The sequence below is a fragment of the Pollicipes pollicipes genome, unplaced genomic scaffold (genome assembly GCF_011947565.3).
Source record: "Pollicipes pollicipes isolate AB1234 unplaced genomic scaffold, Ppol_2.1 Scaffold_7261;HRSCAF=8764_pilon_pilon_pilon, whole genome shotgun sequence".
Classification (NCBI taxonomy): domain Eukaryota; kingdom Metazoa; phylum Arthropoda; class Thecostraca; order Pollicipedomorpha; family Pollicipedidae; genus Pollicipes; species Pollicipes pollicipes.
Genome location: NW_023597054.1, coordinates 60,553,839 through 60,656,338, shown reverse-complemented (window position 1 = coordinate 60,656,338; position 102,500 = coordinate 60,553,839). Strand labels below are relative to the sequence as shown.

Sequence of the window (102,500 nt, the reverse complement as noted above, 5' to 3'; positions counted from 1 at the left end):
CAACCGTGACCTAGACTTATACTTAAGCACCTCGTTTGGCAATGTGTATGTGAATGTGAATCATAGTAACTTCACGTATTCGATAAAAACCGATAAGTCCAAGCGAACTGAACCACGTTCCTTACGCGGTCGGCATCCCAGCCTCACCTCCTACCTTCCCAGCTCCCCGTCTCGGATGGTACGCGGTCCTCAGTCAACCTCGGTGTCGGCTACCAATGCCCATACACGTCACTTCGCTTCCCGGCCGCGGCCACTGAGGTCGCACCGCGAGAACACACTGCCGGCGACCAGATCAACATTTATTTCCATACGGACGACCGCGGCGACATCCGCGCATCGCTGGGCAGCAGCACCAGCGGCGCAGGTTACGCATTAAAACGGACACCGGCGATGGTGATGACAGCAGCACGACGCCGGGATCACCAGAGACGGCGGCACCAACGCACACCGGGCACCACCACAGGCGAGACGACACGCAGCAATGGCCCGCATCCTTCCGGGTCACGATGTACAGCGCCCCGCACCGTTTCGGTCACGGCAGCGAAGTCACGCCGGCAAACGCCGCCGTGACGATGGCGGCTCGCGGCGCACCGCCTCCCAGTGGTGCCGCGCCGGCACAGCGCCGGGCGCCGCCGCCCCTGGCGTCGTCAGTGGTGTAAAAGCTCGGCACTACCACCAGTGGTGGCGGCAAGCGGGGCACATAGCGTCCCTGTTGACAGCGCTGGACCGGCCAGCGCCAGCGGTGACGTCACTGGCGCTCCGCCGGCCCCGCCACGGCCACACACTACGCCCAGCCTACCGCTCTCATAGACTCGGGGAGGCGCCGCCGCCTCCGAAAGACCTCGATCACGCTACACGAATAGACGATTCTCCACTGTAGTGCCGCACGCGCGAATGTTGCATACCTGACGACCGTTTGGCGATACAAAACTCAGCCGCGCTCGTTCGGCCCGCTGGCCCGAACCGGGCGTCGTCGCCACCCACCTGAGACACACCTGCCAGTCGCATACGCATCACTTATTGCAGCTTCAGCCGCTGCGGTCGGGGTCAGGTCCACCCGCCGCACGTCTTCCTCCGCCTGGGGACACCACGGCGGGCCGGGCGGCCGGAGCCGCGGGAGTCGCCGCCCCGTCGGCCGGCTGCCGGTGCGCGGACGGACGGCCGACGCTGTCTGGCCGCTGACGGATTGTGCTGCAGGCGGCGCGCGGGTCGCTGAGCGTCGTCACCCGGCTCGGCCGCGCCGCGACAACGACGCCCGTCGGGACTCATTCGCGTCGGCGAGCGCGCCGTCCCGACGTGAGGCTCGCTCACAGCGTCCGGTACCTCGGCGGCGCCGGCGCACGCGGCCGGCCCTGGGCGTCCCTGAGCGCCGGTCGGCCGGCGGCGGCGGCGGCGGCGGCCGGCCCGCACCGGCGCCTCGTCACAGTCAGCGAGCCGCGGCGGCTCACGCGCTGCACGCACGGAGTCCGACGCGGAACACGGCACGGGTCGCCGCCCCCCACGCCCGGAGCAGCTCGCGCTCAACGACTAGACGCAAGCGCGGCGGCCCGCGCTGCACGGACACTTTTACAAAAATAAATATCTGAACGGCGCGCTCAACGGCAAGCGCGCGGCACACGGGCGCCGGTGGCGCGCTGTACAGGAGCGGGCGGCGAGGCGGCGAGGCGGCGGCCGAGGCGGCCCGCCGCTCAGCCGGAGGCGCCGTTTTCGGTCCGCGCCGGCGCGCCGTCCGAGGCGCCCTCCTCGGCGCGGCGGCACGGCCCGCAGACGGCAGGGTCTGGCGAGACGCGCGACGAGCTCAGCTGGGCGAAACAGCGCGAGCACACGCGCACCGGCGAGTACAGCTGCTCGCGCGGGATGGTCGCCTCGTACTTGGAGCAGTCGGCGCAGTAGACGTTGCCGCAGTTCCTGTGGACGGCGGAGACGATAGCGTTGTAAACAGAACAGCCGACAGTGACTGGCTACCAGTCTGGAGATGTCGGAGCTGCGTGTTCATATTTTCTGTTACCAGGCCGTTGTACCATCACGCGATGAGACAGCCACGTTGTTTACTTTCAAGTCGTTCAGGTCTTCAAAGAGACCAGGAGAATGCAGCCCGTGCAGTATAGTCACGAGTACGGGCGTAGGAAACTGGTACCCGTGCCCGAAAATGAAACAAAGCGGCTGAGACACCAAAAGCAACTTACACCGTTCGGTGCAGCTCGGTCCAATACCTACCACAGGTGGCTTATTTTCAGCACACTTTGGTCCTGGCGGTTGAAGCTATCGCCAAACATCATTTTGTTTGCCGTAAATGGCCTCCCATCCGCTTTAAGTAAACACATCAAACACCGGGGTGGGAAGCTCGCTACCAAACGATGAACTTATTTATCAACAAACTTATCAGCAGAAATGTAAAACTTTCACCTTTTTGTAGTAAAGTGATGCAACTTTGCCCACGAAATATAATGATCCAGGTCACAAGACATTCGTTGCAGAATGCAAGGTTCTAAAAACAAGATGGGACCGGACGCAAAAGCCTTAAAACTACCTACCACGCTTGCGTTTTATTGCATGGAAACAAACAAAAATATTCACGATGCACTGCTGGCAACCAGATAAAACTGTCATGGCAAAACTGGGGTAAACTGGGAGAACTGTGAATCAAACAAAAAACTACGGCATGACTCAGTCCAGGCCACGTCCAGGAGCAACATCTCTACAATAAATCGAACGGCATCAGAGTTGCTGTTGGTACGTTGGGGCGCGCCGTTGGCAGAGACCATTCTGCACCAGTCACAGGGGGCACTAGCGTTCCCGTCAGCATTACTATCACCGTCACCTTAGTGCAACCTGTCATGACCCGAGCCAGCCGTCCCATAGTCGACAGTTAGTTCATGAATTCTGATAGGCCCAACAGTGCCCGGAGCGGACGGAACAGTCACGCTCGACCCCGTCTGAAGTGGAGGCGGCCTGACCCCCCCCCCCCCCCCCCCAGCCAGAGCTGCGCGTGCGGCGCGCCATCCAGCCGGCGCCTCGCCCGCGCCGTACCTGCAGTGGTGGCGGCGACGGCCGAGCCAGAACTCGGTGTCGCAGCCAGCGCAGCGGGCGGCTGCGTAGTCCGGCACCCAGAGCTGCGGTCGCGCGTCCGCCTCCTCCACCGCCTCCCAGCTCACGTCAGACGTCGACGACTGACGGCCCACCGACAGCTGCTCCTCCAGCGCCGCCGCCAGCTCCTGTGGGCAGGCCGGTAGCTGTTGAGATCGACGGCCCACAGACAGCTGCTCCTCCGGCGACGCCGCCAGCTCCTATGGGCAGGGCAGTAGCTGCTGAGATCGACGGCCCACAGGCAGCTGCTCCTCCAGCGCCACCAGTTCCTGTCGACACAGCTGTCCACCTCAGTTCACCTCAGCGGCTCAGACAGCTGCTCATCCAGCCCAGATGGACGGCAGACGTTCGTCCTAACTGCAAACGGCTACGCCGCAGCTGGCTTAGCTCTCGGGTGACTGGAACAAGACAAGTCAAACAGCCGGCGAACGCAACCGAGTTGCTCGGCAAGTTTAATGGGCTTCCCGCGCCGCCAGTGTCAGGGGGTGAAAAGGCGCCGGCGCGTGGGCGCGCGCGGAAAAGTTGCCCGAGTCCATCTGCCCGGCTGACCTCGTCGACCCGACGGCAGAGTTGCCGGCTTTCATGAGACGTTGGGTCCCACAGAGTCAAGAGGTTGAGTCCCTCTCGGAGAGAGGCGATGAAATCGCCTCCAGGCTGTGACGGGTCAAAGCATGCCTACATGCCGGATTAATGATCATTGTTCGGGGTCATAGGAACATTTGTAATTAATATTCCGCTTTTAAGTTCGCCCCACACAAACTCCCTGCCACGTGACAAGTGTCGCGTTACAAACCGCAACAACATTACTTTTCCTTTGCGATGCAACATGCAATTCGACGATACGCGCATCCGTGAATGCCTTCGGGTTTCATCGCACCTTGCCACGAGACAACACGAAGCACATCGCTGCTGGGTGACCTCTGTCATCCACTGCGCGCAACAATACATGGATCTTCTCTCGCGTCGAATACAAACTGTTTGGCTGGACTCATTTCGGCTAAATCCACCAGGATGACTAAAAATAAAAAACACAGGATGACACAGGGGGTTAACCGAGCGGGGGGGGGGGAGAGGGCGGGACGTACCGCGTCATCCGGCCGGTCACCGTGCCGGCCGCCGGAGCACTGGTACGCCACCTGGTTGCAGAGCGCCAGACGCGTCATCTGCAGGTCCCGGCGCAGTGCCTCCACTTCGCTCTGAAAGAGACGCGGGTACGCCGCCGGTCACGAACGGGTCACGGCCACTGGCTGCGCCGGCTCCCGTACAACCGTACAACGTACCCCGGTCGTACAACACGCCCCCGGTCACAGGTGCTCAAGGCATTAAGACAGACCGCTCCACAAAATAGCTCCGATATATACTGAATGTCAGTCATGGGCGCAGGCAGTGTTTCTGAGAACACTGAAAACCATTGGTGTTAAAGAACAGCACGGTCCCACTAGCCAGAAGCCACTTCCCAACACGCGTGAAAACGACACAGGGCGCGCGCTCAAATTCGGAATAGTCACGGGCCTGCAAAACTATGGCTTTTTATCAGCGCTGAGCCATTCCTGCCACGTCCTGCCTCTGAAATAAGCTCTCAGAAGTTATCAGACCCACTCCAAATAATCCAAGTTTCAAACAAAAGAAGTTTAGCCAACATCCAGGGATTCCGCGTCCAAGCCAGTACTATCAATTCCGTAATAAAGTGATTACCTTCTCCATAAAACGCCGGGGGTAGGTGCCACAGAATGAGACTGCCATCGATCACTTATACAGAAGTTAGGACCCGATGCTCGTTTTTGTGACTATAGTCAGGAGGATAGAACGCATTTTGTCAGCTACTGTTCACTTCATGCAGACGATGGCAAAACTACCACAAAAATATATACATATCAACTCATCTTGATATCTGCAGGCACCTCGTGGCTCCATGTGCGTGACATGGTTGCGCCCCAGTGAGATAACATGTTAAATTTGGCACAAGCTGCATCTTCTTCCTCCTGACTTCCTTCGTCCTTCCACCCCCGTTCTCGACTTGACTTTGCCCCGGGAGAAAACTTAATCGGTTACGATGTGTTCGTGCCCACTGTTAAAAAATGACAATCCCAATGATGACCCAGATGTCGCCGACCGTTACGAGCGGGTAGATCCGCACCACAGGGAGTCCCAGATATTGACGCCCCGGGCCTCGGACATCGTTACTATGCCGCACCAGCTGCGCGGAATCGGCCCGCCCCGGTGACGGCGCCGCCGGCTCGCTCCCGGATACAATCAGCTGATTGCCGTCCAGTATCCGATTTCCGTCCTCGGGGGGCTGGCAAATCGCACAACAGGGAATAAGGACGTAAGCCGGGCCGACAATAACGGACGAGGTCGCACTTCTCCTTGGATACACAGCACCGACGGCTCGGCAGGAGTAGCGGAGAGATCGACTGCGGTAAACACCTCTCCAGATCTCGACGGCCCCTCTGTTGTGATCGTCGCCCCGGACATGTACCGAACCGTCCACGGATGATGCCGCTGAGGGCTGGATTGTGCTGTAATATACCGCATTATTTTGGACTTGCTGGCGCGCCCAAACATCTCAGCGGCTCGTCGAAATAAAAGGCCAGGTAATGTTAGCAAAACAGCATGGGTGTGGTCGGGACGTGACAAGTTTTTTTATTCGAACCTCCTTGACCATAGCAAAACTCAACCCTACCGGCTGTGCGGTTTCCATAACTTTCCACGTCGTCCAACCGCATGGGTCAGCCCCGCCGCCTCTTCCCAGTATTCCTCCCGGCCTAGCCGCCGGCCCCGCCGCAGCCTACGCCTCCCCCCCGCGCCGGATGCCCGGCCCGGTCCCAGACGGAGCCGGCAGCTCGGCGGCCGCGTCCGGCCCGGCCCGACGCTGCATGCCGAGCGGAGGGGCGGCGGCGGCCGACCAGCTGTCGCTGATTTATGCAGCGTCCGGCGCCGGCGCCGCTCAATAGCCGGTCGCGGCGCGTCATCGGCCAGCGGTCGCCGGTGACGGCTGCTCACCCCTGCCGCTCGAGATGTCGCCACGACGCTCCAGACACCGGGCGGCGCTCCCAGTCGGCCGGCACGCCCGCGGAGGCCGGCACGACACCCCGACACCGGGCGGCGCTCCCAGTCGGCCGGCACAGCACTCCGACACCAGGCGATGCTCCCAGTCGGCCGGCGCGCCCGCGGAGGCCGGCACGACACCCCGACACCGAGCGGCGTTCCCAGTCGGCCGGCACGCCCGCGGAAGCCGGCAAGACGCCCCGACACCGGGCGACGTTCCCAGCCGGCCGGCACGGCACTCCGACACCAGGCGATGCTCCTAGTCGGCCGGCACGCCCGCCGAAGCCGGTAAGACACACAGACACCGGGCGGCGCTCCCAGTCGGCCGGCGCGCCCGTGGAGGTCGGCACGACATCCCGACACCGGGCGGCGCTCCCAGTCGGCCGGCGCGCCCGCGGAAGCCGGCAAGACACACAGACACCGGGCGGCGCTCCCAGCCGGCCAGCACGCCCGCGGAGGCCGGCACGACACGCCGACACTGGGCGGCGCTCCCAGGCGGCCGACACGCCCGCAGAGGCCGGCACGACACTCCAGGAGCGCTCAGCGGGCGCCCGCTCCCTCTGCACGAGGTGGACGCGGGTCCGCAGCTCGGCGGGCGGGGCCAGCGGAGCTGCACCACGCAGTCGGCCAGGCAGCCGCCACCGGCAGACACGGAGCCAATCTGCGGTAGTGATCCGATCACCGGGAAATCAATTTCATGGGCCCGTCTCGCTCAACTTTTAGATGACGACCCGGGTGAAATCAATAGGTTACTTCTCCAAACGTATTGCTCTAACCCCTGTGACGCCGATGGATTTGGCCGCGGACGTACTTAGCTTAAAGAACCAATGAACTTAGTGAAACTATTAAGTTATTCATATTAGTATCCAAGCTCTCCCCAATCTTGTGTTTCATAAAACAAGCAAAACGATGATGGCCGAAAACCTTACCGGTGCATTTGAATGTCTTTCATCCTTCCGTTTAACATTACCTGATTACCAATATCCCCTCAGGTAGCCGACCGTGCTCGCTACAACAAACCCTGGCGTTACTGCAAAAAGCCACCTAATGATCGCGGCCCCGCATATACACTTACAGCGAGTCTCACACCGCACAGCACGGCCCGCCCACAGACCTGACACCGATCTCTGGACCCCTCCAGAGTGTCGCGACCCCGGCCGGCCCGCCCACAGACCTGACGCCCAATCTCTGGACCCCTCCAGAGTGTCGCGACCCCGGCCGGCGCGCCCCGCTCGGCCAGCGCGTCTGCGTCCTCCCGCGCGCTGTTGGTATCCTCCCAGTTGTCCCGACAACTCGCTCACCAGAGCCAGAGCAGAAGGGGGGGGGGGGGGGCAGCCACCTCTGGCGTGGCCGCCACGGTCCGGCCGCGCCTAATGGGCCCGCCCAGTTGCCGTCCTCCAGCCATCCGTCATGGCCCGTTGGCGCCAGGTTGCCAGAGACCAGCGGTCACCGCCGCAGCCGTGGCCGCTCCCTCGACAGCGGCCGGCCGCCCGCCATATGGGGGCAGGTGTGCCCTGGGACAGACGCTGATCGTTACCAGTTGCGGCGGAGCTGGACGGCCGAACACTATGCCCTGGTTCTGATCGGCCAGGGCCCGACATACGCATGGATGTCAAAAATGTGCCCTGGAACCGTGATCAATTTTTCGAGAAAAAACTGAAACTGGATTCTGGGCCTAATAAATCTGCCCAGGAGACTGGACAGCGGATCGTGGAGCCTAGCCAGATACCTTCTCAGACTTCAGGCTCACGATCATGGCTATCAGACAATCAACCATAAAAATATAAGAAAGCCCCGGATCCTGGGATCTGCCCAAAACATGAAAACCAACAACCCAGGATCCGAAAGACCCGGGACCAAGAACGCAAAACCACGGCCCGAATCCACGTCTGGGATCCGTGCACAAGTCTAGATACGTGCCGCCCACAATCCACAGTCGCGGTGGTAATACAGAACACCGCCCATCATTCCTAGTTAGGCAGAGAAGACATTCCCAGAAACTCTCCGACGCCCTCCGCTTCCGGGTCTCAATTCGCCGCAAGCTATTGAGCCGACGCCTAATTGAAGGTATCCCACGTGCCTGCCGCGTGCGTCGGGAAGTGGCCGCTTCTCGGCAGCGCTGGCTAATTCATGACCGGCTGGAGCCGGCTGCCACGCGGCCATGCATCACCCTTACTCGGTCGCCCGTGCCGACCAATGGGCCGCCGCCGCTGCCGCCGCACGGCCGGGGTTCGCGGCCGGTGACTTCGTCAGCAGGTGGCCGAGCGCGGCGCTGAACCCAGCCAGGGCCGGTTGGAGCCGCGGCCCCAGCCAGGACCGGCTGGAGCCGCGGCCCCAGCCAGAACCAACTGGAGCCGCGGCCCCAGCCAGGACCGGCTGGAGCCGCGGCCCCAGCCAGGACCAGCTGGAGCCGCGGCCCCAGCCAGGACCGGCTGGGACAGCGGCTCCTGCTCAGCTGACTGCGGCAGCTAGGTGGGCGGTCACTGGTCCCACCAGCCACTACCTCGAACTGGCGGAGTGACTCGATCCTGGCTAGAACTGAGCCGAATTGACTGGAGCCAGGAGATAATTGACTGGATCCCACCTGGGACAGCCTCGAGCCCGGAGGGGACGGCTTAACCCGTACTCAGGCATTTCCACAGCCGCTTCAGCCACGGGCATTCACAGCGCAGCTCTCCACCAGCCATAAGCCACTGGCCAGACGGAATCAAGACAACGCGGCTCCCAACAGCTTCATGCTCATTAAGATATCGTGGCGACCACTTTCAACCGCCTCAAAAGTTCCATGCAGTGCGCACACCCATATTAACACTGGAAATTATATCATATTTTAAAACAAGCTTTAACGACGGCCAGACGTCAGGCCAGACCATATATAACTGGCAAGTAATCGTTCTGTACGCGCTGGAGAAAAATAGCGGTCAGTTAAACCGTGACGATCAGTGCACGGCATGACACAACATCCTCTGTAAAAGCATGATAAGTACGAAACCAAATTGCAACGACCAACCTGAGGTCGCGAAGGTCACAAAACGACCACGTGCGACGACTACGGCGGCCGAACAACGAACCCCGCCGCGCGGCCGACAGCCCGAGCCGCCCCCGTGACGCCCGAGAGTAGCGCGGTGGGCCGGGCGGCGCTATCGGCCGTGGCACGGCCGCTGCCGCCGGCCGGCCGTCACGGCAGCGGCCGTCCAATCCCGCATGCAGACGGCCCGCCTCCGGCCGCGGCCGGCCCACCCGGTCACCGAGCGAAACGGCCGGCCGGCCGCACTTCCCCGTAAACCTCCGGGCTGCGGGCGTGGCCGCCGGAGCTCGGATTAAATTCCCGTAACCCGGCGCCAATCAGCGTGCGCCATCCATCGGCGCCGCGCGTTCCGAGACGCTCCAAACTGCCCCGCCACTTAAACAATTCAGCAGGCGCAATTACCATTGGCCGAGGCCCATTTCGCCTTGCGGTGGCCGGACCGAAGGCCGGGCCCCCGCCGGCCCCATTCGAAGCCCGCCTACGCCGGACAGCTCGGTGCCGGAGGTCGGGCTCACCGGCTCGTCAGCGCACCACACATCACCACTACTGCCGCCACTATTGCCGGCGCAGGCCATCCCAGCAGAGCCCGGCACACGCGGACCCGTTTGATTGCAACAAGTGTCCCCCTCCCTCGGGCTCCAGGCCACTCAGGCAGCACGGTGGCGGGATGGGGGGGGGGGGCTCACTCGTGGCGCCCTCCAGGTCGGTGGCAGGTCCTCGGGATCGCGCCGCCAATCCCCGTGCAGATGGGACGAGCCGGCCCCGGCCGTGCAGATTCCCACAGTGTCGGTGGAGGACCGTGTGCAGGGTCGCTCCCAGTTCATTCAGGGCAGTTATGTCTGTTATGTTATGAGTGTACGGAAATAGCATGGCCCAGGCTACACAATAGGGCTGTCCTCACTCCGTGTTGAGTCGGTAACAAGTGGAATCAATGATAACTTCCACGACGGACAAATGGCTAGGCCGCAGCTTTTTGGCCCGAGCCGTATGCACGCTGGAACCCTGTGGCCTTATATAGATGGACTCGCAAGACGTCCACTGTTTGAACATTCTGACCACCTGCCCGTCATGTATGATGAAGAGGAATATTTGGGCTTGAGGACGCGCCGGCTGTCCTACCCATACCGCGCTCGTGTATCCTGATAAACGGTTTTCTGTGAGCAGTGTATGGAGGACGGCTCAAGTTTAAGACCAACAACACTTAGCATGGACAAAAGCCGGAACAGTTCCAAATTCAATAAGCCCTTGGGACGTCCCGCAACGCTGTAGCTACAATGAGCCAGGAAACTCTTTCCAGTTTCGAATCAGACAGCCGCCGTCCCCCGAGAGAAGTCGCGGCAGACGATGCCTCGGAGGTTCGCTCCAACAAAACACTGCGACACAGCCACGTCTCCACACATCTCCGCGCCGGGGCTGTCCCACGGCCACCACCGGCCGCGACGGCGTGTAGCCCGGTCAGCCGACGCCAGGGCGCCCGTCGCCGCGCGGCTGCCTCTCACCTTGTGCGCGATGTGCATGTGATAGAGCCGCTGGTGCATGTCGTCCTTGACCCGGGGCAGGCCGTCCAGCTCCAGACGGCGGCAGGAGGGGGAGTCGGACGTCCGCTCCGAGAGCCTGCCGGCGCGTGCCGCGTCACCGCCAGCCGTCTCAACGCACGCCGCTCGTGCCCGTGAACACAGGTATTATGCTACCGAAGACTTCACCACCTCCTATGCTCGTATTGGGTCGCAAGATGTGTGGTCGGGTAAAGAGACGTGACAAAACATGTGATGTGTTCATTACAACGCGCCGCCGGGGGCCATCGAGATCCTCAGCAGCCACCCCCGGACCGCTGCGCGCGCCGCCGCCGCCCACCTGTCGTCGTTTGGCGTGGCCGGGAAGCCCGAGCTGGGCGTGCGGCTGTGGCCGGGGCTGGCGCGCGCCGGCTGCCCCATCAGCCGGCGCAGCTGGTGGCAGAGGCAGCGCTGGCGCACGCCCGAGTGGCTGATGTCGGTGGTGCTGGTGCTGCGCTCGCGGCGCTCCTGGCTCGCCAGCGTGTCCGTCGAGCCGGTGGCGGCGCCGCTCGAGCCAGCCGCCGCCTCGCTGCCCTCCGGCGAGGCGTCCGGCAGACCGGAGTCGGCGTCACGCTCGGCCGGCGGCGGCGGCGCGGCAGACGCCGGCGGCGCGTCTGCCTCCTCGGCGCCGGTCGCGTCGCCGTTGGTACACGCCGCCTCCGCCTCCGCCTCCTTGCCGCACCTGGGGCGCGCCGGCCGGCCGGCCGCGCGTCAGCCACGTGAACGATGAACGGGGTGCGGCAATGATGAAGAGCACCGTGGTGCGTGCAGGTCGTAGGAGGATGGGATGGGGAGTGATGGTGGCACAGGCTAGAGCGATCGATCCGGGCTGCAGCTGGACGACACGCTGGAAAAGGACCGGGAGCTATAAAACAGCCCGTGCCGTTCAGCGCGGGACACATAGGATACAGATGGCGGAGAAGACAGGGTCGCGCATGATCCATAATCAGTAAGCAAACATTAGAGGCAAAAACAAAGACAACGCAATGACAGTCACGTTATCCACAAAAATGACACACACAAGTCTCAGGTTATTACACCTAGATGCAACACGAACTGAATGCAGATGAGCCTACACCATCTTCGCGTCCAAAAGGCAGACTTTAGGAACAGGGGGTGACCATCGATGCTAGACTCCAGCAGCTGCACAGACAGACCCGTCCGTCCATCGCGTCTGTCAGGGACGTGACCCACGTGCCCAGCAGACCGAGGTCCCTGGCGGTCCGAGTCGGCTCCCTCACCTCAGTGACGCCCGATACACGGGGGACCTCACATCCGTACCCACTCAGTCGCGGACGTGACTCCCATGCCCTCCTCCTCCCCCCAGCCCACACCAGCCGGGCCCGTGACTCACGTGTCAAGCAGGCTGGGGTCGCTGGCCGTGCGCGTCAGCTCCTTCCGCTCGGTGAGGTCCTCGCAGCTGCGCGTGCGCACCAGCTGCTTGCCGGCCGTGTCGGCCGGCTCTTCGGGCGGCGGCAGGCGGACCAGCACGTCGTCCGAGCAGGGCGGCAGCGAGCCCAGGTACACGGCCGACCACAGGCTTAGGTCGCGCGGGTGCACGGACGGCGTCAGCACCTGCCAGGGGCGCGGGTCCGCGCTGGTCAGGCGCCCGCAGCAAGAGTCCGGCGCCAGGCGGAGCACACGCCCTGTGTCGGAGTACCGACCAGCGGGATGCGATGCTCTTCTGACCGCACAATGCGAAACAGGCCCATAGGAGAAAGGCAAATGGCGAGAACCAAAGCAAGAGTTCAGTAACGATTGTCGCACACAACGGATGAAAGGATGACAGGTAGAGCGATGACACCCACAACATAGTTACTGGTACAGACACAATGCGCATGACATGGTAGTTTGTATGCATTGCTGTGTATGGATTACTGTATTCCACAGCTCAGTCGCTGCGGCCGGCTCTCTCGAGGCTCACCTTGCCGCGGTTAATGTACAGGTAGTTGGTGAAGCGGTCGCGGTTGGTGCGGAGGTAGGCGAACACGGAGTACGTGCTGCTCGCTAGCTCAGCCGCGTCCCGGTCCCGCGGAGAGTTGCACAGGAACGTGCCGAACAGGTTGGAGTAGGTGTGGTGGACGAGCTTCACCTGTCGGGACAGGGCCGGGCGGGCGTCACGCTTCGGGTCGTCACCGTCAGCACGGAGGGTCACGAGCGGACGCTGCCACACCGGCGCGACGGCCACCCCCACGCCCGCCTCCCACAACGGCACGCGACGCCTCCCGCTCCGAAGACCGGGCGGCGCACCGCCCCGCGTCACTGGCGTCGGCGGCCCGCCCCGTCTCACCAGGTAGGCCATGTTGAACTGGAAGTCGCAGGGGAACTGCTGCGTCAGCTGGTACACGCAGTCGAGCCACTGCAGGAAGACGGGGCAGCGCTCGTTCAGGTCCTCCGTGCAGACGCCCGAGCCGCAGCGGTCGGCGAACTTGTGGCCAAAGTCGAGCCACTCGCGCTCCAGCAGCGCCTGGAAGCCCTGCGCGGCCGGCACGCGGGCGTCAGTCGGACACGGGCGCGGGACGCCCGCTGCACTGCTCAGCGCCAGCCGCCGGGCCCGCCGCATCAATACGGCAGGGACAATGCCGACACGCTGGCAGGCGCTGGCCGTATTTAACGTGACCGCCGCTGTGTAGTTCGGCAACGTGCTACATTCGGACTGTGATATCAACTTGCAGGGAGCACAAAGACCCAACGGGTGCAGAGGGTGCAACGGGTGCCTGTGCAAAGAGCCAGCAATACATCATACGCTACCAAGGCACCATATCTATGGACAAGGCATTGCAAGCGATTACGTCAAACCACAGCCCTCAAAGTGTGTCCCGACTCTACCCAGCAAACCGCAAGCGCCTCTAACCCCTCAGGTCAGCGGCGCCTGGAACAGGCCGCGCCCGCCCGCAGCACACACGTACGTCGATGGTGCGGCAGTGCGGATCCATCATGATCTGGGCGAGTCCGGTGATCTGGGGCGTGCGGTCCCAGCCGTCGCTGCAGTGGACCAGCACCGGCCGGCCCTGCTCGTCCATGTGACGCACTACGCTGACGGCGGCTCGCAGCAGCGCGGACATGTGCGACAGCCACCGGGTGGCCTCCAGCGACTGGAACCAGCTGACGGGAGACACAGAGAGGTCAGAGCACAGACAGCCACCCGGTGGCCTACAGCGACTGGAACCAGCTGACGGGGGGACACAGAGAGAGGTCAGAGCACAGACAGCCACCGGGTGGCCTCCAGCGACTGGAACCAGCTGACGGGGGACATAGAGAGAGCTCAGCACAGACACGCGCAGCGAGACACGAACCTCACTCGCCCCCACACTGCGCAGCCCCTGGACGGCTATCGATGCCCTGACAGGAAACCGAGAACCATTTCGCACACGCACATGCTTCGTGCGCAAGGACACAATCACATCTGAAGGCCATCTGTGACATCACGGCACACGCCCCCCCCCCCTCCCCCCTCCCCCCCCCCCCCGCCGCCATACCCCTCGCAACCTCGCCCGCCCAGTCGGCCGTCTGCTCCGATCAGCTGCTCCCAGTCACCACGTCGGACCCCAGCGCCGTGGCACGTACTTGGAATGGTCGGTGGGCGCCGAGAGGAGCGCACGCAGCGCCTGGTACGACTTGCGCACGGCGTGGATGTTGGGCAGGTTCATGAAGACCACCTCGCTGTTGGGGTAGTACTCGTGGCATTCGACGCCGCCGCCGCGCGCCCGGTTCGCCACGGCGGCCGCGTAGCTGCGCGCGTCCACGATCACCACCTTCTGCAGGGAGGAGAACGAGGCGAGCGCTGTGACATCGGCGCCTTGAGGCGGGCAGATCGGAGAGGGTTGGTCAAGTAAGCGCACTGTTAAACAATCTCCCATCTGGCTGTGGTGCGGGCCTCTGGTCATACCTGTCTTTTAGTCCGAAATGATGCGATGACTGATGCACTCCGGTCATCGTCAAAGTACAGATCCGCTCACCTTCCAAGGCCCGTCATCGTCCCTTGAGCGCAGTGCCGAGTTCTGCGTAACTGGTTGACGCACCCCATATTCATTACGGCCCGCTCGAATCCAAACCTCACAAAGACACCATAAGCCTCGAACCAATGAACACCCACACCCACACCCACACCCACACCCACACCCACACACATGAAACCGCACCTCGTCCGCTACGCAACTCCCGTGCCTCGGGTTGGCTGAACGCCGCGCCCGGCCATCGCACTGACCTCGGTGTTCTTGAAGAGTAGCGCCTCCTCGGAAAGGTCGCGCAAGCTGGGCACGTCGCCGTTGGCGTGCGCGGCGGCCGGGTGCGCCGCCTCGGCCGCCAGCCGGTTGGCGGCGCACGCCTCACTGAGCGCCTTGACCAGCTCCTCGTCCTCGGCGGAGCGCCAGCCCAGCCAGCCCACCTCTGGCTGGCCGGAGCGCGCCAGCACGGCGCCCGTCCGGCCGTGTCTGGCGGCCGCGGCGCGCCGGGTCACACGCACGCGGCGGCGGAGCGCCCCCGCGTCACAGAAAGTCGATCACAGATCGCTACACACGGTCCAGAATGGGTCATTTACACTTTGAAGCAATGCCAAGTGCATGACTTGTGACTTCGTGTCCCAGTATTGTAATATCTCACGCAGATGATTACGCTGCGACACGAACCTCCAGACACCGGCCTGATGTACGACACCTCACTACACGGTCGGCCTCCGACAGTGCGCCGCGTGAGCGTCGCTCGCCCGGCTGGGTCACTGACCTCCAGCATACGGCCGGGACGCGCCGCAGCGCCCGGAACCTGGCCACCTTCTCCAGCATGTCGTCGCTGATCGACAACGGCACCAGGAGGTAGCGCGGGTACGACGGGCACAGCTTGTATTCCTGGTTGGCCGTGCTGATGCGCCAGGCAGCGCGCAGGTCGAAGCCCATCCGCTCCAGCTGGCGGGCGGGAGACAGGCTGCGGTTACCAAGTCCACCGACAGATGGCGGCGCGTCCGCAGGCAGCGCGCGCGGCCAGCAGCGGTGACCCCCGCCGCTGTCGCCGAGACCAGGACGAGCGGGTGCGGAAGTCGGCTCGACACAGCGCCGTAGCGCGTCCGCCCGCTCCAGGATCACACCACACGAACACTGGTCCCGCCAGAGGACGCAACGCTCCCTGGCCGGACCGCAGCGCCCTCTGCATCAACGGAACAGGCGGCGCTGGCAGCCCAGTTACGAACCCCTGCACGGAGCAGCATTCGTCATCACACCCTCTTATCCTCATCTTGCTTCATCTCGCCTCCTCGCGACGCCTCGCTTGTCCGGAGCAGGCTGCATGCGACAGCCACGAGTGGACCGAGAGGCCCCTGGACGGGGGACCGCGACCGGGCGCCCAGCGCATTGCCGGCAGAGGGGTCCTTGCGCCGGCTGAAACTCGGCGGTTGGCCCCCATGCGCATGCAGCCCTGCCCCACCGTTATCCATTTTCCTTCATCTCATAACCCTGAAGCGATCATTTCTGGTCGAAAGGGCTTTAATCTTAACAACTATACCAGCAACATTCGTGCCCGCTTCTGGCCGCTACTCTAATGCACACGCTTGCCAATTGTCAACACTATTACCTCCCAGGAACATTACCGTTAGGCACACGTTCCGCCCATCCGTTTATTACGTCCATACCTGTTACCGTCCATGGCGGTGGCATGGAGATAAAGCTATTTTTGTGCGACGTAATTACTCCGCATCTCACGACACATCCATCCCCACCGATGACCTACTGGGACCACCCAATATAGTCCCTGGCTTCCCCGGACCCCCTCCCCTCCCACCGATCCCGAAGGAAGGGGGCGGCGGTACAATCCTCCCGATATCGCGGCTGGCGCGACATCAGCACCACTGATACGGCGGCCGGACGACAGCGAGCCGCGACGGCCGGACGCGAGTCCTCGAGACGTCTGCCGCGCCCCGGGCCCGGCCCCGGCCGCGACAGACACTCGACCGGCGCCCGGCGCCCGGCCGGCGGCGGCGCCGCCGCTCCTCGTCCCGCCCGGTCCACGCCACGGCGCTCGGGCGGCCAGCGGCCCTATCGCGGTCGAGGCCCGCACAGTCTGACCGGCGCCGCCCCGGCGGCCGACGCCGAACCGCCGCGGAGGCGGTGCCGGCGGCGCGGGACAGCACAGGAAGCATCCCAAGTTGGCGCGCGATTTACCGGAGCAATCCTCAGACGACGCGCGGTTAGCCATGCGGACACCAATAAAGGCGGGGGCCTGAGACAAACTGTGACAATGACATTCCACAGTACGATGGACCTTGGCGAGGGGAAAAAAATCAGGCAGATTGGGCATTGGTATGGTGGGAGCAAAAAACAAGCGGCTAATTACAATGCAGGCTAATTTAAGCATACGGTAATAAACCATATAACAGTCTACATTCACGGCATTCAGATTTTTAGACATCACGAAAACGTGGCAACCCTGTATCGTCCCAACAACTTTCACTCCACCATGCACCCACCACGACCACAAGTATGAGTCACACTATCACCTCTTTACGTATCAGAACGGCAAACACGAGGGCCTCGCAGTGAAAGCACATGCCCCAATTCGAAGCAGGAAGCAAAACACCTGACGCGGCCAACCTGTCCTATAAATCGCATACCCCCAACCACAAAGGCGACAACGCACAGACTTCCTCGTATCCGTTACCGGCCCAATAGCATGGAGCCTTGGCAGCCGACAGGCACATGTCAATCATCAGGGCAGCCGGACACGAACAGAGCGAGCTGTCCAGTCCTCATGTTCATCCCGATGGCTGGGGATGGCTGGTTATCAGGCCGCTCTCCCCCAGCACAGCACAGCACAGCACAGCACAGCACAGCACAGCACAGCACAGCAAACACTGCCTCACAACTGAAGCGAGGCCCCTGCAAAGCAACCCCACAACAATCAACGCCACACAAGACTCCGCCGCAAAGCGTAACACCGTCCCGACGCCGAGCATCTGAGCGCATCCAATCCGCATCCGCGCGCATCAGTCAGCACGTGCGAAACAAAACCCCGCTCCAGCCTGGCTGCCGGCCCGGCGGCCGGCCGCGTCTGGCGCTCACCTCCGCCTTGTAGGCGGCCAGCTCGGAGCCGGCCGGCCGTCCAGCCAGCGAGACGAGCGTCGGGTGGAGGTCATCGCCGCTCTCCTCGTGGCACCAGGCGCGGAAAGCGTGGCTGAACGAGTCGAGCAGCCGCTCGGGGGGCGCCAGCGCGGCGCTCAGGTCCCGCTGCCAGCCGGCGCACGCCTCGCTCGTGGGCAGGGTCAGCCTGCCGCACACCAGGAGAGATACACATGTCAGCCGGACGACGGGACGCTTGTGGGCGACAAGAGACAGACACGCACACGGACCCGGACCCGGACACAGGCGGGGTCGCGTCGGTCGGCCCCACACGACGCGGGCCACGCCTGAGACACGCCAGTCGGCCGGAAACGGAGGGGCACGCGCGGCCATCTGTCAGACACGAATCCGGGGAAGCCAGTCCGTCGGACACGGATCAGGAGAGACCAGTCTGTCGGACACGGATCCGATGAAGCCAGTCTGTCGGACACGGATCTTGAGAAGCCAGTCCGTCGGGCACGGATCGGGAGAAGCCAGTCTGTCGGGACACGGATCAGGAGAGGCCAGTCTGTCGGGCACGGATCAGGAGAGGTCCGTCTGTCGAGCACGGATCAGGAGAGGCCAGTCCGACGGACACGGATCAGGAGAGGCCAGTCTGTCGGACACGGATCAGGAGAGGCTAGTCTGCCGAGCACGGATCAGGAGAGGCCAGTCCGTCGGACACGGATCAGGAGAAGCCAGCCTGTCGGACACGGGATCAGGAGAGGCCGGTCTCGCGGACTCTGCGCCACTCACGTCACACAGCGAGGTCGGATCAAGCCAGCCTTCCGGACGAGGAACAGACCACAGCACGCAACAACATCGCTGGGAAACACATCCGAGGTAAACGCGTGGAACATGACACGAGTCACCTGTCGGCTCCACCATGCGTCAGCCCGAGCGAGAGCGGCACCTGTGCCGTCTCGGTGTTGTCACTGGCGTGTAGCGGGAGAGTCGCACACGCCGCGTGACGTTTCGGTATTGTATTTGCCCGTGCGTTCCTGACACCCAGACGTCTGGGTACATGACGTAAACCCTGCATCCTTGGCTATTTGAGGACCGATGCGCGCGCCACGCCATGCAATGCTGATTACTGCACGGACGCCGGGGACTCTGGCGATTGATACCATAAAACCAGCATGCCCGGCCTGCCCTTCAGGGTGGCACTTTGGATATTGGCTTTAGGTCGAAACGAAATTAACGGCAGTAAAAGGGACTCGTGAAGTCCGCAACATTCACAAATTAAAGCCGGACAGAAATATTGGACCATACAAAGACTATGAAATAACGTTACCAGTGCAATGACATGCGCCGCCTACAAACTCGTGTTGGACCTGTAGCTAGCTGCACCCCAGCCTACCAATGTCCACAAGCAATTTCGCGCTCGACGTATCAAACACGATAGTGTCAGCCGACCACGCATGCAGAGCAAAAACCACGTTAACCCCCGCAGTAATATGCAACAGATCCCATTTTAGGTACAGCAGTGCAAAGCAAATCCCCTTTCCGTCAGCCAGTCGTGCTTCGTGTGCTGAACTCATGTCCTGTGGCGACAGGGGCAACCCCAGGCTACGCCGCGCTGAACCGGCGTGCTGTGCGACAGCGGCCACCCCCCGCCAGGCCGCGTTCCCGTTCGATGAGGCAAGCAGGGCGCCCACTGGACGCCACGGCAGCGCAGCGCGGCGCGCGGGCGCCGGCGGTCGGTCGGAATGCAACACAACGCCGAGCGCTGCGGCGGCATTCTCCGACGCCGGGCGGAACCGGTTTCAGGCCCGATGAATCAGACCGCTCAGGTCGGGCGGCCGGGCCGACAGCGGTGCAGCAACAGCTGCCGGCACTACGCGGTCTGCAGCCGAGTGGGCCGGACGTTCCGTACCGGCCCACCACCACGGCCCCGCGGGCTCCCTAGTGACGGCTTGCCAACCGGCCTGGCGCAGCTCCCTCCGAAAGCACTCTTGGCGCATTTATCCCCACCTCCACTAGCCAGCAGAGTCCAATACAGATAGCATACAGCGAGACAATCACTACTGTGGCAGCCCGTATCATATCGGCTCTCGTGTCCGTTCTGCGGCCTCCCTCGAGGCGTTTCCCCCTCCCCCATATCGCCCCTTGTGTTGGCCATTCTGGGGCCGCTTCGCCGAACGCGCCGCCGCCCCCAGCTGGCGCGGTCACCCGCCGACGCCGCCACCGGCCGGCGCGGTCACCCGCCGACGCCGCCCCGAGCCGGCACGGTCATCCGCCGACGCCGCCCCGAGCCGGCACAGTCATCCGCCGACGCCGCCACCAGCCGCCGCCATCCGCCCTGCAGACCGGCGCTGACGCAACGGCCGCCCCGGGCGAGGCTGCGCGGCCGCGCGACACACCGCTGCATGCCGAACAAGGACGCGGCGCTGCCCGCGCCCCACACGCGAGCCGCGGCTGGCGACGCGGCGCCCGGCCTGCGCCTGCCAGCCGCTCGCGACCGCGCGCTGGTCGCCGCGACCCGCGCACCACCGCGGCACCCGGGCTCAGCTCGCAGAACAAGACCCGCGGCGCTGGCAGTCCAGCCTATCGGGGGTCATCCTGTCGGGCCGAGCACGGCCAGAGCACACCCCCCCCCCCCCCCGAGCACGGCTGAACCCATCCCCCCCCCCCGGCCATCGGCCCACTCCCACAGCGCCACCGCACCTTGTACACCAATCGACTCTCAATCATCCGATATTGGCGGCGGCGGCGCGCGGGCGCCTTATACGGACGTATGGCTTCGATGGCGTAATGTAATGCGACCGGGCCGCCGCCGTATGTGGGTTGAGCGCCGTACTGCAGGGAGCAGCCCGCCGCTGCGGACGGCAGCACAATTTCGCTGCAGATAGCTGTTTCCGCCGTGTCCAAATGCGGAGATACACGGGCGCGCGACCGCGTCGGCGACCGGTCCGACTGGGGCGGGCAGTTACCATGCGGCTGGCGGCCAGCAACGACCAAACTCGCCCCCGGTCAAGTCTTCCGAGACATCTCACCAGTCCGCAGACTTGGGCTTTAACCCCTACTACTACCGCTAACCACTGAACCACTGATCTTTGACAGGGCGACACGGCAACGACGCCTCCGTTACCCCACCGTCGGTATTTCATCCCCCGCTCGATCCACGTCGCGCACAGGGGCGGCTCACGAGCGGTCGGATCGCTCCGAAAATCCCGAAGGCGTCGGTGCCGCGGCCGGGAGGCAGACCGGCACACAACTCTCTGCACAGCCCTCCCGCTATCAGGCCAAAAATCGCAGCGCCGCGAGAAGCAACGGTCCGCTGGCATTGCGTAACCCAACCAGTTACGTCCGTCCATAAACAATCCGAGAATGACAGCAAACAACACCGGTTCCGACAGTTCGCGCCACCAGCAAGACAGCAGCCTTGCTCGCCATCAGCGGCGCTTGGCCGCTCAGTGGGGCCACGGCGGCGGCGCGGCCCCTGCTCACCTGAACGACCTGGCGTCCTTGCACTGCACGTGCAGGTAGAATATGTCGCGGCACTCGACCGTCTCGAGCAGGCCCAGCGGCACGTTCAGCAGACCCCGTGCCGTGTCTGCCTGCAGGTACAGCCGGTAGTTGGTCAAGTAGAGACGCCCCTCCTCCACGTGGCCGGCGCGGCCCACGTACTCGCCGTGCAGCAGCCGGAACGGTGCCGGCAGCAGCGCGGCCGCCTCGGCCGTCTCGGCGCCGCCGCGGTCCGTGATGCAGCCCTGCTTCGGGTACTGCTGCTGGCAAGCGCGGTGCGGCGGCGGCGGCGGCGGTGGCGTCTCCGCCGGCCGCGGCGGTCGCTCCGGCGGCGGCGGCGGCGGCGGTGGGGGAGGCGGCGGCGGAGGTGGCGGTGGCGGCGGCACAGATGAGGGAGCGTCCTCGCCCGTCAGCTGCGACATCTCCAGCTCCAGCGACGACTGCTCCTCCGGCTCCATCGTCTGTGGGGGGGAGACGCCCGTCACATGCACGCCCGACAGGACACTCTGCCACGCATCAGCTCCGAATGTCACCGCAAAAACCAGCTGTCACGGCTGAACAAAAACAAAATCGGCTATGTCACGCAGGATAATTCTGGGCGACCCGACTAGTCACACGGGAAATAATGGCAAACCGAACATTTGCGTCCCTGCACACGCCAAGGGCACACTAAATGGCCTTCATGAAAGAACCGTGTACAAATAAAGCCAACGTTCACCCAAACGAAGCAAATACCCACCACGGGACGATCAAACAAACTCGAAAGCCTCTTGGCGCAAACACCGGCGGGGCGCGGACAAACGCGGCGCGGGACCCCACGGCCTACGAATCGCACAGGAGCGCGCGGTGCAGTGCGTCCGACAGCGCGGTCGGCAGTGGACCGGCGTCAGGTGCGCACCCTGTCGTCAAAACAGCCATGTTTGGCCGCCCAGAGCCGCGGCCTTGGGCCACTCCCGCGCAAAGGGGCCGCCGGCCGAGGCGCGCACTCGTGTCACGTGTGCCACAGCCGGGGGCGCTCAAAGGGTGAACCGGGCCCGGCCGGCTGGGCACGCGCGCGGTGAAAACCCCGCGCCAAGCGCTCTGAAAGGGAGCACCCTGCTTGCCGGGAGCCGCGCCGGGCACAGTCCGCTGACTGACAGCAGGGGTTTCGTCGAGAGGGAGGGTTGCCAGTCTGAGCGCTGACGTGGGGCCCGGCCCCAGACCGCGGCCGGCCTCGTCGGCAGGCGGGCACGCCGCGCAAACAGTGGGGCGGCACGGCGGTACCTGGCCGCGACAAAGTCACAACAAAAACAGCCACGCGATATCTGATCGGCATTATCGCCGGCGAGATAGCCACGGGGCAGGGCCTCGCCGCCGCCGCCTGTCACGCGTACTGCCTCCCGGGTCTGCCCACTCTTGACGAGCCCTCTGGATCGAATTGCTTCTTCCATCGCCTCACACACGCCCTTCGACAGATGACAGGCACAGTCAAGCCGCATGAGCTGTCGACGTTTCGCTAGCGCCGCTGAGTAACGGCACCTACACGTGCGCCGTGTGGCAGCTGCCGGCCAATTTTCCTGACGTGTGTCAGCACTCTGGCGGCAAAGCCGGATTGCATCAGGGTGCGCAAATACGTCAGCCCTGAGCACTGCTGGGAAGTGGGCAAGTACGTGCGGTCATGTAATGAAAAGGAGCGCGACGTCCGTGGATGCATTGCATTCATGCATGAAAACAAGGTGGGGACGACGGCAATTTAATATTTCAGGAGTTTGTATGCATAAGCTGGTCCAAATCATGTTCCATATGCATAAAGGAGAGATGCGATCAGGTATGGACGTTAGTATTCAGAACCTGTTTGTGTCATAACTGCGGGATGGCCTGCAACGTGGTGTGATTGGTCGGATTACCGTGTTCGTGACCATAGCATCAGCTCATACATCATCTACTACCAGCAACAATGGACACCACTCCCACCACACCACACACAACCCCCTCCCCCGCCCCCGCGAGCGTGACACCGCCGCCGGTCAGACGCTCCGTCTGGCGCGCTCCGTGCGGCCGCTCCGCACCGCAGCTGCCCGACCGGCCGTGACGCGCGCCGGAGCTGGCGGCGTCGCGGCACAGCCCTGGCGTCCGTCATTGGCCGGCGGCGTGCTCACTCAGTGCGTCAACACGGCGGGATGCAGAGAGGAGTCCGCCGCCGGAGCTGTGCGGCGCCGAGGGGGCGGGCCCCGCGACGTGGCGGGACGCGACGGGGATGCGCGTCTGGTTGGCCGAACGTCACGGAAAGCGTTCTGCGCGTGCGGCCGATACGGTCCGACTGCCACCAGAACGGTGGCACGACGGCGCTCCTTCAGCCACGACTCTTGCAGAGGCGCCGCGGCTGTCACCACCACATGTTTCACAGTTCCAACCAGAAGACATAACGGTTATTTTAAGTATCAGCGATGTTAGTAAACATAACGGCGTCAGTTTTCACAAGGAATCCCAGCTGCAGGCCTGCAGAGTGCGGTGGCCGAGCCCCTCCCCTGCCACTCGTTATCTGTCCCGGCGGCGCCGGATGGACCCCGTTATCGACAGGAAGGTCCTGCACGGGCGCCCGAGAGCCACGACCGGTCCAATAGCGAGGCGCAGAGCCGCCGAGCCGCCCCCAGCCACCAGCGCTTCCGAACTCCGGCCGGCACACCCCCACAGCTCGCCCCACCGCCGCAACGAGCCCTGGCATTGAGCCATGGCCCAGTCCCGACGGCAGCAGCCGCATCAGCAGAGCGACGCCGCTCCCGTCCAAGCCCATTCAGCGGCCCAGCAGCCGGCGACACTGGGCGCGTCTGGCCAGTTATCGACGCTCGCGCTCGCCCCTGACCCCAGCCGCACCCTTCCGCGCGCCACAGCCCGACCCCAGAGCCGACGACGGCGCCGGCGTGCCGCAGTGCCGCCACGCTTCCGGCCGGCGCCGCAGCGGCGCGCGCCCGACCGCATGACCTTCCGCGCCCTCGCAACTCGCCGCCGCCACCAGTCCGGACATCTTAATATCGGTGGGAGTGCGAGTGGCGGCGGCGGCGTCCACGACCACAACAACCGGCCGCCGCCGCCGGCGCGGTGCCGCCGCCGGCCGGCACCACAGCCAGCCCGAACGACCGGTGACAGCCGGCCCGGCCGGCCGTCGACACCACCACAGGCGGACCGCAGCCGGCGGCAGCGCCGACCGACCAGCCGTTCGCGTCTCGCCCGTCGCCGGCGGCGGCGAGCGCTAACTGCGTCGAACGCCACACCGGCGGCGGCGCGTCGCCGCCCAATCCGGCCTTGAACCGGGCGGCAGGCACATTTTTTGCCGTCTTCGCACGGCAACAGTCTGGGCACGGGCGCCGAGCGCCGGTGGAAGGTTACCGACGACACGCTCGGCGCGAGTGTTGCGCCACCGCGTCTGAGTGGCGCGCTCAAAGGCTTGCGATTGCGACGTCACGTCGGGTCATGGTTACCTGGCCGCGCGACGCTCTTGCCGAGAACAACAGGGACCGTCTCACTCGAGGTCCCCACGAGAATGCGTTGACTCGTGCGCGACGCGTCGCCGTCGGCGCGGTCGACAACCCGCACCGTCGGATGACCAAACACGACTTGCTCCGGCCCCGCTCAGCGGTTCTCCTCTGCCGGGTTTGCGCGCCAGCAGCCCGTCCACCAGCGGTCGCCTCCGCCCGCCGCCGCGCAAAGGTCACCAGCTGGATCACCGGCCCACCTGACCGCCCGCCCCGCCCGCCGCCGGCGTCGGCGGCCGCAGCTCGTTGCGCGCGCGGTCGATGCATTGACCAGCTCCGGTCGGTCGGAAGCCCGCCGGCGCAGCTCGCCGTACGGCGGCGAGGCGGCGCGCGCGCCCCACCGGTCGTGCCGACTCGCAGCTCGTCCCGGCCGGCGGCGGCAGCGCGCCGGCCCAAGGTCAGACGGCTGTCTGAAGGTCGGCGGGACGGCCGACGGTGCCGGCGCAGCGGCGCAGCGACGCCCGCCGCCGCCGCAGCCACGCTGGCCGCGGTCCCGGCCGGCCGCGACCACGCCCACCCAACCGCGACGCGGCCCTGCGACACGCCCGACATTCCCGCCCGGGGCGCCGAGCCACTAGACCGAGTCGAGCTGGATCGAACAGTCCTCCGTTTGGACAACCGGCATCAGCGGCCGCAAACTGCTCCGACACACCCACATGTACGTCATCACCTTCGCCGGTGATGCATACCAGGCGCGACACCGCCCGCGGAAGGACAGGCACGCCCCGGCGTCGGTGCAAGCGCCCCAAGCGCCAAGGGCGTCACTGTGTGTATTAACCGTATCCCAGCGACTGGGCCGCGGCGAGCGTGGGTGCGTACGTCGAGCGAGCGAGCGCGCTCGCTCGCTCATACACACACGCCCTGACACACCCTCACACATCGATGTCGGCTGCACGCCATCAATAGCCGAGCCCGGGCCGGCGCTGCCGGCGGTCGCCAGCTTGTACGCTGTGCACGGCCTGAGCCCACGCGGGGCTATTTCCACCGGCGGCGGCGGCGGCGGCCGTCCAGGATCAGCTGCGCCCGGCCCGGCGGCCCATCGATTTTACACATGTGCACCCGGCCGCCGTTCAGCCGTCGACGCCGGTCACTCGGGCGGCTCTGAGCGCAGGCCGGACTGGGTCACCAGACGGACGCGCCATCAGTGATGTAATGACGCCTTGTCGACCTCGTTTTGTATTGATCCCTTCGCGTCGCGGGTGGGGCGCGAGCGATGGCGGAGGACCGGCTCCATGTTTCAGAATTACGTCTTCCTTTCAGACTGTTGACTCCACGGCGGGTTACACGCCCAGCTGCATAAAAGACTTTGACCCCAGGCGGCAGCCGTGACCCGATGTGCCTTTCCCTGCCCGACCCGTGAGAGGCGCGCTATCAAATGGGGTTAGCGTGCTAGGATCCCGGCCCGCCGCCCGAGCCGGCACTCCACTCCAGGTCAGCGCACTGTGCCGCGGACGCCCTGCGGTGGCGGTGCTGCAGTCGTGTCACGCACCTCAGGTTTTGCCCGAGCAGCGGCGACCCAGACAGTCTCTCGGGACGGCGACAGAGTACTGCACCGTGCCACAGACTCCCACAGCGCATACCAAACAGCAGCCGCAGCATCTACGCCTCGTATCAACAGCGCCGGGAGCATGCACCATCCGCCTGAGAGCGGCGGCCGGGGGCCCGTGCATCGGCTGCGGACGGCGCGGCGGCCGGACCGACCACGCCCTGTCGCATGAGGCGGCGGCATCACACGGCGGAGGCCGCCGCCACACGACACGCAGACGGCAGGCCGGCCGGCCGACAGCGAACTCAGACCAGACCCGTGGTCTGGAGGCCACGCCCGCCCGACCAGCCTTCTTGGCGACAGCCCCAACCAGCCGAACCGTTGGTGAAGGCTCCTCCTTCTCGCTTACAATACGACACACCGGCTGTCGTGGCGTTCAAACCTGGCCAGACGCGTCGACAGTGCCATACCGACCGCCTCAGCGTCGCCAGCCAACGCCAGTGGACCTGTCTGGCAGTCTACTATAGACCCGTTGTCAGCATGCCACCCCGCGCGACAGCCGGCCAGGCGCGCCGCCGCCGACGCGGCCCGCTGGCAGCGCCGCCACGCATCCCCCTGCGCAGCGGCCGCCCACTTGCCGAGAGGAAGTACGAGATGCGCAGATAGTCGTACATGGCTCCTTGCGCCGTCTGGTCCTGTTCGGTGACGGCACGATCGCCGCTGTCACCGTGCGGTCACTGGCCGGGCGGGCAGGCGGCGGCGGCGGAGCGCGGCCCGGCGGCGCGCACGGCTCGCGTGCGGCGCGCGGACTGGCCGCCGCCCGCGCGGCGCCGCGGCCCGCCGGCCCGCTCGCCTGACGTGCGGGGGCCCCCGCGCCGACCGGCACCGCAGCCGGCCGCCGCCGCACGGCTATCGGGTGGTGCACAGGGCGGCCCGGCCTCGCCGCGTACGACGCACGCGGCGACGGCGGCCCGGTGGCAGACAGTGCAGCGGCGCAGCGAGCAGTTGGGGACCACGTGTCACCGACGTCGCTAATATACGAGAGAATACGTGCGTTTCTGTAGTGGATGCGTGATAGCAGCGCGTGTTAGCATGCGTGCGTGCTTGCGTGCGTTCCTGCGTGTAGCGAAGTGAAACCATGTAACGACATAGTTGAGGGTAATGGCCGTCTACCGCAAAACAAATAATACTAACAGCCAGAACGGGACGTCACCAGGCACTACACCGTTTGTGCGAACGACCTTGAAAAGTGACCTTTAAATACAGACGTCCGGCTGTTGGTTGGACGTGTTTACTCTTCGTCTCAGGGACATTCACGTCATGAGACCCGCAAAACAGCAACAACAAATAAAGAACAGCCTTCGTTTTTGTTGCAGCGGGTCTCTTATAGAGCCTTTCATGGTGGCGTTCACGACGGGTACTGGGATGCCGTTCCCCATACCTAAATCCGCTTCATCACAGGCAGAGCACCTTTCCCGTCATAAAGATCTGATCAATCCACCTTTCCCGTGCCAAACGAGCCTGGCGCCGCGCTCACCAGCGGCCATCACTCGCCACCTCTCTGCCCCGCGCGGTGCCGCGGCCAGGCAGCGGGCAGCACCCGTTCGACGGCCGGCCCCGAGCGCCCTGGCGTCACCGGAGCCGCCGATTCCGGCGCCGCACGGAGGGTGGCACGGACCGCAGCGCCGACGGCCGCCCGCCCGGCCGCCCACCCGGCCGGCCAGCCGGCCTTTCACCGCCAGATAGCTGAGTCGGACGCCCCGGTTAGCGGCCGAGGAGTCCTGCCAGCCGGCGCGCTGGGACTCTCGTAGCGAGCGCAAGTGCTCAGTCGGAGAACACGGCACTCGCTGACAGACTTTGCGATCAGTCAAACGTTCTGCTTGTCATCAAACCAGTTATGTTTACAGATATCGCAATGTCCATCTTCTACTTTACAGGAAAACGACAGGATAATATGCAAAAATACACCTCTTTGACAAGTTAAGAAACACGCAGCATGTATAATGCCTCATACGCATAAATCAGACTTTAAATATGATGTTCTAACAGACCTGTCATTTGTTTAAGCCGTTGGTAAAGATAAGCCCACTAGGTTTCCCGAGCCTCGTTAAAAACCGCACTTCTCTGACATTTGCACTCCAACCAGGTGTTTGGTCAACCACCACCTGCCAATAACAGCGGGCGGGGCACGGGGCTCGTGCATAACAAATCCTTCGTTGGATTAGGTCCAGACAGTGCTGGGCCAACGCATCTGGAGATTTTCAGAGGAACAGAGCTAAATGCGACAGCGCCAATCGCCGCCGGACTGCCGTGACTATCAAACCTTTGTTACAAATCGATGGGTCTGGTACCGATAACTTAAACAGGGAACGCATATGCGCGCTGATAAACCTCCTGAAGCCGAAACATTTAACCATGAACGGAACTTTTCTGCCGAAGCTATTAGCATCACAGTAACCTGGACCCGCGCATCAAGCCCCGCTTTAGAGACGGCATGGTCATCAAAATGCACCACATGAGCGTTCCTAAAGTAGTTACTAGTATCGAATCACACACAAATATGTCAAAGCCAAAGTTCAACCCCAAAGTTAGTGCTTGAAGGATGACGACGTTATTGATCGGTTGTCCAAGGAGTGCATCAATGTCTGACGCAGAGGTACTGACGTTACCCTCATTGGAAATCGACAAGTTGAGCCGTCACCACCAAACGCCATCAACCTTCCGTCATTTTTTTTTTACCGGAATGACGATCACTTGCGCTAAAAATACCGCAGGTGATGAATTTAAACTGACAGTAATCTTGATCATTCAATAAAATGGTCATCAAACAGTTTGGAATTTCATGGTGACCACACATCGTACCGTTCCATCACGTCAGAGGTCCATTGCTGGCTTTAATCTTTAAAACTCCAATCACAAATCTACGGAGGCATAATGCAAAAATTCAACTAGCATATGGTCGCCTTATCTGCATGACACATGCTACGTGATCGTGAATCGAAGCTCTGCATGACTGACGTCCAGCTACAACCCGGATATTTTAGTCCGGACATTTCAGCTCAAAGTCCCAAACAACGGTAGACAGCATTCCTCTGAGCACAATAGCCGCGCGTCGTCAGCGAGACTTGGGCCCGAGCCCGAGTGACGAGCTCTTCCATGGGGTTTCACAGACCTGCCACAGCGGCATAACAGGGTCGTCCGGCGGCGGCGGACCCATGCGCTCTGTTTACACATACCGGGCACACTATATACACAGATCCGCCTTCGTCGCTAGACGCATGGCAAAAACGACACAAACGGCTCGGCGTTGCGAAGTACGGGACGACGTGGTGCCGTGTCACATCAAAGTACGGGACGACGTGGTGCCGTGTCACATCAAACTACGGGACGACGTGGTGCCGTGTCACATCAAAGTACGGGACGACGTGGTGCCGTGTCACATCAAAGTACGGGACGACGTGGAGCCGTGTCACATCAAAGTACGGGACGACGTGGTCAAACTACGGGACGACGTGGTGCCGTGTCACATCAAAGTACGGGACGACGTGGTGCCGTGTCACATCAAAGTACGGGACGACGTGGAGCCGTGTCACATCAAAGTACGGGACGACGTGGTGCCGTGTCACATCAGAGCAAATACTTCCAGTATGCGTATGGTCTTGCGCCCCGGCATAGCTAGAATGAACCTGGTAATTGCTGGAGATCGTGAAAAATGGATGGCGTACCAAGACTGTAATCTACTGTGTACCCACCAAAAGCCTATTTACAGAGACTGAGGTCAAATTTCCTTCTCCACCCGCCATTAGGACTGTCAACGTAGGCGAGGTGCGCGGCAGGGCAGGCGGGGTGACATTATGGGCCGTTGTTAACCCAAATGATCCCTTCTCACCCGGAAGTACCTGGAAAGACAGGCCGCGTTTCGAAATGTTCGGGCCCACGCGTAGATCTGCATCAAGAAACCAAAGACACGGACGCCCTGTCATAGGATACTACTCGCAAAACAGTTATCATGGCGTATAGAATGTGTGAAGACATTACGGCATGCATATTACGCATAACCCAATGACGCTACGTGGTTTTCTTTTTTTGCCACTGGTTGCACTGTTTGACAACACCAATAATGAGAAATTGTTACTGGAGCACTTCTCGTGACTTGTACCACACTTATCCGCGCAAGCCAACGTGAGCAATCCCTATGAATGGTGTGCATCTGGTCATCATCATCAGACCATGATTCAAAACACATCTCGCAGACCCATCCCAAATGCGCTGCTGGAATGGCATTCCGTACCCGAGAGCGACATGACAACTGAGCCCTGTCGACTGTGTCAGGTGCACCAATGACTGGCACCTCTGAATAATGCGCGGCGTGCCGTGAGCCAGTCATCCATGACTGAAGCCGGGGTGGCCTCTGAAAGCTGTCAGCAGGAGTTTAAGGTCGGGAGCGGGCTGGGCCGGCGCGCCCCTGAGCCAGGTCAGATCGACTGTGACGTGGTCTGCAGCTGCCAGTAGACGACACGCGAGGTTTGAATGGTGTCAGCCGCACCCATAGAACATCAGGAGACGTCAGTGAAAGACGCGACCTATCCCAGGCATTCGCAGTCGCGAACGGCATCGGATACCATGGGAAAGATAGCACGCAGCTCGTCCAGAAACTGAAATCCTGGAGTTCGCCGCAGCCTGTGACAACACTGTTCGCCGTGTCAGGTGACAACAGTCACGGGTGTGACCTGTGACAACTGCCCGCTGTGTCAGGCGCCGGGCAATGCCAGCGCGGTCCGTGACCAGCGGCGGGCGGCGCTCCGTCGCCCGTTCAGCTCGGGACGTGTCAACAAACAGCAGCGGCAGCTCCCGCCCGACCACGCAAAAACAGCCGCGCCGGGCGCCGCCCCTGCCCGGGCGGCCGCCACCCGCCGCCGTACACCCCGGCACCGGCGGCAGCTCGGCGGCCAGGAGGCACGCGGGTCGCCGGCGCGCGGTGCTCCGCGACCATTCAGGGGCTGCCACGTGCTGGGAAGCGGAGTCCGCTCCAGTAACCGGGCAGCAGGGCTACAGGGGTCGCCCACAGTGGACTGGGCTGAATGTGCTTCAATAATCCCAATGCTTCAGGACAGGAATGTCCATGGACAGCTGCAGTGTTAGTGGTATACCAAGGACAAAATTTTTGTTTGGATAGGTGGGGTCCCATTTCAGATTCCTTGTTTGAATGCATGCTAATGGTTTCCATTTCATGAGGAACCAACAGTTGTTTTTTCTCATAACCGTCCACTACCATGTCTGACTTCTGACCATGCCTGTAATTGGCCCGTAAATGACTTCAGGACAACTGTAATATCAAAAACATTTCCAGTGCTGCTTGCTGAACCTCAATGCAGCTTCAACTCAGGCTGCCCTTGCACACTTCATGATGGTTGCACACTCCATGGCATTCAGAGGTAGCATGGTAAAGAAAAGTGCCCTTTATTTATTCTCAAACAAGCTGATGTAAAACTTTCCTGCTACAAAATATTACTTTAAACAGTGAAATATTACAAAGCCCATGACTGAGCTACAGCAGTCTGGCAAATATTACAATGTCCTGCACAAGTAAGCATATAGGCACCTCATAACTTGTAAATGCATGGTACACCATTCAGCTCATAGCTTAAGTGGAGGTACACCCATGCACATGTGCAAACACCATTTTGGCCAAAACTTCTGAAATACAGTCAAATGAAGCCCACTTCTTGTCAAATTTATCAGATGATATCAGCTCTGATTTAGGAGCTGGGACAGAAGCAGCCAGAGCAGGCACCACAGTGATCAGCCCAGGTACCTGTAGAAGTGAGGCATCAAGCACACTCAGAGATACTCATTTGTTAGATACTGGTGATTCAGGACACAATGGCTGCTGAGGCCATTTTGTACTCCACTCAGATGCTCTCAGTGTCCAGGAGATGCCAATGCTGCACCACAGATGCTAAATGGCAGAAATGGCCACTGTGCTCTAGCTGTCACATGCAGCATATCTCTGTGAGCTCAGGAGTTTGCTGCAAGAACAAGTGCAAATGTAGCAAGAAGCACTAGCAGAATACCCACAAACCTCAGGTCAGGAGGTTTGTGAGGAAGTACTTGCCCTACCATCAAGCAGTCAGCTTACACTACATGGAATGTTTTCCCTTCCCATGTGGTCTTTGCAGCATCAGTAACTCAGTTTGAGCCCAGTCTCCAGTCTCTGTGGACCTACCTTATCTGCCATATATTTTGATAACAATAGACAATATGTGGATGTCAGCTTGAAGACAATAAGCTTGAAATGCACAGTATATGTTTTGCAAATCCTGACTTCTTTCTGGTAAGGTTTGACAGCATAACATTAGTCTGCTGATAGCCTTACTCCCAGGTAGCAGTGACATGGCACTTTAATTTTTAAAAATAGATATGAATCATAATCCAAATTGATCAGTAAAGGCTTTATAAAAACAGAATTTTAATTGGCTAAAGCAATATTTCCAGATTAATTGTATGGTGCAATTTTGCATAACTGTAAATTGTACTGACAAATTTATACATGTGCTGAAAGATGCTCAAGAAATGCACTGGAACAAATTAATAGAAAAGCAATAATAAACAGGGCTCATGACTAATAAACAGGCCTCAAAATTTACAAATTTAGATGCAGTATTACTACCTTTCAGGTGAAAATCTCAGTATTTTTCTTATGAGCAGCTGTGGCCCATTTTGCTTTTGAGTTTTTAGTTGTTTTAGAGCCTTTAGTGTGGTGCATTGATAACTACTCCTGACAAATATGTGAAACTTGTTTGAATTAATTATTTACCAGAGCATTTTTGAAGAAACTCATACTATTTAGCCTATGCTCGCCAATGGACTTATCCAAGGCATGTAAAGCACAAACTGGGAAAACCACATCAAATGTGACAATACATTGCTCAGCAGTTCAATTTTTGGCAAATTTCAGAATTTTCTACAGCTTTGCAAGTGACATATTAAACAAAACCCCATTTTAAATCGGGCCCAGCTCAAACCCTGAAGTAAAAGTAAATGCAGTACATGGAAAGTGGTGTACAGCTGAGGGAAGGCCAGTGGGGGAGGAAAACTTACGAAACAAGCATCACCAAAACGGGGACATCGGCCCCCCTTCGTGATGTAAGAATGCCATAAAACTGCTGACTGGCAAATTATCCCTTCTTTCGGCATCACAATATTAAGAACGAGGTAGGCAAGCGCCGTACCACATGTAATCAAAGCACGGTTACAAACATGGCGCACAAAAACTTTCCTGTTATTCAATGTCATTCCGTGAAATCGATCCATTCCCAATTTCCTGGCTTGCACAAGTGAAACCCACCTGCCGATGCTGCGGATGTTTTCCTGTCCTCCGAACACGAGGAATGCAACTTCGCCCACCGAGTCAATCTGTTTTGTTTATATCCGTCACACACAACCAGACCAAACCCCTGCGTTGAAAGCAATGGCCGACACAATAACAAGGTCACGTGATCGAGAACTGACATCTAGCGAGAGAAACTAAACGTTGTCTTTTTACATGTTTCATAGATGGCACACATCGCGATGCTATTGAACTGGCAGTGCAATTCTGCCTCGCCTTGGAATATCATTACCGCCGTTATGATCACCGACTGTTAATCGACGTATAGAAAAGTTGGGATTATGTTGCGTGCATACTTATTATCGGTGGCGTTTATGAAATTCAAGCCCATATTCTACAAGAGGGCAAGGTTGACTGTCAAACATGACTTCCGAATGCGAACAAGGCAAGAATTTAGTATACTATTGCCTGTACTCATTTGCAATTCAAAGAATGACAAGATCCTCCGTCCAGCCCCAATGGTTTAAGAGAGTCTTTTTCCTGGGACGCATGATGCATGACTCCAGCGAATTCGAGCTTGAGACACGTTGCCTTCGATTTTTTGGTGATCACTCTTTGATTGGCAACTAACCGTTCCCTGCACAGTATCAATGAGGGACCCAAAGGATAAATATCGGATCATCAAAGAAATCCATTGTTGTTTGCTTCACTCGAAACTTATAATTTTCCGCTACCTGAGAGGACCGCTTACCATTTCTTCTCATAATCAGTAGGGGTAACGATTACCACAATAACGCTGTCATTAACCATCCAACAGCCCAGACGTAGCACACCGTACCCACACGCTGTCCGGCAGTATGCCGTTGTCCGTACTCATTCGCATTTCAGAGGATGATAATATCCTTCGCCCAGGCCCAAGGGTTGGCGACAGCTTTTTTCCTGGGTTGCACGATACATGACTTCAGCGAATTCCAGCTTAAGACACGCTGCTTTCGATTTCCCGGTGATCACTCCCAGACTAGCAATGTGACGACTTCGGTTGATCCACTCATCCGATTTCACGTCCGATCACTGCAGTACCAGGCTCGCATGGTGCCGGCCTTTCACTTCATCCCAGTGAAAATGAAACCTGACCTGACACGGACCTCCGAACGCAATGACTCATACCCAACTCGTGGATGCTGCGGCATTTTTCACGGCTTCGTGACTAGTCAGTGAAGACACGCAAAACGACCATAAAGCATGCCTACGGGACTAAACAGTGCATGAAATTGCCTTGTAACCGATTTAAATGTAACAAACACGTTGCCACTTTATATAGATATAACTTTATTATACAGAACCATTATTACAAAGCTGTAGATGAGCTTCTAGTTCTTCGAGGAACATCTGAACAAGGTTGCTTTACTTGGTATCCCGATGCATGATTGTAAGGCCAAATGAGAAAATGCAATCTACAAAATTGGCATCCGCAAACGACCGTTTTTCGTCTCGCTGACGACAACCGAAAAAGCATGGCTCCGCGCAAGCAAACGCCGATAGTGCTGTTGCAAAAGACGGAGGTGTATCACAGGCACCTGCACAACGTATCCATAGTCCCCTAATCTTCACCGTCGCGCGGACATCACGCGGAAGTCGGGGGAGGGGAGGGGGCGTGGCGCGCGCGGGCATTGTGGTGGCCACACCTCGACACCCCAGGAGTTCGCACGCACGCCGGGCAGGCGCCCCGTGCGGGAGCCCGCACCCCCAGATCGCCAGATCCGCCGCGCCGCCGTGAGGCGGCCCTTCAGCGGGTGCGACGGACACGCGGGCCCGAGCGAGCGCGGCGTCCGGGTGCGCGCGGGGCACGGCTGCCGGGCTCGCCGGCCGCGCCGTCCCGGGCGAGCGGGCCGCGGGCGCGCGCGGGTGCAGGGCGTCACACCGGCGGTACACTACGTCGACACGATATCCCCCACGCCGAGGCCGGGCGCAGCAGACCACGCGGCGCGCACGGAGAGCGCGCGTCGCCCGAATACAGACCTCGCCATGCTCGCTATGTTATACGACTAATTTCGCCGCGCGCACCTCTACACGTAAAGCTAGACTGAGTGAAGGTACAAGTCCGATTTCCCACGTTAAGCATCTGACGCGTCGGCGGCCGGCGCATGCGTCGTACGTCGAACGTCGTCGGTCGGGGGGGGGGGGGGGGGCGCCACCTTGTCCTCCACTAGCATCCGCACGTGTCAGCCTTGTTCTTGTTGTCGTTGGTGAGCCGGATCTGGTCGGGGAACTCATTGTAGAGCTCCACCTCCGACTCTTGCGCGAGCGCGTTCTTAGCGATCGTCTGGAAGGCCTGCTCGACGTTGATGGCCTCCTTGGCGCTGGTCTCGAAGTAGGGGATCTCGTTCTTGCTGTGGCACCATTGCTGCGCCCGCTTGGTCGGCACCTGTCGCGTCACACCGCGCACGGCGGGTCAGACCTGGCTCCGGTAACACACCTCCCACTGGCCGACAGATCGTGACACCTGCGCCAGCTGACTGACGCCACACAAACACTGAAAGAACGCCAATGAACGCAGAGAACTGGTCTAGTCGTACGCGGGCATACCGGTACCGGCATGTTGAACCAGAACGGCGAGGTATACAGACATCTCACGAGAACGGCAGCCCAAAACAGCTTTCTCTCAGCTTCCTCGGATTGCAGGAAACAAATGCAGATAAAAAGACCTCTCGATGGCACAAGAACGTGCAAACTCTATACAGCAACATGATACAATACGGGAGATTCATGGGTGGGTGCTGCGTGATCGGCGCTGGTTTTCTCCTGCAAGACGGGGAAGCCCCACCCAAGGTCATGTCACGGATTCCATAACGGGTTTAGGAGCCGCGAACCCGTCGGGCTGCAGTTACACATCGCACAATATAGCCGTAACCGCCGTGAACAACAATGTTACGACCAACCGGATCCGGCGAACTACAATGGATGCTGATCTCCGAGATCGGCATTCATACTCGGCACAGCCCAATTCAAGTAAGCCTGCACAAAACTCAACACATCTTGGAAGCTGCTAAGCATGTGACAATGACGTAGAACCTGCTCGGCCAGCTTCCCAAAGTGAGATAGAAGTCTAACAGCCATGTAAGCAACAGTTCTTGACAACCGCGTATTATCCCCAACAATGAGTGGCATCTCCGCACGTGTCTCCAAAGGATCAACAGCGCAAAGGCAAAACCCTAGCTTATTTACCATTACGTTACATTGCCCCAGACGTCAGTCGGGCAACGCGGCGCGCAGTCTCTATTCCCCCCGCCAGTCTCCACGGCCGGCGTTTCATGCAGTTCGGAGCCTGATTCGCCGACAGTCGTCTTCTCGCGCGGCCGGAAATGCAGACGCGTCGCGGGAATCCCCGTCAGTACCCTAGCCCCACCGGCCGCCGCGGCGAGCCACGTGCCTGTATCCCAGCATGATGGGCCGGCCGACTCACTGTGACTCACGTGCACGTGACCACACCGCCGCAAACCCCTCCGCCAGCGAGCCGGCACGGCGAGGCCTGCCGGCCGACGGGCCAACCAAACAGAAAACCGGCCCGCGTGCTGGCCAACAGAATAGCCCGGCAGGCGGACAGAAGCAAACAGATCTCCAGCGCACAGCCATGGGCGGACCGACGGGTGGGTCTACCGGCCGACGGACGGACCGATACACCGACAAACTGACGCACCGTGCGGAAACAATGACAGATGAACTGGGGTGCAGACGTGCATGCAGATAATCTGATTGTGACAGACACACGGGTAAACAGAGATACAGGCAAAAACACAAGCAGACAGACTTGCAGGCAGTCTGATTAGTAGGTAGGCAGACGTACAGATGCGCAAACATACAGCTCTACCTACAAATATCACACATATTTGCAGGTAGAGAATTGCACGTGCGGTGCTACCACAACATATCTACCTACAATCACGCCGACACACACACACACATAGATTGGCAACCGGATATGGACGACGGATCGGGACCGCAAGACCAGTCACCGCGCAGAAGGACGGACAAATACATGCGCCCTCTACCGCCCTCCAGAGCCGGCCTAGCGCAGCAGCCAGCCAATCAACTCACGGCGCGGTTCTCCAGGTCGACTTTGTTGCCGAGCACGACGAACGGGAAGTGGTCGGGGTCGCGCGGGCTCGCCTGGATGAGGAACTCGTCCCGCCACGAGTCGAGCGAGCGGAACGTGTTGGGGCTGGTCACGTCGTAGACGAGCACACAGCAGTCGGCGCCCCGGTAGAAGGCCACGCCCAGCGACTGGAAGCGCTCCTGGCCGGCTGTGTCCCAGATCTGCCGGGCGGCGGCGGCGGACGCGCCGGTCACGGGTCCACGAGATCCTGGGCGGCGGACCCCCACACAAGCGACAGCACCACCACGGACGTAACGCATCAAGAATGTGATGCATTACGTCCACTGCATCGCGAACGTGATGTGTTATGCAGGATGGGGGATGTGCCGGCAGCGGCGTGGCAGGGCCTCACACAAATGCTATGTGATGTCTGACATCAAGAGTACCCATCACACACTACCACAACAGTGACCAACATCTGTTATCACGACCATTGAAGTTTGCTGACCATATCATACCGCGGCACTGACCAAACATTAATGAGGTCGAACCTTGCCAAACTGACATGGAGATGTGATAACCATAAACGTATCGTCCCACAGGTGCTCACCTGCATTGTGACCAGTCGGTCATCCACCATCACTTCTTTTGTCAGGAAATCAGCACCGATGGTGGCTTTGTACTGGTTTGAAAATTTCCTATTTACATACTGGTTCATCAATGAGGTCTTCCCAACACCAGAATCGCCGAGGATGATGACTTTCAGCAGTACCTTCTTGCGTGGTGACGCCATGGTCCCAGTCTGAAATGTAACAGAAACATATGTCACCTTTCTGCTCGATGATGACATTTTAGCTTCAAGCGCAAAGACGCAAACACTAAAATTAACAGCAACTCAACACAAAACACAATGTACGAGTGTGCGGAAATTTAGGAAATTCAATAACTGAATTTCAGAAGGCCTCGATTATAACCGGAGAGCAAAATTTTCACTTTCGGTGACGAAAGATGTGGTAAGCGTCACCACCCTTTGCTTTTCGGTCCCAAAGTGAGCTTGAGTTGGGAAGTGACAGCCCACGTATGGTCTGATGTGCCTTATCAGTCAGATAGTGGCCCCCAGGCCCGGCCAACACTAACGCTTGGTAAAGCATCTCGAAAAAAATAGGACATCCCGGGACATGGAATCACAAGTCAAGAACCAAAAAGGAACGACTTCACGTTCAGGCGCCATTACGATTCAGGATCGGATCCAGTAACAAACAATTTTTTAGAACCGACCGTGTGTCAACTGCGATCAACGCAATCACTGCTCTCATTTAACCTGGAAGTCAAATGAGTGACTGTATCAGGTGAGCTGTGCACCTAAACTTTTAAATTCTCTCAAAGCTGGGGCTGGAGCCCGAGTTAGAGGGGGAGTGGGTTGAAGCCCCACCCCACCTATTCCCCAACTGAACAGGAAACTACATCCCTTAAAGGGAGTGTTCCACATTTATTTGGGGTTTTGAACAGAAACAGTCATCTGGAAGACCTTTTGACGCTGTTCACAACTCTGCCCATCTTAAGACCTAAGCCCCCCTAGTTTTTGAGCCATACTCCCGTGAAAATGGGGGAAGTATTTCGGGGAGAGTATTTCAAAGCCATCTTGGCATTCATGACGTCAAAATAACGCCATTAAAATCCTGTCATTCCGTAAACCATCCGGCAACAAAGGCCAAGAAAAGCATGATTGTTGAGGCGTTCATATCTGGCGTTCGTGAGCATGATTTTTAGATATAATGGCTGGCAATTGGTTCTCAATAAATGTTGTGTAAGGTGTGATGACTTTTCCACTTAATAAGTATGTCAAGTTATAAGTGAGCTTGTTTGATTACATCTGATGCTTGCTTCAATATCTTCAAATGTAAAAAAATTACAAGAAACATTAAAACATGTTTTAACTGGGATGGGATCTGGTTGTGCTGCATGCATAACAATTTTGTTGATTGGCTTTGAACTTCCACAATGCAGATCCATATCATCTTGGTCAATGTTTTGAAACCATGTTTCCAACATCATCAAGCACTGCAAAGAACTCAAGATTCAGGCAATACTGTTTCACAACATTTGAAATAAATATTCCATCAGCTATGGCAAGCTTCCCAGCATTACCATTAATTGTTTTCAACTCCCTTCAGAAACACTGCTTAGGGCTGCTATTGCTTCACTCAAAGGAGGTTAGCCTTTTGTAGCAAATGGATTTCATTTGCCCCTACCTGATGGTATTTTCAATGTGTATGCCATGTTGACTCATCATGACCAACATGTTCATGGCCACCCTTATGTGTGAATGGGCCTCCATGTCCTGTAAGCAAACATTATCCTGTCCTTGTCAGGGCACTGATGGTGTACCTCTGGCAGATTTGGCCCTGCTCACAAAATATGCTCAGTGACATGTCAGTGGTTCACATTTCATGCCCTCCACTTTACCTTGACTACAGCATGACCTGGCCCTATAAGACCTGTCAATTGCTCACTACATTGTGGCTTGAGAATCTGAGTAACAGCAGTAGCCAGCCATTGACAGCATTCTAGCAGCCCCTTAAATACACTATGGAGGCTGCTCTCACTGTCAATGGATGGCTCAATGCAATGCAATCAAGTAATCAATCAAGTCAATGTAACATGATGCTAAGCAAACCATGCATATGTTAAGAACTACATTTTCACAAAATGTGAATAGAAACTGTCAGCTTAACATTGTTCACTGAAGATTGGCACACACTTACAAAATAATGTAGCTGTACCCCACTTCAACAAAAAAACAACTTGTTTGAGTCATAGAAACCTCCACATGGTAGAGTCTATGCCCCATTTAACTTTGGAGTGATTATATGACTGGAATTTAGCACAGTGATTGCATGACAAGGAACCAGATAGGATTAATTTAGTGGTTTTAACTGATCACTAAGCAATCCTGCAATCTTTAACATTCAATTCCCATTCTTGTTCCCAATATCAGAAATAATCAACTAATCCCAATGCCCATCAACTACTGAAAAAACATCTTTACAAACTCTGATCCACACATCAACACAATATGGAGCTCTATTTTGATCCACACCTGTCCAATGTGCTGACAGACTATGACAATCTTATATTGGCATGACTCTGACCTCAGGTACTGCAATATGGCAACCATTTCAGAGACAGTCTCAGGTCCATGCTGGTGTCAATATGTTAGTATCTGTGCCACTAAGCCAATGGACCTTGAGATGAGCTTGTTGCAAGCACCATATATGTAGCCTTGATTACATCAACATGCAAAGGGCACCAGAGAAGTTCTACCCATATACTACACTGCCACAATGCAGGCATCTCCTGTTGGCCACCAAATGGGCCTCTGCTGGCATGTAAAATGTGCATTCTACTGCTTTCTGGGAGTGACTCCTGCTGGTTTCCAAACAGAGCCTAAAACAGCCCTCAAGCAGGACCAACTGTAAGAAGCCAGTTCAGGCCAGTAGCAAGGTCCCCCGTCAGTCAGAAAACAGGCTCATGCTGGCTGCCAGGACTGAATGCTGCCAGCCTGTAGCGGCACCAGGCCTGATCTCACAATGCTGCCCTGACATAAAAATACTGGTGTTTGTCACTAATGCATGTTGTTCCTTAACATAAGCTGACTCTGAACCTGATATTGGTGCCAGGCTGGATGGTGCAACACCCAATGGACCTGGTCTCCATGGACCAGAGTGTGGTGGTAATGCCTGACCTTATGTTCCCCAACATCAAGCAGCCTTAGCTACCTGCACATGCATGGTCAGTAGAGAGTATCAATGTGTTTGGCTAGTTCAGTACAGATCACAATTAAAGTTGACCCTTTCTGATGTGGCATAGAATCTGAAAAATCATTACTATAAGGCACTTTGAGGTGCTATTATTTCTTTCTTACCTACTAAATGGTGTTGAGCATGCTAGACTTCAAAATTTGAGGAGGCATCCCCCAAATATAAGCCACTTGAGTTAAGTTGAACAGACCATTCGGTGTAGGTGTACTTTCCTACCTAATGTTAGAAAAAATCATTGCACACCATTCGTCGTGTTCAAGGCGGCATATATCGTAAATAATCTCAAAACAGGTAGAATCATGCTCCTACCCTCGAATTTCAATAACTTCGATGGCGAGCTCCCGAGCGCCGCGCGCACCGCACCGCCTGGACTCCCCAGCGCCGTTTCTGCGTTGCTGTTGCGTAAATACAATATTTCTGCTTACCAAGAACTCTACAAAATGTACGGGACCAAGGTAAGCCATTCGTCGTGTTTAAGGCGGAACATATCGTAAATAATTTCAAAGCAGATAGAATCATGCTCCTAACCTCGAATTGTAATAAATACGATAGCGAGCTCCCGAGCGCCGCACGCCCGGCACCGCACTGCCTCGACTTCCAAGCGCCGTTTCTACGTTGTTGCGAAAGCACAATATTTCTGCTTATCAAGAACCATAAAACATGTACGGGACCAAGGTAACAATAATAAAGCAACCAAAATCGTTTCTTATCGAGTTTAGGTACATTTATGAAACACGCAGGCCAGAATAGTCCAGAACATATCCTAACCTAACCTAACAGGATCAAATTTCATGGATTCTTGCTACCTTGTCCCGGTACATTTTTATGGTTTGCAGTAAATATGGTTTATAGTTATAGTATGGTTTATATAGTATAGTTTATAGTTATAGTTACGGTTTATAGTATGGTTTGCAGTTAATATGGTTTATATGGTAAATATGGTTATGGTAAATATGGTTTATGTTTAGTAAATATTTTTATGGTTCGCAGTTAGGTTATGGTTGTCCTGCCTTAAACATGACGAATGGTTTACTTTGGTTCCGTACATTTTGTACAGTTCTTGGTACCCAGAAATATTGTATTTACCCAACGGCAACGCAGAAACGGCGCTGGGGAGTCCAGGCGGTGCGGTGCGCGCGGCGCTTGGGGGCCCACCATCGAAGTTATTGAAATTCGAAGGTAGGAGCATGATTCTACCTGTTTTGAGATTATTTACGATATGTCATGCCTTAAACACGATGAATGGTGTACGATTTTTTCTAACGTTAGGTAGGAAAGTACACCCTGACCGAACATTCTTCCACATGGTGGGCTGCAAATACTTCCAGCATCCATGCAGAGTCAAATATTGATATATTTGAACAAATTAGAGAAAAGTACCACAAAAATAAGTGCCAAACCCTGTACACTCACAATTTCTCTTTAAAGCATTGCCATTTTTGCTGTGATAAGGCTACTTTGCTGGACATGGTTGGTGTGGTATGTATTATTGCAGTTTGGCATTGATGAGCCTGGCAAAATAATGGCACCATGAGACTGACATGAGGCCAGTTATCTGTTGAAAACTTCATTAGGCATGTTAAATTAACCACCAATTTTCCATTTTCAAAGCTGATAGATCACCTTAATGAAAAGGGGGAAAGTAGGTACTTCAAGGTTATTGCTCCCTCCTAGTCTCCCACTTCCTTTATTGAGCCAAGCCAATAAAATACCTGTAAAACAGATGAAGCCCTCAAAACAAAAATGTTTCTCGAGGCTCAACCAACGCTGCAACGTTCAGCAACAAACCAGTTACAAAAGACATCTGTGGATACCGAGCATGCCAGCTACAATGGAATTGAAAGCGGGCACTGAGAGTGCATAGCCAATCGTATGTTAAAAATTCATTGAAATCACCTGACCTTTAGCAGGCGGGGAACAGCAGCCGTGTGCGCCAATTCTCCACTAAATATATAATGAACACAAAAGTGAGACAAGGGACACGACACACGCGCAGCCACTATTGCGTCAATTCCTCAAATGGTCAACATGGCGTCGCTTTGTTTCTCGAAACCAAGGCAATATGTACTGGTTGGTGCCGTCCAACTACGCACTTCCCAGGGAAGGTCCCCATGTGACGTCATCGGTGTACAGCTTTGAGCGGTTGCCTGTATTATGACATGTTTGGTCAGTGGAATGATTAGGAAAATCAAAGAAAATATGAATAAACGAGTAAGTTTACAATTCTGCGTAATTTTAAAGTTAATTCAAGAAATTCAGAATTCCAGCCATCTGACACACACAAATTACGAGCATCTGGCTGACACCCTCAGGTCAATGGACTGGTCCCTGATGGAGAGCCTCAGCCTCGAAGATGGTTATAAGTTCTTCAAGGAAAGAATCGCCAGGGCCACCGAGGTTTGCTCCGTCGGGAGAAGGGCTAAAGCTAAGAAGAACTTATACATGAACCCAAGGGCCATGCAACTAAAGAAGGCTAAGGAAAGACTATGGCGAACGTACACGCGGACTCAGGATGTTCTGGACCATGCCAGGTTTGTGCGTTGTCGCAATGACCTGCGGAAGTTGACCAGATACCTTCAGAAAAAGTATGAGATTAAATTATCAGCAGACATCAAAAGAGACTCCAAGGCCTTTTGGAGGTACACTAACTCTAGACTACGCACAAGATGCAGGGTAGAAGACCTTCGTGACGATGATGGAGTGTTGGCCAGCAGTAACGAAGGGAAGGCAAACGTCCTCTGTAAATTCTTCGCCAGCGTTTTCACGGACGAAGGGACTAGTGCCATGCCTGTGTTACAGCGTAACTTTACTGGACCGTTACTGGATGACGTGGCCATCTCTACCCAGGCAGTGGCGAAGAAACTGGCCGCTCTAAAGACCTCGAACGCCCCTGGGCCAGACGATCTCCATCCAAGGCTTCTTCACGAGTCCGCAGATGTCCTGACAGCACCCCTCAGCATGCTTTTCCGAAAATCTTTGACATCCGGAAGGCTCCCTCTGGAATGGAAGCTTGGCGAGGTGGTCCAGATCTTTAAGAAGGGTAACAGACAATCTCCAGCGAGCTACCGCTCAGTGAGCCTTACTGCTATTCCCTCCAAGATACTTGAAACTTTCGTCCGTGATGCTCTACTTAACCACTTCTCAGAGTCTGGACTTCTTCACGCAGCCCAGCATGGGTTTCTCCCTAAGCGGTCCTGTACCACCCAGCCGTTAGAGGTCATGGAGGATTGGAGCGCCTTGGTAGAGAATGGAGAGCCGGTGGACGTGGCGCATCTGGACTTCAGCAAAGCCTTTGGTTCTGTTCCCCATAACCGCCTGCTCTCCAAGCTTCATGCTTACGGTGTGAGAGGTAATTTGCTACGCTGGATCAGGGCTTTTCTTACTCACCGGATGCAGAGAGTGCGGGTCCAGGGCTCGAAGTCGGACTGGACCGACGTCGTCAGCGGCATCCCGCAAGGGTCAGTACTTGGACCAACGCTGTTCATTATTTTCGTGAACGATCTACCAGAACAAGTGCGAAGCGTGGTCAAGATGTTTGCCGATGACACCAAGGTCTACTGTCGTGTCCCGAGACCCCTGACTCACTCACCTCTGCAGGCTAACCTCGACGCCCTGGCCAAGTGGTCAAAGGAGTGGCTGCTCCCCTTAAGTGCAGTAAAGTGCAAAATAATGCACATCGGGAACTGCAACCCGAGGCTGACGTACTTCTCGGACGGTGCCGAAATCGCGGTCGAGTCCACCGAGAAGGACCTCGGGATCTTCGTGGATTACCGGCTCCAGTTCCACGTGCAGACGGAGGAAGCGATCTCCAAGGCCAACCAGATGCTGGCGGTCGTTAGGCGGTCTTTTGCCAATATCGATGCTCGCACGTTGCCATTGCTTTTTAAGATCTTAGTACGTCCGTACTTAGAGTATAGCAACGTTATCTGGGGCCCATTCGGCAAACTGGACCAGAAACGGCTGGACGGGTTCAGCGACGAGCTACCCGGCTTGTCTATGAAGTGAGGCGCCAGCCATACCCTGAGAGGCTCAGACTCCTTCAGTTGCCCTCACTGTACTATCGTCGTCGCAGGGGAGACATGGTAACAGTGTACCAGCTGTTTCACGGAGGCATGTCGCTATCGGAAGAGGAGTTCCTGACAAGGCACAACTCGGAGGTGACGAGAGGACACCAATGGAAGCTCAGAAAACCTCGAGCTAGGACTCTCGTCCGTCGCAACTCATTCAGCACGCGGGTTGTCAACGACTGGAACGCTCTTCCACACCCGGTCGTGTCGTCGACCTCAGTTGAACAGTTCAAGTTTAGGCTTGATACGCACTGGGCTGACATCATGTACAACGTCCCACACTGAATCTTCCAATAGTTTGAGACTGTTTGGTTACTGGACCGGGAGCCTGACGAGACCGGGACCTACAGGCCTAGTGGCCTTTTACAATTCCCGATCACCATAAGGTAAGGTAAGGTAAGGTAAATTAAGCGTTAACATGGGACCCAGGAGGCAAGCCATTTGAGAACGATCCGCAACGATTAATGCCAAAGAAATACAGGGTGTAAAGAACCCTTCATGACTTCCGAAGCATCAGTTGAACTCAAAACTGCACTTCCGGATTACCAGCTATTTTCTACATCACAGCTGCCACCCTCTAGGTGAGCTTACTACAGGCGAATCCATCGAACTTTCAGACCCCAGTTGGCAGCTGGTCGGGTAGATCACCCGACGGGACAAAATCATTAAGACATCGGTGAAGCCCATGACGGTGTACTGAAGCGAGTGTGCGCGTAGCTCTCACATTTCTGACTGTTATATATCAAAGGAGCAGCCGGGTATAACAGCGCAAGATGCTAGGGTGCCCCAAGCTCTCCGACCGGGCTCCCCACCCAGATCCGGTTAGGCACGTTCACGCGATTCCATCTAATGGGAGCAGTCAAGTCAATGCCCGCTGGGCCCTAATGGTTTAACAGAGCTGGGCCCTGACGGCTGCTAGTTCATGATGCAAAGGGTGCCGCTGGTTTGTTCCAGCTTCACCCAGCAAATACTGAGTAAGGCTCGTTCGATCCTGAAACCAAGTACAGCCTAAAAGTGTACCATAACTCAATGCAGCGGATCAATTTCTTGTTTGATAGAATGCTTTAGCCATGCGACCATCGACAGTGCAATGCCATCTCGTTAACACCGAATCAGGAGAAGCATTCCAGAGAGTCCATCGTCTCCACCGCCGGTGTCAGCACCCGGAGTGCCGCATGGATGATGCTGGCATCGAGCTGGAAGCCTCGCATCCATGATCGTGCCTGGCTGACATAGGCCCTTATCGACTGAGGGAGTTCCCCGAACAACGAAAAGGATCCCCTGACCGTCATCTGAGGGCCTGTCCTCGCAGGTCCGGGTCCCGGAAGAAGAATCTGTCCAGCCCTTCGTGCCTTTAGGCCCTTCAACCAGGCTCTTGATCGTTGGCCTCGGCGGGCCATCCAGGCCCCGCGGAAGGGAAGGGGGATCGCTTCCTCTGTGTCTCCTTCCACTCTGCCTGCACCACTGGTGCTAAAATTGGGTATAGTCTATATTTTGTCATGGTGCTGGGCACAGAGAAATGATGGGAGACCTCACGATTTGGAAATGCCCTCCACAGCATGGACATTCAGGAAGAGGACAAATCCGACAGCCGGCCACCACAGAATGGGCGCCACAGGCCAGCAAACAATACCATCCTTTCAATTACACAACTCCAACTTCATATCACCGCTTGCAGTCTGCGAAGACGCCGAACGTTACCTCCGATCGCATCCTGCCGTGGGATAAGTACATCCAAAGTAGTAAAAAAGTGCAATTATATTATGTTTTGTCTATACTGATATCAGATCCGTCACCATTCCACACTCGCAAGCAAACAAGTCTCCTTCAAAAATACGTGAAATGAAAACTTGGCCGTATCTTGTAAAAAAGTCTCTGCGTTCCTTGTTTGAGCTCGGTAGTGGGCGTGGAGCCCTTATGAAACATGCTAAGTGATGTATCATATGTGGATTGAGAGATCAGCCACGGCTTCTTAGATAAACTACAGCGGGTCTGTATTTGGCGTCGATTAACACCAGCATCGCGCAGCCAGCCATTTCGACGAACACGGAGCAGAAGGGTTCTACGAATCCTCCCCTGAGAAAAGGATTCCATTTGATCGGCACTGAACATCCAGTTCTGTGCAGGGTGCGTGGGTAATTGGCTAATTTTCATCGCACGCCGCATTACTGAAGCGCGTCATCTAATATCGGGGAAAGATTTATCCTCGTCTGCCAGCAGGCTCGCTGTGGGCGACGTGCGGAATGCGCCAGTGGCTGCACGAATGCCTGCCTGGTGAATGGTGTCAAGTGATCTCTTCATAGAGCCGCGTGCTGAGTCACAAGTCAAACACGCATACTCCAACTTTGGCCTGATAAGTAAACATTACAAATAAAGCATAGGCTTGCGTCTCTCCGTATGTCATAAGCGACACTTCTTTTCCAAGTCAAGAACTTTTAAGCTACGTAGATGTTTAAAGTGGTACACATATGAAAGACCAAGGTCCATACCACGCCCAGAAACTAGGCTTCTCTCCACAGGAATAACGCTGTCATACAGCTTGACCTGCCGATCACTGCGCGGTTTACGGCGGCTAGAAAAACTATACAGAGTGTCTTAGGTGTTGAAAATGTAAAACCGTTGAGCATACTCCACTTGGCAGTCTTATCAAGGCATCTGGCGGCCTGCTGATACTGACGTGGGAGTGGCGTCCCAGATCGCAAAGTCGTTACCAGATGACGATTGGCCCACGTGAGCGGGCAGCGTGTGACAAATGTCGTTTACCATAATGGCGAATGAAGCCACTCTCACAATGCCCCTCTGCGGGTCACCATTGCTTTCTGCAAAGCGCTGGCAGCGAGTATTACCCATTCGTACTCTAAAACAGCGGTCAAGGAAAAAATTCGCTAAAAACCAGCCCATGTCTCCAAGAACGCCACAATAATGAAGTTTATACAGAATGCCGTGAAGTCGAGTTTTGTTGCAGGTGCCCTGATTATAAAAAACAGCAAAACATGTTTTTGTTTGAAGGCTTTCCGAACGGTGCCTTCCAAAATGATCAAACGATCAACGGTGCGCTGGTTTTGCGAAAATCATGCATATTTGATAAAAGATCCCCTTTCTAAAAAAACACATGAATCTGGCAGCTACCGTCTTCTCAAAGATCTTACATACGCAAGACGTGAGTGAGATAGGTCGGTGCGCATGTCGATTTGCATTTCTTGGGCGTGCCATTACCCCCCCCCCCCCCTCAATGTCCGGTTTGTCCGCAAAACGGTGAATTTGGACCCCAACCTTCCGGAACCAAAGTACAAGCAAGGTATGACATGGGAAACAAAAGTTATACCAGCCTTAAAGAAGGCTTCCATTAATTCTCCACAGGTAAGGGGAACAAAGAAAATGAAAAATGCAATGTCATGTTTAGTTGAGTGCGACTGACTGAGGAAGTCACGCTATAAAAACTCCGCGTCCGTGCCGTGTTTACGAGAGTATTTTCTTCTTTTTTGCATGATGCACGCTTCTAATTGCGCGTTTTATGTGTCTTGCTAATTCTGATAAAGATTTGCACTGTTGTCTGAGCGTTTCGGCATTATTCAGTGATGTTTAAAGATCCGCAGACCGCAGCAATCTGCGCTATTTTGCTACGATGCCTTACGTTATCTTATCAGAACATTGAAAACAAACCGGTCAAATGCCGGAATCCAAATACGTGAATATATACCTTGCCGGCAACGCTCGAAGGAACCATTTAAGTGTGCCGGCCTCGAATTCGACGTGAATATTCGATGGAGTAGTTGCAAAAACTTGACGTTCGACACCAGCCGCCTAAACCGATACCCGCAGTCGTCCCACAATGACCATCAAAACAGCACTCTCTGTGCCGAATATGCTTAAAGCGAGGGCTGGGTTGCCACCTGCAGCCCGCCTTTCGGCTACCAGCCGGGGCTTTCCGTAGCAGCCTTTAATAGTAGCGCAAAGGAACTTCCTCCCAATGTCACACACGTCCAAAAACATTTGAAGCCACGTGACATCGGCCATACGTCGAATACCGGAACCTGGTTTCGACGATCGACGCGAAACAATAATGGCAATGATGTCCAACAACATTTTTCGCTCAGGCAGAGCGAGGAAGGGCATACATAAGAGAAGTGCTGTAGCTTCCTGTTGAATTGGTGTGGAATCCAAATGAACGGAAAACTAAATTGTTTGCCATGAGAGCCGTATATATATATATATATATATATATATATTTATATATATATATATATGTATATATATACATATATATATATATATATACATATATATATATATATATATATATATATATATGTATGCACATATATATATATATATGGCTCTCATGGCAAACAATTTAGTTTTCCGTTCATTTGGACTCCACACCAATTCAGCAGGAAACTACAACACTACATATACCACAAACTACAGCACATATATATAGCACTCGGATATAGTCCACTTACATTGTTCTTTGTGATTCATTGGAACACACACACATGTGTATATATATACATATATATCCAAGTGGACTATGTCTTCATAAGTTTTCCGTACCTGACCCCCATTGCGACTTCTAAGGCTCTGGTCCCCAGTCATGTTCAGAAATCGACACCCGTTTAGGTCGGTAATTTAAAGGTTCTGTGTCGTCCTTCTGTGGTTTTAAAATTGACATCACAATCGACTCGCTCCACCGCTGTGGAAACGTGTCGATTACCCAGATAAAAGTGAAAACCTGTAACAGACAGCAATCGGGTTGTAACATGTTTAATCATATTATTTGCAATGTTGTCCGGGCCTGGCGCCAAGCTCCTTGCATTGGTGATGACAATCGTGAGTTCCGCGATTGCAAAAACGGCGTTGTAAGTCCCTTTGATGTCTGAGCCTATGTCCGCAGGGCGACGTTCGCTACTGGTTTTGTGACGAATGAATACTGGATGACGTTAGCTCAGTTCGGGTCCTGCAAACCTCAAAATTGTCTGTTGTAGTGGTCCCTCTGAGTTGGGTAACCAGTATACCCCCGCTTACACCGCTTTTGTAACGCAAACGTGTCGTGCAGTTTTTCTGAATTCGAAAGCGTTCTGTGCTCGGGGCGTTAGAAAAGGGCTTTGAAGTGGGTCAGTGCATGCGTCAGTTTCCTCCATTGTAATTCAGTGCTTCACCACGCATGTCGCACGTACCTTCACAGCCAGTTTTCCTGTCCCTTTCAAGACCAACAGTGCGTGCCTATTGTCTTAAGGTTTCGTCTGGAAGGCTTCAGGCTAAACGCCAATAAATCCGTCAGCCTCTTTAGTCTGCAGCATCGCGCTGTGCCGCGGGTGGTGGGGGGGGGGGGGGGGGGGGGCTCTGGGCGCGCTGACAGCCGACCGCGGCCGCCGGCAGGCAAGGAGCACGAGCTGCGCGTGGCGCCGCTGAACGCGGTGCGCGCCTGCACCGAAGCGGCCTCGGTGTCGGCCGCCCGACTGGACGCCTGGCGACTGGAGGGCCTGCAGAACTGCCACATGCTGGCCGCCGGTGCCACCGGCGACAGGCAGGCGTTCGTGTGCGCCGCCTCCTCCAGCCGTGTCTGGTGGGTCGCTGACGACACCTCAAACCGAAAGCACTAGGCCACTGTCCTGTCTAAACGGGTCTTGCGAGGTAGAACTCGCCTCACACACGTTACGTGAGTACAAAGATAGGCGTCATATGTATTTCCAGCTGTATACCTGATCGGCTCCGCGGACCGCCCGTCGCCTCATTGGTGATCCGCATTCGCCAGTGCCGCCTGGCGCGGTGGGCTGTCTTCCAGTGCCTGTTGCCGGGGTGGTGGTGACCGCTGACCGAGCCGGTAATTTTTTACTTTGGTACCTGTATGGCCGACGGAGGGAAGAGCTACGCTAGCTGCAGGGTTTCGAGTATTGTCGTCCGGGGGAAAAGCTGAGGCATCGGCTGACATTGTGACGTCACTGAAAATGGTTTTGCATCGATCGGTTAGGTTAGGTTAGGTTAGGTTAGGTTAGGCCTTTCGGGCCGACTGAAGGCCATAAGGCTTTTGAATGTGACATGTCACTGGTATTCGGCTGGGTATGTGACGTCACGGGTCGTGAGTTTGTAAGGCTCTTTTGGGTCCACCGAATGCCGTAATGCATCAGCTGGCCATGTGTCGTCACTGTTATTCGATTAAACATCAGGCGCGACCGGCCTCGTTCCATCTTTACTTTTCGTACTTGACTGCTGCAAGCATTTGCGTGCCGCATAAAGGTTTGACCGAATCACCTCAATGTGTGACGTCCCTAATCATCACTTCATACGGGTGCACTTAGGCCCCACGACCACGGTGTGTCATGGTCTACGAAGTATCACCGGATAGCGTGACGCCACTGGTATTCGAATAAATACTGAGCGCAACAGGCCGTGCTTTATTTTTGCCTTTGTATCTGACTACTGCAAGCATTGGCGTGCTGGATGAAAGCTGCCGAACCACCTGAGTGTGTGACGTCACTGGTCACGAGTTTCACCGGTGCTTTTCGGCCAACTGAAGACCACAAGGTGTCAGCTAACGACGTCACTGCTATACGACCGATTGTAAGACGTCAATGGTCGTGGGTTTCCACGTGTCCTCTAGGACCGACGAAATGCCGTAAGGCATCAGCTGGCGATATGACGTCACTGGTATTTGGCTGAACATCAGCCAACAGGTCATGCTCCATTTATACCTTTCGTACATGTCTGCTGCAAGTATTGGCGGATTTTTTGCGGCCAACTGAAGGCCATAAAGCATCAGCTAGCGATGTGACGTCACTGGCATTCGACCGTGCGTGTCGCTGGTCATGAGATTTTACGGCCTCTTTTGGGCCGACGAAAGGTCATACGGCACTGACTGACGATGTGACGTCACTGGTATTCGAATGAACTTCGGGCGCGACAGGCCATGTTCCACCTTTATCTTTGGTACCTGTCCATTGCAAGCATTGCCGTGGAAGGCTCTGCCAAATTACCTGAGTGTGTACGTCACTGACCATTAATTTGTATACTCTTCTGAACCTACTATAGGCCACAAAGCATCAGCTGACGATATGATGACACTAGGTCTCGACTAGACATCATGCGCAACAGGCCATGCTCTATCTAAGCCATGTTTCGTCTGTACCTTTCGCACCTATCTACTGCAAGTATTCGCGCGACACATAGGGGCTCTGCCGAATTACCTGAGCGTGTGGTGTAACTAGTCATGAGTTTACGCGGGTTTACTCTGGCTGACCGAAGGACATCAAGCATCAGCTGACGATATGACGTCACTGGTATTCGACTATACTCCAGGCGCGACAGGCCATGTTCCATCTCTACCTTTCGTACCTGTCTCTTGGAAGTATTGGCGTGCTGAATGAAGGCTCTGTCGAGTCTCCTGAGTAAGTAACGTCACTGGTCAAGAGCTTTTTACGGGACCTTTTGTACCCCCAAACGGTATAATGTATCAGCTGACGATATGACGTTACTGATGTCCGACTTAACATCAGGCGCGACAGGCCATGTTCTATCTTTACCTTTCGTACCCGTCTATTACAAGTACTGACGTGCTGAATGAAGGCTCTGTCGAGTCTCCTGGGTGTGTAACGTTACTGGTCATGAGTTTTTTCTGGCTCCTTGGAACCCTCTATGGGGAAAAATGCATCAGTTGACGACGTGATGCCAATGGTGTTTGACTTAACATGAGGCGTAACAGGTCATGTTCCATCTTTGCCCTTCGTACCTGTAAAGTATTGGTGCGTTAAATGATGGCTCTGCCGAGTCACTTGAGTGTGCGACGTCACTGGTCATGAATTTTTACGACTATTTTTGGCTGAGCGAAAGCCATAAGGCATCAGCTAACGAAATGACTTCACTGGTAGTCCACTGAGTGTGTGACGTCACTGGTCATGAGCTTTTACGGGCCTTTTTTGGCCGAGTTCAGGCCATTAGGCATCAGATAACGTTATGGCGTCACTTGTATTCGAATTAACATCAATTGCAATAAGCCATGTTTCATCTTTACCTTTCGCATCTGCCTACTGCAGGTATTCGTGCGCTACAAAAAGGCTCTGTCGATTCGCCTGAGCGTGTGGTGTAACTGGTCATGAGTTTGTGCAGGTTTACTCGGGCTGACTGAAGGACATCAAGCATCAACTGACGATATGACGTCACTGGTAATCGACTAAACTCCAGACGAATCATCTGAGTGGGTGACGTCGCTGGTCATGAGTTTATACGGATTCACTTGGGCCGCCCAAGGCCACAAAGCAACACCTCCCGTGAAGCATCACAGGATGATGTGTCGTCACTGTTATTCGACTTAACATCAGGTCCAACATGCCACGTACTTTCTTTACCTTTCGTACCTGTCTATTAAAGGTATTGACGTGCTGAATAAAGGCTCCGTCGAATCTCCCGAGTTTGTGACGTCACTGGTCACGAGTTTTTATGGGCTCTTTTGGACCCATTATAGGTTGTAATGCATCGGCTGACGGCATGACGTTACTGGTGCTCGACTAAACATCAGGCGCAACAGGTCATGTTCCATATTTGCCTTTCGTACCTGGCTGCTGCAAATATTCGCGTGCTATATGAAGGCTCCGCCGAATCACCTGAGTACGTGACGTCACTGATCATCAGTTGGTAGGAGGTCACTTGGCCACCTATGGCTACGAAATTCCGCAGCAGAGGCGGGAGATGCACCATAGTTAAGCACACTAATTTTATTGTGCGCACCATTAAGTAGCAGCTTCAAACGCAACGGGCTGTTTCAACGACTAAAATTTTGAACAAACGTAAACACAAAACAAAGGTGATCCCAGCCCACAAACCGACGTATATGCAAAGCTATTCCGCCCGACATCACAGGATGCGCCCCTGAGCAGCTACGGTCCGGAATGCCCTGATGGCTAAATAATAAAGGGCGCCGCCTAGCGGTCATAAGTCTGGGCCACAGACCGACTATCAGTGACGTCATATGGTCAGATGATGCTTGATGTCCTTCCGTCAGTCCGAGTAAGCCGCGTAAACTCATGACCAGTTACACCACATGCTCAGGTGATTCGGCAGAGCCTTTATGTAGCGCGCGAATACTTGCAGTATAGAGGTGCGAAAGGCAAAGATGGAACATGGCCTGTTGCGCCTGAGATTAAGTCAAACACCAGTGACGTCATATCGTCAACTGATGTCTTGTACCCTATAGGTACAAAAAAGCGGCCCATAAAGGACTCATGACCAGTGACATTACACACTCAGGAGATTTCACAGAGCTTTCCTTACGCATGTCAATGCTTACAATAGACAGGTACGAAAGATAAAGACGAACATGGCCTGTCGCGCCTGGTGTTAAGTTGAATACCAGTGACGTCACATCGCCAGATGATGCTTGATGTCCTTCAGTCAGCCCGAGTAAACCCGCGTAAACTCATAACCAGTCACACCACACGCTCAGGTGATTGGGCAGAGCCTTTATGTGGCGCGCGAATACTTGCAGTAGATAGGTGCTGAAGGTAAAGATGAAACTTGACATATTGTACCTGATGCTTAATTGAATACCAATGACGCCATATCGTTGCCTGATGCCTAATGGCCTTAAGTCGGCCGAAAAAGGCCCGGGAAAACTCATGACCAATGGCGTCACACACTTAGTGGATTACCAGTGACGACACATCATTAGATGATGCCTTATGGCTTTCACTCGGCCAACAATAGCCTGTAAAAACTCATGACGACGCACTCAGGTGATTCGACAGAGCCATCATTAGGCTCGCCGATACTTTAACAGGTGCGAAAGGCAAAGATGGAACATGACATGTTGTGCCTGATGTTAAGTCGAACACCAGTGACATCATATCGTCAGCTGAAGCATTATACCATATAGGGGGTTGAAAAGAGCCCGTAAGAGCTCTTGACCATTGACGTCATATAACACGCGAATGCTTGCAGTAGGCAGGTACGAAAGGTAAAGATGGAACATGGCCTGTTGCGCTTGATGTTGAGTCGAATACCAGTGACGTCATATCATCCCGCGATGCTTCACAGGATATGATGCTTTGTTGCATTGGGGTGCCCAAGTGAGCCTGTATGAACTCATGACCAGCGACGTCACGCACTCAGATGGTTCGGCACCACCTCGATATAGCGCGCGAATGCTTGCAGTGAACAGGTACGAAAGGCAAAGATAGAGCATGGCCTGTTGCGCATGACATCTAGACGAAAACCGGTGACGTCATATGGTCAGCTGATGTGGTGTGGCTTACGGTAGGTTCAAAGCAGTCTATATAAATTAATGGTTAGTGACGTTACACACTCAGGTAGTTCGGCAGAGCCTTCCTTCAGCATTCAAATGCTTGCAATGGACAGGTACCAAAGGTAAAGATGAAGCATGGCCTGTCCCGCCTGAATTTTATTCGGATACCAGTGACGTCACATCTTCAGTTAATGTCGTATGACCTTTCGTCGGCCCAAAAGAGGCCGTAAAATCTGATCACAAGTGACATCACACACAGTCGAATGCCAGTGACGTCACATCATTGGGTCATGCTTTACGGCTCTCAGTTGGCCCCCAAAGATCCATAAAAATGCATGACCAGTGACGTCACACACTCACGTGATTTGGTAGCTTTTATTCATCACGCCAGTGCTTGCGGTAGACAGGTACGAAGGTAAAAATGAAGCATGACCTGTTGCGACCAACATTTAGTCGAATATCAGTGACGTCACGATACCTGGTGATATTTCACGGAACATGATACACCGCGGCCGTGGGGCCTAAGTGCACTCGTATCAAGTGATGATTAGTGACGTCACGCATTCAGGTGATTCGGTCAAGCTTTCATTCGACACGCAAATGCTTGCAGCAGACAGGTACGAAAGGTAAAGATGGAATAAGGCCTGTTGCGCCTGATGTTTCATTGAATGCCAGCGACGACATATCGTCAGGTGATGGTTTACGGCATTCATTACACCCAAAAGATCCCTAAAGCCTCACAACCAGTGACGTCACACATCCAGTCGAATACCAGTGACATCATATCGCTAGCAAATGCCTTGTAGCCCTCAGTTGGCCCAAAAGAACCCCGATCGATGGAAACCCATTTTCAGTGACGTCACTACGTCGGCTGATACCTGACAGCATTTCTCCATCACGGCAGTACAGGAACCCTGCAGCCAGCGTAGCTCTCCCCACCGTCGGCAATACAGGTACCCAAGTAAAAAAAAGCCGACCGAGCCTTGGTCTGTCGTTCTGCAGTTTGTTCCGCTGGAGTTACGACTCGCCCACCTACCAGGTGATGAGGCAAGCTGTTTCCCATATAGTGGTATAGGATACACATGCAACCACCTGTCCGCTGGCTCGTTTACTGCAAGCTCTCGACGTAAGCTATGTTATTTATGTTTATGATCAGTGCGCATCGTATTTAATTAAACCCACACGTACAAGCGGGTGGGGTACGGTTTAACAATACACCTACGGCGCAGGCAAACGAAGCGTTGATTTCGGATGATCAACTCGCGCACTTCTCCAAAAACCGTCGAGTCGGATCGGGTTTCCCGTAACTCGCCCGGTTTACCTTAGTTCGTCCAGTTTGCCCGTGAGTTTACGCCATTTTACAGCGGACGCCCCTGTTTCCATTTACACATGCCCGCCAATGATTTAACACGGGCGCCGCCGTTATAGCATATGAAGTATCTATATTTACTTCCATCGAGAGCAAGATTTTAAAAGACCATGATTAATTGAAAGGCCATGGAGTGCCCCCGTTGACGTCAACCGACGAATCGCAATGTAAGTCACGAGAATAACAACGGCCTGGTTGAAACTGCGTTGTATCAGCTGGATGTGGGCTGAAAGTTCTTGATGTACTCTGATAAATGGACGAAATATTAAATAAGAATTTAGTTTTGTTTAATCCAAAAATGTTCTGAACTCATCGTACATGTAAAATATCTGTAAAGTTATCTCATGATCGAGCGAGATTTCGTGAAATTAAAAATAGCTCTTGTGAATATTTGTTTACGTTTTAAACATCATTGGCCCTGAGAGAAATACAGGGAGGATGTGATGGCGGGATGGGTTGTCTGTACTAACTATGCCGGGATCCAGCGTGCCATACTAGGAGAAGTGGACATAACTGTAAGCCCAGGGCTGGAGGAAGCCCATAAGAGGTATAGTCTGAGTTTTATATTAATCATAGGTGGCTGTGTTCTGGAAGGCATTGTTGGCCCAGGCCACCTACATGAAGATGAGGGATGATGCCCCTCTTTCCTACCATGATGGCTTATGAGGATGATTCCTTCAGTAACCCCAAACCTATTTCCATTCAGAAGCTGGTTCCAAAACAAGCTTCAGTTCAACACCAATTTAAGGTAGGGAAACTGGGTTTTGCATGCTGCTCATCCTTTGTACGTAAGTGTGTACCTACCTTGGTTGTTGGCTGAGACATGTCTGTGGTTGGAAGTTGGGCATAAGATGGCTATGGGTTGAGCGTATCTTGTATTTATTGGAAATTGTGTGGAATGACTTGAATGCCACCACTTGCAACTTGATGTAAATCTTTATCATAGATCTCAGCCTGCTACTGGGTTTGCCTTACTATGTCTGTGAACTGCTGCTCTTTGCACATAACCAGGAATAGTCAGGTTTGGCCAAGTTACAACTCTGGTACAATCTGGTCAAGTAGGTATTAATCATGGCTATTTGTATTTTTATCACAAAGTCAGTATTAATATCTTACAATATTATTTTTAGCTTGTGAATTTTTTTTTTTTAAAAAGCTGCTGTTTCTGTGCTTGATCTACCTAGGAAGTATAGTGTTCCAGTTCTATATAAGAGTTCTCCTCCTTTGTAGTGAGACATAACTGCTGAAGATCCTTTTGTGCTATACTTTCATACTACATGGGTACACAGTGTGAAGATGTTTATGAAATGCTGAGTGCTATCATTCCCAGTGTCCATGCTTTGATTAGCTTAAAAGGTTTCCTTGAAAATGAGAAGAATGGTGTGGAATCAGAAGGCTTATCAGCTTATCTTTAGCATATGTGGTGATTCTAAGCAGCATCTAATATCCATAGTGGGAGTGGGTCTGGAAACCGGGCATTTGGAACAGAAGCACCCATTTAAGCTGCTTGAATCGCCTTTTGGAGCATATGCAAACTTAAGAGACTCAGAATAGCTGATAGTGAAGATGTTCTGCTGATGCTGCAATTATGGGCTCTCATCATCTGCACCAGAAATGTGTGAAATGAAAAGCAATTCTCTGCCTGCGCCAAACTTTAGTCATCATTTTAAATCATACCATGTGGTAACCTTGATATCTCAGGCTGTGCCGTGTTTCAGCACTTGCCAGCGCTGCAGCTGCGCTCTGCCACAGAGCGGGCACGGGCTGACCACCAGCTGGAGCAGACCACCCAATCCCTGATCCAGGCACTAAACCTGCAGCAAGGGCATGAGCTGACTGGCAGGCACCAGCATAATGCTCACTCTGCATCACACACTGACCCTGGTGAGTCACTTACTGGCTTCTGACAAATGTAACACGGGTTGGTATAAGGTCAAAGTTCTGGCTTGAAAATCAATTTGATGGTCAAGCAATGGCACCAAGCTGAAGTTGGAGGCAAAGCTGATGGTTTTGAACCTCAGAGCTGGAAAGTCGATGCCCAAGCTGGTTGCTCCATGCTTTTATAATATGACTGAACCTGTGCTTCCAAGCAGCTTGAAACATTGTGCATGCAAAGCCAGAGCCAGTTGTTAGCGGCTTCAGTTTTGAGAAGAGCGAAGCCAAAGCCAAACCTACCAGCATAAAATATTTTGGTTGAAGCCTGAGCTGATTTTGTGTGCAAGGTCATTTTGTAAAACCAGGACCATTTTGGTGTCTGCCAAAACAATTTAGGATCAGAAATCTCATCTTGTTTTATGAGCATATGAATGTTCAGTATTACATACTATGTATTGTGTATGGAAGATTTTTGGACTGCCTTGATGTTAAGCCCTCTTAGTGTCACAGCTTCAAAAGGTTGCGTGGCTTATAGAGGTAGCGGGACAGACTGGAAGTTTTTGTGAAGTTAAGTGCAACAGCAGTAAAACAAGGCACAGTGAAAAAGCTTCAGCTAGCAGTTCAAGATTGCATAAAAATTAAGCTGTATACATAATTTGAAATTTGTTCAGAGCTGAAGCAAAAGCCAGCTGGTACAAATGCTACAAAGTGGAAGCCAAAACCGAAATTAACTGTTTGAAATTGTGTAAAGGCAACACAGAAATGTGGCCTCGCGAAGCTGACACTGAAGCCAGCTTCAAACTCTTGTCTGGCATGAGTGCATATGTTGAATGGACTTGAATGAGGTACATATGCAGCTTTCAGATGGTTCATGTTGAGTGATGAGTCTACATCTAGGTTTACCTACATGAGTCCATAAAGCCCTGCTAGCTTTACCCCAGTTTGCCAGTGACGATCGTTGTTTGGTATTTACTCAGATGTCACATTGGTGCTGCTTATCAGAGACCTATGCGGATCTACGCCTTTCAGCAAATGGTCCGAATTGCAGCCACGCACTCTAGATGTTATCTCATGTTTCCTCCTCAGAAAACTGGTCGCGGTGTGACCGCGCAGTCGAAACGCCCATTGCCCCAATATCCAGCTTACTAACCCTTTCCATTGTGTAACAGAGCGGGCTCAGAGCGACTCGGAGCTATCCAGCATCCTGTCCAAGCAAAGAAATGAAACATGCGACTCGATCCAGCATATCCCAACAGCATCAACGCTCCTCAGTGAACAAGGTAATGGCAGAGCAGCCCAAGCCTTTTACCGGTGAGACGGTGGCTCACGTTTGACTGCCATTGTAGTCTGCGTCCCAGTCATATCGTCAGGCATGATGGGCTATCACCAGGATTTTGCCCATATTGTGTCATCAGAATCATTCACATACTTTCCCGCGGCGGAGCGGAAACGGTGCTCATTCAATGGTGTGCTCTGGATTAAGATAGCGTTTAGATACGTCAAATACGTCGACAAAAGACGTAGCCACAGCTATACCGGCAGGAGTTTGTTTCACATCGTTTTCAGGGCCAAGCCTGCATCAACTTTCTGCTGAGCGCAGCAATTGCGTGACATTGACCTCCACTGCAGCACGTCAAAGTGCGGGCAACGGTCTGGTCTGTAATGCGTCGTAAATCATGTAATTTAAGAAAGGGTGGTGCGACCTTGCAACCATCGCAAAGCGTGATATGTACGGAGTCAGGCAGGCCAGTCATCTGGCACAAGGACGTTCACTGTACCGATGTAGGGAGCCAGGCAGCCATATCGCAGTCCCCTGAACCACCCAGTGCTGCCCCTTGAGCGGCATATCGAGACACCTGACCCAGACTTGTGTGTTGTGACTGCTGCTGGACAGGTCTGCAGGCTGTGATGCCAGTTACACTACGTTATCTGTGAATCGACCCCATCTGTGTTAGCTAAGTGCAGAGCAGTGCCGAGGTCTTAACCCTTTTCAACTTTATTAAATTTCGATGATGGGCACCATTCGACCCGTCTTTGTTTCGGTGATTTGTTGATAACAATGACCAGCAAGACGTTAGCTTACGGGAAGTGCGGCGGCCTAGCGGGCCAGGTCTGGCCGCTCCAGTTGAAAAACTTTCCTGGAGCTCAGAGAACGGTCACCGGTCCTGCGGACTCACTGGTAACAAAAACCTGACGACGTGCAGACGCGAGTGCAGCTTCATGCAGATGTCACACTAACGTAAAAGGAAATAACTGGCAAATGTGCACTCCATGCTACCTAGAAATGAGGAAAGGTCTGCAGTATGACGACCTGAATGCATCGCGTGGGCAGAGTTATTCAATCTGTCGCAGATTCCGGACGCGTAGAATCATCGTAATGCATAATTTATATGCTCCCAGTGGTGCCAGTTTTTTTTTATTTCGGGCCCGAGGGGGACATATTGGGACGCAGATTGCATAGACGCCGCGACTGGTAACATCAAGGCCAAGATGCCTAGAAAGAAAGGCTGTAGAGAAAGGGTCACCGTTCGACGCAACTGTCTGAGTCCTTTGATCGTGCTGGCTAAGCACCATGAACTCCGTCCCTTCTCAGGCAGCCGCTCCATTGAACTTTACTAGACACTGCGTCACCAATCGTGACCCATGGCCCTCAGTTTCTCGGCGGCCGCGCTCGGTGCCCCACATGACCCGTGTCGATGCCTCTCGCCAGGCACGCAGACGGCGCCGTCGCGGGCCGGCCGGTCGGCCGTCAGCCAGCTGCCGTCGCTGCACCTGCTGCGGCCGCGCTCGGTGCCCCACATGACCCGTGTCGATGCCTCTCGCCAGGCACGCAGACGGCTCCGTCGCGGGCCGGCCGGCCGGCCGTCAGCCAGCTGCCGTCGCTGCACCGTCCGCGCTCGGTGTCCCACGTGACCCGTGTCGGTCTCACCAGACACGCAGACGGCTCCGTCGCGGGCCGGCCGGTTGGCCGTCAGCCAGCTGCCGTCACTGCACCGGCCGCGCTCGGTGTCCCACGTGACCCGTGTCGGTCTCGCCAGGCACGCAGACGGCGCCGTCGGGGGCCGGCCGGTCGGCCGTCAGCCAGCTGCCGTCGCTGCACCTGCTGCGGCCGCGCTCGGTGCCCCACATGACCCGTGTCGATGCCTCTCGCCAGGCACGCAGACGGCGCCGTCGCGGGCCAGTCGGTCGGCCGTCAGCCAGCTACCGTCGCTGCACCTGCTGCGTACCCTGCAGGCGCGTCTGGTGGAGGCGCTGCAGCAGGTGAACGAGCTGCGCTCGCAGGGCCCCTGGCAGGAGCGCGTGCTCGACCAGCTCGACTGGAACCGCAAGCTGCTGCGCATGGAGGAGTTCCACACCAAGATCAGTCGTGAGATGTACATGCTGACGCGGCAGGTGAGCGCGGGGGGGGGGGATGCGGGGAGGGCGGCGGGTAGGGCTTGAGGCGCAATAGGGAGTTGTTCTGGACGCCGCGGGTGCGTTAACGTCTTGTCGAATGTGCCATAGTTAAACATACGGCGCGGAGGAACAGTTATATGTCGTTACTATGGAAAAGAATGTGTGTTGCATCTTTTGGTCTCTGTGTACATACGACACCATGCGGAAGAAATCATCGGAAATGTCGACTCTTGTGACCGGATCTAACACTCCAGCCATCAAACCTGAAGGAACTGGGCCTACCAGGTCTAACAATTTTGTTTTCCTGGGCCGATCCGATGTTATTTTGTCAAAATGCAGCTTGAACGATTAGCATTACATCAACTCAAGCATTGTCACTTCTGAGCTATCTCTTCGGCCGTAGCGCAATAGAAATCAATACCACAGTGATGAAAGTATCAATGTTGCGTACTCGCTGCCCGCATGGCCAGCGCTAAGGCCAAAGCCTCGTAGCTTTGCGCGGCGCAAATATAAAACTGCAGGCAAAGGCAGATAATGAGAACACAGACCAGTTTTATACACACTTAACTCAAATACGATTTTCCGACTGTTGCAGTTCCGTTGGCTAGTGCCACGCTAATTTGAGTGATAGAAAACAGTTAACACTGCCAAGTATTTCAGTTTTCCCCTGACCTGTACACACGCACCATCTGTTTAAGAACCGTACCATCTGGTTGTCACCCTGGGGTATCAGCAGGACGAGGACACGGGCTCTGGTGTGGGGTGAATGAGTGCACTCGCGCCGTTCGATGTCTTGTCTGCACCTGTTGGTCAATGTCTCTGTCCAGCCGCCCAGCTGACCGGTACACGCAGATGCCTAGATGGCATGCAGTATGGCATGTAGTCTGGATAACATGTAGCACAGATTTTACACAGATAACATGTAGCACAGACAGCACCGGTGCACACAGATGCCTAGATGCATGCACTATAGCATTTAGTCTGGATAACATGTAGCACGTACTCAGTTGTTAACCATTGTTAACATGTCGTGTTTTTCAGGTCGATCTGGTGATGGATAATGTGTGCGGCATCCCGCAGTCCCGGGTGACGTCATCCGTCAAAGGTGACGTCATCCGGAAGCTGGTGCGAGCCCATCGATCAGCACTCAGGGTGACACAGGTAACGGCGGGCTTCCATTTTGTATCGATACACTCGAAAATCGTGTCTGTTCGACGCAGATGACCATGACATTAGTTGACGCATGTTTGTCTAGAGAGAAAAAAAACAACAAAACGATTGTTTTTGTGTGCAATTGCCAAGAACTGATAAATACCGTGTCCGTTTAAAGAGTTGGACACACCAGGGTTTTAAAATGTTGTATTTCCAAGAAGAGGAAGACATTGCTGTTCCAAAAAGCGTCTTTTGAACCTTAACAAATGCGGAGCGACTGAAATATAATCACTGTTGTCCTTTGTCAGCGGCCGTCTGTAACGTATTAACCTGCACAGTGATTGATGACCGACGCTGTGATGCACTCACCTGCCATAGTGGCCATGCTTAGTCCAAAATTTTGTAGAACTGTTACAGTGTAAAGAGAAAACTGACCAAAAGAGAGGTGCCACCTTGATCAGGTGAGCATGTCCATGTAATAGTTATCGTAATACACACGTAATAGTTATCGGTGCAATCAATTCCTTTAGCAGCCTGCTGGTTGCTAGAAGAAGGGCCCAGCAATGCCACTTGTTTCATTATTCACCAACGCTAATCACGATGATGCACCACTCGACAGCCTCTCACTACACGTGGTGCCGAGCGATTAAAGGGATCTGCTGCCCGCGGCATTCGACGAATCCGGGCCTCGCGTCAACGGCCGGCACGCTACCTGTGCGCCCCTGACACCGCTGTCCGTGCCCGGCAGGCGTTCGTGCAGAACTACTGGGACGGCTCTCTGGACGGTCAGCAGGCCGCCCGCTTCCTCGAGCTGCTCTCCGTCTGCAGGAACCTGGTCGACATCTGCGCCCACCTCGGCATCCGCTTCTCGGACATCTCCGACATGCCCGAGGTTGGTCTGTCGACGTCCTTCGGCGCGTCCCGGTGTCGAACAGCTGATTCGCTTCGGCCCCAGCTGTCCGCTCCGCTGATTTAGTTGTGAGGTCGCGGCCTGTGCGATACAGACCCGCCTCGCCTCGCCTCGCCTCGCCTGGCCTCGTCTCGTCTCGTCTCGTCTTGTCTCGTCTTGTCTCTTCTCGTCTCGTCTCGCATCGCCGCGTTTCGGCTGACCGGACCCGCACTCCCTGCAGCGGCTCGCCTCGCTGGTCGGCCAGCACGTGACCACGGCCGGCGACGTCGGCTCCCTCATCCGCGAGATGGCGCTGGGACGCTTCGGCCCGGCAGCCGAGCGGCGCCGTCGTCAGCTGCGGCCGGCAGAGCGGGTCGGCCACTCCGGCGCTCGCCCGCTCCGCCACCACCAGAAGGTCAAGGTCAGTTGTGTCCGCTTGTAATCGTTCCGATGAAGGTCAATCGCTTGGAGGTAGCAGTCCCTCAAGCAGAACTAGAAGGCCAATGTTATGTCCGGCTTGTGGCCATAAAGGCATCATCATGTCGACGTCAAGCGCTAGGGCTGGCGGTCCCTCAGGCGGAACCAGAAGGTCAGTATCCATTATGTCCGGTTTGTGACCGTACGAGCATCATCAGATCAAGGCCAATCGCTTGAAGCTGGCGTTCGCTCAGACATCACCAGGCTAGGCTCAGTACGTTGGAGCTGACGACTGACATAAGTCATCCCAAGTTCGTCGTCATGGTCGCTGCTGCCGCTGTGTCAGGTGCGGTTGTGCAGGTTATCGGCATGGCAGAATAGGAAATACCATTTGACCACAAATGCTTGAATTCCAACATCTTCATTTGCTAGGCTCTTGCGAGACCAACGAAAAGACTGGACTCGTGGGTTGCCAAAAAAAACATCAAATTTGCGACAGTTTTGCAGGGCAAGGTCGCATGTTTCCAAAGTATTATTCGTTGACCGCATAGCACATCCCACGTAAGTGCGGCTGATTTTGACGCGGTCCGTGTGGCGTCACTAAGTCTTCATATATGTGATTACCAGCCTGTTGTATCCCAGTCGACTATAGAGCGACTGATATCGTCCAAGACTGGTGAAAAGTCGTCGGTGAGAAGCGCCCCACCTGGCCGCAAAGTGAGCCGACCCTCCAGAGGAAGACGGCCCGACTCGGCTCCTCACAGTACACCGAAGGTGAGATGTCACGCGGGCCCGTGGACTGTGTTAGTCAGGTCAAACGTGCTGGCATCCCTTCGCCGAGGGAGTTGAATCATAAAAACATCAAGATGCCAATCATGTACCAGAAAATCGTAAGGCGTTCGGTCGAGATCGAAATTTCCCTAAAGTCGCCCACACTATGGTAAATCGCTTAAAATCTCACCGACCGTTTTGCTCCAAATTCGTCAAGTAGATCAAGCATCCGTTGAAAAGTCGCGCCTCAGACAGGGCGGTGTGCTGTGCGCCTGCAGCCGGTCCCAGTTGAGCCCGCGCGCCCGCGGCAGGCGCCGCCGGCTCCGGCCCTGACGAGCCGCCCGCCGCTGACGCCGCTGCCGGAGGAGGACGACTCGGGCTCGTCGGCCGCCCCCCGTGACCCGCTGGACGGGCTGGCCGCCGCCGTGGAGCGGGCCGTCGGCCGTGCGCTGGCCCGCGTGGCCACGGACCCGGCGCTGACGCGGCGAGCGGCGCAGCGCCGGCGGTCGGACGGCGCCGCGCGCCGGGCGGACCGCTCCGGGGACACGCCGGCCGGCCCCGGTCACCAGGCGGACGGCTCCGGCGCCGCGGCTGACGGCGGGACGGGCGCTGCAGCGGAGGTCAGTCGGATTGTGGCGTGGTATGATCCCCGCTCCCTGAAAGCCCAGTGTCTGACTCAAGACTCACCGCTCAGTAGGCCGGGTTCGATCTGAAGCCAGCCTCTCCAAATTCGCGTTTTCGCGGGCGGGTTCGAACGCGTCCTTGACGGTTCGGACCCTATCTGCTGCTGCTGGGTGCGATGGACGCTTAGGGTCTGTATCTCTGTAGCGCGGTCCGACTGTGTGACGTGTGACGTTCGACGTAACCTGCGAGCGATGGACGCTTACGGTCTGTAGCTCTGTAGCTCTGTGGTGCGGCCCGACTCTGTGCCGAGTGACGTTCGACGTAGTCTGCGAGCGATGGACACGTTCGGTCTATAGCTGTGTGGCGCGGTCCGACTCTGTGCCGAGTGACGTTCGACGTAACCTGCGAGCGATGGACGCTTACGGTCTGTAGCTCTGTGGCTCTGTGGCGCGGCTCGACTCTGTGCCGAGTGACGTTCGACGTAGCCTGCGAGCGATGGACACGTTCGGTCTATAGCTGTGTAGCGCGGTCCGACTGTGTGACGTGTGACGTTCGACGTAACCTGCGAGCGATGGACGCTTACGGTCTGTAGCTCTGTAGCTCTGGCGCGGCCCGACTCTGTGCCGAGTGACGTTCGACGTAGTCTGCGAGCGATGGACACGTTCGGTCTATAGCTCTGTGGCGCGGCCCGACTCTGTGCCGAGTGACGTTCGACGTAACCTGCGAGCGATGGACGCTTACGGTCTGTAGCTCTGTGGCTCTCTGGCGCGGCTCGACTCTGTGCCGAGTGACGTTCGACGTAGCCTGCGAGCGATGGACACGTTCGGTCTATAGCTGTGTAGCGCGGTCCGACTGTGTGACGTGTGACGTTCGACGTAACCTGCGAGCGATGGACGCTTACGGTCTGTAGCTCTGTAGCTCTGTGGCGCGGCCCGACTCTGTGCCGAGTGACGTTCGACGTAACCTGCGAGCGATGGGCGCCGCCCGACACGGCCCCTGCGCGCCGTGGACGACACCTGACGGAGCTGCGCGTGCGGCAGTCGCGGCAGGCGGCCGGCGGTGGCGCGACGCTGGACGAGGCGACCCGGAGCCACCTGCGCCAGGTGCTGGCACGGCTGGACGAGATGCAGAGGGAGCGGGACGTCATCCGACGCCGCTGGCAGCCGCTCACCGACGCTAGGTGAGAGGCACCGAGCGGGGGCTAGTGAAAACTGCTCACCGACGCTAGGTGAGAGGCGCCGAGCAGGGGCTAGTGAGAACCGCGCACCGAGGCCAGGTGGGAGGCGCCGAGCGGGGGCTAATGAGGACCGCTCACCGACGCCAGGTGAGAGGCACCCGAGCGGGGGCTAGTGAAAACTGCTCACCGACGCCAGGTGAGAGGCGCCGAGCAGGGGCCGGTGAGAACCGCCCACCGAAGCCAGGTGAGGGTCGCCGAGCGGGGGTCAGTGAGAACCGTTCACGGAAGCCAGGTGAGAGTCGCCGGACGGGGGCTGGTGAGAACCGCTCATGCACGCCAGATGAGATTCGCCGAGCGGGTGCTGGTGAAAACCGCTCACCGACGTTAGGTCAGTCTTCGAACGGGGGCCGGTGAGAACCGCTCAGCGACGCCAGGTGAGTGTCGCCGAGCGGGTACCGGTGAGAACCGCTCACAAAGGAGATAAGTGCTCGCTGAGATGGGCGGAGAATCGTACGACGCACATAGAGCGAGTGAGAAACGCTCAGTAGAAGCAGGTGAGATCGCTCACTTGAAGTGGTGACTCACAGCGAGGCCGGGTGAGTTGCGGAGACCAGACAAGAGTCGCTTGACCAGGAGATGTTATAAAGGCCATCTAACCAGGACTTGTAAGAATTATCGCGTGCAGAATGCCGCTCACGAGGGGCAGTGAACCGATTGTCGATGCTGGGCTCGAATGGTTCACCCGGGGCAGAGAACAGCTCACCAATATCAGTTTAGAACTGTGCACAAAGTGCAGAGAATCTCCCGCGGGGTAATCGCTAAAAACGGGCAGACAACCGCATGTAAGAAGTAGAGAACCGCAGATATGGAGTTAGAAAACCACATGCGGAGGGCAGGGGCTGTTTGCTGAGGCCCCAGAGTTCAAATGAGAGGCGGTAAGCATGGACCAGTTATAAGGCACGCCTCATACCTAGAACAAGGAAGGAGGCGAAACAACCTACTTGGGGAGCGCATCGATGAGACAGGAAGCGGCAAGGTTCTCGGGGTTTACTGAATGAGGACTTGTAAATCATTACAAGGAAGGTTGGTTATTCCTACAAGTGTCCGCGCTTCCGAGGTGTCAATAACAGTCGGCAACGTAACAACTTCGACTTTCTCCTGAGAATACTTGGTTTGCCGGCTCCCGATCCCAGATTCCCAGGCCCAGTTCCGAACCCAGCGATTCCAAGGAGGAAGTTGGGTTGAGATGCGTACATGACTGAAGCCCGATCATGATTCAGATGGCCGGAGCATTAACTGGCCGAACGCTGCGTGTGCACCGACCATAGCCATGACCATCTTCAATTTTGTAACCTTCGCAGGAGGAGACAAACTGAAGACGAAGACGTGTGCCTCGACCTGGAGCTGGACACCCTCGGGTTGAGCCCGGACCTGACCGCGGCGGACCCGCTCATCCTGCCGCGCGCGGAGCGTCCGCCGTGGGTCGGGCCTGCGCCGGAGCTGGCGGCGCCGACGGTCGACGCCAGCACGTCGGTCACGTCGCTGGCGGGCCGGCCGCCGGCCGAGGGGCTGCAGCGCAGCATCCGCCAGCTGTTCGCCGACGAGGCGCTCAGTCCCGGCCTGCGCGGCACGGTGACAGCCGAGCTGCGCCACTTCATGGCCAACAGCGCCGACGACGCCCTCAAGAGGTACGGACGGCCCTAGGGGCGGTCTGATGCCCCCGCTGATGTGGAGCGGGGCGGACGCGCTTTGTTTTCGTGCTTCGCCGTCGGTGGCGACGCCGGCTGGTGACGCATGGGATTGATGTGGGTTCTGACCCATAACAGTACGAAACATGGCTTGATTTCTTGATAAAGTGGATGGAATCGATCCCATTGGAAAGATTTTACGGAAGGAAGAGCTCCATGGTCTGCACAAAAGCTCCTGCAGAGTGTATCTGTATTTGGTTAAGCCGTGCTGACATAAGCTGACAGCACACCTTGCGTTCCATTTGCTGCACATGGAAGAAAGGTTAGAATGGGCATATGAAATTTTCATTTTCATTTGAGTTCATAAATCATTGTTTCCAACATGTAATGATGACACAGTCCAGTCCTTGTCTCATATGGGTGATTTCGGAATCGATTCAGGCTCATTCCCGGAGTCAAGCAGAAGTCTGGTGCGAGATGGCACTGCTTTGGTCAGTGCTACATTCCATAGCTCGTTCCAGACTGGTACGGCAAGTCATTGAGCAAACTTCCTGTTACGTTGTTTCCTCCCTCCCCGTCTCCATAGCAGCAGCCGGTAGCCCGCCCAGTACAATCCGCGCTCCTCAAACTTCCTGTTACGTTGTTTCCTCCCTCCCCGTCTCCATAGCAACAGCCGGTGGTCCGCCCAGTACAATCCGCGCTCCTCAAACTTCCTGTTACGTTGCTTCCTCCCTCCCCGTCTCCATAGCAACAGCCGGTGGTCCGGCCAGTACAATCCGCGCTCCTCAAACTTTCTTATACTGTTTCTGACATGCCTGTGCAGCCTGTGCAGCAGCATGCCTGTGCAGCACGGCCTCACGCGTTTAGATCCTACATGACGTGAGTTTACCAAAACTCGTTGTTGCAGTCTCCCGGAGGCCACGATACACCAGCTGGTGGACGAGTTCATCGCAGACGCCGGGGTGGACATATTCCTGTACCAGCTGTTCGACCAGGAGTTTGAATTGCGCTGATCCCAGCCAAAACTGGCACTGGTGGTGACGCCACTGGTGTGCGAACCGCGAATCATCGATCGAGAGTGCCTGCATTGCGCCGACAACGAAGTCTGGTGCGAAGTCTGACTTGCTGCCGTGACTGAACTGCCGTGCGTAGAGTATATTCAATATATCATCTGGTTCGTTATGCTTTCCCAGACAAGGGTTTCCAAATGTTTCCCGTCCACCGCCGTTGTCATAGTGTGTTCATCGCTCACCCCGCACAGTCATGGTCCGTTTCTTAAAATATGAGACGGCGATCCATGATTGCAATAATAGAATAAACTGTCATGCGAATCAAATAAACAGCTAGACCGTGCTGAATCCAAGCACTTCTTGTGTTGTTTCACAGCACGGTAACAATTATGCGCACGCCGTTCGCGTTTCAATCACACAGCCAGTACACCCATCGCCCATTCGCGCCCTTCCGCAAGGCGAACCAAAGCCAAAGGCTCATATTGTCGGCACGTAACAAGCTTCATCATCCGATCACGGCCCCGCGGGCGCAGTCCATCTCCACCGCACAGCTGGTGAGACTTCGAGACGACTGGCCGAGCTGGAACTGGAGCGACGGACGTTGAAAAAGCCATGGGTAGCCAATCGCTCTGCTAGCGCGACTGGCGCGACGACGGCTGGCCGCTCCTGTCATCCGATGGCCGAGGGCTCAGCTGGAGCAGCTGACGCTGAGCGTGGCGGCCCAGTCGGGCGGAGGCGCCGCGTACCCGCGCTCCTCGGCCGCCAGCTGCTCCCGGTACGGCTCGCGCAGGATCTCCAGCAGCGTCTCCAGCTCGTCGAACTCGCCGCGCTCGGCGCCCTCGATGGCGCGCTGTGCCACCCAGTTGCGCAGCACGTAGCGCGGGTTGGCGGCCCGCTGCGCGGCGCGGCGCGCCTCCTCCGACACGCCGTCGGCCGCCAGCTGCGCGGCGTACGCCGCCGCCCAGTCGGCCCAGCCGGCCGCCGCCGCCACGCTCTTCAGCGCCCAGAGCGGGCCGGCGTCGCCGTCGCGCAGCTGCGCCAGCGAGGCGTCGCCCAGCTGCCGGAACGTCATGGTGAAGTCAGCCGCCGTCTGCTGCATGAGCGCCAGCAGACGCTGCGCCAGCCGCTCGGCCTCGGCGCTCGCCGGCAGACCGAGCCGGGCGCTGAATCTGCGCCGCCACTCGGCCGCGAACGCCTCGCTGTAGGTGTCGAGCGCGCGCTCCAGCCGGCCCGCCTGCTCGGTCGTCAGCAGCGGCCGCAACGCCACGCTCAGCTTTTGCACGTTCCAGCGGCCGATGCGCTCCTGGTTGCCGTACGTGTAGCGGCCCATGTCGTCTGAGTGGTTGGGCACGAAGTCCGGGTCGTACGCGTCGAGGAAGCCGAACGGGCCGTAGTCGATGGTCACGGAGAGGATGCTCATGTTGTCGGTGTTCATCACCCCGTGCGCGAAGCCGACGCTCTGCCAGGCGGCGATCATGCGGCCAGTGTCTGCCGCCACCCGGTGCAGTAGCTGCTCGTAGCTGTCGTCGGCCGCCAGGTCGATGTCCGGGAAGTGCCGCTGGATGACGTAGTCGGCCAGCAGTCGGAGGTTCTCCACGTCACCGTCCGTGGCCAGCATCTCGAACGAACCGAAGCGGAACCAGGAGTGCGCGAGCCGCAGCACCACGGCCGTCCGCTCCAGCACCGGACGGCCGTCGTAGAAGGCGTCACGTGGCACGCGGTCGTCGCTGATGACCAAAGTGGCCGCCCGGGAGGTGGGCACGCCTGCCGAACCGGAGGCGCACGTCACTGTCGGTCGCGCCGGGTCGCGCCGCTGTCAGCTGGCACAGTGGCAGCGTGCTGGTCTCATCAATAACTCGAGATACTGCACACAGGTGGCCACAGCAGCCATGTGCATGATAACGCCAAAATGTGCCATGTGAATGCGCCAAAATGTACGTGATAAGTTACGCTGTCACGTGTCACGCGTACCGTTACTCACCGTGAAGAACTCTACTCTGTCCCTAAAATCAATTGGCGGTAATAGAAGCGCATGGCCGGCAGGCCAGCTGGAGCCCACCTCTCGATCAGCCACAGCGGGATGCTCGAGCGCTGGCGGCGGTCAACCGCGCCACTCACCCAGGAAGTGCATGGCCTCCGAGCAGAGGAACTCGCGCACGGAGGAGCGCACCACGGCGCGGCCGTCGCCGAACCGGGAGTAGGGCGTGCGGCCGGAGCCCTTCAGCTGCAACTCCCACCTCTCGCCGCGCCTGCCGGTCACAGCCGCGGTCAGCGTCATACCCAGATCGCAGAGACACGGTCACAACTGGGCAGCTCTGACAGGCGGGAGGCACTTAACAGGAGGCAGAAGGCTACCACACATTGGCAGATATGGACTGAGGCACCAGTGGGAACTGTACTTCCATCGGTCGAGCGCCGTGCATTTCACGCAATTGGCCAACTACTTACGCGGGCCCACAGAAAGCACTGAGGGTGTGCTAATACAAGACATCTGTTAGCACCGAAGAAAAGCTAATAGATGTTTTAGCACATGTCCTTTCATTTCATTGGTTCATTTCACCCTACTTAGCAGCCTATAAGGCTTAGCTTAAAGGGTAAGATGGATTTGCAACTTTGACCTCTCATATCCGTGATAATCATCTTTGCCGCGGCTGGACAGGGTAACAATTTCTGATCACCTTTTTACGGGTGGTTGCGTAACTACAAAAAAGCGACCAAGTCCGGTCGGAACTGGCCGAGCGGTGGCAGCCAACGCGGTGATGCTCACCGGTTGGTGTACTCGCCGAGCAGGTGGGCGCGACCGTCCCCCAGCTGTTCGGCCCAGTAGCCGAACTGGTGGCCGCCGTAGCGGTGCGCGAGGGTCGGCACGCCCGGCAGCGCGTCGTTGCCGGCCACGATGTCGACGAAGTGCGGCAGGCGCGCCGTCTCCGGCTCCAGGTCCAGCAGCGCCAGCGCCGACTCGGACGCGGCCGCCAGCCGCACGGCCGAGCGGAACGGAGTGGGCCGCACGGCCGAGAATATCGCGCCGCGCACCGAGAAGCGCACGTTGTTCTCCTTGTTTGGGTCCAGCGGGAACGCCTCGTACGTCTCCTGGTGCCACTTGAGTGTCTCTTGCACAAATTGTGTGAAGTCGCACATTGTGTCAAAAATCTGGGTGGCTTGGCAGAGGAAGGCAGTCAGATTCAGATTGGTGTTGTAACAGCTTTGTGCTGTGATTGTCCAGTGGCTTATCTTCCCAAAATGTTGTATCTTGTCAGAGGATGATTTTTCTAGAAGTTGCAGGAAATCACTTTGCGTGACCAATGCATGGCTGACCACAACAAAGGTTAATACCAAGCATTTAAAAATGCTAACCATAAGCATTCATAGAACAGATATTATATTACCTGATTAGCAGTCACTTGACTCCCTGAGGAAAGTATCTAGGATGAACAGCAAGTACACAGCAGGTCAGCATAGTAATATAACAGTCAATGGCTCTTTGCTTGCATGAAATATCCACTGTTTTTGGTGTTGTATATTCAGCCAGACAGTATCCAATGACAAACAATATTGCATGAGCATCTATGTTGTAAAGATATAACAACATGCACTGTACTGTTCATTAATTTTCACCAGCAAACATTCCATGTTACACTTAAGCATGAGCATGCATTGAAGATGAACACACATGTTTTGATTCACAAGCCAGAAATGATTTTAAATGCACAACTGCTGATATCCATGCTTCTATGATGACTTAATTTTGAAGCCTACCTGCTGACAGTGAATATAAAGAACCTGATAATGGTGAAATAAACTGACATAAGCAGGCATGTCAATGCCAAAGCATGGCTTTTTCCCCTGACCTAATCCTTCAAAAATGCATCAGTAAACTGAAGTCCTGTTAGGTGTTAGATGCATCTGCATCCAAAGCAGCAGGGATGCCAAACTCCAATGCAACAATACATCCATCATAGTAATCATTGGTCATGGAGCTAACTGATAAGCCACTGAAACATTGAGACAACAGATAGAAAATGATGGTGCCCAAGTAAGCTGGCCATATTCCTTAATGCAGGACAAGGACCAAGTGCATGTACTCTCTGAAAGGTCCTCTGACCAAGGGAGCACATCATAAAGAGAACATATTAAGATTTTTGGAAGTTCATTTGGGAAAACATACATGGCAGGTCATGTTCCACTGTTTGATTTCATCTTTAATGCTTTGAAACACTGTCGCTTTATGCCTGAAATTGGTGGTAAATGTGCATCAAATTTTGGGCTCTCAGATTTATGGTGAGCATGCTTTGAAATAATTGCTGGGATGTCACGGTCATATCAGGAATGTTCTATGCAAGACACACTTTGGCAGTCGGGCACCCATTCAACGCACCATCATCGCAAAACATCCGGCAGCTAACAATCAGATCAGAAAATCACATGATAATATATTCGTGACATGCAGACCTGCAATCCCCAAAACTCTGCGGAAACGCTTTAGCCCCTATAATGCCCAAGCAACTCCCCACACCGACGTTACATGCATCAATTGCTCATCGATGCTTTTTTCGAGGGAAGTGCACCGCGCCAGGAATAGAACTTATGCGCGGTGCTATAACACAGATAAATGCTACCAAATCCCTGCCAACTACCTTGACCTCTCTAGAGGTCACTGCACGTCGCTGCCCTGGAAGAGTGGGAATCTGGATTATCACGTGCCATTTGACGTCACAACAAATTTTCACTTGGCATTGTGTTCGACTCTTCAAAAAACGTAGGGCTGATTAGGATCATTGCTTGTGTGTTGCCTGTTTTAGAGTGTAAATTGGTTTGTAACAGGTACTTCACTTCCATTTTTTTTCAAATTTGTTTTATTTTATGTCATATCTGTAGCACCTCAGGGCCGCCAGCGGATCCGATCGGTGGTGCTATTGTTGCTCAAAGTATTCTGCATCGGTCCCACGATCCTGGAAATCTGCAGTCGGGGAGGGGAGTTGGACCCTTTGGGAGCGCGGAATCGGTACGTGAAAGTGGTTAAGGTATAGAGACAGGTAGTTGCAGTAGCATTTCAAATGCTTAGCTGCCTGTGCGCAGACAATCAGGCCTCGAAGATGCCTCGCAGATTCTTTGTGGGAGGAAACTGGAAGATGAACGGGGATAAGGCGAGCATCGACGGCATTTGTGAATTCTTGAAGCAAGGCCCCTTGGACAAAAATGTGGATGTCGTTGTTGGAGTTCCGGCGGTGTACCTTGAGTATGTTAAGGCAAGGTTGCCTGAGGATGTGCAGTGCGCTGCCCAGAACTGCTATAAGGAGCCAAAAGGGGCTTTTACAGGCGAGATCAGCCCAGCTATGTTGAAGGACATTGGGGTGGAATGGGTAATCCTGGGACACTCAGAGCGTCGAAATATTTTTGGAGAATCAGATGAATTGATTGCTGAGAAGTGCTGCCATGCCCTGGACAATGGTATGAAAGTCATCCTCTGCATTGGAGAGATGTTGGAGGACAGAGAGGCAGGCAAGACCGAAGAGGTAGTGGTGCGTCAGCTCACTGCATGCGCCAAAAAGATTAAGGAGTGGGCAAATGTTGTTGTGGCTTATGAGCCTGTCTGGGCCATTGGTACGGGCAAGACTGCAACTCCTGCTCAGGCTCAAGAAGTCCATGCTCAGATTCGGAACTGGATGAAGGAGAAGATCAGCCCAGATGTTGCAGATGCAACTAGGATCCTGTATGGAGGATCTGTGTCAGCAGACAACTGCAGAGAACTGGCAAAGCAGCATGATGTCGATGGATCCCTGGTGGGAGGAGCATCTTTGAAGCCTGACTTTGTAAAGATAGTCAATGCCAATGTCAAGTAAACATCTTGTCCACGTTGGCATGCTTCTGGAGGCTGGAGGCTATTTAATGCATATATGCATTATGGATGCAGATTCATGGTCTGGCTTGATATTTAGTCATTTCTTTTCTGGCACAATGTGATAGCTGTTATACCATGGACATATAAATGTGACAAAATAAATTGTGGCAACCAATTTTGTGTTCAGAAACTGGCTGTAGCTGCACAGATCCTGTTTTCCATATACACCTGTCCATCTGGAAGTTGCCCATCCATGCAACATGCTCTTGTCTGGTTTTATAGTTTCTGAAATCAACTGTGACTCTGGCTCAGCACATTAAATCGACTAACCTGCCCCTTAACAGCACAGAGTTATTGGATTTGGTTATGGTACTGATGATGCCTTATAATCCAAGCATTTTTTTCTGATGCAGCTGATCCAAGTGCAGACACCTAGTAAGCAAGTCTTTGCCTTTTGTTCATACAGCCTGCATAGCATTACCATTTTTATAGTAGCAGTCTTAAATGATTGTGATCTGATGGATGTATGACCAATGAGGCTGTCATGTATAGGTACTGATATGCACCATTATTTGTACTTAGATCATTTCATATTTACTCATCCATGCTGTTGCATGCACTGCTCCATTGCTTGAGTTGATTCAACCATTAGCTTGGTGGGGATCAAACCTGATGCAGGCATGCATTAAGTAAAAGCATTGCTCCCATCCTGAGTGGATGAAAATTAATACATTTTGCAATCAATTCTGACCACACCCAGAGCAAGACCCTGCTAAACAGCACCTTTCCGTTGGGGGGGGGGGGGGGGCAGGGATGGTTGGTAAGGAGGCATGACATTCATGGAGCCTTTGATCAGGGCGTCCCGGGGCCACCAACGTGTCCAAATGTGGCGGAGAGACGCCATTAGCCATGGTCCCACCCGATGTTCACCGAGAATGTTTCAGGAAACCCCAAGACCACAAGGAATAAGGCGTACTGAGGGCATTCGCAAATACTGAATGGAATGCGGCCCACGCTTCCTCCCAGCTCCCGGAGGTCCTGGGGATGGCAAGGGACCGCCGCATGAAACCTACCTACTGGCCATCTCGTAAAAAGGCTGTGAAGGATGAGGGAGGAGGATCCCATGTACCCTGGCACACTTAGCCACAAACGAGTCCGACATGGCTCAATGTCAGTTGTAGGCGACCGAAGCCGGTCGCGAAGATACATCGCCGTTACGCTCAGCAGGCAAGGGCTGCAGGAGCGCCGCCGATGAACGCCGCGCTGGCATGCTGTGATCCGCTCGACTGCTGGTTGGAATTGGCGGTGATTAGAGCTGCTTGCTGTAGCCCGCGGAGATCAGAGCTGCCTGTCAGAATCGGCGCAGATTGGAGCTGCCTGTCAGAATCGGCGCAGATTGGAGCTGCCTGTCAGAATCGGCGCAGATTGGAGCTGCCTGTCAGAATCGGCGCAGATTGGAGCTGCCTGCCAGAATCGGCGGAGATTGAGCTGCTTGCCGTAATCGACGGAGATTGGAGCTGCTTGCCAGAGCCGGCGCAGATCAGTCGGCCTGCCAGGGCTAGTGGAGATTAGAGCTGCCTGCCAGAGCCGGCGGAGACACTAGGAATAGCGCCTTGTGGGCGTGCATCGGAGCCACCCGTACAATTGCAATGCACGTCATACCGCAATCATTGCATACCAAGGCACTGACACGGACGGAACTCGGCGCCGCGGTTCCGTCGGACCAAACCAAAGTTCCCAGTATTGCCGCTAGATGGAAGCTGCATACCGCCGTTTGCCATTGGTTACGCGCAACACGAAATGCCAAGTCCCAGGACTCCTCGAGCGTAAGGGAAGCATTCGTTAACCAGGTAGATGTTCTTGCGCTTTGTTCTTCTGACACGAATTCCGAGCAGACTGTTGGCATGCCGACGGCGTCTTCGTCCCATGGTGTATGCCTCAAGATATCGGACGGGGAGCGCGGAAGTCAGCCCAGGTACTACTCATACTCTTTGTACAGCCATAAAATGACTATAGCGTCACATCTGCCTCGTACCGGGTGCAAGCTGACTTACGGACGGCTAGGACAGTGACTTGGAAGTTTTCAGTGCCTTCCACAAAATCAAGCACCAAATATAGCTTGCGTAAATGCTTGGTTGACCCATGCTAGGTCTTGTCAAAAGCACAGACGTCACCACGGGGCGAGGGACGGGGTTGTAGAGGCGGTTCACTCCACCTCCTGCAGGTGGTGATCCGCTGAACGGCTTCGAGGCTGGCCTAGTTTTTACATCGACAGAAATGGTCTATCTAGGAGATATGAAAAGTGGTTCGCATCGTAGATGCGTTACGCATCGCTTCAAGCATCTCAAGTCGGTAATTGAAAAACCATGCCAGTGAAGGGCAGCAAGTTTCTCTGAATACACTCATGTCCGCTCTTTTCAAATACCCTTCCGTGCAACCTCCAGGACACATGGCGTTATCTCAGCCCAGTTTCGTTTTCCGCATGATTCTTATTGGGACGCTTTATGATATGCACCGTATCAAGCCCATTCGGTTCGGCACAGGCTGGGGAGGGGGCGTCTCAATGCCTAACTTGGCATTTAAGCATAACACCCAGTGGCTTGGTGTGGTTCATGACCCAGTGTACACGCCATTTTTGCCGAAAATTCACCCTCATGCCCAAGGCATACGAAATTCATGAATCAATCACGCCATGTGTACTTGCGCTTCGTTACGATAATTTCTGAGAGTCGTCCTGTTGAACATAACGCCAACGACGGCTTGTGGGCCAGAAGTGACCGTTCTGTTTGACCGGTTCATGATTTCGTAAGCTCAGTTTCATGCCATTTGTACTTGGATGATGTCAGTGTTGATTTTTTCTGAGCTGGCCATCACGCTGAGCCGTCTTGTCCTGATGCGACTTTGTTACCTACTGCCTGTTTTTGCCTTAGTCCTGGACCTAGTGTTATTTCGGTTCATCGGATAATTTACTTTCCTACTTTTTGGTCATACAGGGCATCAGGAGACCCCTCTCGCGTCTCGCTCCGTGTCAGGGTCAACCCGCTTTGACCAGTAGTCCGCAAATGCTTTCATGGCAGCCGGAGATAACCGCCATGGCTTCAGGTGTTCTGACGTACTGTATTTCTGGGGCAAGACGAACATAACGCGTTCTTGGCACGTTCCTGCTTATCTCTGGATTGGACATGCATATTTCTAAGCACTTATCGACGCGCTGGTTCCGCCGTCAAGCGATTTCACCAGAACCTGGTTTCACACTCACATCCGTTGAACATGAACAGCACCGAAAGTGCCAATGTCACGCATTGTGTAAGAGAAGGCAACTTCTCGGTCCTGGAGCCGAGCTACCAGCTGGTGCTAAACGCCTCCAGTACGGCGCGGTAATCGTCGGAGACGGCAACGTCTGTAACTCCACCGGTGGTTTCTGGAAGTTCGATCTTTTCCACACTTGTCACAGATAAATTTCCTGTTAATATAACTGTGCTTCAAGCGCTTTAAACGTATTTGCATGTTTTTAGGTAAGAACTATAACGCTCAGAGATAGGGCCATTCTAATCTACATAGCAACGGATGTGGTGCGGAAAGAAATGTGCGGTAAAAATGTATCCACACCCTCCCCCAGTTAACTCCTGACATGTGGGGGAGGACGTCATGCCCCCAAACACGTCTGAGGTGCTATCGACAGCACCGAATCTTTTTTTTGCTGCTGGTGTTCCCTCACAAATGACGATTCCTTCGTGACAATGAGTTGAAACACGTCGCATGGGGCAAAAAATGTCGTCAGGTTACGCTTACCTCTTGCAACTGATCAAAGGTCGGTAACGTCTTTTCGGCGGTCTTCATAATGTAGTGTACGAAGATCGCGAATTTCATTATTCGCAACTTGTTATTCGCGAGTTCAGGAATTCGAAGATTCGATTTTCGTTGAAATACACCGACAAGGATGCCGTCGTTCAATCTGAAGGCTATTTATTGTACGCTACATGTGAAATACTGTGGGTACGCCTACTCACATCCCAATATGCGGCCATTCAAGATGAGCTTTGACGGGCCGTTGATGTCCAGGACAAGCTGTGCACACAACATGGAGAAGAAATGATAAAGCATCAGGTTTTCTTTACTATTACGACGCCTTGTTTCGCACGTACCAGCCAAATATGCCACTTTACCAATGGCTTCATACCTAAAGCCTGTGTTCATCATCTGTCATCATAACAGGGCTGTGACTACGAATTCTTAGTTTCTTACGCCACTACATCGCGCAGTGTTATCATTTCACCGCATGGTCACGTGATTTGGCATCTACTTTCAGGAAGGGCCACCTGCCGTTGTTTGACCTCAGAGTTCCGCACAACATGGCTAAACAATTTGACTTGGCGTGCCACATGTACCGTAGGACAAGTTTATGTCGCTTTTATATTCTGAGCAGCGTCCTCATGGACTGCACCTATTCCACAAAATAGTTCGAACGTGCGCGTCCTTGTATGGACCGAGGGCATCGCATAACCGTCCAACTTTATTCGAACGCCGGCCGTTTCGTACGCGAGGGCTAAACGCCCATCGCCGATAAATCAGCGGCATGCATGCTGGTGCAAGATAACGTGAGTTGTTCAGTACAAACATGGTATTTTAAACGGTGTTTGTCTAAGCTAGTCCGTAGGAGGATTATTGATGGAGTGGTTGATTTTACATTTTTGAGCCATGCTACCAAAGGCAGCTCACTCTCTTAAGCATGTAGCCACAGCTGACGTCAGGAGCGAAAACGATATTGAACACGTCTTGCTTTCACTACGGTTTACCCCCGGGACCATGCTCCTGCCTTCAGGCTCCAGAATCAGGAAGAGCCATGGCTCAGTCCCGCGCACGCGCCGGAAGATAGCGAGAACGTAGACAAAGGATGCCAGGATGTTGCTGGATCTGGCCTGAAATACGGCCAGAAATCAACGTCAACCAGGATCAACAGGAACCAAAAATCCGGTGTACCGTGATATCAAGGGAATCAGCAGTAACCAGCATGTTGCATGGAATCCTTCCCAGGAGCCAGTGGCCATCCACATGTTGCAATCAAACATATCTAGCAACGAGTTGTTTATTACAGAACATCGCTAATGAAAACGCGAGTAAAAGAACGATTTTGGTCAACTTTTAGGGGCGATCGCTTGTCTTCACTAGTTGCAGGGGGATCACCAAATATGCCTGGTTGTCTGCCAGACAATAAGGTCTAAAGCTTCTCCTTGAAAGATTTGTTTTGTTGTCCTAAAGGTCATATTTGTTGCATTGACACACAGATGCTGACTGTAAACCAATATGCTGCACCACATAAGTATGCACCAGACAAATGATACATGAAATCCCTTGTCTGTAGCAGACCTGTGCAATGGTAAATAAATAACTGCCAAATGGTGACCAGACGGTTACAGTGCCAAACGGTGAGTATGAATTAGTCGATGATAACCAGGACCAGGGTCTGGTGTTTGCAAGTAAATAGTCAGAACCACGAACCATGTTCAGGTGTTTGCAAGTTATTCAACTATAACCAGGTCCTGGTGTTTGTGAAAACCAAGGCGAAGCAGGCACCAGTGTTTGGTAATCACAAACACCTAATGGGATCCCCGACCCAGGAGCTGGCGTTTACAGACGAATAGGGACCCGGATCCAGGGCACCGCTTTCGCGGGGGAGGGGGGCAATGGGAGCTAGGACCGAACATAGGGGATCCAGGCAAATGTTTGTTTGGGATTAATATTCAATTTGTATCCAAGGTTGGATATGGCAGTGCTAGATTTCTTCGAAGTGGGCAACAGCCGTTGTGGGCCGTTCGACATCTCTGGCAAGGAGAAAGTGGTTAGTCTGATATGTGTGACCAATTCCTAGGCCACATAAAATCGCTTCCTCTTATCTGTTCTGCTGGGTGCTGGACGGCCATGGTTACACTGTGGGCTTGATGGTTTTCAGCGTACTGTTCTATGGTTGTGCTTCCCACCTAAGCTGCCACTCCACTTCCAAACGTCACATGAAATGGTTACCGAGGAAAGAATAGATGCTCCAGGACTCTGGGATAAATGGGCCAGGCGAACAACCATGCCCTGGCGCCCTCAGACCACGGACTCAAGGAAACCAAAAATGCTTTCTATCTGAGCCGGTCAAGCCCTGATGCCATCTGGTGATGTAACCGCACGCCAGGCGTCCCAAAACCTACTCTGGACTGTAGCAATGACTGTAAAGGGCCTTAACGCGGTATTTCCGTACGAAACACGATGGTTCGACCGTACAATCATACCTACTACCAACAAAGTCAATGGGCTGTAGGTTGAAGCGAGCAAGAGACCACAGAACATAGATCCCACGATGATTCTCGGTTACCCAGAATAAGTGGGGGCCGTAAGGTCTCGATCCCCCTAAATAGCATAGGGCTTCAGATGCCATCTGAGAATCACGCATGGTGCTTTATGATTCCTAAGATGGCTTGATGACTAAGGTCAGTGAAGACTTTGATTTTGGGGAAATGGACATTGGCACCAGGACATCACGGCAACACAGTTACGGACATTTCGAAAAAGAGCCATGAATTAGCATATCAATTGATAATGAGGGTCTTCCCTAAAGCTGATACATTCCACAGGTCTTGACATTACAGACCCAATGGCCTAAAAACTACCACACAACTCATACCATGATCAATATGCACTGGTTCCTTTGAAGGGTTCAGGCATGACAAAAAAGAATCATTGTCATATCAGGTATATAAATGCTTGGTTAAGCCATTTTCTTAGTTAAGTGTTTCATTTTAGTCAATTTCCCCTAAGCACTGCAATAGCCAGCAAAGTTCTGGCCTACAGACAGATCCTACAGAATGTGAGTGCAGAACTTATTACAGTAGCATTTTAACCTATAGTGTTATGACCAAACATGGTGACCAAAAGTGGATAATTTTAGGTGTTAAAGACTAGTAAATACCATAAATCATCACAACATTCTACTTGCTCTTAGGAGGCATCCACACAACACTTCTCATAGGCCTAGTGGTATCAAAAGCTCTCTGTGAACATTACAGGGCACCAAGTCAGTTTCACTCTTCCCAAAGGTTCTCAAAAAATGTTGGTACTCAGCACTAATGAGGGATATTGATGCTAATCACATCCTTTCCACCATCCATACTAGAGACCCTTGGCATAGGCTCATCAAGCACAAAACATAATGCATAGGTTCAGACTGCATAGGGTACACAGAGAGGGCATAGAGAAACCAGGAATACTGTCATTTTGGTAGTACATCATGACATGCCTCAGCCTTGATTGTATAGAGCTTGGGCACTTGTGCTTATAAGGGAGCAACTGACAACTGGTCTGTGTTCTCACCTTGTTGAGAAGGTCCTTGTGAGCCACAGCGTGAAAATACCTTATTTCAGTTAGTCAATGTGCTAGCAGCTCCTGGCATCCCACACTGAATTCAATCCTCTCATGGCAATAGCAGGTATCATTCCACATGATGCAATCCAGATGGTGCAATTCCAGATGATGATCCAGACTGATGCAAGAACTTCAAGGAACAAACAGAACCATTATGTCACCAATCCTAAACATAAAAGCTTGTCTTATTGACCTGTGTCAATGGGTTTCACTCTTGAGCAAAAACAAGAGCACACCAGATGCCAACTCTCCAAAAATATTGACAGTGTCACTATTGGACCTGCACAGGAAACAGTTGACCCATACATGAGGAGCATGTTTTGAGGGCTTAACAGAACATAAAGCATTGTTTAGGACTGCATGGTTTTCCATGCCAGCCAACAATCTATAAATTGAACCATAGAGTGCATATCCCAAACACATTTGGGCAGCACAGTGAGGGTCTGTCCATGAAGCAGGCTTGTGCCTGATTCCAGTCTTCATGGAATCAATTCTGAGCCTGACACACCAAGCATGATGTTGATTCTAACTGCTTCCCTGCAGCACAGTAAAGCTTCATGTCAAGGCCAGTTCAGACTCAAGATCTGGCTTATTTCCAAAGTATATGTTTATAGAGCCAACTTCAGTGACAATGGTTTAGGGAATAGCCTGTTCTGAGGACTTGAAAATCCTTATGGGACCAACACTTTACAAACAAGACAGCACTGCAGAACTGCATTACAATCAGTACACACATGAGATGTGAGAAACCCAACCCTTCCTAGCTCTGCCAGCACCAGCACTGTGCCCAGCTCTGACAGCACTAGTACTGCCTGCAGCTCTGACAGCACCAGTACTGCCAACTTCCATCAAACAGCAGATGCACCCTCCCTTGCTACTTTCATGTCTTGATGTGCTGCAACAAGACCCAAAGAGAAAAATCCAAAACCTTGGATTTGAATTATGCTTGACTTGGAAAATGGCTGATATCAGTCATTCCTAATTTTGTTCAAAGTCAAGCACAGTCATGAAAACAAGCTACGCTTGGTAATTCAAACTCTAGTCATCAGCATTGTCCAATTTATCTCTAAAAAAAAAAACAGAGAGCTTCTAGGCCCTAGTAACATGAGTTAGTGAGATGATAGGTGCGTGAACCTTTGCAATATGTCATGTGATACTTTGATGAAGGAGACCAAATGATTTTAAGTTTGCAGCGGAAATGAATACAGCCAAGCGTAAGGCATCTCCATCTCCCAGAAAGCACTAGTACGTTCACGGCCGGTTCACGGCCGGTGAGCTATCGTAAACAATGCGGCTCTACTGCATCCAAAGCGGAGCTCCGAAAAAAAGAGATACGATCGTACGATCGCTGCTCAAACCTGCCCTTACCAGATAATACTTACGAAACCTGAATGCACCCAACCGACACTCAACACTGCAAGCGTGTGTTGTTTATGAGATTCGGCGCGACCGTACTCATGAGCGCAGCCATACTTACAATCCCGATGGATTTCAGCCAATCACAGGCCAGTAATTTCACTGCTGGCTTGTGTCTCGTCCGCCATTACGTTCGCGGTCGAAAGTGTCACGTATAGTTGTGGGCTGTGTTTCTGTTGGAGACTGGGATTATTTGTTAGAAATGGACTGATCTTGTAGAAATGGAGAAGTTACGGGAGTGGTGATATGACTAACTCTAATTCGCACGTCAACGGGGCGAGCTTGGAGGATTGTCATACGAATTTCTTCGCTCTGGTGAGACAGGTTTACTTATTCTGAGTTACGCGCACCAAGTGCCCTGTGGGCGTTATATGTGACGTTGTTGTAAATTGTGACATGAACTGTACGATGTGTTGGGTAACATAAGATATCGAAGCCATGTGTAGAATAGAAAGATCGTGACTGGCAAACGCCAGGTTAGGCGGTAGGTGGATGGGTGGCCACTGGGAGCCCACCTGGCACCTGCTACCTTTCTTTGATTATTCCTGATGTATTTGTGGGGAGGGAGCTAGTGTATATGTGTGTTTGACACTTTTTAAAATTACCTTTTCATATAAGTGGATTTGGTATAACTTAAAAGCTTGTGTTTACCTATGTTGATGAAAGCAAGGTGTATCGGCCGGTCAGCGGATGGTCTTTTTATGTGTTATGCTCATTTTACATGCCCAGTTAGGGAAGGAAAATTGTCATCTGCATTTGTCAAACAATACCTCAGACTGTCTGTGTGACATGAACCAAATAGAGCATTAGTTCCCATGAAGTATTGCTATGTGCAAGCTTTGTGATATTCTTGTGTGGTGATTGTTGCTAAAATGGCATGTGGAGGCAGAACTGGTAGGGGGTGGAGGAGGGGAGCATGTTCATGCATGCTATTTTTTATGTGTCTTAGATTATTAAGTGAGTTAAGAAAGTAACTGCATCTAACTGTAGGAAACCATGCTTGTTCTTCATATTATTTGCTGATCAATACTTGCTTTTCAGCATTGGAATGTCACTGTGATGTGGAATGTTGGGACACAAACCCTGTGGCTCAGTGTAGATGAATGTTTGTATTTTTGTCTCCTTGATTGGCAACTTAAGGTTTCTCACCAGTTTTGTAGTCATTTGGTGTTCATTGTTTTCTGTATAGTTCTTTGATCTCTGAAGAAATGCTGCATTCTTCATACAGCTTTTGCAGTGATGCTCCTCAGATAAAAATTGTTGGTTGTCTTAAAGGTGCATAGCCTGTAAGCATCTTACTTTCTTTTTAAGGTTATGCTATTTTTGTTCCCAACCATACTGATTATCTCAGATTATCTTATTATCTTAGGTGGGAGGTTGAGGTTAGTTGGGAGGAGATTATCTTAGTTGGGAGGAAGACAGGCTGCAGCCAGGGAGTCAAATTAACTTTTAGGGTAGAGCTTTTCAGTTTTGTCATCTTTGCCCTGAAAGCATTAAACACTGATGCTTGAGTCAGGACATGTCATCTGTGTGCAAGGAAAAACTTGATGGGCAGTGGAGATTGGCACATTTGTTATTAGTATTTAAATGGTTGGGCATCAGTGCAAAATTGCTATATATCCACCTATTGAAATGGCATTGTTGTATCCTATTGTTGTTTATATTGTATATATATATATGTATTGTTGTTTCTGAAAACTTATTAAAATGTTAGTCACTTTTGTTGGCTGGTCCATGGTAATTCAGGTCATCTTTATTTGAAAGCTGTCATTTATGCTTCCACTTCCATTGCACACTGTCAGGCAATGTTGCATGTGATCACTCCAAAGATAATGTTTTTTAAGGGTGTGGGTAACAACTGGTGCTCTATTTCATGGCCTTCTCTTCTTTTCTGAAATCAGAGGTGATCAAATCCAATCTTTCCTCAGATCTGATCAGAGGATAAATCAAAGGATACTAGTAGCGATCTTCAAATTGCTTTAAGTGTTTCAATTTTACTGTTTCTTGTATTTTATTTTTCATTTTCACATCTTAATCTTTTACACTGCAACAATTGAAAGTAGCTCATCTGGGGGATAGCAGTTGTTATGTTTGTTTATCTGCTTTCTTGAGTGCATAATATTTTACCCTTCTGGTCCCAATCTTTTGACTTTATCCTAATCCACTGATCCTAATTTAAGGGGAAAAATGCTCATGGTCATGTGCCATGTTGTATCCAAAAGGTATCTATTTCTCAGAGGTGAATGGTGATAATGATAATCATGATGGTAGGGGTTTAGCATCCCCACAATGGCCTCGGCCATTTTATAGAGTTTCTTCTTGTGGTGGATATCCAACACCGTGAAGGTTTACATTCAGAAGTGAGGCTGGCTTTGTATATGTAATGCTTCCATTATAATTTTTCAGACTGATTTATGCGGCATCAAATGGCGGAGCTATAGGATCGAGCATGAGCTGAAGTCCGATCCACTGGAGGATCCTGTCATCCTCTCATTTACAAAATGTCTGGCAAGCGACATCCTGTCGGTGTGGCGACGCGTGCAGCACGCCAAGTCGCCGCCGCCGCCGCCGCCGGCATCGCTGGAGCCGGGCGCGCCGCCGCCGCCGCCGACACCCGCCGCGCCCCCTACCGTCACCACCTACAAGGAGCTCTGGATCTTCTGGTATGGCGACGAACCGGAGCTAAGCAACGTCATTGCTCCGCAGCTCTTCAACAGAAGTGAGTCCCATCGACCGTTGGGCGGCACTGCTGTCTTGAGCAGCCTGTGTGTCATGCATGATTTATTCACAATTTAGGGCAGCAGTGCAGGCTATGGCCATCAGTTAACTGTGCTGTAATGGCCTGGGGCATGTCAAACAGCATGTAGAGTGTGGTTACGAGTAACCCACTTCACCCCTCCCTACACCCACCCCGCCCCCACCCGATGCGCACACAGGCTTTGTGTGCTGTTCCATTATTTTGTGTATGGAATGAGGTGGCCATGTAATGCCCAGCAAATTGTTGAGTTATCCCATCTTTTAAGTGATACAGAATGCAATCAATTTTGGTTATAGGCAGATAATTGATCCTGTTGTGGTTGTGGTTGGAACCATCTTGGAATGACTTTGTTCACCACACTTAATGTAAATATGTGTAATGGGATCATTGATATGCCTAGCCAATGCCTGCAGGTACATTAAGTGGAATCATTAATATGCCTAGCCTGTGCCTGCAGTTGTGTTGGCAGGAATAGAAATGCAAAATTGTTGTACTGTTGCATCCAAATTAAGATATATGTTGTTCACTTCCCTTCCGAGCTCAGCCCAGCAGTCAGCAGTCATACAGCCCAGCAGTTATATTTCCAATACTGCGTCCATTTGTAATATTACGTCCAACATTTAGGCATGCGTTGCCTGGTGCCCCCCTCCCACACCGAGTGAGCAGGGCAGTAGACTTGCATGTGGAGTTAGCAGTTATTAAGAGCTTTCAGGAGACAGCTGTTGCAAATGGATAGCAAAAGGGGATATATTTATACCATTTCCATGCATAGCAAATAGCTTATGCAAAGAGGCACTTTTTATCAACAGTAACATACCCTTTATCCAACTATTGCATAACTGTAAATTGTTCTGCCCATTTTTCTGGATTGCAGGATGCATAAGTTGTTATATGTCTGGTTTGCTGATTTCAAAGTGACCTGAATTTGGTGAGACATTATGGTTTTGTTAATAATTGTTCAAAGGCAGGAATTTCCAGCAATATGCTGCGCTGGTATCTACAGAGGTGGGTTCAGCCATTCGAAGCCTGCTGCCAAATTTCGATGGCAGAAAACGAAATTTTACCTCTGCCAAAACAGTATTTTAACCAAATTTGCTTTCAAGTTATCAGTATTGTTAGATTAATAATGAGATGTTCATATATTCTATCATGTCAAGAAGATGGTGGAATGTGGTAATGGACTTAAATGGTGGTGGCTTACAAAGTGGGTGTGATTGGTGCTTGAATTTGGGTACTCAAATTGGGGTGGGTTACAAATTTACTGTTTTGGTTATGATTGGTGTTTAAATTTTGACGTGAGTTTTAGAATTGAATAACTCATTATGTGCAGAGACAATGTTGTAATTTCAACTGCATAGATTATGATTTTGTTCAGTTGGTCTGATCTCTGTGAGGGTCTGAGGGTTTGCATTTTGTTGTGCATGTTGTAATATAACGAAATTTCCTCAGGCAGTCAAGTGTATCTGAAAACTCATTGTGAATTTTTTTGTGAAGGTTTTTGGTATTTTATTTCCATCTGGAACATTCGTCCTTCCTTCAGACTTTCCTTTGGTACACCTCATTGGCATGGACATAGCAGAGCACATGGGCTCACAACTCCAGTGATAGTCTTTTGAAATGTGACATGCATAGAAACTACCTGATTATGGTGATAACTATGTCAGAGAAGCGGGGTCTTTTTTGTGTGTTGGATGTGAGACATTAATGACTTATTTGTTAAATACTCATGCAGTGTATGTTTGGACATTTGCCCTACTTATTCATATGTTCTTACTTTTTCTTTTTGTTCAGTTTAATTTAATTGATTTATCAATGTGTCACGTTTCGAACCACGTTTCGTAAAATTAAATTACGTTTTGCGACATAATGCTTTACTAAAGCTACTATTTTCCCATTGTTTGTACAAATGTCATATTTTGTGTGATCTTGGTACAGAGTTATGGGTTTTAAAAGACCGTTGATGTCACGGCAAACTGAAAGGAGCTGGCGTTTTACCCGCTATTTGTGTTTGTCGAAATTTCGCTAGTAGAAGGAATACCTTATATATTAAAACAAGGAAGATCAAAGTTGTTTTTACTAAACATGCAAGTGACTAGGCATGTGTTAAACACACCTTTGCAGCACACACATTTGGTATGCCAGCTTTGCCCAAGTTACGGTTGCAAACTATTGGGGAAGTATGCATGAGTACAGTAACCGTCGGCTTTATGAATTCGTAGGATGTGATTCATTTTTTTGCTGTAGCTTATAAGCCGCGATACTTTGTACAGCTGTCATCAGATGTTTTATAGCATGCATTTGGGATCAAACCCCTTGCTTGTGGACTTGTGTGGAGAAGGCCTCAACTCCTCGTTGGAACAGCTTTGCGGAACTAATACGACACCCGATGTAATGCCCCCTTTCCTCTGTCGGTCGGACCTTCATGGCCAGCAGCAAATGAACCGTCATTGACGGGTCGCATAAACACTGTGTTTATGACGCGAGCCGACGTGTCTGCCGACTGTCACGCGGTGTTGAGAAGTTCCGCCGCCCCAGCCGTTGTGCTGAACGGGGCGGCCAATGCCGCTCGTCCCGATCTCACTGCCCGTCCTCCACCAACCACTCCCCGTCCCGCGGCAACTCGCCGGCGCTCGGCGGCGCGGTCCGCACCGCCGGGAGCGCTGCGCAGACATTGTGCAAGTCCGGTGCGGCCCGCCTCGCGCGGCGCCCCTTTCATGTCGGACTGGTGGGCGGGGCCTGCCGGATCGGTTGCGTGCCACCGCGGTGCATGCAGCCGTAAGTGTTTGAAGGTCAGCCACCGCAGACGCCATGGCTGCCGAATGCCGACTATTGGGCTGCCGCCGCCGCTGGCGCCGCCGCCGCGGTCACTTCTAACTAAGCGTGGCCGGCCGTCGGCCGTCGTCGTCGACGCGCCACGTGAGGGCTGGCGTTCCCGTTCAGGCCACCCCCGCCGCGCCACCCGCCGCCCGGTGAAAGGGCCGTCGGCAGGCGGCGCGGCCGGCCGATCGCCGGCCGCCGCTGACGCCCGGCCGGCCGCTGATTGCCCGCCCGGCGAAAAGTGGCGGCGCGCGCTCCGATTCATCGATCTGTTTCTATGGTTACGGCGGCCGTGCGCCCGTCCACCGGCCGGCGCGTAAATGGTATGGCGGAGAGGTGGCGGGCCGGCGCCGGCCGGTTTTTGTCGGTGCGCGCCGGTCTGCCGGGCCGGCGCGGCGTGGTGCGCACCTGCCGGCCGTCTGCCGACGTCATACGTTCCCGCTCGCCCCGTCCCCCAGCCGTCCCGCCATGCCGTCAACGTTGTCCGAGGGCAGCGCCGGGCGGCAGACGCCGGCCGACATGCTTTGCTCATGCCTGTGCCACATTGACGTGTTTCACTTGTTGCAGAACAAGACGAGGGCAACTGGGAGAGCGGCCTGTCGTATGAGTGCCGCTCGCTCCTCTTCAAGGCTCTCCACAAGTTCATCGAGAGGTAGGTTGGCCGCGCGCGCGCCCCGGAGCATGGCCGTGAGACCAGGCCGGTAAGCGGAGGCGACGCTGACACTTGTTAACCGGACCCGGGCGGCGCTATTGATCGGGCTGCGGCCGCTTACTACACCGACGGCCGGCCGGCCGGCCGCCAGCCAATGGGAGGAGCCGCCGCTCGATACGTCAACCGGCCGGTGATGATCGGGCAATCATTACACACACACGCGCGCGCGCGCGCCGCTCGCATTACGGCCGGTCGATGGTGTCCGGCTGCGGCGGCTGCGGCGGCGCCTCCTCTCGTCGCGCCAGAGTACGCGCCGGCAGATGACACGGTGCGGGTCGATGCGCTTTCCGCGCTGCATACGCGGCGGCGGCGGCGGCGGCGGCGGCGGCTCGGGCGCGGCCGGATCGGCTAGCGGGCCGCGCGCCAGGGCGCGATGACGTCATCGCCCGGCCCGGTAATCCCGGCGCGCTCCTGGTCAGCGGCGGAGGCGGGGGCGGGCGCACCGACCGACCGACCGACCGCTGCCGCCGCCGCGCGCCTGTTGCACGGCCGTGCCGAGCGCGCGCACGGCGCCCCTCCGACGGCGGGCCAAGGCCGACAACGCGCCGCGCCGTGCCTTGCCGAGGCGGCCGCCGTGTGACACAGTTCCCGGCCGGCCGTTAGCGGCCACGTACGGCGGGCCCCGCGTACGCGGTGCCGCAACCTTGAAACGGGGGCCGGCCTGCCGGGCAGGCGACCGCCGCCGGCCGCGCGGTGCGCGCCGCTATCGGGCCGCCAGGTGCGCCGCCGCCGCCGCCGTACCGTTGTACGGCGGCGCGCCATGCACGAGCGGCGCCGGCGCGCACGGCCGCCGCTTGGGTCGTGCCGCTGTCGGTGCTGGGGAAGCTCGCCGAGGCACGGCTACGCCGGGGGTCAGTGACCGGCACCGCCCGGGCCGGCCGGGACCTTTGTGCCGACCGCCGCCCCCTTTGTGCGGTGATGAAAACTGGCCGTCGCCGAATGAAAGCGGCTAAACAGGCGGCTGCCATAATGCGCCAAGCTCCCGGGCTTTACGGGGTTGTTCAAATGAGTGCTTCATTTGTGTGCTACCGTCAAATATGGAATACAAATACTAAGCGTTCACTTGAACCGTCAACTACCGGAAGAAAAATATCAGGCGTTCACTTGTACCGTCAAATACCGGGAGAAAAATACTGCGATACGCCGACTGGGAGGCCTTCGCAAGTAACAGTTGATGGTATCTGTCGCGCAGTCCGTCTAATCGAACAGCTGCTGCTCGGTAGCGGCATGTTCACGGCCAGCGCTGTGGCTCTGCACGGAGCCTACCGTGCGGTCGTGCCGTCCGCGCGGCCGGCCGGGCCGGCCCGGGCGGCGGGGCTGACGGACGGCAGCCGCGGCGTCGGCACCGGCCGCGGACGGGGGCCGCGCAGTCAGGGCCGCCCGGCCCGGCCCGGCCCGGCTGCCGGCCGGTCGGCCGCCGTGACGCCGCTCGTGTAAACACGGCCCGACGGCGGCGCGCGGCTGGCGGCCGGCCCGCGCCCCGTGCGGCGGCTCATGACACGCGCCGCCGCTCGGCACAGTGGTGCAGGGTGGCCAGCCGGAGCATGTAAACAATCGTCGGGGGGGGGGGGGGGGGGCAGGATTTGCTGTAGTAGGATTGTAGCTTCCGTTTCATAACACGTCGTCATTGGCTAGGTATTGCTGAATCATAACAGTAAAAATGGGGTTTGTGCACTGATGCGAAAGATTGTATCGTAATGAGCGTAATCTTTTCAGATGCCTGCTGTCCCGAGGTTTTGTAAAACTGGGAAAATGGTTCGCGCAGCCATGCTCCAATGTGGACAAACTCCAAAACAAAACCTACAGGTACTGCTCCAGACAATGATCATGTGTATTGTTCCACGTTGTAGACAGTTATCTGTGACGTAAAAGCGATGATGGATGGAATACCCGTGTGGAAACCTAACTTGTCATATGCTCGATTTCGTTTGTTTTGTTTGTTTTTCATTTTTGTTTTGCACGGCCAGCGCTGCTAACCTAACCTCTTCCTGGTCTTATTTCCATTGGACATGAATATTTGATTATAGGGCCTTTGGTCACCTTTACTAAATGCTCCTTCGTTCTAATTCAGTAGGCTGAAACATGTCCTGGTTTGATACGCTGCGGCTTCCGTCATTCATGTTGAACGGAAGCCAAAAACGATAAATAATGACGTCATCAGCCGCACGGATTAGTCACCCCCGCCCAGCACTAGCCAGCCGACCTTGCCGGCACGCTGCCCATCGCCTCCTCCCCCTGCCGCGCCCTTCCCTCTGCGCTGACTGTACCCCACCTCGTCCGCAGCGCCAACCTGTCGTTCGCCTTCTCGTTCTTCGTGCACGGCGAGAGCACGGTGTGCGCCAGCCTGTCGCTGCGCCAACACGCGCCGCTGCGGCGCGTGACGCGCGCCCACCTCTCGGCGGCGCACGGCCACGGCGCCGGCCTGCCGGTGCTGCTGGCGCCGTACGGCCTGGCCGGCGTGCTCACCGGCCAGACGTACCGCCTGAGCGCGCCGCACACGCGCAAGCTGGTGGACGCCTGGCGCCAGTTCTACCCGATCGACAACCGGCTGCTGGCCAGCCTGCAGACGGGCCGCGAGCCCCACTTGCCCGTCGTCGTCGAGGTGCTGGTCGGTGAGTGACGCTGCGGCGGCGGCACCGGGCGGCCGCGGCGGGACGCGGCGCGGCGCGGCGCGGCGCGGCTCGCGGCCGCCCTCCCGCGTTCGTCGGGGCGACTCCCGCTCCGGAGAGTGGAGCATCCGTTCGACACGCGGAGCTCGGAGTGCGGTGATGGTAATCTGATTGCGATAAGCTTGTGTTGTTGCTTCCTCGCGGTCGCGTGCTTTTGGTTACACTTGTGGTCTGCGCTTGCGCTACATTGATCGGAGGGCGAGGGCGGGGCGAACTCCCGAGTTGGGACGTGTTGGACCCCTGGCACTGAACCGTCATAAGAACAGACCGATATCTCGAATCAATAAATAGTGGACAAGTTTGGCATCTGGGGACGTCAGCTTGAGATGCTGGAAAGGTCGGAGTGTGAGGATGTCACCGGACCATAAGCCGCTACCGGAATGGCAACCGGTCCCGCGGGATGAGTTTGCCCTCACTCTTGCCAGTGCCAGCGCACTAGCCGATACAAACACGGACGTGAAGGTTTCGGATGGTCGTCATTTGTAGGTTTATCTTAGTGTGAACGCATGCCACTTCCATAACCGATCGTATCACTAATATCAGCAGACTTTGAGCGACGCGGTTTCTCGCGCCCGGCGTGCCGCTCACGCTGTGCTGACCGGCCTTTGCGCGCGTGTGCCCGCAGGTGACGTGAAGATGCGCTACCTGACCAGCTACGTGCTGGTGACGGAGCCGGAGGGCGGCGGCGGCGCCATGCGGCCGCTGGGCGTGTCGACCCACCTAGCGGCCCGGCGGCGGCAGCACGCCGCCCGTCTCGCCGTCGGCCGGCGGCGGAGGCGGCGCCGGCGGCGGCGGCGACGCCAGCTCGCCGTTTGCCGCGTCCGGGCCGGCCGCTGCTGGAGATCGCCGCCGACGACGAGCTGATGAGCGAGGCGGTGTCGGTGCGCGCTTGGCGCCAGTCAACGGTAGCCAGCGGGCCGGGCCGCACCGGCGCGCTCACGCTGGGCGTCAGCGCCGCCGGTGACAACAGCCCCGAGTCGCTCGGCCAGTGGGACTTCCAGGATCCGATCCAGAAGCCGACGTGCGCCTGCGCCAACTGCAAGAAGAAGGTGCGCCAGAAGCAGCAGTACCTGAAGCGGCAGGAGAAGGAGCGGCCACCGCGCATGAAGGCCGGCGTTCTGTCACCGGCGCGCCGCGCTCTCCGAGGAGCTGGCGCACACCATCGACGCCGACCTGGTGAGCGGCGTGGCGCGGCTGAACGGCGCGCCGCCGCCGCCGCCGCCGCAGGCCTACTACAAGTCCGCAGGTGGCAACGCCAGGCAGCGTGCGGCCGGCGCTGACGGACGGCCTGCCGTCGGTGGGGCCCATGGACTCGCCGGCGTCGGTCGGCCCGTCGCCGCTGCCGACGCCCCACTCGCAGCCGTGCCTGGTGCCGCCTCCGACCACGCCATGCCGACGCTGTCGCCGCACCCGCCCACGCCCAGCGCCGCCACGCCCAACCCGGTGACGCCGCTGGCGGCCGGCGCTGACGCGGCTACAGAGGCCAAGCCGGCCACCGAGCCGGGCAGCGCCGCCGCCACGCCGGTGTACTCTCCGTACCCGAAGCCGGCGTCGGTAGGGCCGAGCCCGCGGCCGGCCGGCGCGCCGCTGTCGGAGCCGCCGCCGCCGCCGCCCGCCGCCCACCGCGCCGGCCACGGCCAGCCCGCTGCGCGCACAGCTGCTAGCGCCGCCCGCAGCTGCCCACCATCCAGCTGGAGGGCAGATGTCGACATGGTGGACTCGTCCAATCTGTACGACTTCCACGACGTCAACCTCTGGTGAGTGCGCTGCGCTACGCTCGCTGGGCCCGTCCCCATGGCGGGCTACGCGCGCCATGGCCCGCCGCGCGCTGCGGGCTGACGCTGGGTCTGGACGGCGCGGAGACTTCTCCGCTATCGGTGACGTGTTCGTGCACGGTCGGCGCTCCAACACCGGATGGTGCAACGTTGGCGCGAGCGGCGCGAAGCATGCACAGCGCGGGGTTTTCGCGGTAATTCAGGCTGTTGCGAGTTGCAAAAGCGACGGGGAGAGTCCAGGTCCAAAGCCGTGATAGCCGCGTTCGGGGCCACGTATTTGCTGTCGTGTCCCTCAGCACACTGTCAAGGTCAGACAACACCTGTCAATGTGTAGCTGGTCGTGGTCAATGCTCGGTTTACAACGCAAAGGACGGTGTTGATATTTTTGTTAGCACTGCCGGGCGACTGCCTTTCAAAGCAAAATCATGCATCAGGTGTTCGCGATAGAGGTTTTTCCGGCTTTGCTCGGGAATTACGACCTGTAAGGTGGGACTGGGCTACCGTGTTGCTGGGGCTTACCAGTCGCGTCTGCTGTCCACTGTAGAGGGAAGGTTGGTCATCCATCCGCTAACGCACCGTGTTAACAGCGATCACTGTCGCCACGACTCGTGAAGTCGCTCCGTGAACCACGTCGCTTGTTTTGTTATTGCGCATTCAACATGAACACGCGGCGTATCGGACTCCGTCACACTTGTGAAGCGGTGCAACGTCATTGCAGTCATCTGATAACGCTACGTACACATGATTACTGGGCACATCTGTGTCAGGTGGAGGTCTTGCGCCTGTGCCTATAGGAATGTTTTCAAGTGCCAACTTTCAGTGCTTGTTTTTGCTGCATTGTTTTTTGTTTTTTTTTCGGTGCTAGGGGGATCATTCGCAGCGTTTGATGCTAGATGTCGCATGGGAACCAGCGACAAATGCTTTGTTGCACAACGAGCCCCAGCTTTCTTGTTCCTTTCGTCACGGCCGTACGTACGCTACTTGCACGTCTCCCTCGCTCCCCAGGCCGTTTAGATGGACTGGGTGTTTGCTTTTCCGCCTGCTCGTCGCCGGTGGCGAGGTGAAAATCATCCGCTGTATGAAGGGGGGCGCGCGCGGATTGAGGCCGAAACGGGCACCGCTACGCAGGGCGGAACGTCCCGCCGTGACGTGCCCAGTCACGGCGCGAACCGGGCCGCCGCCGAGCGGTGGTCCGGTGCCGCCTCGTGACCTTATCGTGGGCGCTGGGTGCGCGTCATCTGTTATCGGCCGCTGCCATGGACCGTGACGCCGCGGGGGGTTCCCGCGTCACGTATCGCGCGTCGCGCACCATTTTAGGGTGTTTGTCGCCCCGTGTGTGTGGACGGCTGCGTCACTGCCATGCTCCGCTGCTGTCTCGGCCCACCTCTGTACGGTCGGGGACGCGGCGGCATGTGGCGGCCGACCCGTCGGCGTCGGCATCCCGGCGCCGCTCGGCCGGCACCCCTCCCTGTCGCGCCCCGTGTGAGCCCGCACCGGCCGTGTGCCCGCAGGCTCAGCTGCCCAGTGAAGCGCCCAGGCCGAACTGCGCACCACCTTCCTGCGCCGCATCAAGGACGAGGTGGACCGGTCCGAGCGCGCCATGCAGGAGGGCGAGGCCGCTCAGGCCAACGGCGCCCGGCCGCCGAACGCGGTACGACAACCCCGCCGCGGTCACCGACTTGCGGAAACGCTCAGTGACCGGCCCGCAGACAGCTGTAATTTATTGCAAAAAGTATCCGATGCCGACCACAAATGCTCCTCAACACTGTCGTGTGCCGCCGCTGCTGCAGATCAATTCCTCGATATTCCATTCAAACATTGGGCTAGCGTAAAGCGTGGGGATGTTGCATGCGGAGTACAGCGTGTTGGTGGGACCGGCTCGGCTGCTGTGTCCCGGGCGGCGTGTGTCCTGACGGCACCCCGTCCGGCCGGCAGGCGGCGGTGCAACCCGCTGGCGCGCGGCGTCAAGCGGGCCCGGCTGACCCGTACGAGTTCGACGACGATCCGTCGGCCAGCGTGCACATGGACGGCCTCAAGTCGGAGGCGGACGACGCCGGCGGGCCCAAGGTGAAGGCCGACAAGCCTCTTCACCACCGAGGGCCTGCAGCCCAAGCTGGCCGACCTGGAGAACCTGTTCGACGACCACTCGGACGCCGACGACTCGGCGGCGCCGACGCCGCCCGGCTCCAACAAGCCGAAACGCGCCGGCGAAGAGCCGCCGCGGCCGCACGCCAAGACGGCGCTGCCGGCCGCCACGGCCGTGCTCAACAGCATCGAGCTCTCCAAGATTCTACCCGACGCCGCCGTCGCACGAGCACAACCACAACCCGAGCGCGTCGCCGGTGTGCCACTACGAGGGCGCACCGGCCGACGTCGAGGCCGCGGCGCTGGTCGGCCTTTAAGGCGGAGCGCATGGACGACCGGCCGCTACCGCCCCCCCGAACGCACGGTACGTGGCGGGAGAGAATCGGGAGCCGACAGGCTGGCGGCGCCGGACGTGGAGAGGCTCGGTTGTGGGTGAGGTTTGTCGCAATTGCATTGGTCGGTTAGGGGTGGCTGGTTAAATTGCTCGGTTAGGGGTGGCTGCTGGTGTAATGGTAAGAAAGTCCGTGACATAGTTACATGTACGTTTTTGTTTGTTTGTTTTTTGGTGGGATTGCTCTCTGCAAATCGGCTGGGGATATATTCATTGCCACGCTCACGGTCGATAAGTTTGCTCACAGAACACAGCGCGTTCTGTGCTGGTGATGCTGTGCTAAAGTAGCGGGGCTTGGTTGCGATGCGCTGAAAACCCCGATTGGAGTCTAACCGATATGCGCAATCAGCGGTGCAGGCCCGGCTGTTGACATAGCGATGAACACCAGCTGCATTGTTCCGCGGAGGGCACATCGCCTGCACCGTTTGTAATTGCGTATTGTGGCGGAGCATTGTTGAGCTGCTGTCTCAGCCCTGCCGGAACCATCAAACAGCATGACCTTTTCGGACGTGGCCGCCGCCCCGACCAGCGTGTTCTGGGAAGCTCGCGACTGTATCGTCGTCTGAGCACGTGCCCCGGACTTCACACCCGCACCGCTGCGTCAGCCTCGCGCCGACGCCCGAGGGGGTCGATCCGAGCCCAGCGACCGCACTGGGAATGTGACACGCCATCGGCGCGTGTAACCGGTCGTCTGACGCGGCCCGTCCGCCGACAGGACTGTCGTACGTGTTCCGGCCGGCGGCGCTGAGCAGCTTCGTCAGCTCGCCCAAGTACGCGCCGCTGGAGAGCCTGCCCAGCCAGCAGTCGTCCCCCGTCAACCTGCCCATGGGCGCCGTCTACAAGCCCTCCTGGCAGTACGGCCAGCCGACGCCGCTCGGCAAAGCGCCGCTCGCCGGGTAAGCCCCGTCCCCGCCCCGTCCTGCTCCGCCCCGCCCCTTCTACAAACATGGGCGCGGCGGCTGCAGAGCGGGAGTGGGGCACGGCGCGGGTGTGCAGTGGGGCCTCCATGGCGTGACGTAGGGTCGTGTCACGCTCGAGATGCGGTCGGCACCGTGAAGTGCCGGCTTTCGCTGGGGTGCGCCGCGCGCTGGCCGAGTCCGTTTTGGCCACGACGTTGGTTTTTCGGGGAAGCCGTTGACGGTTGAGCTTAGCTGACTGTCACGGGCTCGTTCTGTGTGATATCGGCGCCACGTCCGTCATGTGTTCGCGCTGTTCCGTGCCTCGCCGTCTTGCGTCAGGCGAGGGTCTGCGCCGTCCTGTGACTCTCTCGCTCGACCGGCCCGTCGCATGTCTCGCCGTGCGCGCCGTCTGCCTGCTGTGCCTGACGCCAAGCTGTCCCCCCCGCAGTCGGCCGCCGCCGCCCGGGGCGCTGCCCGTGCCGCAGCCGCTGCCGCCCGGCCCCATCCAGTCGATGAACCAGATGGCGCAGACGGGCATGCTGACGCACCCGCCGGCATCGACGCCGCGCCACGGCCTGTCGCCCTTCTCGCCGGGCCACTACGACGGCGGTCCGGCCTCGCTCAAGTCGTGTCCCGGCTCGGTGGGCGCCGCCTCGATGGGACCGCACTCGGTGGGCGGGCCGCACTCGGTCGGCGGCGGCGGGTGGTGGCGGCGGCGCGTTTGAGCCCCAGTCGCCGGCGTCGACGTCGGCCGGCTTCCCGGGCCGCGCCGCCGCCGACGCCGCCGGCCTGCTGACGCTGCAGGCGCCCGAGGTGCCGGCGCTGCTCATCAACGTGCTGCTGGAGGACTCGATGCTCAACCTGTTCCACGATCACAACTTCGATAGCTGTACAATGTGCGTGTGCAACGCCGGCCCCAACCGGGTGGGCAACATTCGCGGCAAGGAGGCCGGACTCTATATCCCGGATAGTACAAAGGCGGACTCAGAGGAGCCGGTCAGCTGCAAGTGCGGCTACAGCGCGGTGGTGAACCGGGCGCTGGCCTACCGCAGCGGCCTCTTCCTCGAGGACGAGGTGGAGCTGACGGGCGAGCGGCGCGAGGTGCAGTACGAGCGCACCAAGCCGCCGCTGCTGGCGCCGCTGCGGCCCGGCGAGCGCGTCGAGCCCGACCCGCTGGTGGACGCCGTGCCGCCCGAGCTGCTGCAGCTCATCCAGGAGCAGTGCCTCGACGTCACCAGCATGGTCAACATCGTGCACCGCACGGCCTTCAAGTACCTGAACGCGGCGGCGACGGCGGCCGGCGCCCCGGCCGTCAGCTACCTGGAGTACACGGACGCGGTGAACGTGGTGCGCAGCGCGATGGAGATGTTCCGCACCGGCTCCGGGCCGGCGCCGCCCGAGGCCAAGCAGCGCAGTGTCATGCACCGGTGGCCGTCCCTGCGCGCGCCCGGCCCGCTGTGCAATCAGGACATCGTGCGCGTGATGCGCGCGCTGCAGCCGCACCTGCAGGACGCCATCCAGAAGAAGCGGCAGACCAAGCTGTGGGAGTCGACGTACCTGGTGTCGGGCCCGCTGACCTGGCGGCAGTTCCACCGGCTAGCCGGCCGAGGTGAGTCCCCGCTGATGGCTGCTGCTGCTCTGTCAGTGATGTGTGTGCGGGCGGGGTGAGGGCAGCTCGGGTGTGGCGAAAAGTTTTTGAGTGATAATGCAGTGTAATGGTCCTTCAATTATTATGTCATAGGTAGCATGAAATAATGGCATAACATCAAGTTATGTCAAGGACACGATACGGCTTGGTGGGATGCCATGTGGTAAGTCATGCCTGCGGGCGGTCTGGGTTTTTAGTATTGAAATACCATAGAGGGCCCTTGAATTATGCGGGTGTGGAACGGTGTTAAATTGCCATAAGAGCGATCTATTTTGCTACGCGTGTTTGTGGGCTGCTTTGTTTTTGTTTTTGTTTTAGTTTTCGGACCCTGTTCACGGGTGCTTCACATGAACGCTGGGACGCGCGCTGACGCCCGTGCGGGCTCACAGGACGCTACGTTTCCGGAGAGATTGAGCACTTTTGATCAGGCGTACATTGCGTCCAGCTTTGCGGCCATCAGTTCGGCCACTAAAACAAAGGGACGGACGAGAGTTGGCCAATTGCAGAATATCACGTAACGTGGCAAACAACATATCTTGAGAAACCCAGGCGACGAACTTGAGTTGGTGTTTTGTGGTGGCATGAGGAATGGATAATGGTACTAGAATGAGGCATAGATAACTTGGTGGCATTAGGAATTGAATTGATAAACAGGAATTTTGTCGTATATTTGCTGAACGCCGTGTTCATCCAAATGTTTTGCCTTCCGTGCAGAATTTATGTCCTGTTGTCATGATGGCCGTAATCCTATAATGCCTCTGGTCCCACTCGACCATGTAGATCGGTATATCCATCTAGGTATGTCGCGGTGTTTGGGTATTGCGCGAACAACAGTTTGTTCGCTGTTTTATGTGCATGGTTGCACGAAGTGAGGAATATCGTAGAAGAGGTAGAACAGTGTATAGATAGTAGATATACATAGATGCATAGATGCAGACAGATACATGCATAGTACGGACATACATGGTGCACATAGACCATAGTACATAAATGGACAGATGGCAGATGTAAAACATTACAATTTTTGGCAATTTTAGTTGTGGCAATATATTATGTACACTCCATTTACCAACCTCAAGTGTAAGCCAGTGCTCTGCACAAGTGTTACTCTTGAACACGTTGCCTTCTCATCCTCGATTACTGTTTTGAGTGGATTGTATTGTTATGTGCATGTAGGAGCTTATTATTTTGATTTAGAAGGGGATTCTAAATTACCCCTGACTCCACTCGTGACCTCGGACTGACGGCTAGTCGCGTGCCAATCCCCGCTGTCAGATGTCCGGAAGAGGCAAGGGACTCGTGCGGTTTACAGCCGTCAGGTTTCGCGCTCTGAAGTGACAGTCGGCGGCGCGTGTGGAGTGACGTCCAGATTGCCTTGACGGAATTGGGGCACGGGGTGCACTGCCGTGAAGCATGAAATATTGCGCGGCTAAACCAAAGTGTCAACGGTGCGAGGCTTTGAAGGGTGAACGCAGCAGCCGACCCGCGCGAGGCACCAATGCTAATAGAAATGGGTGTTGAGCGGTACCCAGCTTGGCGTTGATAATGTTCTGTTGCGTCATGGGACCTGTTGGCAGGACGTCGCGCCTGGATAAGACCGGGCGTCGAGTAGTGTTTCAGCACTGGCCTTTCTTCACCCATATTCTGCTGTAGTGTCGTCTTGTGTTAACATCTGGGCCATTCTGAAACCCGGCGTGGCGCGTAGCGCCCTGTTGTAGAGAAGTAACGTTTGGGACCCGTCATCATGGACGTGGAGGTGGACGGACGTGGACGGCTCTCGTTTGCCTCATGTTATGGACTGTGCTTCCTCGTCCTTTATCGAGGCTGTAAAAAGTTGTTTCACCACTTGTGTGATGTGTTGCCCCTCATATCGTGTAGGCCTGGCGTGACCTCAGTTGGGACTTGAAAGT

The 102,500-nt window shown here is 55.5% G+C and overlaps 5 protein-coding genes across 6 annotated transcripts; 2 read left to right on the top strand and 3 right to left on the bottom strand.

Moving 5' to 3' along the window:
- Positions 1-1,425: 1,425 nt before the first annotated feature.
- LOC119111697 (myotubularin-related protein 3) lies at positions 1,426-27,029 on the bottom strand. Its single transcript, XM_037235502.1, has 16 exons — positions 26,903-27,029; positions 21,249-21,727; positions 17,763-17,967; positions 15,439-15,617; positions 14,924-15,149; positions 14,284-14,474; positions 13,626-13,821; positions 13,007-13,192; positions 12,641-12,808; positions 12,071-12,291; positions 11,335-11,398; positions 11,018-11,289; positions 10,663-10,777; positions 4,173-4,283; positions 3,031-3,215; positions 1,426-1,908 (listed from the first exon to the last, which is right to left on the bottom strand). Exons 1-16 carry the CDS (start codon positions 26,936-26,938, stop codon positions 1,689-1,691), a joined length of 3,054 nt encoding a protein of 1,017 aa, XP_037091397.1. The 5' UTR covers positions 26,939-27,029; the 3' UTR covers positions 1,426-1,688.
- Positions 27,030-34,903: 7,874 nt separating this feature from the next.
- Positions 34,904-43,550, bottom strand: Rab7 (RAS oncogene family member Rab7). 2 transcript variants are annotated; one of them, XM_037236353.1, is made up of 4 exons: positions 43,410-43,550; positions 38,298-38,489; positions 37,690-37,908; positions 35,801-36,019 (listed from the first exon to the last, which is right to left on the bottom strand). In XM_037236353.1, exons 2-4 carry the CDS (start codon positions 38,478-38,480, stop codon positions 35,801-35,803), a joined length of 621 nt encoding a protein of 206 aa, XP_037092248.1. In that variant the 5' UTR covers positions 38,481-38,489; positions 43,410-43,550. The 2 variants fall into 2 exon arrangements, with proteins under 2 accessions (XP_037092250.1, XP_037092248.1); XM_037236355.1 differs by lacking the exon at positions 43,410-43,550 and having other exon boundaries at positions 34,904-36,019; positions 38,298-38,480.
- A 14,139-nt stretch (positions 43,551-57,689) lies between these two features.
- On the top strand, positions 57,690-70,180 carry LOC119111696 (uncharacterized). Its single transcript, XM_037235501.1, has 12 exons — positions 57,690-57,926; positions 58,897-59,062; positions 60,223-60,333; positions 62,208-62,446; positions 63,491-63,610; positions 64,350-64,493; positions 64,732-64,911; positions 65,550-65,681; positions 65,990-66,115; positions 67,352-67,482; positions 68,841-69,167; positions 70,075-70,180. The coding sequence occupies exons 1-12, from the start codon at positions 57,810-57,812 to the stop codon at positions 70,178-70,180; spliced, it is 1,899 nt and encodes a 632-aa protein (XP_037091396.1). The 5' UTR covers positions 57,690-57,809.
- Positions 70,181-70,809: 629 nt separating this feature from the next.
- LOC119111695 (protein adenylyltransferase SelO, mitochondrial) lies at positions 70,810-74,707 on the bottom strand. The gene is made up of 6 exons (XM_037235499.1): positions 74,627-74,707; positions 72,945-73,446; positions 72,296-72,426; positions 71,226-71,941; positions 70,930-71,072; positions 70,810-70,843 (listed from the first exon to the last, which is right to left on the bottom strand). The coding sequence occupies exons 2-6, from the start codon at positions 73,313-73,315 to the stop codon at positions 70,810-70,812; spliced, it is 1,395 nt and encodes a 464-aa protein (XP_037091394.1). The 5' UTR covers positions 73,316-73,446; positions 74,627-74,707.
- A 421-nt stretch (positions 74,708-75,128) lies between these two features.
- Positions 75,129-76,191, top strand: LOC119111937 (triosephosphate isomerase). Its single transcript, XM_037235818.1, has one exon. The coding sequence runs from the start codon at positions 75,232-75,234 to the stop codon at positions 76,015-76,017; it is 786 nt and encodes a 261-aa protein (XP_037091713.1). The 5' UTR covers positions 75,129-75,231; the 3' UTR covers positions 76,018-76,191.
- Positions 76,192-102,500: the final 26,309 nt, after the last annotated feature.

Bases quoted from the DNA above. Each gene is read 5' to 3' on its own strand.
- LOC119111695 (XM_037235499.1), bottom strand. From the start codon at position 73,315: ATGTGCGACTTCACACAATTTGTGCAAGAGACACTCAAGTGGCACCAG. The intron at 72,427-72,944 runs GTGAGCATCACC...TGTGACCGGCAG, and splicing joins CTCGGCGAGTACACCAACCG to GCGCGGCGAGAGGTGGGAGT. The intron at 71,942-72,295 runs GTGAGTGGCGCG...CCGGTTCGGCAG, and splicing joins GGAGGCCATGCACTTCCTGG to GCGTGCCCACCTCCCGGGCG.
- LOC119111696 (XM_037235501.1), top strand. From the start codon at position 57,810: ATGATGCCCCTCTTTCCTACCATGATGGCTTATGAGGATGATTCCTTC. The intron at 57,927-58,896 runs GTAGGGAAACTG...GCCGTGTTTCAG, and splicing joins CAGTTCAACACCAATTTAAG to CACTTGCCAGCGCTGCAGCT. The intron at 59,063-60,222 runs GTGAGTCACTTA...ATTGTGTAACAG, and splicing joins TGCATCACACACTGACCCTG to AGCGGGCTCAGAGCGACTCG.
- LOC119111937 (XM_037235818.1), top strand. From the start codon at position 75,232: ATGCTTAGCTGCCTGTGCGCAGACAATCAGGCCTCGAAGATGCCTCGC.
- LOC119111697 (XM_037235502.1), bottom strand. From the start codon at position 26,938: ATGTACGACTATCTGCGCATCTCGTACTTCCTCTCG. The intron at 15,618-17,762 runs GTGAGCGCCAGA...CCCGCCCGCCAG, and splicing joins TGGCCGCCTACAAGGCGGAG to CTGGAGCGGATGGGCTTCGA. The intron at 4,284-10,662 runs GTGAGAGGCAGC...CGTCTCTTTCAG, and splicing joins ACATGCACATCGCGCACAAG to AGCGAAGTGGAGGCACTGCG.
- Rab7 (XM_037236353.1), bottom strand. From the start codon at position 38,480: ATGGCGTCACCACGCAAGAAGGTACTGCTGAAAGTCATCATCCTCGGC. The intron at 37,909-38,297 runs GTGAGCACCTGT...GCCGCCCGGCAG, and splicing joins ACCGACTGGTCACAATGCAG to ATCTGGGACACAGCCGGCCA. The intron at 36,020-37,689 runs GTGAGTTGATTG...GTGACGCGACAG, and splicing joins TCGACCTGGAGAACCGCGCC to GTGCCGACCAAGCGGGCGCA.